Source organism: Phocoena phocoena, chromosome 15 (assembly GCF_963924675.1).
Source record: "Phocoena phocoena chromosome 15, mPhoPho1.1, whole genome shotgun sequence".
Taxonomy (NCBI): domain Eukaryota; kingdom Metazoa; phylum Chordata; class Mammalia; order Artiodactyla; family Phocoenidae; genus Phocoena; species Phocoena phocoena.
Window position 1 is genome coordinate 73,274,014 of NC_089233.1, and position 142,813 is coordinate 73,416,826.

The 142,813-nt window shown below is 51.9% G+C and overlaps 1 protein-coding gene across 1 annotated transcript; it reads right to left on the bottom strand.

The window, feature by feature from the left end:
* Positions 1-32,590: 32,590 nt before the first annotated feature.
* CDH22 (cadherin 22) lies at positions 32,591-102,198 on the bottom strand. Its single transcript, XM_065892725.1, has 11 exons — positions 101,947-102,198; positions 92,052-92,346; positions 78,961-79,080; positions 70,318-70,485; positions 65,444-65,637; positions 62,615-62,868; positions 53,755-53,891; positions 42,373-42,494; positions 42,137-42,254; positions 36,795-37,046; positions 32,591-33,887 (listed from the first exon to the last, which is right to left on the bottom strand). The coding sequence occupies exons 1-11, from the start codon at positions 102,196-102,198 to the stop codon at positions 33,319-33,321; spliced, it is 2,481 nt and encodes an 826-aa protein (XP_065748797.1). The 3' UTR covers positions 32,591-33,318.
* Between the last annotated feature and the right edge of the window lie 40,615 nt (positions 102,199-142,813).

The window sequence follows — 142,813 nt, forward strand, 5'->3', positions numbered from 1 at the left end:
GTATTGCTGGGGATCCAGATTTCTATGTGAAATCTCCCAATGTTTAAATGCTACCAATCCCAAAAATAAAAGAAAAAGAAAAAAGAAAAAACAACAACTCTGTGAGAACCCAAGAAAGCATGTCACAGAGGGTTGGAATTAAAAGAGACTGGGAATTTCATTGTGTCCGACACTTTTGTTTCCTATATGGGGAAACTGAGGCCCTGGGAGGGTCCAGAGCCAAGTTAGGCAACATGTCCTAGGCAGGTTGTCTCTTTTCTCTGCACCCCATCTGGGAGGCTGCAGAGAGGTCCTTAGGCTCCACCCTGTGACCCTGGTTAACTGGCTCTATTCAGCATTCTTTTTTTTTTTTGCGGGGCATGTGGGATCTTAGTTCCCCAACCAGGGATTGAACCCACACCCCCTGCAGTGGAAGCACGGAATCTTAACCACTGGATCACCAGGGAAGTCCCCGGTTAACTGGGTCTAAAGCATTGAAACTCTAGGACCGAGGGGCTGGGGCTGAGCTGGGTGTAGATGTCCTCTTAATCCTATGACCCCACCCCCCCATCTCAGCCCCCCAGGCATGCACTCACATACTCTCCTCTTAAGCCTTTAGGGCCCTGTGGTTGATTCCTTGGGCAGCAGAAGTTATTAAAGACTCTGCCTGAAGGATTTCTCTCCCCCCGTGATTCTGGCACAGAAAATTACAAACCCACCGGCAGGGGTGGGGAGATACAGTTTTAATTTGAAAAAAAAGGAAAAAACACCCATGCTGTGGTCCTGGAGTCTGGGGGATGGAGATGCTCATGGCGGGGGCATGTCCTCTGGGACGCACAACGTTGCTGCTGCGGCTTCGTGTTGCTTAGTAAAATCAGTGAGCAGCTTTCGCCCGGACAGACGGGGCGGGGTGGGCGGGGTGCCCTGCTTCTCTACTCCAGTCCCCCCTCCCAGTCCCTGGGGGCTCTCTGCCTCTGTCCCGCTGACTGGCACGTCCCGCTGGGCCTTGGCGCCGAGCTAGTTCCCTGCCACCTCCTCGTTCCAAGACCCCCTCCCACCCTCTGCAGTCTCTGCGCCTCCCCCACCGACCACCTCCTTTCCCTCCTCCCAGCCCTCGCGTCTCACCCTGGTTCTCTTTTGAACAAGTACTATTGTTTGGGCTAATCACAAAAGTCACACCTGTGCGTTGCACTCCCTGTGCCCCCAATCCAAGCAACACACAGGAAAATCAGTCCCCCTGTAAGTCCTCCCCACACCCCAACGGAGAGCTACAGGTCCCTCCAGACTTGTGTTCTGTGCCAAAAATATTTTTTCAACTTGGGCTGTTATTACGTACCCTGTTTTGTAAGCAGCTTCTTTGCTTAGCTGTGTACGGCAGACACCTCTCCATGCCAAGAAGTGTAGATCGACAACGTGCTTTTTAGTTGCTGCATAGAATTCCATTGTCCAGCTGGAGCCTTGATTCAAGTGAGGGCTCCACATTGCTGGACATCTAGGCGACTTTCCTCTTTTCCTCTTCAGCCCCTTCCTGCTTCTACGGCATCTCCCCCACCCCTCCGCTTCCTCTTTCACTCTCCCTTCCTCTGCGGAGGGGTTGGGGGTCACTGGTGTTTAACACCCACTCCCCACCCCCCCCGCCCCGTGTCAGACATGTGCCATCTCATTAGTGAGCCTGTCCCCTCAAGTGAGGCAGACAGAAGCCACAGTGGCAGCGAGAGGCCTAATTGAATGTAACTAATTATTCACTCCTTTAAATGGGCCTGGGAGGGACAGAATTACTCACTCTGAACTGGGGAGACAGGGAACTGGCCGGCTGGCAAACAAATCCTGAGGCCTGTGGAGCCAGCTCTCCTTGGAATACTAATTAGGCAGGAGTGCCGGGATCAAATCAGGAACCCAGCTGCCTCTCCCGGCCCCCTCCCATCCGGGAAGCCGGGGATCCGGAGGTGAAACAAATACCGCGAGTGAATCTAATTGCAGGCCCGATCCATCCTGGACCCTGGAAGGGTTACTATGGGGGCTGGGGGCTGGGGGACATGAAATGCTGAGCCTTCAGCCCTCGAGGAAGGCAGGGGGCTAGAGTTTCATGGGGGGAGAGGCAGGAGGGCCCAGCAGCGCCTGGAGGGATGTGCCAGGGTAAGGGTGGACAGCAAGAAACCTCAGTCCCACCTGGAGCTGTGGGGACCCAGCTGGCTCCCAGGAGCATCCCCTTTGCTCCCAGGCTACCAGGGCCAGACCATGTGCTAAAGACCGATGGCCACAGTCCTCATGGCAGCCCTCCTGGGTGGCAGGCTCCTTATCTAAGCTGAGGCTGGGAGAGGGGAAGTGAGTGATTCATCCCAGATCAGAGCCAGCTGGGGCCAAGCTGGGGCTCAGCCTTCTTTAGATACCAAGCTTGAGTTCCTAACACTGAGAATGACCCAAACCTCATTCCTGACAAATTAAAATGTCTGTGGGGTGGGGGTGGGATGGTAATAGTTCAGGCGTCGGTATTTTTTTAAGAGCTTCTCAGTGATTCAAAGATTCTACCAGGACTGAAAACCACTGGTTACACCTTAGTTCCCTGTGAGTGTCTACTCTGGGTGGTAGGGGGAGGTGAAGGAAGAAGACCTGAATGTGGCCCCAGGCGGCTCGATTCTGGGCAGCTCCTGCAGGTCAGAGGTGAGGCTATGGGGAGATGCAGAAAGGAGAGTGAAGGTGTGTGTGTGTGTAGTCATCATGATTCTGCCATTAATGTGCCAGGCACTTCTCACACATGATCTCATTTGATCCTCACAACAGCCCTTTGAGGGGGTATAGTTATCCTTACAGCTGAACAAGGTGAGGCTCAGAAAGGTTGAGTAAGTGGCCCAAGGAAACACAGCACAGCAGGTATCCCGAATCCCGTGCTCCTTTCTTATGCGGCTTTGATTCTGCTATTGCATTTGGGATCTCTTCTCTAGCAGGTGTTAGTGTGGGTGTGCTACTATTCTCTCTCTGTGTGTATGCTTGTTAGATGTGTGTGTATGAGCGCGCTTTTCCCTCCCAAAAGGGGATAGCTGTTCACAAGCCTCCCGTTCCTGCCCAGCACAAAGCCTCCTACTGACCAGTGAGAGGAAGGAGGAGAGGGCACAGCCCCTGCTTCTTGTCCCCTTTCCCCCCAGCCAGCTCCAGTGCCCAATCAGGAGACAGCCTCTCCTCGCGGCTGGGGGCTGGTGAGGGGCAGGGGAAGGTGGGTCATCCTGCTAGCCAAGTGACAATCAGCCTTGTTTGGAACTAATGTGGAGAGAAAACCCTCAATAGTTCTAGGGCAGGGAAATTCCCCCTTCTGGGCTTCCCTGGTGGCGCAGTGGTTGAGAATCTGCCTGCTAATGCAGGGGACACGGGTTCGAGCCCTGGTCTGGGAAGATCCCACATGCCGCAGAGCAACTGTGCCTGTGAGCCACAACTACTGAGCCTGCGCGTCTGGAGCCTGTGCTCCGCAACAAGAGAGGCCACGATAGTGAGAGGCCCGCGCACCGCGATGAAGAGTGGCCCCCGCTTGGCGCAACTAGAGAAAGCCCTCGCAGAGAAACGAAGACCCAACACAGCCAGAAAAATAAATAAATAAACAACTGTGGGGTTTAAAAAAAATAATTTAAAATTAATCAATACAATCATAAATAGCATGTAGGTCAAATAATAAAGCATAATTAAAATTAGAAAAATATTTTAAAAAACTCCCCCTTCCCCATGAATGTGCCGCCCCCTCTCCTGCCCCCAGCGAGGGTGGCAAGGAGAGATGGATGATAGCCAGGCACACTCACTCCTCTCCATCCACCCTCGCTAAGTGCAGGGGACTTCGTGGGGGCTTCATAGCGGGGCAGTACATTTATGAGCCCAACCCAGATTCCCCAGTCACCTCACTGGCCGATCCATCTTTCTGGAGTCAGGGATGAAATGAAATTATCGTGAAATAAATCTACAGATGATGAAGGCTCTGGCAGGGTGGAGGCAGCAAGGGTGCGAGGGGCAGAGGAAGCTGAGGCTCAGGTGGGAGGGCCGTGGCCACCCTTGCTTGGCTGAGACCCAGAGAGGGGATCCTGCTGACTTTCCTTCCCGTTGAAGTCTTTGGCTGGGGTGGGGCAGCTCTGTTCCATCTCTGCTTCCAAATCTCTTTTGAAGCCCCTTGCCCAGCAAGACTCATACCCACGAGACTGGATGCAGGACCCTACCGCTATGAGGCCCTGAGTCACCGGTACTTCCAGACTCCCAGAGTCAGAGACATAGGCAGGGCAACCTGAACAGGGCAGCTGGACTGCGGGAGGGGTTGGGTCCAGGGCAAGGGGTGGAGGCAACAGAATCAGGGCCAGGATCATGGTCCTGGGCCATGCTCCACCTGTGGTCCACCTGTAATCGTCCTCCTCGGAAGACCAGGTCCTTGGAGGCCCCCTGCTGTGTCAGGTGTTAACTCTTTAATTTCTGGGAATGAGGAGAGAGTCAGGGAAGGGATCAGTGTTGAGGGGGGCTGCTTGACGAGCTTGGGACAGCACCTAGTTACCAGTATGTTTGGCAGTACAGTTGACCCTTGAACGATGTGGGGCTTGGGAGCGGCCACCCTCTATGCAGTGGGAAATCCACGTGTAACTACAGTTGGCCCTCCATACTCGCAATTCCGCATCCAAAGATTCAACCAAGCTCGGATGGTGTAGTAGCATAGTATGCATTGATCGAAAAAAACCTGCGTATTGGTGGACCTGTGCAGCCCGAACCCGTGTTGTTCAAGGGTCAAGCGTGGTTCAGTATGTTCGCACCCCCTGTAGCAGGATGGTGTGCAACAGCTGAACGCCAGTCTGGGAGCAGGGCAAGGGTTTGAGGCAGCAGCTCCCCAAAGCCCCATGCTTCCTCTCTCTCCCCGCTGGCTGGCAGCGTCTGGGTCCCCTCCCCAAAGACCCTGCATGACCGCAGGGGATGAGCCCGGGGCTGAAGGGCACGCAGGAGCCTTCCTGCCTCCCCCAACCCGTACCTCACCCAGCTCTCAGGGGATCCCCCCCTGCGCCCTGAGCGTTGAGCTGGAAGTGGATGCAGCCAGCTGGCTGGGATGCGATCATCCGGCCTCCTGGGCAAGGCCAGCTCTTGCCATGGGAAATGGTGAGAGTCAAGGCTCTGCAGCGGTCACTGGGCAGGATGGGCCTCCCCTGCTCTCCCGGATCTTGTCCTGGGACTCCCCTCCCCCTCCTCTTCCCAGGAAGGGGCACAGTGACTCTGAGGGATGGTAAAGTGCAGACAGCCTGACCATCGTTTCGGGCTGGGTGGGGGGCCTGATGTGTGAGTGCAGCCCCGAGGCAGCAGGGCGGGGGTGGAGCCGGCTCTGCAAATGAGATTCGTGCTGTTATGTATGCCCGCTCAGGCTGAGGGCCCTGGGCATTAACTAACGTATCCAAGGAGTTAAGAAGTGGGGAGGGGCCTGCAAGCAGAGGGGTAGCAGGAGCTGAAACACAGGCTGCAGTGGACGGAGCACGTGCTGGAGTTTGTGTGTGTGTGTGTGTGTGTGTGTGTGTGTGTGTCCCTGGGGCGTTTGTGCCTTTTTGTCTCCCAAAGTGTGTATGTGTTTTCCTGGTTTATGTGGATGTCCTTTTTTTTTTTTTTAACATCTTTATTGGAGTACAATTGCTTTACAATGGTGTGTTAGTTTCTGCTGTATAACAAAGTGAATCAGTTATACATATACATATGTCCCCATATCTCTTCCCTCTTGCGTCTCCCTCCCTCCCACCCTCCCTATCCCACCCCTCCAGGTGGTCACAAAGCACCGAGCTGATCTCCCTGTGCTCTGTGGCTGCTTCCCACTAGCTGTCTGTTTTACACTTGGTAGTGTAGATATGTCCATGCCACTCTCTCACTTTGTCCTGGATGTCCTTTTAAAATGCGTGCGTGAGTGCTTTGCTTCCCGCTCATGTGTTGATATTCTCTTTTGTGTGTGTGTGTACACAAGCACACACTCCCAGTGGTTTTGTCTGTACATGCCCCGGTCATACCCCAGCCCCCTCAGCAGCCTGCAGGTCTAGACACAGCCTAAGAGACAGAGCTGGTGGGGGCGGGGGCAGGGCACCCAGAGGGCGGTCTGGGGAGAGCTGGGCCCCGGAGGTGGCCCTGGCCTGGCAGGGAACAAAGGGGCAATCAGTTGAGAGGCCATGAGAGTGCTGGCTGATTGAGGAAGAGGAATTAGTGAGGAGCCGCCCAGGGCCCTGCAGGGGGGCAGGCGTGGGGGGCCTGGCACCCTGATTAGGGAGCAGGCTTCACCTGAGCCTCAGGCAGCCCGGGGTGGGTGGTGGGTTGGCGGGGAGCCCAGGGCTGAGCCAGGGACAAACCACAGCAGGGCCTAAGCTGAGGACCTGGACTGATGACCGGGGTCCCCGGGGATGGCGAGACAGACTATAAAGAACAGATGTCACCATGACCCTAGCAGCTCCCACCTACCCAGAGCTCTTGGTGGGCCTGGCGATGGACCAGGCATCTGTCAATCAATCCTCACAACATGGAGGCAGGTTCAATCATCAACCAGCCTCCTGAATGAGGAAACTGGTGCTCAGAGCCGTGAGGGAATGCACAGCTACTAATCCAGGTTGGCTTGATCTCAGAGCCCTCCTGTTACCTTTATGCCACCATCCATGACAGTCCCCAGCCCTCTGCTGTATCACCAGTGGGGAGAAGTTGTAGCGAGACAGATTGTAGGGATGGAAAAAGAGGGATTTCTGAACCAACCTGACCGGCAAAGCAGACTGACCTGGGAGGTGGTGAAACTCCCATCACTGGAGGTATGCAAGGAGCGGCTCACTGACGAAGGGCTTCCTTGAGAGATAGGAGGTTGGGTTCCATTTTCTCCATCATTGTAATATGGACTTGAGTCAGAGCCCCTGGGTTGGAATCTTCACTGTGTGACCCTGGGCACCTTGCTAGCCCTCTCTGTGCTTCAGTTTTCTCATCTGTGAAATGGAGGGGTTAAATTCTAACACTGCGTGTTAGGCGTATGGCAGAGTGGGAAAGGATGGGGGTGTGGGGGTGGGGATCAGAGAGAGCTGCGGGAAAGGAGGGTCTTAAGATGAACAGAAAGTAAGGTGGAAATGCAGGGGTTGGTTCTGAGGCTTTTGAGGGGTTAGGCTCAGGTGACGTCACCTGAAGATCCCTAGGCTCCACTCTTCAGACCAGACCTCACATCTCCTTTCAGGGCCGTTACTCCTCCCTCCCTCCCTGCTTTTCCTGCCCAGTTTCTCCTCTATTCCATTCTCCATCCCCATTCATTTGACCATGTCACCCCCTCATCCACAGCCTGCGATGACTCCCCTTTGCCCACGGATGTGATTCTCCAAGTGCGCCAGGAGAACCCAGGGAGGTGGGGGATAATCTTAGGTGGTGCATGACCTGGGGTTCCTTTGAGGCTTTCCAGTTCTCTTTCAATACCATCTCTTTTGGTGGTGGTTTGTCTCTCACACCTTCTACCAAAGGGAGATCAGGCTCAGACCCAGAGCCATCAGCAAGCGATTGCCTCTGTTCGAACTCAACATCACTGACGTGTTTTCGAACTAGGTTTCTCCAACCATTTCCTTCCTCTCAAAACGCCTCTCCTCTTTGCCCCTCAACTGCACGCTTTCTTCTTCGTATCCACTTCACTGGCTGCTTCTCCCCAGTGTCCTGGATTGTCCTCTGGGGCTGGGCCTCTAAAACTCATGTACCATCAGGCCGCTTCTCGTCTGGGGCTCTATCCAATCCCGTGGACTTCAACACCACCAGTGAGTCCCAAATACTTCTCTTCAGACTCAGAGAAATGTCCAGCTGCCTTCTTGACAACACCACTCATATGTCCATCTCTACCTAAAAGTCCAAAATGGAGCTCTAGTTACCCCACACCTCTGCCTCCCCTCTTGCCCGCCCTGTTGCAGGAGATGCTTAAACCTCTAGGGGTTATCCTTGGTTCCTCTCTCTTTCTCACCTGCCGCACCCAATCCATCAGCTATACCTGTCAACTTTACCTGCAAAACATATTCTGAAACAGCCACTTCCCTCCATGGCTTCTTGCCCTGGCCCAAGCCATCCTCATCCCTCACCTGTGCGTTACAGTCATCTTCTCACTGGTCCTGTTGCTTCCACCTTGAACCCCTACAGTCCACCTCACAGCAGCCGGAAAGGCTTTTAAAAACATTAATCAGATGATGTCACTCCACTGCTTAAGAGTCTCAAAGGGAGTTCCCTTATGCTTAAAAAATCCAAGCCCTTTGCTCTGGTTTACAAGAACCCATGTAACTGGGATCCTTTTCTGTTTGTTTCTCCCTCTTCATCCCCACGTGACTCTCCCCCCTGCCCACTCTGTTCTGGTCACACGGAGCTCAGTTCCACCTTATTCTCTCTGTCCGGGATCCTCTCAACCTTGATCTTTGCAGGCTCAGTGTCTTCTCTTCCTTTACCTGTCCACTTGAGGGTCACCTCCTCAGAGAGGACTTCCCTGACCATCCAATAGCCAGGTTACCCCCAGACGGGACCGCATCTGCCTCTTCAAGCACAGCAGGACATGACATTTTTATCTGTTTCCTTTGTTTGGTTTTTGCTTTTCCCCATATGCTTGTAGACCAAGAACTTTAGTTAGTAAAATGTTCAGTAGGAACTTTAGTGGGAACCTGTCTGGTTCATTGCTGTATCCCCAAAGCCAAAGAATGGTGCCTGAGTCGTTGGAGATGATTGTTAAGTATTTGTTTCTTGAATTAATGAATTATATATGTTTTTACAATCACCTTTGATTTATGACAGCTGTCACCGGTTTTTCTACTTTAGATAGTGATATAAACTTTCCTTTTAAGAATAAAGCCAAAAAAGGTCTTATAAGAGACTTGTATCTAGAATATTTAAAGAACTCTTACAACTCAACAATAAAAAGACAACACAATTACAAATGGGCAAGGGATTTGAATAGACATTTCTCCAAAGATGACATACAAATGGCCCATAAGCACATGAAAAGATGCTCAACATCATTAGTCATTAGGGAAATGCAAATTAAAACCACAATGAGATGCCATTTCAAACCCATTAGAATTTGGCTGCTAGAATGGCTAAAATGAAAAAGACAGACAATCTTTGCAAGTGTTAGCACAGATGTGGAGAAACTGGAATGTTCATATATTGCTGGTGGGATTGTAAAATGGTGCAGTCACTTTGGAAATAGTTGGGGTTATCATATAGCCCAGTAATCCCATTCCTATGTATATACCCAACAGAATCGAAAACATACATCCACACAAGAACTTGTATGTGAGTGTTGACAGTGACATTATTCAAAAGAGCCAAAAAATAGACACAGCTCAGATGTACAACTGATGAATGTGGTATATCCATACAATGGAATATTATGTAGCAATAAAAAGGAACGAAGTACTGCTACATGCTACAACATGGATGGACCTTATCACCAGTTTGCTAATTGAAAAAAGCCAGTCATAAAAGGTCACATCACGTATTGCATGATTCCGTTCATCTGAAATGTCCAGAACAGGCCAATCCATAGAAACAGAAAATAGATTAGTGGTTGCCAGGAGTTCTGGGGGGAGGGGAAATGGGAAATGACTGATAATAGGTGATGGAAATGTTCAGAAATTAGATAGTGGTGATGGTCGTATGACTGTGAACGTGCTAAAACCCACTGAATTGTATACTTTAAAATGGTGGATTTTATGTTATGTGAATTATATCTTGATAAAGTCATTATCAAAAAATACAGTAAAAAAAAGTGATCATGGAAAGAAAAAAGCCAACAGTTGTACAGAAACACATGGACCTCTGGCAAAAATCATGGAAGAGGAAAGTGAGTAATTAGAAGTTGGCTTATAGGCTTACAAGGATAAAGTCTAGACATCGTAGTTTAACATTCAAGGCTTAACGCCAGCTTCGTGCACAGCTCTTCTCCTTAATCTGGCCACATTGGGCTGCTCCCTGTCTCTGAAACTCTTGGGAATCTTTCACGCTGCCTTGTCTTTGCAAATCTTGGCTTATGACTGGGATGTCTTTCTCCTTCTCTCTGCCTGGTTTAATTCGGTCCAGTCAATATCCATGGGATTGCTAGGTGCTGAGGCATATGTAAGGCACCGTGCTTGGTGCTGGTGACACGGTACAGAGGAGCAAGAAAGACACAGTCTGGGCCCTGAGCTGGCTCCCAGGCAGGATGAGGGAGATGGATGAATACCTGGCAACAACCAAGCTGGAAGAAGAATCTGGGATCCGGGGAGCACTGGGGCTGCAGAAATACAGTGGAAGAAACTAATGCAGCCTGAGAGATCCAGAGGGGACGGAGGGGACGTTTCAGCTGTGCAACTTAGTCAGGCAAAGAATAGGGATAAGAGTGTGGCAGGCAGAGGGAACAGACTAGGTGAAATCCTCAGGACAGAGCACAGCAGGTTGGAGAAGTCGTCAGGAGGTGGACATGGCTGGAATGTAGCCTGAGAGGCGGGGAGAGGCAAGAAATGGTCTTAGAGGGAAAGTGATCAGGTGACTGGTGCTCAGGGCCCTTGGTGGCCATGCCAAGGACTCTGGATTTCTAATTCCAGAGCTCAGTTAGATTCCAAAGAACATTATGCTTATTTTTTCTTCAAATCACTGGGCACCCCTGGCATTATACATCCATCTGATCATTGCCTGCCCCCCTGCTAGAAAGGACACGAACTTTGTACTGTTGACTGCTGTGTGCTCAACGGCCAGAACAGCTCATGCAGATGCTCCGTAAATACTTATCAAATGTATGGATTTACGTGCCTGTCTCCTCTGCTTAACAGTTACTTAAAGTCAGGGAATGGTTGGATTCATCATTGTGTCCTCGGGACCCAGCACAGAGCTTGGCACACACATGCTGCTTAATAAATATCTAGAGAATAAGTGAATGAATGAATGTCTTCTCCAATGGGCTGCAAATTCCTGAAGGGCAGGGACTGCCCGTTTTATGTCCCCAGTGCTCGACACATTGCCTGGCAGAGAGCAGACACTCAGTAAAGATTTGTTGCACTAACCAAGAGTGTCCTCTGGATGCGGTCCCTGGCAGGCCTGCGGTGGGAGGTCAAACTTGCACACCTTCCATGATACTAGCTTCCAGGCAGTCAGGCAGAGGAGATCCCCAGCTGTCAGAGCGTGTCAGGACCTGGGGCCACAGGTCTTGCAGACAGGATCAGCCTGGATGTGCCGGGTAGCTGGGAGACTGGGAGCATCAAGGAGCATTTCCTGAGGGTCAGAGGCCCTGCCTCCCTCTGGCGACTGGCAGGCAGCTCCACTAGTGAGGTGTGAGTGCAGCTGGGGGTGGTAGTGGTGGTGATGGTGGGATGGGACAGATGGTGGGAGACAAGGAAACCCCCATGTTCTCTTCCATCTGTTACATTTAATTGACTTCCTGCAGAAAAAAAAGAATAAACCAGTTGCAAGGATGAAATTGCTAATTAAAAGACCCTCTGTGGCTTCCCTGGTGGCACAGTTGTTGAGAGTCCGCCTGCCGATGCAGGGGATGCAGGTTCGTGTCCCGGTCCGGGAGGATCCCACATGCCCCCGTGAGCCATGGCCGCTGAGCCTGCGTGTCCGGAGCCTGTGCTCCACAACGGGAGAGGCCACAGCGGTGAGAGGCCCGTGTACCGCAAAAAAAAAAAAAAAGAAAGAAAAAAAGATCCTCTGATTAGATAGACAAACATTTATCAATTATGCCTAACCCTGTCTGTCCCTCTTGTGTCTGCAAACTCCCCCGTCAGTACCATGGCTGCACGACACCCAGCTGGTGGCTTTTCCACCAATCGCTCTCCTGGAGCTCATACTGGCTACGGGTGAAACAGGGTAGGAGAGAGGCAAGTACTGGCAAATAGTCATTCAACAAACACTCACAATGCCTATTGCATGTTCAGGCTCAGTGCTGGGCCCCAGGGAGCTGGATCAGGATTTCCACGCACAGTTCTTCAGGTTATGTGCTGTACAAAGGTTCATCCCCGGGAGAGTGGGGCTCCATTTGTCAAACTGAGACCCCTAGTGGCAGAAGAAGACTTTTCTTTCTTTTTTTTTTTTTTTTTGCACAGTGGGCCATTAGCTTGACAAGCTATGTTCAGGGGATCATGCTTGCTTTTTTCTAATCCATACAGAATGAGCTAGTGACAGCTCTATAGAGATGAATATAATTCAGTTCCTGATCCAAGGGCTCTTGGGATAGCCGGGGAGAAAAATATACATATGATGAGTCATTTAAAATTTACTGAGAAAAAACCCATTTATTAAGCACCTAATGTTTGCCAAGCACTGTGTTAAGTGCTGGGGGAGAGATACACATTTCCTGCCCTCCAGGAGTCCAGTCTATTTGGAAGAGATAGATACACAAACCTGGGTCTGCCCTTCCTGTTTTCTTTTCCTTCCTTCATTCCAAATAATCCTTAAGAATACCTGGGAGATGAGTCATAGCTCTGGACTCACACAGCCTGCATTCAAATCTTGGCTCTCCCTTGTCCTGGCTGTGTGACTTTGGGCAAGTTGCCTCACCTCTCTGTGCCTCAGGTTTCCTCTCTGTAAGTTGGAGATAATAATGGTAGCAGCATCTTGGGGTTATTATAGTCATTAAATGAGTTAATGCATGTAACTCATGCCTGACACACAGTGAGTGCAATAAAGGTTAGCTATGGTTATTATTTTTTGAGTCCTATTGTGTGTCCCTCGGGAACACAGAGCTGTACCAGTCCAGTTTCCTCTCCCCTTAGAACTCACAGTGTGGCACGCACACAGAGAAACCCATTAACATACACAAGCTCACATACACTTGGGCTGTGCTGAAAGGAAGTTGTGATGGCAGGGTGTGGTTTTAAAATGAATGAGTCTTAGCTTAGAAGTCAGATGAGTTGAGGTTGCCTTACACCCAGGCTGGGGAAAATGGAATGATTGCCTGGTAAGGTCATGAGCTCTCCATCACTGGAGGAATGCCAATGTGTGAGGTTGCCACAGAGAAGATCCCAGCTGTGGGAGAAAGGCAGGTCAATTCCATCAGGCAGACACTGGTTTTGGGGTGTGACAGCCCCCTCCTGGGACAGTGGGATAAGTTTTCCAGGACCAGGGAATTCCCTGGCAGTCCTGGACTCGGCTCTTTCACTGCTGGGGCCTGAGTTCGATCCCTGGTTGGGGAACTAAGATCCTGCAAGCTGTGTGGCGTGGCCAAATTAAAAAAAAAAAAAGAAAGAAAGAAAGAAAGAAAAGAAATACTAAAGTTTTTCAGGACCAGCTGGGCAAGCCTGGAAGCCTGACACTGGGCAAGGCCCTGGGAGCCCATTCCACTAACAAAGGGATGGCCAAGCTTCCCTCCATGAATGTCCGTCCATTCCCTGGGGCAAGGCCCTGAAAGGTGGGGGAACCACAGACAGAGGCAGAAAAGTGGCAACATTCAGCTCCATAGGAGGCCCAAGTTGGGGTGGAAGAGAGTTGGGATGGCTCAGTCCTGAAGAGGTGACTTGGGAACCCACTCTGCTGTGTGACCACTGTCTACTTACTCCCCGTCTCAGTTTCCCCACCTATAACATGGGAAGAGAATGGACCAGATAATTGTCAGCATCCAGCCCTTGTTTCCCTTCTCCCATTCCCAAATTACAGACAACACATATCAAGTGCGCGCCAGCCATGCGCTGGGCTAAGCCTATTGCATGCAGCATCTCATTTAAATTTCACAACAACCTAGGAGGCAGGCACTATTATCGTTATGCCCACTTCACAGATGAAGAAACTGAGAGGTAAAGGAAGTTGTCCAAGTTCTCCCAGCATGGAAATGACAGAGTCAGGTCTCAAATTCAGGCCTGGCTGACATTGGGACCTGGGACATCAGTAACCTTGTCCTCCTGCCTGCCACTTCTGCTAGGCTCCCCGGCATGGCCACCACCCTGTGCCACATCCTAGGAACACTCCTCCCCTCCCCGTCCCCCTGCTGGGCTCATACCATGAAAACCCCATGCGGAGACTTCTACTCTAGAGGGATATATATTATCTAAATTTGATAAGACAACTTAATTTCACTCCGTGTCTGTTACCAGCGATAAAACCAGGAGACTTTTATGACCCAGCATCCTCGGCAAGATTGTCAGGAACTTATTATACAAGGTCTAACTGGATTTCTCTCTGCAGATGGCTGGGAGCCATGGGCTGGAACACAATTTGGCATCACATTTGGGGGAATAAATGCAAAATGCTTGTTCCAGAGGCTTAGATAAGGAAGCAGGCCTCTGAGCTCCCCAAGAATCGGATCTGCCTTTCCCAGGCCCCGAAGGGTGATTTGGGGAGGATTTACCCTGTTGGCGGAGGAGATGATGATGGGTTTTCTCTCCCCCTCATCCCTTGATCCTCTTCACCCAGGGAAGGAATGTGGAGGTGTCTGAGCCTTGGGCTTCAGAACAGAGGTTTCTGGAGAGTGAGAAGTTCAGGGCAGAGATGGGGGTAAGGGAGGGGATATGAATGGGTGATGGAGGGTGAGACCAAAAATATGAGGATTGTGTGTGCTGATAGAGGGTAAAGGATGAGCCACAGGACAGGGAACTGGGTGGGGCTTCACTTGCTGCCTGGGGATCCCCCCAAGACTCATTCCTTCCTCATGCCCTGGGATGCCTGTCTCCTTCCTCAACACGCCTCGAGAGCTGGTGTGTGGACCCTCACACACAGGGCCCCTAAACAGACCGCATCCGTCAGATGTGAAGTTCACATACTTGGGCTCGAAGATACCCCAATATTTTAAGGTTCACTCTGAGCATATCCCACATTCAGAGCTCACTTCATAGTCTGATATCTCCTAGGTTTGGGCTCACAGACAGACAGACTTGGGGTTCAGCTCAGTGTTAACACCAGATGCTGAGTACAACCTCCTAAACCTGGAACTTCACAACCAGGGCCAGCCCCAAGTTCAGAGTTAACTCCCTATACTGACCTCCCCCAAATATGGGTTCAGCACAACCCCGGATTTAGACGTCTCCTTAAACTAGACTCTAACCCTTAGCTTGGGCATCCCCAGCCTTGGGCTGCCACCAGAATCCAAGGAATCACCCTCAGATTCAGGCATCACCCCCAAACAAGCTCACACCAAACCTTGAGGTCACCTTAGGTTCTGGCTCTCCCAGTGCCCACCAGGGGCAGAGATACTGTTTCACTGGCAATGACTTAGGAAGCAATGACCTAGGAAGTTTCAGGTCTGCCCTGGCCCTTACTACTGGCCAGGGAGGCAGCCGAGCTACTTTCGTCTGTCACCCAGCCCCTGATGCCTCATTTATCTCCCTTTCAGTGGACTCGGGACGCCATTAAAGGAAGTCTTGTCTCATCTTTTCAGCCCTCTCCTGCCTCCTCTTCCATCTAGAATCCTCAACCCAGCTGGACCTTTCACCTCCCAGTTTTTGGAGGGAAGAGGGTAACATTTATTAAACATCTTCTGTGTACCAGGGCCTGGCATGACTGTGGTCTCATGGAACACTCACCATAACCTTTGAGCTAGATTTTTTTTATTTAAATTTTGGCTGCGTTGGGTCTTCGTTGCTGCGCACGGGCTTTCTCTAGTTGGCGGCGAGCGGGGGCTACTCTCCCTTGTGGTGCGCGGGCTTCTCATTGCGGTGGCTTCTCTTGTTGCGGAGCACGGGCTCTAGGCGCGCGGGCTTCAGTAGTTGTGGCTCGCGGGCTCTTGAGCGCAGTGAACTAGATTTTTATCATGCCCATTCTGCTGATGAAGATACAGAGGCACAGAGAAGTTAAGTCACTTGTCCAAAGATACACAGCCCTGAAGGGTGGGAACTTTGTCTCTGCCAAGGTCCTGCCCCAGAACTTGTAAGAGAGCTTGGGGGTGCCCTCAGGCTTTGGGGAATTGGGGGTGGGCGGCTGTTGCCTGTGTAGAAGACATGGTGGGGGGACTGCTTTTGCTGAGCCTAAGTTTCTATTGTTTCCACATCGGCAAAACAAATTATTTCCAGTAGACAGGAGGATGGGGGGAACACGGAGTGGAGGACACTGCAGTGAGATCAAGGGCACTGGTTGCCAGGGCCAGTCACTGTGGGGTGGTGGTGGCAGGAGCTGGCCTTTGCCAGGAGACGGTGATGAATGGGTTGGGTCCCCGTTGCGAGGTGCTGAAGGGCAGAGACCCAGTTCCTCTGTGTGTGTGTGTGTTGGGGTCCAGAAATCACTGCCCCTCTGGGACTACCCCACCTTGAGTGAAGGTCAGGAAGTTCATGGCGCCTCTGGAATACTAATGACCACTGGCAGGCCCTGCAGAATGCAGAGGACAGGCTGGAGCCCACCTGTGTCCCCTCCTCAACTCTGCTGGTTCCTAAAGCAGGATCCAGAGTCGGTCTGAGGCTTGGACCAGGATCTGGGGCTGAACAAGAGCCTGGCTGCAGTGGGGAGCACATGGTTGCTGGAACCAGGCTGTACCACTTCCCAGCTGGGTGACCTGGAGCAAATCATTTCACCTCTCTGAGCCTCAGTTAAACAGGTGCAATGATGCTGATCTGTGGGGTGGTGAGGGTTGGAATGTACACGTGCTAAGTGCTCATTCAGGAAATGGTGTTTTATATTATAAAGGGGTTACCATGCCAGCACTCTAACAGGCTGGCCCTGAAAATTGCCTCCAATGGGGATAGAGATGGAACCCAAATCCCTCAGCTGAGAATGGCTTTTTTAAAAACAGAAACAAGTAATAAAATCCTCAAAGGATTTTCCCTCTTGGCTCTTAAAAAAAAAAAAAACTAATATCTTCATTTCCATCCCCCCTTTTAAAGCCAATTTGTGGTAAATTAAAACAGGGAACTCATGGTGGCCGGCATTTTAATTAGATCTTGTCTGGCGTCCTCGCTAGGATTCCCTGATTAGCCCCCTCCATTAAATCCTCTGTACTCCTTTTAGCTGAGTTTCTGCCCTGGGCAGGGCCTGGGACAGGCAGGGCCACCCAGGGCCCAGGTGACTTCCCATGCCACGAAGAAGGCTTCGAGCTGGTGCCCTAGATGCCCCAGAGGCTTTGGGGTCAGAGTGACCCAGGTTCTAATTTTGGCTCCGCCCCCCTGATGTGCAAAGGACTTGCAGGCTGCACCTGTGTCCTCATCTGGGAATGAGACTCACCTGAATGACTTTACCGGGCACACAGAGACCATCAACACATGGTGTTTCCTTCTTCAGCCCACCCCCAAGATGGGCGGGCGTGGGGTGGGGGCTTTCACAGGGCCGGAAGAAGGGCCACCCCACCCTGCCTCTAAGCCCCAAGGGCAGAGCTTTCTCCTGCCTCCATCAGCCCTGCAGCCGTCGGTTAAAAAGACAGTTCAGGACTTCCCTGGTGGCGCAGTGGTTAAGAATCTGCCTGCCAATGCAGGGGACACGGGTTCGAGCCCTGGTCTGGGAAGATCCCACATGCCACGGAGCAACTAAGCCCACGAGCCACAACTACTGAGCCCGTATGCCACAACTACTGCAGCCCACATGCCTAGCGCCCGTGCTCCACAACAAGAGAAGCCACCACAATGAGAAGCCCAGGCACCACGACAAAGAATGGCCCCTGCTCGCCGCAACTAGAGAAAGCTGCGCACAGCAACGAAGACCCAACGCAGCCAAAAATAAATTAAAAAAAAAAAAAAGATCACTGCTTTCCCCACTTTCAGGGATTCGGGAAATAATAATAATGGTATGTTTCTTGAGTGCTTACTTCTTTTCAGATCTTCTTTTGTCCTTATGAAACTCGAGGAGGAAGGGACTATTATTATCTTCCCATCTTGTGGATGAAGAAACCAAGGCTCAGAGAGATTAACTTGCCACACAACTAGTTTAAGTGGCAGAGGCAGAATTAGAATTCAGGCATTTTGGGCCCCCCCGTAACTTCCTCAACCAGCCTCAGTTCCCCAGTTTGGGAGTAAAGTGTGTTTTCCCAGCCCTGGGTTTCAGGGGGCGTCCCTCCAGGGCTCAGATCGTAGCCCCCTGGCCTGGCGAGCGGGTGACCAGGTGGTTGAGAGGAATCCCCCGCACCTCGGCGCCCTTACTTTCCCACCCCCCAGGCCCAGCCCCAGGTGGGGCTCCCTCCTCTTCCCCGCGGCCCCCCCTCGCCCCCGGCAATCAGTGCTAATCAGACCCAGATAATGACTCAGCCCATGGGGAGGTGAGCACAGTGGTGCTAGGAGGGTTCCAGCGCCGGCTTACTCAGTGGGTTGCTGGTACAATGCTCTCTCTTCCTTCCTGGGTCCGGGTTTCCCTGGCTACACTCAGGTGTAGGTGAAGGCAGTAGGTCTTTAACTCTGAAATACAAGACCCGCCCAGTTCAAAGATAGCTATGGTGGTTTCATAGCTCCTGCCAGAGGTGTGGGCTCTGCCCAGCTGCCTAGTTTAAAACCTGGCCCTGCCCTGATCTGCTGGGATAACTCATTTAACCTGCTCAACTCTCACTTTTCCCATCGTTAAATGGCGATAAACTTAAAGTACTGACATATGATTTAAATGATTGTTATGAGAGAGGCCAAGTCCTAACCACTAGACCACCGGGGAAAAATGATTGTTGAGAGGATTCAATATGGTACCTGGAACAGTTTCCGAAATATTATAAGCGCTCAATAAATGGCAGCAATGGTTAGAGAGCATTTTGCGTGCATTATCTTGTTGAATTCTCAGAACAACTTGGTGAGGGAGGCGTTATTACAGATGGGGAAACTGAGGCTCAGAAATAAGAAACCCCTTTGCTTGGGGGAGCTGGCATCCACTCAGTCTGAGCATTCGCTGGGCACTTACCATGCTCCACGCCCATGGCTGAAACAGACAGACGCTCCCACCCTCCTGGGGCTCATGTTCCAGCAATTTGAATGCCCCCACCCCGGCTTTCCCTGGGAGCGACACCTCCCCACCATCTTGCAGTAGCTGGGGAGGAAATCAGGGAGGGGGTCCCAACTAATGGATATCCTTGGGGTTTGGGTGCTTAACGATCCCCCTCCTTCTCATAACCATCTCATGTAAATTTCTTTTGTAATTACACTGAAAGCTATCAAACTATCTAATTTAATTTCTTTGCAGAAATAAATAGATAAAGTGGCCCTAGGTACCGGCATAAATATTTCAGGCAGAACAGCCTGGGGCTGCTGCTTGTGCAAGCCTGACGGGCCGCAATACACACTTCATAAGTACATATTTATTGGGCCTGGCTTCCCCGCTCCCCACAAGCAGAGGCAAAAGGAAAGTGATTGGGGCCACGGTGGTAATGTGGAGGAGGGGCGGGGGAACAGAGGGAAAATATGCTGGGTAATTAATTATCCATCTTTGTGCATCCATAACTTTTTATTAAACAAATATGCAAATACCGCCTATCTGCTGCCTTTGCCTGGGTCTGCCGTGGGGATGACTGTTAATTTGCAGCTGGACCCGTGGGGAGGAGGCCCGTTTGGAAAGTGGGCCAGGGCTAAGCCAGCCTCTCTTCTCTCCCTCATTTGCCATGGCTTCCCTGGTCCACTGGGCCCAGCATCATCACTCCGATTTGCTTGCACGAGGCCAGTGGATTGCGCCCTCTTCATATCACCCCTCGGCATCTCTTCCTTTCTTCCCTGCTACCAGGGCTGGGAGTCAGGTGCAGGCTCTCTTGTTTTGGCTTCTGTCTACTTCTTCAGCCTCATTTCTTGTCCTTTTCCCTCTTGGCTAGTATGCTTCAGCCGTACTGGCCTCCAACCAAACCCACTCCACCTCAGGACCTTTGCACTAGCTGTTTCTCTGCCTGGAATGCTGTGTTCCCATGGCCAGCTCTTTCTTGTCATTCAGGTTTAAGGTCAATGTGGCTTATGTGGTCACTTTTGCTTTTATGCTACTTTGCTTTATGATTATTATTTTTTGTAGCACCTATCACCTTAGTAATTTTCATTTTTATGTATTAGTTTTGTAAGTTATATTCTCCCAGTAGAATGTGACTTCCAAGAGAGAATAGCCTTGTGTTATTGATGGCTGTGTCTCCAGTGCCTAGAACCATATATATACTTGGCCCTTGCTAAATATTCATGACCTGAATGAATGAATAAAACAAGGAAGAACCTCCTCACTCCTCTCCTTGCCCCCAGCCACCCTCTTCCATTCTCCACACCACTCAAGATAGTCTTTTTAAAACAAAAATCTTAGGGCTTCCCTGGTGGTGCAGTGGTTAAGAATCCGCCTGCCAGTGCAGGGGACACGGGTTCGAGCCCTGGTTCGGGAAGATCCCGCATGCTGCAGAGCAACTAAGCCCGTGCGCCACAACTACTGAGCCCGTGTGCCATACTACTGAAGCCCATGCACCTAGAGCCTGTGCTCCACAACAAGAAGCCCGTGCACCGCAGAGAAGAGTAGCCCCCGTTTGCCGCAACTAGAGAAAAGCCCTCGCGCAGCAATGAAGACCCAACGCAGCCAAAAATAAATTAAAAAAAAAAATCAATAGCCCTGAAAAAAAAGAAATCTTATCGTGGACAGCCTTCCACAGCTCCCTAGCTCTTTAGAATAATATCCAAGCTCTGTTACCTGCCCTTTTACACCCTGGTCTCTGTTTACCTCTCCAACTCCTGCTTGCCCAGCCCAGCCCTCCCCTCTTCTCCCCATACATGCATTGGCCTTCACGCAAAGCACCAGTCTTCCACATGAGCCTTGGCACAAATTGTTCCAGCTGCCAGATTCTTTTCCATACCCCTCTTTGCTTACCAACTCCATCTTGTCTTTTTAAAAAAATTAATTAATCAATTAATTTATGGCTGCGTTGGGTCTTCGTTGCTGCGCGCGGGCTTTCTCTAGTTGGCGGCGAGCGGGGGCTGCTCTTCTTTGTGGTGCGCGGGCTTCCCATCACGGTGGCTTCTCTTGTTGCGGAGCACGGGCTCTAAGCGTGCGGGCTTCGGTAGTTGCGGCACACATGCTCAGTAGTTGTGGCTCGCAGTCTCTAGAGAGCAGGCTCAGTAGTCGTGGCGCGTGGGCTCAGTTGCTCCATGGCATGTGGGATCTTCCTGGACCAGGGCTCAAACCCGTGTGCCCTGCATTGGCAGGCGGATTCTTAACGACCGTGCCACCAGGGAAGCCCTCCATCTTGTCTTTTGCTTCTCAGGTCAGGCATCACCGCCTTCAGGAAGGCTTCCTGCTTAATCTGCTCTACCCTCCTCTGCTGCTGTACCTTTCCTCTCACCCTCTTACTTTTCTGCTTCTCTCTCTAGATGGAGAGCTTCAGGAGGGCAGGGATGGTGTCTCACTTCTCATCTTTCAGGCAACCATTGTGGAGCTGGGATATTAACCAGATTCTGGGTTTAGAACAAGGATTCTGGACCCAGCCTTCCTAGATTCATGCCCCAGCTCCTCGATTTACTGGCTGCACTGGATACCCACTAAGATGGCCTCTGATGGGGTGGTGGCATCTGGTATTTATGCCTTTGTGGAGTACCTTCCTCTTGAGTGTGGGCTGGACCTAGTGACTTGCTTCTAATAGATACAGTATAGCAGAAGTGATGGAATGTCACCTCTGAGAGTAGGTTATAAAAGGATGATGGCTTCCATCTTGGGCACCCTATCTTGCTCATCCTCTATGAGGGAAGACAGCTGCCATGTTATGAATTGCCCTATGGTCTATGGAGAGACCCACATGGCAAGGAACTAATATCTCCCGTCAGTAGCAGTGAGGACCTGGGGCACCCGGGTAAACTGTGCCTGTGGAGTCCCGACCTATAGAAACTGTGAGATAATAAATATTTATTGTTTTAAGTGGTTAAGTTTTGGGCTAATTTGTTACACAGCGAGAGATAACTAAATACTGACTAGGTGGTCATGGGCAAGACCTTTCTGTGTCTCAGTTTCTATATCTGTAAAATGGGGATAATAATCACCCTTATCTTCTAGGGTTGTTGTGGGGATTAAACGAGTTACTTAGAACAGTGACTGGCGTATAGTGAGTGCTGTGTAAGTGTAGCTATTATCATATTCTTAGCACTTTGGCGGTGCTTAATAAGCACTGAACAGAGATAGGCATGGTAAGAATAATAGTTCTTGTTTATTGTTCTCTGGGCATGAAGTTCTAGCTTCTCAAGATGGTGTTCAAGGCCTTTTATGATCCCTTAGACTCCTGCCAGCCTCATGGCCGTGGTGCTGTTCACTGTGTTCAGCTTCCTTCATCTAATCTCATCCTTACAACACATCTGTGAAGTAGGGACTATCTTACAAATGTGGAGCTTGGGTTCAGAGAGGTTAAGTAACTTGCCCAAGGTCACACAGCCAGAACAAGCTTAAACTAAGTTTTGAATTCAGGAATGTCTGGCTTCGGGTTCAGCTTATCTGTATGGCCTCAGTGCCTCCCACGGGCCTGGCATAAAGTAGGAAGTGGGTACATGGTCACTGAACTGCCTGCCTGACTGCCTGCCTGGATGAATATTGCCCCTTCCTCCACCTCCCATTTGTCAGGTAAAAAAGCAACAGAATAGCTCACCCTGGCCAAGAGACTTTGGAAGCAATGTTTAACCCAGAGGACTGACTCACCCATGGGGCCCTGGGGCATCAGCCCAGCGACCCTGCTCAGTGGCTCCCTTTAATAAAGGAGGAGAAGGCAGCGGGAACCAGCAGGGAGAGCTGCCCATTAGCCCTAATTAGCAGTCCGTCTGGAGAAGAGCTTGGGTTGAAATTAAGATGCTGTCAGTGGGTCCCAGCTGGGTCGTAGCAGAGTGGCAGCTGCAACATTTCCAGAGGCTGAGCTTGAAACACTCAGCTGGGAAGGCCTCTCTGACTCCACCTGTACCCAATGGCCCCTGTGAGGCAGCCAGACCCTCTCCCAGCGAGACGATGATCACTGAGAACCCCTCATGACTCAGAGCACTCGCAAAGCCCCCACTGCCTTGGTTATCTCCGTGGGTCCTTCCACGGTTCGGGGAGATGGCACCTCTATACCCATTTTGCAGGAAGAAACAGAGATCTTGAGAGTTTTAATGGTGTGCCCAAGGCCACAGAGCTGGAAGCGGCAGAGTTTAGGGGGCTCCTGGGACAGTGCCCTGTGTCCAAGGCTGGGGGTAGGAAGGGGAGATCTTGACTAGGGCTTGGGTGGGGGGAATCACCAGGAGGACAGGGGACAATGCCTGGGCTCCACGCCATTATCTTTCACTCCATCCCCTCCTCCCATCTCAGGGCAGGGCAGAGGTCCCCGTGCCACTCCCTTTGGGGGAAGAGACAAGTTATGTAAAAGAGGTGGGCTGGGTTTGGGGGTGAAAAAGCAGGAAAACCAAGTGGCAGGAAGGATCCAGCCTGCCTTCAAATCTCCACTTCCTCTTTTAAGGTGCTGAGAATAAACCAGGATTTAAAATCAGACTAAAAAAGAAAAAAAAAAAATCACAAAGTCCCTAAAGCTGCTTTCCAAGAAATCAATGGCAGTGATTTGTGTAGCAGATGTGCTGTGGGAAAGCCCTGCCTGACAGTGGGCGGGCCTGCGTGGTGGGAGGTGGGCCAGGAGGTACCCGGAACCAAGGGGGCCCCAACCTGGGTTGCTCTACTGATGACAGGTAGCTATCGCCAGGTCACACTTGATGGAGGGATTCCCGGTAGACCCTCTGTGAAGACATGCTGGATGGTCTGGAACCTCGTCTCTTCCTTGGGAACCTCCATTCCTCTTCCCCATCCCCCTGTCCCCAGGTAGATGCAGATGGGGCAGCCAGTGACCCAGGGTCTCTGGGAGGAGGGGCCGGGAGTCAGCTCCTGGGGTCTGGGCTGGAAAGCAGCTCCTTGGCGGAACACGGCAGGCCCTCGCTGCCCCGTCGCTGCCATTTCTCTCCTCTTCCAGGAAAAAAAGTTTGAAGTTGAATGGGTCCCGAGGTGGAATATTTTCCAAATGTCAGTGCAATCTGTAGTACATTACAGCTAGACGTGATCATCGCAGTGCCGGGCTTTGAATGTCAGCACACCGGTCATGATGGAGTGACAAACAGCGGGTTGACAGGTGGGGTCTTCACCCCCCCTTTCATGGGAAATCGCCCTGAAAGGGGAGGGAACCGGGCCATCTCTGGGTTCAGCAAACGTGGACCATGGGCCTCGGAGGGACACGCCATGGGCCAGTGAGGGTTTTGTGTGTTTTGTGTGTGTGTGCACGCATGTGTACACCTGCTCCTGTGTTTCTGTGCTGTGTACCTTCTTTTTTTTTTTTTGGCCTCACCGTGTGGCATGTGGGATCTTCGTTCCCCCACCAGGGACTGAACCCGTGTCCCCTGCAATGGAAGTGTGGAGTCTTAACTACTGGACTGCCAGGGAAGTCCCTGTGCTATGTACCTTCTTAGTGTCACTGTGTTTCGGTGTCCATATGCTCAGACCCCAGGAGGGTGTTCACTGAGCACCCGTGGAGATCTGTGTATGGCTGTGTATACCTGTCCTCCAACTCAAGGTATCACCCTATGTCTATGTGTTCACACGCATTAGTAGAACTTTTGCAACGATGTACACACATTCACACCACCGATCAGGAGACCGTGTGTCTTTGTGGATACCGACACCCTCTATCTCACCGTGGCTTAATATCTGTTGTGTAACCTGTCTTCCTATGCTTCTATGTGTGGTTGTGTGTGTATATGCAATTGTGTGTTTCTGTGTATACGTAATTGTATGTGTGGTGTATACAGTCTCAAGACTTCCGCATACGTATGTGTGTGTGTGTGTGTGTCCCGCCCACGCGCGTCTAGGTTAGTAAATCCCATCTCAACTACAAAGGTGGATGGGGAAACCAGAGTGGGGAGGGGACTCTCTGCCTCGCTGCCTCCATGGTGGGGCATTTTGATTGCTGCCTGCTCTGTGGAGACTGCGATTGGCTGGGCAGGAGGGGGATTAAGTTGCTTCCAATTACCAGGGAGTGGATGGTGAGCTGTGAGGCCAGAGGGATGTTGTGTGTGCATGCCAGGCTCTGCCAACCACAGTAGGATTAAACAGTCCTGTGTGTGCAGACAGCCCCTGTGTGGGTGTGTGTGCACGGGAAAGCCTTTGTCTATATGTTCTGTGTCTGTGTGTGGCTATAAGGGCCTGTGAGAATGCACAAGCAGGTCTGCATCGGGTAGGATTGGGAGGCCATAGATATGTCCCTGTGCGTCCATCGATGTGGCAGTCACTGTCCCTGTGTGGGTCTGCTAGCATGCGTCTGGAAGATGTGTGTGAGTTGTGGTTTCTGTGTGTCCCCGTGGCTGTGAGCACGAGTATATACGCGTGTGATTCTTTGTGTGTGAGGGTTCTGCCTGAGTGTCTTTGTGTATGTGCCTTCGTGTATATGGGAGGGTCTCAGGGGTTTTCTCTGAGTGGAGAGTCTGTGAGGATGTGTATATATGTGTATGTTTGTGTGTGTGTATGGTTAAATGTGAAGTTCTGAGAGAATCGACCAGTAAGAAAGAAGAAGAAGGGAGAAAACTATGCCCCATTCCAGCTTGTGGTCAGGGTCCCAAGGCCTCCTCCCTCAGACTGTACAAGCTTCCACCAAAGGATGGAAGTCCCACATAGCCCCGGTTAAAGAGCCTGTGAGCCCCGTGTCTCTGGTGATGGCTGGTGCTGAGGCTGCCATGGGGGATGCATTGTGTCCCCCTAAAATTCATATGTTGAAGTCCTAAACTGCAGTACTCCAGAATGTGTCCTTATTTGGAAATAGGGTCATTGCAGATGTGATTAGCTAAGAGGAGGTCATCCTGGAGTTGGGTGGACCCCTAATCCAGTATGATTAGTATCCTTATAAAAAGGGGAAATTTGGACAGGGAGACAGACACACACACAGGGGAGAAGACAGCCATCTACCAGCCAAGGAGAGAGGCCTCCCTCTCACGGAGCCTTCCCTCACACAGCCTCGCATACATGGGCCTCATCTAGGCCCACATACCCACATGCTAGGAACCAACGCTGTTGGCACCTGCATTTCTGACATCCATCCTCTAGCACTGTGAGATAATAAATTTCCGTTGTTTAAACCACCCAGCTTCTAGTGCTTTGTTACAGCCGCCCTAGCAAACAGATCTGGGGATATGAAGCGTTAAAAGCGCTTCTCCTGGGACTTCCCTGGTGGTCCAGTGGCTAAGACTCTGTGCTCCCAATGCAGGGGGGCCCCCGGTTCGATCCCTGGTCAGGGGACTAGATCCCACATACCACAACTAAGAGATCGCATGCCACAGCTAAAGGTCCCACATGCCGCAAGGAAGATCCCACACGCGGCACCAAAGATCCCGTGTGCCACAACTAAGACCCGGCGCAACCAAAGAAATAAATAAACACACCTTTTAAAAAAGCGCTTCTCCTATAGCTCTTCTGTTTCCTGCAGACCCATTTCACAGGCACCCATGCTTGTAATCAGCAGGCTACCCCACATCTTCGCTCTGGCTGGTGGACTCCACCAAGCTCCCTCTAGGGCTAAGCACACTGCCCTCAAGGCCTCAGGGCATCAGTCCCTCCTCTGGGCTAGATAACCTCACCTCTGTCCCTTTCCCAATCCCTCCCTTGTTCCCAGATTTCAGCTTCATCTAAACTCTCCTGGCAAGGCTGGGCTTCATCACCTTTCCGAGAGCAAGCGTATCTTTTTCTCCCCATTTTCCCCCTCTCCCCACGTGGCTCTGTGTTCTGCATACAGCAGGTGCCACTAAAGGTCTCAGTGAGGGGTCCCAGGGTTTCAGCCTCTTTCTCGGTTTGGAGTGGGAAAGAGGACTCATCCCCACCACTCCTTCACCCAAGCCAAGCCCCCAAGGTGGCTGCTTGAGTGCTAGCCATCTCAGCTGTGTACAGCTAGCAGAAAGGAGAAGGGAGCAGGAAAAAGAGGCTAAAAGCATGGGTCAACAGTCTTTTAAGGAGGTGTTCCCAGAAGCTGCCACTTAACAATTCTGCTTAGATTGTGTTGACTATGACTCAGTCCATGCAGTACATAGTTGTGACGGAGACAGGGAAATGCGGTCCTTGTGATAGAGGGCCATGTGCCCGGCTGAAAATTGGGGGTTTTCTGATTAAAGAAGAAGGTGAGAATGTGAGCTCCTCATCTCTTCACTGGTCTTGTTCTCTTCTCTCACCCTCTACTCTACCCTGGACAGAGCAAGCTAGGGCGATCCTTCTAAAATGCAAATCCATACACAGTGTTGACAGATTGGGCAAATAAAAAGACAGGATTCCCAGTTAAATGTGAATTTCAGATAAACAATGACACATGTTTTATTATAAGTATGGCCCGTGTAATATTTAGGACATACTGATACTAGGACAACTATTTGTTATTTATCTGAAATTCAAATACCACTGGGCACCCTGTAGTATATCTGTCAACCCTTTCCATACACCTTTCATGGTTCTCCATTGTTCTTGGGAAAAGGCCCAAGCTCTTTGGAAGGGTTTACTGGGCCCTTTACAATCTGTCCTCCAACTGACCTGTCCAGGCCCAGTGATTCCTGGACAAGCCTGGCACTACTACCATGTCTCCCAGCCTTCAAGTCTTTGCTTAAGTTGTTTAATCAGCCTGGAATGCCCTTCTCTATCTGAGAAGCCTCATGCATCCAGGGGGGACCACGGCCTCCATATCTCTGCATTCCTGGGACGTGGTAGGGGGGAGAAATTATTTGATAAATGAAACGACAAGACCAAGGCTACCGAGCAAATGAGGGGCACGTTTGCAGCAGCTGCCTGGACTCATGGTTCCCTCCCAGTGCTCTCTGCACCCAGCTGGCTCATGTGGGCCCGACGCCGGGATCTCTGTCTCCGGGGCCTTCATTTTCCACAAGCCCACGTCGGAGCGCAATGTCCCCAGCACTCAGGGGGTTAAGCCAGCCTCGGAGACGGGAGCTGTAGCCCATGGAGTCCTTTCTGACAATAAAGCTAATGAATCCCTCCTTGCCATTTTCTCTTGCACAATATCATTTAATCATCGTTTGCACAGCAGATGAGAAGTTTGCGGCAGATGCAGTTCTGCGTGAGTGGTGATTTCCGTGAGTGGGCACCATTCCTGCTGTCCCCAGCACACCTGACAATCTGGGGCTGGGACATGCTGCTTCCCAGGGTGGGTGTGTGTGCTCCCACGTGCCAGGGCTCTGACCCCGCACACGTGTGGGAGACGGGCTTCGGAGGCACGTGTCTGTCTGTGTGCTTGGTTGGGTGTGGAGTTAGACACATGTGGCATGGCCGTGGGTGAGCCGCGGTGGGCCAGCCTGAAGGCGCATGTGAACAGAGGTGGTTAGGTACCTGAGGACAGGTGGTGTGAAAGTGGAGGTACACACATGTAGGCAGGCAGATGTGTGGGGGTATATACCATTGTACGTGTGTGTGTCCTTGGTGTAGATCCAAGCGCTTACTGGAGGATTCCTGTGTGTTTAGATGCTTGTGAGTGATCGTGTATATTATGTACACACAGACCTGTGTGCTCACACGTGCATACACATCTCTGGGCATCACGCAGTTGAACTTAGATTGTAACCAACAGTTCCCGAGGCTACGTACGCACGCTTTCCCGTGCACACATACAGATGTGCATTCACATTATGAATGCACGCCTGGAGCTACGAGCTCATGTGACCAAGCACATGGGAGGGGATACGCATATGTGTACCATGTACCTGACTGGGAGTGTCTGGAGATACACATATGTTCATGAATGTGTATATGTTCATGCCTGAATGAGGAAATGTGTTGGCTCCTGGAAGGGTAACAGTGGACACACACGTACACGCCGGTAAGAGAACACAGCTACGGAAGGCTGTGTACAAATTTTGTGTACAAGTGTCAGTGCATACGTGAGAGTGCCTCTAGTACGTGCATAGAGTGCGGGCACGTGACCACATTTGCAGACCTGCAGGGGTATGCTCTATGTGCATGGCTGCAAGCATGTGTGTGTCTGCAACGCGCACCCAGCTAGCAACATGTCTGAAGGTAGACACGTGCCTGTGTTGTGTGCTGGCGTGAGTATGTGGGCGCACTCGTACCGCCTTGTGCACGCGCTGAAGCGTGAACCCTCTTGCCTCCGAGTGAGGGCTGACAGGGTTACATTTTCCAAAGGCTCAGCGGCCAGTGACAGAGCTGGCCTGAGAGCGCTGGCTGGCAGGAGGTAAGTGGAGCTGCTGATTCGTGACCCGGGGGTGGGCAGTCATGACGGCTGGCTGACAGATGCAGCGCTTAGCCGCCCCGTGACAAATGCCAGCTCTCTGAGCCGCCTGAAGCAGGAGGTGGGAGGTCAGTTCTTGACCTGTGTGCTCTGCGCTGCCTTCCCACTTCTCCGGTGCGTGCCCACATCCACGGGCATACACGCACATGTTGGGACATACCAGAGACGCAGACCCGGGCTCGGACTCCACCTTGCTGCCCAGCTCTGCCATCTGTCTCAAGTGCCTCCCCTTCTCACCACCTGCTTCTCTCCCCTCCCCACACTCTCCCAGAAACTCCACTCAGAATCCGAGCTGCCCTGGTTCCGCTCAGAATTGTGGTGGGGTGCGTGTGAAATGGTCCCAGCCCTTGTACGCTCTGTATCCCACAGCTAGTCCCTCCCCAGTTGTGAGCCCTGGGTTCCTCATCTATAAACCCAGGAGCCCTGGGTTCCTCATCTATAAATCATCTATAAAATGGGGCTAATGATGTACCTGTTTAAAATTAAACAAGGCCACTTAAATAAAGCGCTAAACACAGTAAACAAAGAGTCCACCTTCCATGGGTTTTACCTGTATTAGTACTAATTACATACAGGGCTTAGAACAGTGCCTGGCACGCAGCAAGCGCCATGTATGGGCGCTGTCATCATCCTTATTACCATCATTGTCACTGTCATTAATATCCCTGCTTCTAAAACTCTTGGCCAATTATATATCAATTCTTGCTCATGACCCTGACTGCTCTTCTATCCCGTGCTGACGACAGTGATGGAGATGATGACAATAAAAGGGAAATTTTTTTCTTTTCATTTTCTCAGATGCCTTGAAAGGGGGGCAGACACGGGAAAGGGAAGGCTCTTTGTTTTCTGAGCTCCGTGATAGAGTCGGGTGTGTGCAATTAGAGCCTGGAGCCGGGGTGGCTGTGCTCTGCGTAACACAGGGAGAGGAAACGGAGTTCGTGGGGGAAATTGGTGGCAACCAATGAGGGCGATGGTTAAAGTCTGTGTACGCCACAACCAAACCATCAGAAAAGTGTACAAAGCTCACGAAATGCTTGGCATTAGTGGACACCTTGTGGAACCCAGAGAAGGGGCCGGACTCATGTATTTCACTCCTGGGTTGGCTCAGGGCCCAGTGGAGAAGGCAAATGCAGGTGCAGGAGCTGGAAGCAGAGGGGATTAAGGGAACGTGATCTATTCCTCCATCCCCACCGCAGTATTAGCAGAAATCACGGGGAGGCTTGAGGACTCCCACAGGCTGTAGAATGTGGCGGTGAGTGAAGTTCTCCCAGGGCACAGGCGGGGACATCAGATACTCCCAGGCCACATGTCCGATGCTTCCTTTGTGCCAGGCACTGTGAGTGCTGCAGACGGTGTAGGTTCTGGGGGCCAGAGCGCCCCCATTAAATCTTGGCATCTCCACTTATTAGCTGTTTGATCTTGGCAAGTTACTTAACCTCTCTGTGCCTCACTTTCTGACCTATAAAATGAGGGCTACCTCACTGGGCTGGTGAGGGATTAAAAGAGTTAATTCACGTGAAGTGCTTAGAGCAGTGCCTGGCGTGTGGGAAATGCTCGGTAAGTGTCAGTGGTTATTTCTGCATTTTATCCTCGCTGCAACCCCATGGAGTAGGTGTTCTAGTGGGTGCACTTTTTGGATAAGAAAACAGAGGCACAGAGAGGGTAAAACACTTGTCTGAAGTCACACAGCTGGAAAACGGAAGAGCCAGAGGCTCAGAAGGTGACTCTGGATGAATAATGTTTTTTATTTCTGTAAGCTCTTTAACCCTGTGTGACCTTGAGAAAGTCCTTCCCCATGTATGGGGTTTGGACCAGACGTTCAGGGGTTTTTGTGACTCTGTATTTGTTCGTCCCTCTGGACACATAACCTGCCTGTAATCTCCTTTTCGGCAGGGTCAGAGTCTGTCAAGGCAACGGGCATACGTGGAAGGAACAGAGACTTGGAATCAGAGGTCCTGTGTTATCCCAGCTCTGTCCCCTACCAGCTGGGTGACCTTGAGCCCATCACTTTACTCCTCTGGGTCTGGGTCTCAGTTTCCCTGTCTACAATGGAGATGGCAATAACCAACCTGAGAATAGTTGCGATTCTGTACGTGAGAGCTGGGCACACATGGGTGAGAGAGGGGATCACACACCACCCCAGTGGTCCCCAAATTACAATACCCATTCATATCATGAGCTACAGGAACCGTGGGTTAAGGCTCCTATATGGATGAGGGTCCTGATGTGTCCCCACCTGGGCTAAACACACTAACCTCCTATCCCTCAGTGGACTTTAGGAGACATGGTCAAGTTGAACAAAGCATCCTTTCTTAGCCTGGCCTTAAAGGTCTTTTCGCAACCCACCTCCAAGCAGCCTTCCCTGCTCACATCTCGCTATTCCTCCTCCCAGTGGTCCAGCTCTGAGGACCACACACTACTCATGCTTCCTGCTGCCACCTGCCCCCAGCCTTTGAGGATGCTCTACTTTCTGCCTGGAATGTCTGGCTTGCTTGGCCATCTCGAACATCTCATACTCATTCTTCAAGATCCAGTTGGGGTCACCTCCTCTGGAAATTATTCAATCTTTCTTCCGTGTCTCCGGGATCTTTTTCTGTTAATTCTGCTACAACTCTTACCCAATGCATTGTTATTGGCTGCTCCTGGCCCCCTGCCTCCTGCCCCAACCCAGGTTGGAAGTTACTGGAAGGCAGGAACTACTCACGCTCTGTGTAACCTTGCACGGGTTACTACTCTCTGAACCTCAGTTTCCTCACCTGTGAACTGGGGCTGACAGTATCTAACTTTAGGTGAGATAATACAGGCAAGGCACTCAGGACATAATGACTATCTCTGGACCTTGGCAAATGTGGAGGGAATGAATGAATGCTCCCTGGGAGGGTAAAAGAATAAGGCAAATAAGCATTTATTTATTGAGCACTTTCAATGTGGCAGGAAGGCACTGGGATCGGAGCTTAACATTCTTTATCTCCTTTAAGCCTCTTAACATCCTTTAAGGTAGGGGCTATCATTAGCTCCATTTTACAGATGAGGAAACTGAGGCTTCAGCAGTTGAGAACCTTGATGAAGGATGCTCACCTAGCAGGAGCTGGAATTCACAGCCAATCAATGCAGAATGAATTAATCACTTGGGTGTGGGGCAGGAGGACAAATAACCTATATCTTATAATCAAATGGTTTCAGAGCTGGAGTCTTAGCCCTGGGGTTCTTAACTTGGGTCCATGGATGGGGAAACTGCTGGGTTCCCAGAACAAACAGATAAGGTCCCCATCACACTCAGTGGCTTCTGACCCTTCCATCTCCCACCAACCCTCCCACTTCATCCAAGTCCTGGAGCTGCCCACCTTGTCATCTCTTGGCACGCCTGCCAGGTGTCGTATTCCAGGGTCGCCTGAGACACCGGAAGGCTCTCCAATTTCTGGGAACGTCCCTATCCCCGACTCAGAGCAGAAGCAACACCAACAGTCAGGTTTTCTATATCCTTGGAGATGTTGGGAAAAGGGGGAGAGAGCTCAGATCTGGGAGGCAGACATGCTGGGCTTCTAATAAAAACAAAGATAATAACAGTATCAAAGGCTAACATTTATTGAGCACCTACTATGTGCCAGGCACTGTCCTAACCACTTGACACATATGAAGCCTTTTTATCCTCAAGACTCTTCAAGGTATGTTCTGCTATTTGCCTCGTTTGACACAGGAGGAAACTGAGGCCCAGAGAAGAGAGGTAACTTGCCCAAGGCCAGGTAGCCGGTAAGTGCTGTGGCTCCACGGTACACTGGCAAGGTGTCCTTGGACAGGTCCCAGCCACTTCTCTGGGTGGCTTTCTCCAACTGTTACCTGCAGGGCCCCACCTCAAGGTTTGTGTGATGACTAAGATGGTCTTTGTACAGGCCCAGCACAGAGTAGGCGCTTAGTAAATGAACAGCCCTTCTTTCCTCTTAACTCTGATGGGGCATTCCTGGGCTGGCACTTCTGCAGCATCCTCCCCCCAGCTTCTCCCCTAAGCCAGGAGGGATCCACACCACCCTCTCTCCCTGTCTAACCCCAGAGCCACGCAGTGCCCGTTCTCGCTGCAGTTTTAATGATGTTGGTCATAATTCCCGCACTTCTGGGCAAAAGCTGCCCAACCCCCCCCGCCCCCCCAGGGGAGGGATGCCGTCGGGGAGTCCGCTGCCCGAACAAGGTCCCCCTCCTGTCCCGCCGCCCTGGGAGGGTTGGGGGAAGGGGGTGAGCAGGGGACGTGCTTTGTCCTGGGGTCCAGTTGGGTCCTGGGCTGCAGGGAGGGCGGGCTAGGAGGCCGGGGCCTCGCCTTCTGGGAGGTGGCCGGCGTAGAGGGCGGCCAGGGGCCGGAAGCGGGGACCCCAGCTGCTGAGATAGGCAAAGTCCTGCTCGGAGCCCGACGAGCCGCTGTGCAGCGAGCTGAGCGAGGCGGCTGGCGAGTCCGCGCCCTCGAAGGCGTAGGTCTGGAAGGCGTCGTAGGGCGGCACCGACAGGTCCCCGTCCGCAAGCGCCACCTTGCGGCTGATGAAGTCCCTGAACACCGAGAAGTCCGGCTCGGGGCTCGGCGGCCCCTGCGGCAGCGAGTGATGCTCCGAAGGCAGACGGGCCTGCGGGGGGCTCCCCGGGTCCCCGCCCGGGCCCACGCCGCCGCCGCCGCCGCCGCCGCCGTCGCCGCCGCCCTTGAGCTCGCCGAAGTCGTAGAGGCTTCGCAGTGCCGACATGTCGTAGGCTTCGGTGTCCTGCTCGCCGCCCCCCTCGTCGTTGTATTTGATGACGTTGTCCCGCATGTCCTCGTCCTCGTCCGAGCTCAGGTGGCTCTTGTGGTGGCGCCTGAGGGTGAGTATCAGCAGCACCAGCACTGCGCGGGAGACAGAAGGGGGCGCGTGAGGGCAGCGCCCCCCCCAGGGCAGTCCGGGGACCACCCTTTCCCTCCTCCCCTGCAGAGCTGGCTCAGCCTAAATGCTCATGCAAATTTCCTAGATTTCTGTGCAACAATACCTTTCTCACAGTCAGACTGTAGCTGGCTATCTGGATAGGTAGTGAGCTGCCCATCTTGGGAGGTGTGCAAATCAAGCCTATGCCACCACTGGGGGTGGGGTGGGGACAGAGAGCAGTGTTAAGAGATTTCATGGGTGTTGAGGGCTGGACCCAAACTCTGAGGTCTCCATCCTTAACTCTATGAAGAGATACATCCCCCTGAGGTCTCTGGGTGCTGGGGGGTGGCGATGGGAATGGGGCAGCTGAGGTCTGGGGGGAGTGAAATGTCCTAGACCCTGACCTCTCTTTCACCCTTGCCCTCCTCTGTCCACTCCAGAAGCCCTGATCACCCTATTCGCCCTCTGGGTCTCTGGTCCAGATATCTCCTGCAGGAGCCCTTCCCTGAGAGCTCAAGGCCGGGTTCAGGATATCACCTCTAAGCTCCCCTGATGAGGGGTTCCTCTCTATCACCCTGGTTCGGACCCTGGACCAGCATCAGCATCTCCTGCGAACTTGTTAGAAATGCAAATTCTCAGGTCCTGTCCTAGATCTACTGGGTGGGGCCCAGCAGTCCGTTTCAATAAGGCCTGCAGGTAATGCCCAGGCAGCTCAGGTTTGAAAGTCACTGCTCATTCATAGCACAGAGCCTGCCATGTTAAGATTCAGTCTCACCCCGCCTCAAAATACACACTGTGAACTGCCCTCCGGGACCTGGGGAACGTTCCCCTAGAGTGGTGCCTGGCATGCAGTAAGCAAGAGAACCATGCTTGTTGAATGAATGACTGAATGAAGAATTGGATGGAGACCTGGGTGATGCAAGGATGAGCAGGTTTTTTTGGCTTTCTTCACTTGCCTTCCAGGACTCTGCATACTCTTCCTCCTCCCACCTCACTGATAACTCGTTCTCAACCTTATAAGCAAGCTTCTCTTCTCCTCTCCTCTCTGACTTCTTAACATCAGATGTCCCAAGACTCAGTCCTTGGTCTTTTTTCCACACCCCCTCTCTTGTCGCTTTCCTTGTCTCGTGGCTTTAAATTCCATTTAGAGGCTGACAACTCCCATATTGCGGCCTCCAGCCTGGACTTCTCCCCTGAAATCTAGATTGTACATCCAGTTTCCTCTCTAGCAAGTCCTCGGGGTTGACCAGGAGAATCTCAAACTTAATGTGTCCAAATTTGAAAGAATAATCTTTCCCCCTTCCCACCCTCAGTCTCCCAGTCTCAGCGATGGCAACCCCAACTTTCCAGTTACTCAGGGCTTTTTGTATCTTTCATTCACTGATGAATCCCAGTGCCTAGAATAATTTAGCACATGGGTGGGGGTACTCACTGGACGGATAAATTAGGAACCGATGAGCAAATGAGAGAATTAAATGGATAGGTGGGTGGATGGATGGACAGACATGTGTTGGGTATCCTCTCAGGCACTGGATTCTTCTTGCAGCTCCAAACAGCTCAGGCCAGGCCAGTGGGCAGAACCAGCTGCGAGGGCCATGGGGCAGGGTGCTGGCTCACGACCTAACAAGGTGGATCATGACAGGGAAGGAGGTGGGATCCAGGGACAGGTTGGGAGGGAGGAAAGGTGTCAGGAGAGAAGTGGGAAAGATGGATGGTCGGCTTCTGAAGCTGGAGGCCGGGAGCTGCGGAGGGGGATGCCCGTGAGAGCAGATGGTGGGAAGCGCGGGCGGCAGGAGACAGATGTGCCAGGCCTGATCAGTGATTCCGCCCGTCACCTTTAGAGCACTGATGTGCACTTTCTTCGTTTGTGGGCAATTAGGCAGAAATTTGTTTGCACTGCCTCGGAAAATGAAACCGCTGTAAAGTGCATCCTCTGGAAAAAGGGTTTCTGAGCCACGGGCTGGGGAGTGGAGAGGAGGGGGGCGCCTCCCAGCTAGGAGGGGCCTGCCCAGGACCTCTGCAGGTCCCAGGGGTGGGTGGTGAGGCGTGGGAGGCAGCTGAATCTCCCAGGGAACTGAGCAAACCTGGGACCTGCCGTCTGGCCCTTCCTTGAGTTCCTCCAGCTCTGGTTGTCGTCCAGTAGTCAGGACAGAGGTGAGGCCTTTCTGCTTTAACAGTGAGAGGCGGCATTGTGGCCACCTGAATCCAGTTTAGCTCCTGAAAAATTGACCTCTTCCCTGGGGACACTCTGGGGGGTTCAACCGGCTGCTGGTGGAACTGATACCCAAGGAGATTTTGCCCCCAAGTGTCTTAAGATTTTACTCCAGCTGCCCCAAAGTTTTGCCCCCAGTTTAGATTCCTAGCAGGTGGGGTAGTTAAAGGAGCAGGGAACACAGGGTGAAAAGACCTGATTTCAAGTCAGAAGATGAACTGGGTCCCCTTTTGCGAGCCACTTAACGATCTGAGCCTCAGTTTTGTCATCTCAAAAATGGGGATGACACATCTGGCTGAGGGGTTCTGAGGTTCACAAGAGCCCTTTTTTTACTAAAAGTACTACATAAAGACTAAGATAGGACAATAGACATGAGAGAATTTTAAAAAATAGGCTTGGTTTTTCAAAATTAGAGAGACTTTGGGCCATGTAGAGGGTTGGCCAGCATGAACTTAGTCTCAGCTGGGGGCTGACACCTTCTGGAGTTGGTGGTAGGGCTGCTCCGTACTTAGGAGACTTCTCGTAGGAGCTGCGGGTTAGAACCTGGACATCAATCAAGCCAGCCCTTCCTAGGATGGGGAGGGAAAGTGAGACCCCCATGGGGGCACCTCAGAAAGGACATCCAGGGCCCAAGGATGGGGGCCAGTCGGGCGGGGGGGCTGGCTCTTGGTGGACTTACCGACCAGGATGAGGACACAGACCAAGAGGGCGATGAGGGCTCCGGGGCTGAGGGACGTGGCCACGACAAAGGCCGTGGTGTTGCAGGACTGGATGGCGCCGGAGCTGTCGCAGCCACAGATGCGGATGGTGAGTGTCCCCGTGCTGCTCAGCGTGGGCGGCCCGCTGTCCACCACCAGGATGGGCAGGAAGAACACGTCCTGCTCCTGCCGGTTGAAGCCCATGTGCTGCGTGTGCACCGCGGCTGTATTGTCTGCTTCGAAGAAACGGAGTGGTGTGTGACTTGGGTTCGGCCTCCCCCGCCCCAGTCACCTCCCAATTCCACCTCGGGATTTGCCTCACTCCGCCCCCAGCTACTGTCTCCCAGCTGACCCACGGGTCTATTCCCTGATCTCCTAAAATTCTGTTACCGACTCTCCCCAAATTCTGCCCCCAGCTGCCTGAAGGTCCTGTCCCCAGCCATAGAGCCCTCAATTCTGTCCTTAGCTGTCCTAAGCTTCTATTCTCAGCTGTCTCAAAATTCTGTTTTCAGCTATTCCAAGATTTTGTCCCCAGTGGTGCCAAGGTCCTGTCCCTGGCTATATCAAAAAAATTTTTTTTGCCTTTTGTCTCAACAGCCTTTTTTTCTCTCAGATTCCACCCCAGCTGTCCAATGCATCCTGATCCTGGGGTCCTGGGGTCCTTGGGTTGTGGCTTCCTGGGCACTGACAAGCTCTGGGTCATCAGAGAAGACTGGGAACACGGGCTGGCACCTGCCTTTTGCTGAGGCATCATTCTGTCAGGAGTCTCTTTAAGAGCTGAGCCTGGAGGGCCGGAGGCATGCCCCTTGGGGCCTGATGGGGACCCCCAGGGTACCAAGGTCACCTCACCAGTCTCTTTCCTTTTGATGCATAATGGCCAGAGGGAACAGGGAACTCACATGAGTCATACTCATCGCACTGCTTCGGCCTCGTGCTGGGAGTGCCTCGGGGGGTGGGTGTAGAGCACGGGCTCCCCCGCCCCGGTGACTCCTCCACACCTCTCCTGCATGGGCCAGGCCATCACTGACCCTCTGTCATTCTGGTGGCTGCCAATGCGGTAGTCGAGAAGTACTCAGAGCCCAGCTCCCTGCTGCTCCCATCCTTGACAGCCAGCTCCACAAAAGGGGTCCCGCTTCCCGCTGGGGGCCCAGGCCTCCCTCCTGAGTCCTCTCTGCCCTCGCAGGCTTCAGGCTGGTCTCCCTGACCTCAGATTTTGACAGCCTGGGTCCCTTCCCCAGCTTTGCGGTCCCAGTTAGCTCAGCCTCTTCCCTGCAGCCCCCAATTCAGTGCGCCTGCCTGGCCTTCCCCACCATGAACACAATGCAGGAAGAAGAGCCCTTGGAAGGGCCGACTTGTGACCTTGGGCACACCTGTGAAGTGGACTGGAGGTCCAGCTGAAACAAGACCGGTCATGGGTTAAAGCTCATGTGATGGGCACATAGGAGTTCATTGTGTTATTTTATCTACTTGTATACATCTTTGAAAATTTCCATTAAAATGTTAATAACTAATGCTGAGTTGGTCATTTACTAGCTTGGGAAACTCATTTAGCTTCCCTGGATCTCAGTTTCCTCATCCGAAATGGAGGAAAATAGCATCACGTAGGTGTGAGGATTAAACAGTGTAATTAGCACATAACCCTTAGAACAGTTCCTAACACATAGAAATGCTCCATGAGTGCTGGTTGTTAATTTTTTCATGCCCCACCCCCACGTGCTACACCCCACGCCCGCGCTCTGTCTAGGCTGCCCTGCCTTTTTTCACTAAGTTCCTGCTAGCTGGAACACCCTCTCCACTTTCTTGCCTGGGCGAATTCCTCATCCGTCATGCTCCAGCTAAATGTCACCTCTTTTCTGTGGCCTCCTTTCTACGCTTCCCCGGGAAGGAAGGATTTATGGCTTCCCCCTCCCTGCTCTGACTGCAGGTGCCACGCACACTTCTGTTACAGCACTTGTCATGCTGTGTTAAGGTAGCGTGTGCCTGTCTTTTCCCTGGCACTGAGCCAGCCTTGAAGAATGATGCTTGAATGAACCACATCTTTCAGGGTAACTGGTGGTCCTGGGTCAGCTCCTCAAGCTCCGGCTTGAACTCTAGCCCTCCTGCCAAAGGGTGAGTCAACTCCAGCTGTGACAACATCTGCCTCCCCCTGGGAAAGAAAGGCTCAAGGGCAAGATGAGGAAAAGAAGGAATGGTGTGGGACTCCTTTGCATTGGCTGCATACTTCTTATGTATCGAGGACTGGGTAGATACTTTAAATACACAGAAATGTTTAATCCTCACAACCACCAAGAGTTGTAACATTATTCCCATTTTACATACATGGAAGTTGAGGCTCAGAGAGAAGGGGCTTGTCTGAATTTATCCCGTGAATCGGTGGCACAGCTACCTTTTCCAACCACCCATCGAATCATCCATCCATCCGATAAATCTTTATTGAGTAACTAGTCTGTGCTTGGCACCATGCTAGTCATGGGGGGGTGGGGAATAATGGGGAGCTAAATCAACCATAGTCCTGGATCTGGCCTTATATTCTGATGCGAGAGACAAAGGTTAATCAAATAAACTCACAATTTAGTGTACGCAAACGATGGTGAGTGCTAAGAAGGCAAAGTATAGGAAGAGCATCTAACAGAGGATCTGACCAGTCTGGGGGACCAGGGAGAACTTTTTGGAAGAAATGATATTATTGTGAGCCCTGAACAATGAATTCTAGGGGAGGGAATAGTCCATGCAAAGGTCCTGAGGTTAGAAGAGGCATAGGAACTCAGGGAACTGAGAGCAGTCCTTTGCGGCTGGAGGGATAAGGATGATGACTAGAGCGAGTCAAGAAGAGGCTGGAGGGGGAGGCAGGGGCTCATAATAGAGAGTCTTAGAGGCCATGGTAAGGAATTGGGTTATTTTCTTAAAGGCAACAGGAGACCATCGATTGATGGGCAAAGAAGCAACCTAGTGACATATCATCCATCTATTTAATAGCGAATACTAATTAAACACCCTCTATAGGTCAGGATTACTCTAGCCCCTAAGGATACAGCAATGAACAAGACAGACATGGTCCCTGCCTTTGCTAAGCCTACCTTCTAAGCAAGGGAGCCTCTAATCTAAAATACAACAGTGGATGTGGAAGACCAGTTAGGAAGCTACTGTGTGTTCTAGATGTGAAATAAGAGTGGTAGTGGAAAAAAAAAAAAAAAAAAGAGTGGTAGTGGAGGCACAGAGAAGTGGACAGATTTGAAAAATGAGTGGATGGCTCTGACTCAGCCTCTAATTCCCAAGCAAGAACAGAGGAGAGGAGAGGACATATTTGTTTCTCAGGGTTGCTGTCTTTGGTCATGGAACCATATGTCTGGAGAGCTCTGGTTCCTGCTACTCTTTCACCCCATAAGAGGAAATCCCTGAGCACCATGCCTTTCCCTCTCAGCTGCCCTCCTGGGCAGCAGCTGGCTTCATTTGGGGAAGCCAGTGGCCACCCCAGGCCCCAACCCCACCCTTCTAGGCAGGATCTGCGCCCAGCACTGCATTCATCCATCTGGCCTGACATACATCAGTGTCAATCCTGGCTGCAAAAGCAATATTTATAAATCACGTTTCCAAACTGGCTACAAATTTGTACAAAGAAACAGATGGGTTGGGGTAGCCGTTTGTCAACTGGGCTATTTATATGGTGAGGAGGAGGGGGCTTGGCACACCGTGGGAGGGGCCGGGGGACTGGAGGAGGAGCCCTTTCCTGGGAGTGCCGGCCTCAGCGCCGGATGGGAGCCCTGGTGGCCAACCCAGCCCCCAGCCCCCACCCCCCGTCAAAGACAGGCAGTTGGGGCAGAACGTCAGGCCCCTTGGGTTGGAAAGATTGTGAACTTGGTGAGGTCAGTCCAGGGCTATTTGTGTCTCCGGCGCTCAGCTTGGGGTACCACTGCCATAGTGAGCAATCAGGGCAGCACTAGTCGTTAGAGTTGTTAAAATACTGAACTACTTCCAGAAAGGTTTAAATAGCCATGACTCTGAGTCCCCCAAGTCCTTCCCTGCTGCCTCAGCCTCTCCCTCAAGCACACCCCCAACTTTAACACGATCGAGTCACTAAGGGGTTCAAGCCTGGCTCAGCAGAGGCTCCATGGTCCTACTCCAGATTATTTATGATCAGGGTCCTTTCTGATTGATTATCTGAGCTGCGCTGGTTGTTAAATATTTTTAATATTACTCCTGGAAATACGGATGGGTCTGGCTTCAGAAGCCACTGAGGGAAGGGGTGTCAAGGTCTTGGGGGTGATACCAGACCTGGAACAGGATCAGAAGGAACCCACATGATCCGGCCCCTAGTACCTCTCTGACTGCATCTCCTCCAGTCCTGTCACTCACTCACCCCAACTATGCAGGTCTTGAACGTCCCAAGCCTGTTCCCACCTCAGGGTCTTTGCACTTGCTGTTTCTTGCACTTGGATCATTCGCCCCCTCACTTCCTTTAGATCCCTACTCACTATTGATTCCTTCAGAGAGGCCTTCCTAGATCACCTTATTTAAAACAGCTTCTACTCTTGCCTTGCTTTATTTCCTCCTGTTTTGTCTAACACGTTTTTGTTTATACGTTTTTCTCTGGCCACGCCGTGTGGCTTGCGGGATCTTAGTTCCCCGATCAGGGATCAAACCCGTGCCCCCTGCAGTGGAAGCTTGGAGTCCTAACCAGTGGACTGCCAGGGAATTCCCTAACACATATTTTTGAATACCTACTATGTGCCAGGCACCCAGGGTCCAGCACTGAATAGAACAAAGTCCAGACTCGTGAAGATTGCTCGTGAGATAGGTGTGGGTTTGAGTCCCAGCCTCACCACTGACTCCCTATATGACCCTGGGTAGGTCCCTTATCCTCTTAGAGTCTCATCACCTGCACAATGGGGGGAGGGGTAAGAAAACCACCTCCCAAGGTGACCGTGAGGATGTAAAGAGAAATGCGAGTGGGATAAAGCACTTTGTAAACGGAGAGGTGGGAGTGTGTGCGTGTGGCTTATTCCAGTCTTCACTTAGATCAGGGGCTCTTTCCACCCTGGATGCTGGGCCACCGCCCCACTCCTCATGTATTCCCTCTCTATACCTTTCCATCTACCATTCTCTATCCTTGGGAAGCCCTCCTCCACTCAGCCAACCCACCTCCTGCTTGTTCTTCAGGGTCTGGCTCGCAGGCTGGGTAACATCTCCAGCTTGGCTCAGACTTTCTGTGTGATCTTGGACCACCACTGGCCCTCTGGGCGCCTCTGTAGTATGGGAAGGGGCTGGGGAGGCTAAGCCCCTCCCTCCATGGATCCTAGGATTCGGTTGTTCTGAGATAACTCACCTTGGATGTTGAGCAGAGAGAAATGAGGGCTGCTGGGAGCTTCAGGCACCAGGCGGAAGTAGAAGCGGTGCCCGCTCTGGGGCTCGTCTCTGTCTACCACACTGATGGTCTGGATGAGCTGAAGGGTGAGGAGGGGGCAGGGGGCTGAGGTGAGGCCAAGCCCACTCTGGGCTTGAGTAGAGGGTGTCCTGGCCAGCCCTGACACCGACCCCCAGTCCCCAACCCTTCAGTGCTACCTGGCCTGGCTCGGCATCCTCACACACGTCTGCCTCGTAGGGTGTGGCCAGCTCTGGGGGATTGTCGTTCACATCCAGGATTCGGATCCTTAGGGATGCCCGGGATAGCTGGGCATGATTGTCTGTAACAAGAGCACAGCCGTAGGGTGGGAGGCATCAAGTGTGAGATTTAGACACCCCCCCCCCATCTACTGCTAGGACAAGAGTAGGCAGTGAGGTCACACTGAGAGATCTGTGGGTTGATCAAGCTCATATTAGGACCAGGACCAAGGATGTCTGGCTAACTGGGTCATCACCACCACCACCATTGCTATCATCATCACCACCATTAGACCACCACTGTAACCATCGCCATTACTGTCACTATTGCCACCACCACCACGGCCATTAGCACTGGTACCACTGGCATCATCGCCACAACCTCCATCACCATCACCAACACCGTCACCGTCTCCACCGTTACTACCTTCACCATCACCATCACCATCACCAGTACCACTACTACCATTAAACCATCACCACCATTAGCATTATTATTGCCACCTCTACCAACATAACTATCAGTACCACCATCACCATCCTCACCACTATCACCGTCACCAATGCCATCACCACTCCTTTGTTGCCATCACCACTAGAATTATCGCTGCCGCCACCACCACTGCATTGACTAATACCACCTTCCTCATCTCTACCATCATCACAAACACTAAGGCCATCACTCTCACCACCCTTACCACCACCATCACCCCCCTGTGGCCACCATCATCACCAATCATTCACTATCTCCACCACAACTTCCATTACCGGCCCCACCAATACTACCATGACCCCCGCCATCATCACCCACATCACTATCACATCACCACCCCCCACTCTCACCTCCAACAACACTACAATCAACATTGCCACCTCCATTCCATCACCGTGGGGTGCACAGATTTCTCCTGGAGTATCCATATCCATTATTTCAGGTATCCTTGCAGAAATCCTATGGTTTGGTACAATTTCTATCCCCATATTGCATAAGGGAAACTAAAAAACATGCTAAAGTTTAAAGAATTGATCAGCTGACAACTAAAGCTGTCTCTGCTCTTTTAAGACCTGATCATGAGAGGGCAAGACAAGTCCACTGGAGGTGGGTCTTTGCCAAGGTCCTCAGCAAAGCTACAAAGTCCCCACTCCTCCAACTGCAATGTCTTTGAGGTCAAGGCCTCTGTTGTATTAATCCCTGGGTCCCCAGCATTGTGGGATGTGGCATAGAGCTGGTTCTAATAGATTTGTTGAATGAATGAATGAAGCCTGGAAACATTTAGACAGAAAGAGTCTTGAATTTCAGGCATGGCTCTGTCTCTGACACAGTGTTTGACCTTGGGTAAAACTTTTCCCGCTCTGGTATCAGTTTCCACACCTGGAAAATGAACAGCACATACAGATTAAGAGCAAGGACTTGGGAGCCAAGTGGTTCCAATCTCAACTCTGTCACTTAGTAGCTGTGTGATCCATGCCAGGTCACTTGAGCTCTCTGTGCCTCAGTTTTCTTACCTACAAAATGGGGCTACTAGTAGCAGGTTGGTTAAGAGGACAAACTGAGTTAATAGGTGCAAAGCACTTAAAACTGTGTACATAGCACATAAGTGTTACATAAGGATTTGTTAAATCAACAGATATCCTTGAATGACATTCAGTGACTCTAGGCTGTTGGGATACCTCATCCGAGAAGCACCCTGAATGCTGGCCCCTTATAGCCCCCCACCCAGACCCCTGAGTGTTCATTGGTGCCCTGTCCTTGGCTATCTTAGCCATGAGTTCATTACTGACATGTTCTACCCGCCAGTGAAATCAAGGACGTCCCTGGGAGAGGAAACTACCCGCTTCCAAGCAGTGACCTGATGGCTGGGTCTCTGACCCGGCTGACAGGGAGCTATTTTGGGGGCAGCCTGGAAGCTTCCAGGCAGCCAGGAATGCCATGAGTTTTGGGGGCAAGTCGGGGCTGGGCGGCTGCTTCCTTCTCTGGACTCAGGGCCCCACTGGATGCCGACTGCAGCTTCTCCTGTGTTGATAAAAAGAGAAATGGAGATTGGGAGGCAGGTGCAGCCACCTCCTGCAGGGGTCAGGGAAAGGAAGCGGGGGGAGGGGCCAGTCCTTAATTAACTCAGCCCCCGACTCCCCTCTGGAGCTCCCCTTAGGCAGGGGCGCCTTATCTTCTCAGCTCACCCAGATCTGCTGCTTCTGCGATTAGTGGGGGATTTTCTGGGGGTGGGAGATGGGAGTCGTGACTGGGAATGTCGGGTGAGCTGTTATTTTTAAGAGTGTTTTGCCAGAGAACTTAAACAGCCAGCGGGGGGTGCTTAGGAGGGGAGGTTGAGGTCCACTGTCAGGATCAGGCACCTCTCTCCCCACTGAGGCAGAAGGAGGGTAGGGGGTGGTCAGGGCCCCCTCCCCTGCAGCGGGTGGGGGGTGCGGGGCTGGAGGGAGAGACAGGGTCCTATGGGGCCATGCAGAAGGGGGACCTCAGAGTAGGATAAGATCCTCAGTGGGCAGACACTCTGCTGGAGGGTTGGGTCCACTGCTGGTGAGAACCCCATTATCATAGCATTCCTCTGGGTTCTGCTGGGCCTCTCCTACCTCTTTTTTCCCCCCAGCTTTATTGAGATGTAATTGATATATAACACTGTGTAAGTTTAAGGTGTAAAATAAATGTAGATATTGCAATGTTTGTCACAATAAGATTAGTTAGAACATCCTTACCTTACCGTCTTGTTGTTGTCCTATCTCCTCCTTTCAAATGTCATGGATCACCTCTTGGGAAGGCCCTGAATCCTTTTTGGCATGAGGATTTGTTAGATCTGAGAGGTAGGGCAGCGGAGAGGTGTGCCTCTACGTCGCCAAAGTTGCCACCTACAGAGCTTATCCCAGAGACCCCTGAATTGGGGGCTGGTCTGGACCCCCCAGAGCTTGTGGTCCAGCCCTAAGTCAGCATCCCGTGCCCTTGACATCGTGGCAGTCTTCAGCTTGGCTATTAGGATCACCTGGGAAGCCTTTAAAATGTTCTAAGCCCAAGGCTTGGTCATTGATGTGTTTTGTTTTGTTTTTTTGGCGGTTCGCGGGCCTCTGACTGTTGTGGCCTCTCCCGTTGCGGAGCACAGGCTCCGGACGCGCAGGGAACCCGTGTCCCCCGCATCGGCAGGCGGACTCTCAACCACGGCGCCACCAGGGAAGCCTGTTGACGGTTTGTTTAACAGCTCCAGGTGAATCTAATATGTATCAATAGCAAGTGTTGCAAACTACTGCCTAGGGGTGACTGGCAGGTGCTGGGGGAGGTCCAACCGGGCATCTCGCCTCTGATTGGCTTCCTCCAAACCCCTCCCGATCACAGTTAGCATCATTTGTAATAATTGATAATAATGCATAATTTTTACCAACTTCAATGTTTCTAGTATAAGAAATCCATCAATTAATTAACATTCCTCTTTGTGCAGGATTTTCCAGTTTATAACAAACTTTCTTATCTATGACATCACTGGATCCTCAAAACAACCCATAAAGGAGGTCTTGTTAAAACCATTTTTTTTTAAATTTAATTTTTGGCCATGCCACACAGCTTGCAGGATCTTAGTTCCCCGACCAGGGATCAAACCCAGGCCCCGGCAGTGAAAGCACAGAGTCCTAACCACTGGACTGCCAGGGAATTCCCTAAACCCATTTTGTAGATGGAGAAACTGAGGCCCAGAAAGGGGCAAGACTTTGTCTAAAGCCACAGGCAAGTCAGTGGCAGAACTGAGGCTGGGTCCTAGGTCTCCCGACTCTTAAGTCCAGTGCGTGGTCTAGATGCCGTGCCAGTGGGCCCTCCTGCTGCCTGAATATTTGTCCATCCAGACGCAGCTACTGCTCAGACCGAGGCCCAGGCTGACCTCACCCAATGCCCAGTGGCAGGTGCTGTGTCCAGGGGCTGGATCCCCCATGGGTCCCACGCCCCTCCCTTGGCATTTCAGTTCAGCTGACTGACATGCAAATTAGTTTAATTATTTCTTCTTCTAAAATAAATTATATTTTGCAGTTGCTGCAGTATGTTGTGTCAGGCAAAATTACATTCAATATTTTTAAACTAATTGATGCAGCCTTGAGGAAGGCTGATTGACAACCCAGAGCTGAGCAGGCCCGCAGTCTTAACCGATTCCTAAATTAAAATTAAACGTGCTTCAGCCTGGTGCTTCCTCTCTGAGCTGGCTCACCGTTAACCTGGGGAGGTGGCAGGTATAGCCCCGGGGCCGAGGGGCAGAGGAGGGTGGGCAATTCCTTGGGTGCCTTGGGAAGAGAGCAGGCTTGGGTGGGAGAGCTGCTGTGCTGTGTGGGCAGGCCCCTTAACCTTCTTTGGGCCTCAGCATCCCTTACGTATAACAGACGGGGGATTGAACCAGGCAATTTGAGACTGAGACTTCTGGTTTTTGCTGACTATTACAGTTTGAGCGCCTCCTTTGTACCAAGAACACAACATTGAACAAGACCAACATGGCCTCTTGGTCTAGCGGCAGGGACAGATATCACTCTAGACTGTGATAAAAGTAGAGGGAAAAAAGTCCAGGACCGTGAGAGTATGAGGCAGGGGTGCCTACCCTGGTGGGGTGCAGGGATATTTGCCCTGGCGTAGGTGACCTTTAGGCTGAGATCCAACTAGGAGGTAATCAGATGAAGGGGATGGGAAGGAAAGTGTGCCCCAGGCAGTAGGAACAGCATGTGCAAAGGTCCTGGGGTGGGAGAGGAGGCTGTAGATAGTAAGATTCTGGATTTCTTCTAAGGAAGACCCCCACCCCCTAGCAGTTCCTAACCTGGGTGTCTGGACCAAACTGGACTTGGAGGGCTAGAGGACAGTAGGAAGGGTAGGGAGGATGGGGCCTGGCCTGGTGACCCTGTTAGGGAACTCCTAGGGATATGCTCCTGCCAGGACACCAGCAAACACATATCGAGCACCTGCCACGGGCCAGGGTCTGTGCTGCTCATTTCATCCTGTCCACCGTCGTGGGAGGTAGGGATTTGAATTATTGCCGTTTTGCTCATGAGGAAACTGGCTCAGAGAGGCTAAAGAACTTGCCCGAAGTCTCACAGGGAACCATCAATGGAACCTGGGTCTGGGTCCAAAAGGGGAGTTTTAACCATCAAATGGTACTGCCTTTCTGACCATCTTCAGCTGCCAGAATCCGACTTGCCTCAAGGCCCCAAACAAATGTCTCTGCCTGCTCCAGGAAGCTTTCCTTGACTGCCCTAGTCCTGGGAAATCAGACTATAAGCCCAAGACCTACATGCCCGTAAGGCCCTTGTGATCTTCCTCCCTGGCCTCGTCCCTCGCCTGGCTCTCCCCTTCCCTCTGCTCCAGGTTTCCTCCTTTCCCTCCTTCAGATCTTTGCCCAGATGTCTTCCCAGAGAGACCTCCCCTGATGACCTTATTTAAATTTGTTCCTTGTCATCCCACCAGCTACCCACTTCCCTGCTCTACTTTTCTCCACAGCACTTATCCAACACCCGCTATTTTTTTACTCACTTAACTTGCCCATCATCTATCTCCCTCACCAGAAAGTAAGCAGAATTTTGGTCTCTTGTGTTTGCTGCTGTATCCAAAGCCCCTCTGTGTATGGCACACAGTAGGTACTTAATAAAGATTTAGCGAGTGAATGGATTTCACTGTCTGTGGCACCCCTGACTAGGCTGGGATGCTGTGGAGGTGACGACAGGGAGAGACTGAGACCTCTGGATGGACTAATTCTGTGAGGGTTCCACGCTCCCCCCGCCCAGATCCCACCATCTAGGGAGCAGTCAAGCTGTGTGACCCTCTTCCTGCCTCTCTCTCTGGACCAAGCTTTTCTCATTTGTAAAACAAATGGAGCTGGACTCTGAAGTTCTCCTTGGCTGTCACAGAGAAAGAGAGAAGTGGGGTCACAAGAGCAGGAGTGGGAAGGGGAGTGAGAAGTGGGGAGAGGGGGGAGGAAGGGGGACAGAGAGGTGGGGGGCAGCTGGAAGGTAACACCTTGCAGTGGTGCAAGGGTGGGAGGCCCAGAGCCTGGACCCTCTTCTCCACCGTCCCCTCAGCGCCTCCCTCCTCTCGAGGGAATTAAATTGCATCCAAACACCAGGCTCTGATTAGCGCTGGCCAGCTGGGCAGGAAGATTTATCATCCCAATTACGAGCTGGCCAAGACAGGCAGGACGGCGAGGGGGGCTGGGTGAGCAGGTGGGAGTGCGCCCGGGGGAGGGGGGTGTCAGGGCTGCCAGAGGCGGTCGCCTCGCACTCCCTGCCCCGTGCCCACTCACCTCCATTGGGAGCATGAGGTTAGGGTGCCCTTCTCTGTTTCTTTGATTATCTGTTTGGCGTCCAAGTGGAGATTGGAGGTTTGACCTTACTGGGGTGGGGATGTTTGGTCCTCCCGTAGGGTGCTGGAGGACTTCTGGGTAAAACAGGGGCCCTGGCATTGGGGGGGTGGGGTGGGAGAAAGTTTTCCTCCCTAGGGCTAGGCTGGTCCTGATACTCTGGGCTGTCTTATGAGACTCCATGGACATCACAAAAATCTTTGTTCCTGGTGGCATCTGTTAAGTACATAGGTGGCACAGGATCCCGGGAGTTACCCAATCCAAGAGGAACCCAGGCCTCATTTACACACTTCTGGTGATGGGGAGCTCACTGCCTTATGAAGCAACCCCTTCCATGCAGGGCTGTGCCAGGCCTCTTCCCCAGATGGCACCACAGTCAGCCTCCCTGGCACTTCCTCCTGCCCGTCCCCACCCTGCCCTGTACCCTCAGCACATGTCCAAGCCCGAGTCTTCCAGACAGCCTCCCATCTGTTGCCTGCTCCAGGCTGCCCCCATCCCGTCCACCCTCCCCCACCAACCCGGGTGAACGCTGCAGACTGCACATCTGACCATCTTCCTCCTCTGCTCTAAAACCTGCACTGGCTCCCTGTCGTCTCCAGGAGATGTCCGGCTGCTCACAGGACATCCGAGGTCCTTCCTGTAGAGGCCCAGCGAGCTTCTGCACGCTCACCTCACCCCACCTACTCCAGCCATTCTCTGGCTCCAGCCTCTGGCCACGCCCAGTCTCTCCATTCTCAGAATGGACAGGGGTCTTTCTGCCGGCCTAGCCTCCAGGCCTGAGCATGTGGGGCTCTTTCTGCTGGGAGCTCCCAAACCCCCTTTCCTTAGCCTTTGAGACCCAACTCAAATGTCCCCTCCTCTGGGAAAGTCTCTTGCCTTCTCCTGTAGGGAGGCAAGTCCCCGGCTACACCTCCTGAATGCCCACCGCCCCCTTCCTTGCCCTCTGCGTTGCCACCGACAGCGGATGTGTCTCTCTCTGCCCACCTGTGAACTCCTGAGGTCAGTGGCCAAGACTTTTTATCACCAGATCCCAGTGCCCAGAGCAGGTGGGTGACAAGAGGCCCTCAGCAGACACTTTATATAAAGCATTCAGCACAATATCTGGTATATTGTGAGCTTCAAATAAATAGAAGCCACTGTTATTAATAGTTAACAATAGTTATTATCCTTATAGCTATCCAATACAGTACCATTTAATAGATGAGAAAACTAAGGCAAGAAGAGGGGAAACGACTGCCCAAACTCACAGCCGGGAGCCATGCCACTAGAACCAGTTTTTCTCCATCATGTCGCCCTGCCTTCCTAACTGGGTGGGCAAGCCCATTTATCTATCCATTCAGGAAATGTTTATACACACCTTCTAAGTGCCAGGCCTGGTGTGAATGCTACAGATACACATGTGACCCTGCCCTCATGGAAGGTATCGTTTCCTGGGGAAGAGAGATTAACAAAGCACACACACAAATGCACATATAAATCATAAAGTGTGCTTTGCGGTATAAGGAAAAAATCAGGGGGCTGTAAAACCGTGACTTGGCCTGGGGTGACCCAGATGGGGAAGCTCTAGCTACTCTGCTTAACTCTTTGCTGTCCGGGGCGGCTAGAGACCACCCCTCCAGACCAGCTTAGGGCCTGGAAGAGGGGGCCGGCTGCAGCCCCCTGGCACCGCCCACTCCAGCACTGGCTTTCCAAGTCTCCCCCTCCACCCCGCCATCTCTTTGAAGACTGTCCCTTTACAACTGCCCTTTCCACTGAAGGATTCAGACACAAATTGTACTTTAAATTCAATAACGGTCATTAATATTTCATGATTACAAAACGTTAAAGATAATGTCAGTGGAAGGAGCGTCTGCATGGGCAGAATGGATGACTCAGAAGTTTGGGGAGGGGGGAGCGGGCATACTAAGTGGTTCGGGAGTCTTTGAGGTAATCCGGTGTGACAGGTGGCGGCTCCCGGCTGAGTGCTGCATCCCCCGAGGTGCCGGCTGTGTATAAATATTTTCCCTCTGCTTCTTGTCACCTCATGTTTGTTACACCCAGAGCAGGCGGGGCACCATGACCCCACCACCATCCCCCGTTTCTGAGGAAGCCAAAGGGATGCTTCAGCAGGAAGACACGGGTGTTGCACTTGGGGGCCCGGCTGGCTGCTGGGAGCCCTGGCCCCGCATGGACTCGCTCTGTGACTCCGAGCCATCGCTGTTCCTTCCTGAGCCTCTATTTCCTTGGCTGTAAAGTGGGGATAATAATTTGTCCTTGTCTCACAGAGATGGCAAGAAGCCGGAGTGGGTGGATTATGTGCAACACTCCCGGCTTTGTGCCTGGTACCAAAGACATATGACTTGAGGGGCATCTGGGTGACAGCGGGCTGTGCAGTCTGACAGGCTTGCGCTGGGAATTTGGACAAATGACTTCACCTCTCTTAGTTTCCTCGTCCACGCACTGGGGATAACGGCAGAATCAACGCCTGATAGGGGGGAAGATTCAATGAGCACAGCCTTGTAGAGTGCCTGGCACAGAGCTGGTGCTTAAGCCGAGTGCACAGAGTCAAAATCGATGGATACCATTAACTGAGAGCTAAGTACTAGGCTAAGCTCTTTCCATGTATTATCCTATTTAATCCTCCCACCAGCACTGTGAAGTGGGAGCCATTCATTTTCCCATTGATTAATATCCTCGGTGAGGGTTGGGCAGGGGTTGTGAATCGCAGCTCAGAGGGGCGTGATCTCTAGCCCAGCGACCAGTCCCTTCCTTGCAGAGACTCATCTCCTTCCCCAGCTCAGTTGCCGGGGAGGGTTGGGGGTTGGGGTGGGGTCCCGAGAGCAGAGTACCAGGAAAAGGGAGGCCACGTAGCAAAGCTGCGGAGGAAACCAGGAACACTTGGTCCAAATCCCAGTTCTGCCACCGCACGTCCTTGGACAAATCCCCTAACGATCTGAGCCTCGATTTTCCCATCAGTAAAATGGGTGCGGCTCTGTAACAGATCACGATCAATACAGGACATGCGGGGAAGCACGGAGCTCAGTAGCTATTAGGTAAACACTGTAAAATGTTTGTGGCGGAGAGTCCTCCGGACATGCTCTCTCCTGCGAAACGGCAGCACTGCAGACTTCATATGTGGCTCTAGCTGCTTTCTGAAAGAGACTCACTGGGTAGAAGCACAATGCTTAACCCCAGAACGGGCTTGCTAGCGGTGGGCCTTTGGGCGGTGTGACAGCTGGTAGAGGAGATGTATCTGTGGGTAGGGAGAGGAGGCATCTCTGCCCAGCAGCTGGGCCAGTCCCCATGGTTGCCCAAGGGGCAGGTTCGGGGAGGTAAGGAGGGCGAGCTGTCTTCCTTCCAGTCCAGCCACCACTTCCTCTCCAGCCACCTTTGTTATCTCCCTTTCATGCGGTGGAGAAGTGGATTAAAAGGCTCGGGAGCAGCAGGCACTGAGGTTTGAGCCAGCATTGTATTTTCTTTTAAACCGAAGTTGAAAGAGACGAAGGGAACTTCAGCCTAGGGACTTCCTTGGCTGGAATGGGCTGGTTGGGCCTGGGAAGTGGGAGGCACCAGCAGGTGGAGGAGGAGGGAGGCCACCAGGAGGCCTCAAAGTGGCAGGAGGGGCCTGGGGCCGAGGTATGCAGAGGGGAGTTTGAACGACGCCCACCCCACCAAAGGCTCAGAGACTCTGAGTATTCCTGTTGTCACCACTGCTTCCTGGAGGCTTTGCTGGCTCCTGAGACCTGGGGAGCTGACAGGGTGGGGAGCTTGCAGAGCAGGTCCAGGCAGAGGCAGTGGCAGTGTTGCTGTGGTTGTGGAGGAGGCCTAGAACTGCCCTGTCCCCACTCCTGGGTGGCATGACCCTCCATGCTCTTAGCTCCTCCTCCACGGCCTGACTTGTCTGGCCCCCATGTCCCAGGGCGCCCTCTTTCTCTCTCAGCTCACACTCCTCCCCAGCTGTGCCAAATTGCATGTCTCTCTCTCTATCTCTCTCTCTCTCACACGCGCGCACACACACACACACACACACACACACACACTTCCAGAAACTCAGGCCAAGCACCTTGGAGTCATCCTTTGACCCCTCTCTGTCTCTCCTCTGTACCATCCCATCAGCAGGTCCTGCGGGCTCTGTCTTCAGTCTGTCTCCCAAAGCTGACCACGTCTCACCATTAACATGGCTAATCATCCTGGGCCAGGCCACTGTCTCATCTTCTGGGCACTGTCACATGTAACTTCTGGCTGAGCCCCTGTTCCCCCTCCACGCCCCCGCCCCCGCCTCGGAGCTCCCAGTCTATTCGCAATGCAGCAGCCAGAGGTACCATGTCAGGCAGCCTCCCTCCTCTACTCAACACCCCCACAGTGACTCCCACCTCATTTGGAGTCAAGTCCAAAAACCTTGCAATGGCTGACCACTTTGCCCCTCACCAACCACACTGTCCTCCTTGCTGTTCCTCCAACGCTAGGCAAACTACTACCTCAGGCCCTTTGCACTGGCTGTTCCCTCTCCTTGGAACACTCTTCCCTCTGACGGCGGCATGACTCCCTCACTTTACTGAGCTCTCTGTTGAAATCTCTCCTTTTCAGAGAGGCCTTCCCCTAAGAGAAACAATCCCCTCCCGATCCCCTTCCTCTGCTTCCTTCTTTCTCAGTTTCTTGTTAGCACTTAGCATCAGCTGACATGCTTACACCCTTTCTCTCAGTTTGTTGATGGTCTAACTCTACCCCATGGAGAAAGGAGTTCTTCTATCTTGTTCAGGGCTGTATCCCCAGCCTCTAAAAAAGGGATTAGTGTGTAGTAGGTGCTCAATAAATGCTGAGGTAAGAAAGCCAGACCCAAGACTGGCCCTCATTTTTTGGCTTGGGAGCCTTCCCAGATCTTTGCTCCTGCGGGTCACTCCCCCACCCTAGCTTTGCCCAGTTTCTTACTCTTTGCCCCGCCCCCAGCCTTTGGTCCCTCCTCCCTGGGCTTTGCCCCGCCCCAGCTCCAGCCCTCAGCCATCGCCCCTCCCTCCCATATTCGCCCCGCCCCCTGGCTCACCCGCCTCCATGGCCAGCACAGTGATGTTGTGCCAGCCGGCAGTCTCTCGGTCCAGCCCCTTGCCGGTTACGATGGCGCCCGTGTCCGCATCGATATCAAAAATCTGGTCCAAATCTGAGTCACGGTCAATGGCGTACCTGAGGAGGCAGGGCGGGGCTGATTGAAGGTGGCCTGGCGCCAGTGGAACCTGTGCCCATGTCCCTCCACCCAACCCCCAAAGAGGAACCACCTGCCTGGGAGACACAAGAAGCAGAGGAGTGGAAATGGGTCTGAGTTTGCATCTCAGCTGCACTGGGTACCTGCCATGTGACCATGGGCAACCCTCAAGCTTTCTGAGCCTCAGTTTCCTCAGCTGGGTAATGGGGCTAATGATTTGCGTCCCACGGTCGTTGTGAGGGCTGGAAGAAGGCAAAGGGCCCAGCATAGAGTTAGCACCCGCGGGATATTTGATTCTTATCTTTCCATAAGAGGTGACCCTAGAGTTGGGCTTGAGAAAGGGACAGGACGGCATTCCAGGCAGGGGGAACAGAAGCTGCAAAGGGCGGGTGAGAATTACTTAGGGAATGGCTTATGGTGCAAAAACGGCCAGAACTGGGAAGTGGGGAGGAGGAGGCATCAGAACAGGCAGAGTGCAGAATTCAGGGGGCTGAGTGTCCTGGGGCGCCAAGGGGGATTTTGAGCAGGAGAGAGTGGGTTGGCTCTGTCGCTCTGAGGCTCTCCGGAGGCCCCAGACAGGGCACACGGGCTGAGCGGGGGCGGCGGGAAGGGGTCTGGGGGGATGCCCGCCGGCCCCTCCCCGCCACCTTCGCATGCCCGTGCTAATCTGCGGCTTTTTCGTTGCCGCGTGAAAAAGCCCTTTGTTCCGCCTTCTTCCCCGGCCTTTGTGCGGCTACTCCAGGCCTGAAAGGCCCGTGTCCAACACATGTCTCGGGAGGCGGCGGCCCAGAGAGGCCCTGCCAGCTCTCTCCGCCGCTTCTCGGCGCTGATAACGCGGGAGGGGGCGCCGCCAGGCTGCACGGCCGACGAAGGCCCCTAATGCCTAGCAAGGGCTCTTTGTGAAGCGGGGACAAAGGAGCGTGGTGGGGTGGGGCTCTGCCCCAGCGGGGCGCCCCTCCCACTTCCACCAACAGAAGGAAAGGGGCCCTTCCCCCATCTTCCAGAGCGGGGAAACTGAGGATACCAGAAACACCCTCTGTGGGAACCCGAAGCCCTGAGATGACCCTTCAGTGGGGCCTTGGCTGCATTACCAAACCTCTCTGGGCCTCAGTTTCCTCATCTGTTGAATGGGGATAATGATGTCCAGTGGGACTGCACAGATCTGGGAGCAGCTGGAGCTGGCTTTGAATCCTCTGCTTCTTATTCCACCTGTGTGACCTTGGACAAGTCACTGGACCTCTTTGGCCTCTGTTTGGTTGTCTGGAAAATAGGGTGATTCATACTCACCTCACACTGGTGTGGGTTAGAGGAGGTAATTCATGGAACTGGGCAGAGGTGACAGCCCTTATTTTCATATTCACTGTTGTAGTGGAAGTGGAGGCTCGTGTCAAACTGAAAAGGCCTGGGCACGTGGCTGTAGTGGGCATCTCCTGAGTCCCTAGTTTATTGCCCCTTCCTGTCCTTAAGCTGCTAAGCCTATATTCTCCTTGGCCCTGATCAGCCTGGGTCCTCCTGACCTGGGTGAAAGTGTGCGAGGAGGTTCAGATCCAAGATGACAATTCCTCTCACCCGTATAGCTCTTAGCGGTTTGTAGCTTACTTTTCCTCCAGCCATCCCTCCCTTCGTTCCTTTACGCCTAAACATTAACTGAGTGCCTTCTCTGTGCTGCTATGTGCTAAGCCCTGGGGACAAAATGGCAAACAAGACAGACAATGTCCCTCCCTGCCTGGCATCTTGTGAGGCTGATGTGATCTCACCCCATTTTGCAGATGGAGACACTGAGGCTCAGAGAGGAAACTTGCCAAGCTTAGGGCTGCCAAGTATGGTTGTGCAGGTTGTGTCCTGCACAGAGTTAACAGGCTGAAGAGGGGAAGTGGGGGTGAAGTCCAGCCAGTGTTCTGCTTGCCCAGCCATGTGTCCTAGCCCAGGGAGCATCTTCTCAAAAGGCGACTTTTTTCTTATTTACGAAAGGTGCCATACGGGCTAGTGATAACCCTGCCCAAGGTTGCACAGGGACTGTCACAGAATTGGAATCTGTACCCCAATATGGGCCTCTACACCCAGAGTTCTTTCTAGCGCACTGAACCATCCAAAGTGGCAATGCATGGAGTCTCAGGTTGCCTTTGCCCCAAGCCTGGCCTGTCGGATGTTTGGGTCCAAAGGAGGTAGAACCAGACTCTGAGTAGTGTCAGCTCAGCTGGAAGGAACGTGGAGACCTCCTCCTGATTTTACAGGTGGGAGAAGTGAGTCCAGGAGAGAGCCAGGGGCATGACCTAGCCTGGGGCTCCTGATCACCTGGTCAGGGCTGCGCGTGAGGCCGGGCTGGTGGGAGGATGCCCACCGCCTTCTTGTTTCTCCTCCCCTCTCGGCTCAGACCTGTTTGCTCTCTTCTCCCTCCTCCTCCCAGTTCTTTTTTGTTCCCTCTTGGAGGGGAAGCGGGGCTGGAATCTAAGTGGAGGCAGCTGTTCCCGAGGCCATGGGGCGGGAGCCACGGGGAGCCTCCGTTAACCAGCTAAAGATTTGGGGCTGCAGGTCCGTGTGGCCGCTGAGCCCAGGTGGCTTTGTTCCAGCTCAGGGAGCCAGCGAGTGAATGGGAGGGAGGGGCGGAGGGCGTGGTGTGTGGCAAGGAGTGTGGCCTGGCAGACGTGGGGGGCAGCGGGGGACGCTCGTGTACCCCTCACGTGTAGGTGCAAGAGTTGTGTGTCTGTGTTGTGGGTGGAAACTGGTGTGTGACGCTGTGTTGCAGTTGGAAGGTATAAGAGGCAGCCGCTCAGCCCTGGGTCTGGATCCACGATGTCCCCGGACAAGTCACTGCATCTTTGAGCCTTAATTTTCAGCAAAATGGAACCGATTTTACTCCCACCTTGCAAGTGGTTGGGAGGATTAAGCACCTGGCTAGGGGACAGGTGCCTAGTTGGGTTCCAGGAAAATGACTCCCCGAGTGAGAACTATTGTTATTCTAAGGAGCGTTCCGAAATGTCTGGTAAGGGGGACACAGGTGACCCTTCAACCCAGTGTGTGGTCTGTGTGCCTGGGGGTGGGAGGCACCATGTATGGACATGGCAGCATTGCCAGCGGTCTGAGAAGGACAGGAGGCATCTGTGGTCTAGAAGGTTCTGCTCAGTTCTCACTGCCAGGATCTGAAGGGCGGGAAGGGGAAGAGCAGCTGGTGTGGGTGGAAGAATACAGTGACAGAGTGTGGGTATGTGTCTGCTAGTGTGCGCGCGCGTGTGCACACGTGCAAAGAAAGCCTGGGAATGACGGTCAGGAGTGCGGATCTGGTGGCCATCTGGCTAGGTTTGAAACCTAGCTGTGTGACCCTGAGCAAGTCACTTAACCTCTCTGGTCTTTGGTTCCCTCTTAGAAATGGCGCTAATAATAACACCTACCTCACAGGGTGGTTGTGTGGATTAGACAAGTACTACCAATAAAACACTTTTAACAGCTCTGGGCACCTACCACATGACGTACGGTTTAGCTCTTATTTTTATTTGCTCAGCAAGACTTTGTGACAGGCCTGTGTAAGGGCTTCACATACACGAGCTCCTCCAGTCCTTGCAGATAACAGTCATCACTGCCGCTGCCGTTTTACACATGAGGAAGCTGAGGCTCAGAGAAGCCAGGTGCCTCGCCCTGGGTCAAAAGGGCTGGTTAGTGGCAGAGCCAAATTCCCAAGCCACGTCTGTCTGTCCAGATTCCCAGATCTAACTAAGGGCACCCTCCTGAGGACCAGCCAGGTATACCTGCGGGTGCTCCCACACCCTGGGCACAACACAAAACACTGCTGCTGTCAAGGTCAGGGTGAGAGAAGTGGGGAGGGTACTTCTTCCTGCCTTGAGTGCGCATGTGGGTTTTCTCCACATAAATATGTGCATAGATAGCTCACACAGGCATGATAGATATGAAAGTCTGCAGATCCATGTGTGTCCAGGCTGCCCGGTGCTCTTGTGTCCAGGCTCGTGTACATACACGTGTACATGCAGCAGGCTGAATGATGCGGCCCCCACCTGAGCTACTAGTGGGGGAAACTCTTCAGATGCAAAAGGGGCTGCTGCCCTGACCCGGGGATTCTTCTCTGCTCAGCCCATTCTGTCTTCGACTCTTTCCCCTCCCCTAACCCTTTTAAAGCACACACTCAAAGCCTGCACATGACACCTAGAAATTCATGTGTGGTTAGTTCTGGTTGCAGAATGAAGGGGAGAAACAGGTGTCCAGAGCACCGAGAAAAATCGTAATGTTCATTTCCTGAGGATCTATTATGTACCAAACACTTAATCCTCCCTCCAATCCCGGTACCACTGAGCGCAGAACCTGGTCCATGATAGACATTTAGTACCTATTTTTTTAAATAAATGAATGAGGCAAGAACTACAATGACACCCATTTTAGAGATGGGAAAACTGAGGCTTGGAGTGGGTGCAGTGATTTTCCCACAATTCTACAACTGAGCTAGGATTCATGATTCTAAAGTGCACGTACTTTCTACTTTCCCACTGTGGACTGCTGGGAGGAAATGAAGTGTTCACTCTCTCTCTGGTCCAGTGTGGGCTTTCCTGTTTTTGGCATTCAAGGAAGACTCACGAGGGGGCTGGGGCTGGTAGGGCTGGGGCTGGGCTGATAAACAGCCGGTCTATCTGCAAGGCTGCCTAATCCAGGCATGGGCCCATCTGAGCCCTCTCCTCCTCCTCTCAAAAGCCTTCCAAGACTTCCCACTGCCTAGGGATAAAGTCCCACACCTTCATCTGATATTCAAGGCCCTTCACAGCTTGTCCCCAAGTGCCCCCCCATGACCTCATCTCCAGCCCACCCCCCTCACGTGAGCTCATCCAGCTGACCTCCCTGCCCCTGAACTTAACCTCCTGGCTCCATGATTCTGTTCCTGCCACCAGGCCCTCACTACCACTCCACCCGGGAGTGCTGTCCTCCCATTCCAACCTCGTCCTCTTCATCCTTGCTCGGGGGCCATCCCTCCTTGGTGCCCAGAGTCCTTGCCCCTGCTTGGAGCTCCTTAGTCCTTAGCCCCTGCCTCAGCCCACTCGGGCTTAGATCTGTCACTAGATTCGCTCACACGGGGCCCCAGCCTTCCCATCGCCCCCATCTGACTCTCTGGGCCTCACGCACAGGGAAGGGCACAGTGTAAGGATGGAAATAGTTCTAACTAAAAAGAGAGTCAGAAGCAGGAGTAAAATGGCAGGAGGCTGGGCTCAAGAAGCAGACAATCATGGGTTAAATCTCATTCCTTCCCCTTTCAGGCCGAGTGACACTGGGAGAGTCACTTCTCCTCTCAGACCCTCAGCTCCTTCATCTGTAGAATGAGTTAACTACATTCTGAGGGCCAAATGCCACAGTATGAGGCATCTTCCACTCTCTCCAGTGCAGCGACTCAGAAGAATCACTCTGTACATGTGTATTTCCAAGGTGCCTACTATGCTAGGCAAAATCTCCCAGGATACCACCTCATTTCCAGGAACGCACTAAGCTTGTTCCTGCCTCTGGACCTTTGCACTTGCTGTTCCTTCTACCTGGAAAGCGCTTCCACACATCTTTGTTTGGGTGGCTCTCTCTTGATCATTCTGATGTGAACTCATTTGCCAGCTCCTTGACAACTTAAGCCAAAGTAGCCCCCTGTGGCCCCAATCCTCCTTATCCCATTACATAGTAGTTTATTTTCTTCATAGCTCTTATCAGCAATGATCCTTTTTAACCATTTGTTGATGTGTCTCAACAGCTACTTGTTGACTGTCTGCCCCCCACAACGGCCCACAAACTCCATGAGGGGAGGGACTGGGTCTTATCACCATTTCCCCATTTCCTGGATCCTCATTTCCTGGATGACATGACTCAATGTGTAGGTGCTGAGTCTAGGACCTTTGGAACTGGGGGAGCTGGAACATAAGCTGGGCTCTGGGCCGCACATGTGGGCTGTGAGGACCCCTTCTCTGGCCTCCCATTTCCGTGCCTGTCCCCCATGGACTGGGCGCTCCTCTCCAGCTCTGCCCTTGGCTGAGTCATCTCAGGCCTGGCTCAGGGCTGGGCATGGAGGAGGAGTTGGGTAAATGTTTGTCGTATGAAATTGGACCTGTCTCAAGCTCCTCACCGCCTCCACATCTGAGGGGCCCCAGGGAAGAGGCAGCAAAGAGAGATGAAAAGAGGTGAGAGCAGGTTTCCAAGTTGGCCCTTTCAGTGCAGATAAAAGCGGGGGTGGGGGGTGGGGGTGGGGAAGGGAAGTCAACGGAGAGTGGGAGGGAGAGGACTGAGAGGGGATGTGGAGAGCTATACTGGAGAGGAGGGGGCCAGGCAGACTGAAGCAGGGACCTGGGAGGCAAGGATGAGGCTCCTCCTGCCGGTTCTTAACTCCTCCCCTCCCTGGGCCTGAGTTTCCTGCCAAACATGGGTGATAATGCCCTCCTGGGAGAGGTCTGGGCTGAGCCCAAAGCTGATGGGGACGTTTAAAGACTGTACCTACCAGTAGCAGGGATGGAAGGGCGGTGGAGGAGTTCAGAGGCAGTGGAGGGCAGTTTTGGCCTTGAGAAGGGTGGAGGCAGCCCAGGAGGCACTCTGGACCTCTGGATCAGTCTGAGCCCCTTGGCCTACCTTTGAGGCCCGTGAGACTTCTCTCACTAGCTCATCTCCCTCCGCCTCCTGTAGCTATCACAGTCTACTCTTTTCCAGGCACACCTACCACTCCCCTGCCTCCATACGCCTGCATCCGGGAATGGCCTTCTCTTCATAGTTATACCTGACCAGGCTCAGGTACCCAGCTTAGTTCAATTCCTGCCTCCTCCAAGAAGTCTTTCTAGACCCCTGAGGGTAGCTCCTAGTCTGGAAGTGCATGGGTAGTTAAGCAGGATGGCATCTTTGTGTCCTCACCTCGGGTTGCCATGTAAGGTTGCACAGCCTGTGCACTGCACAAATCTGAGCCGTTCACACAGATGATGGTGGGAATGTTACGCATCTGGAGATATGTGATGCAGAGATCCTCAAAGTAACTTCCCTTCCCTCTTTCTCCGATGCTCAGCACAGAGCTAGGCACACAGTTGCCTGAGGGATCATTCACTGACTATATAACAGGGGTTTTAGGGAAAAAGCAGGAAGCTCCAGGCTCTTTTTCCCATCCATCCAACAATGGCCATCCGCCCCACCCCGACCTTCTCCTCTGGATCACTTTCTATCTGACATTCTTCCAACCTGGGCCACGGTCAGGGACTCCCTAACCGCTGCAGCTCTCAAACCCTTCCCGGGACACTGCTGGTGCCACAGCGTCCCCTCCCCTCCCCCCACCTGCCCCACTCACTGCTCTGCCTCTGTGTCTGATTCTATTTCTTCCCCTTTCTGGCTTTCTCTCCAAGTCTCCTCTCTCTGTTCCTACAGTGCCAGGTAGGTCCCTCTGTCCTTTAGTTACTCCTGCCCTCTTTCCACCGGCTCTCCTCCTTCTCTGGTCACTTCCTCTCACTGTTGGTCTCACTACCCCTCCATGAGTCTCTCTCTTTTCTCAGTCTTTCTCTGATTTTACATGGCATTCATTCACCATGCGTCCGGGAGTGTCCACCAAGCGCTAGGCAGTGGGTGAGGTGCTGAGGATACAGCCGTGAACACAGACATGCATCCCTACCCTCCTGGTGTTTATCTTTTAGGGGGGGTACAAACGAAGTCATCAGGAAAATGGGTAGCAGGTTAGCTGGTGATGAAGGACAAAGGAAAATGGATACGAAGTGTGGGGACAGGTTGGGGTGGGGTTGACATTTTAGAAAGAGTGGTTGGGGAAGGTTGCACTGAGAAGCTGATGCTTGAGGAAAGTCCTGGAGGAAGTGAGAGGACCAACCATGGAGATATTAAGGGGGAGAACATTCCAGGCAAAGCGATCAGGAGATGCAAAGGCCCTGGGGTAGAGGTGGGCTGGGTGTATCTGCGGAGCTGGGCGGAGGCCAGTGTGGCTGAGCAGAGTGAACCAGGGAAGGAGGGTAGCGGGAGGTGATGTCTGAGAGGTTACAGTGAGGCCACACCGCATAGGGCCTGGGGGGCATTGTGAGGGTCTGGGCTTTTATCCTGAGCCCAAGAGGTGCCTTTGGAGGGCTTTGAGCAGAGGAGGGCCACGCCCTGATTTACATTTGGGTGGGATCAGTCTAGCTCCTGTGCCCATTCTAGACTGAAGAGGTGTGAGGACACAAGCAGGGAGTCCAGCGAGGAGGCAGTAATCCAGGCAGGAGAAAGAGGTGGCTTGGACCAGGGTGGCAGCAGCGGAGGAGGTGAGAAATGGTCTGATTCTGCTGATGATTTTAAAGCAGGGATGACAGGGGCTGCTGATGGACTAGAGGGAGGTGTGAGAGAAAAACAGAGCTCGAGGATGGTTTTCAACATTTTTGACCTGAAAAGCTGAAAGGATGAAATTATCTTTTTTTTTTTTTTTTTTGGTGGAGGACTGAGGTCGAGCCCAGGTCACTGTGATGTGTCTGTCACACCTGGTTCTCTCTCCTTATCCTGGGTCCCTTGTCTCTCTGCGACTGTTCTCTAACCTGTTTCCCTTGTCTCCTTGGCTCCCCGCCTGTTTCTCTCCATCTCTGTGTCCATCTCTCTCTCCCCTCCCCCTACACCATCTTTTTCCCCTCCCTTCCCCGCCCTGCCCCCTCCCCCTCTGCCCGCCGTCTGTCCGAGGGCGCTGACGGGGTAGCAGGCAGCAGGCGTCGGCCCCAGGCGGGGGTCTCACCGGACGGGCCGGTTGGCGGCGTCGGGGTCCCGCGCCGTCACCACGACGACCAGGGAGCCCACCTGCGCGTCCTCCTGTACCTCCAGGAGGCCGGAGGGCTGCTGGAACTCGGGGGGCTCGTCCACGTCGGTCACGGCCACACGCACGATCGCCTGGTCGCGGAACGTGCCCAGGTCAGCGAAGCGGGGGTCCACGAACTTGTTGAGCGCCTCCAGGACCACGGTGTGCACGGGCTGGGACTCGAAGTCCAGGCGCTGGTGGGGAGGAAGCAGAGGGCCGGTGAGTGGGTTGGGGTCTGCTCAACACCTCCGGGCAGACAGATCCTAAGTCAGGGGGGATGGGCCCCGAGAGGGCGGAGCTGGCCCAAGGTGACAGTTGACTCAGCAGGGCCTCCTGAGTATCAGGCTGCACCATGGAACCGGCTGTCCAAGACCCAGACCAACCCTCTCTGGTTACAAGTGGAGAAAGTAAGGCCCTGCTGGGGACAGTCTTGTCCAGGGACACAGGGTCAAGTACTGATACCCAGACTTCCCGCTACAGAGCACAGTAGGTTGGGGCATTAATTTATTACTCTACAAAGCGCTATGTGCCAGTGTTCTAAACATAGTGGCTCATCTATTTTACAACATCCCAAAGAGGCTTGTATTATTATTATCATCACATTTTACACACAAGGAAATCGAGGCCCAGAAGGCTCTGTAACTTGCCCAAGGTCGGCTCCCAAGTCCCAGGCCCATGAGAGGAAAGGCACTGGATCTGTGGCTGACTGGCTCTGTGTCTGCCGGCAATCTATTTGGCCTCTCTGGGCCTCAGGTGGGAGGGTTAAATGACACGTTCCTGGTATATACCGGTGGCAGCTGCTAATGTGAGTTGAGCGTGATAAGCCTGGCTGCCTTAGAGCTTTCCTCAGAGATCTGGCTAAAGCCATGCTGAGCCCTGCTTCTCATCAGAGAGTGCTGGTGGGTGACCCTCTGATGGACAAGCTCCATGGCTGTATGGGTGCTGGCCTTCTAAGGACAATGCCTTAGAGCAAAGAGAAATTGCACTGGTGGAACCACAGGCACCTCCGTTACACGGTGGGGGAGCTATCTGAGCAGCAGGGGCCACCTTCCTGGAGACCTGCCCTGTGTGTAGGGACCCTCCTTTCCTCTCAGAACCTCCCATCCCCCGCCCCCTTCTCCAGCAGCAAAAAAAAAAAAAAAAAAAAAAAAAAAAAGAATGGCTACCTCCTACCTCCTTCCTCCATCCTGTTGCCTGGGAAATCAGGATGCAGGGAGGCAGGCGCGGACCTGGTCTGGGAGTGAGCGATGGGCTCTGGAGCCAGGTCATCAATCAGGTGGGGGCTCTGCTCCCTGAGCCAGCACTGACTCCACAGAGGCACCTCGGGCGCCACTACTGGAGCAGGCGGGAGGGGGGCCCAAGAGCCAGGGAGGAGAGGGGGGCAGGATAGAGGCAGCACTGTGGATGAGAGCAAATGCTGTGCTGGGGTCCCCAGGCTGGGCTTGGGGCCTGATTCTGTTGCTGTGTGATGCTGGGCTTCTCTGGGCCTCCAGTTCCCCATCTGTGAAATGGGCTCATCTTACAGTGAGGACAAATGGAGGTCAGAAGTCTGAAAACCACTTCATGCTTAAAAGGGTGGATTCTGGAGCCAGACTGCCTGGATCCATAGCCCTACAACTGCTCTGTAAGATGCATGACCTTGGATGCAAATGTCTGAAGTTCTCAGGGCCTCAGTTTCTCATCTATAAAATGGGCAATAATAGTACTTCAGAGGGTCATTGTAGGGATCAAATGAGTTAATACATGGAAAGCAGTGGAAGGACTCCTGGCACAATGTAAACACTCGTTGTAAGTATTAGTATTATATTATTATCCTTGTTGAAGAAACTGGGAGTTTTCTCTATCCTCAAGCCCTCAAGGCCAGGTAGAGAGTTTGCTTATTGAGTGAATGAAGGGCCGTCGGGGGGCAGATGTTTCTGTGGGTCCCAGAGGGCAGAACCTGGGCTGATAGGAGCAGGTTGAAGGAGACGGATTCTGGCTGAATGGGAGGAGGAAGAGCTGGACGATGGTAGGGAGTGAGCATCCCATCCCCGGGCATGTACAAAGGCCTATGACCATTTGTGGGCCAGGGCAGGGGATTTAGACCTCCCATGGGACAGCAGGGTTGGAGCGGACAGGCTCAAAGGCCTGCGCAGCCCTGAGTTGCCAAGCCCGTGACCAAGTCCTGGAAGATGGATTTTTGCTTTTTTATTTGACCTCCGTCCGCTTTCCCTAGGGGTTGCTGACTTTGCTATTTTAGCTTCTGGTTCCGAGGCTGGCCAGTGGGTAAGGAGGCTGTTAGACTCAGGAAGGAAAGCACTTTGGGCTCACCAGACCTGGGTTCAAATCCCACTCTACCCTTTACAGGTGTGCTCTTGGGCAAGCCCTTTTATCTCTCTGAGCCTCTGTTTTCTCACCTGTAAAAATGGGCATATTTCCTTCAGAGGGGAACATGAGGATTAAAGGAAACAATGAGTGTGAAGGGCCTGGTGTGAACTTGAAGTAGCTCGGCATAGTGTTGAAGAGCACAGATCCAAATCTGGATTGAATCCTGGCTCTTGACAACTAGCTGTGCAACCTTGGACAAGTCACTTAACCTCTCTGTGCTTCATTCTCCCATTTGTAAAGTGGGAATGACACCATCAGCGTCTTCCCAGGTTGGTCCAGAGTTTCCGGAGAGACTTAATCCCTGGAGTGGAGTGGGGTGGGGATATTTGGCCACTCAACAGACCCCCGGACCCCGCTGCCCTGGGGCCTGCCTCCCCCACCCCTCCTGGGGCAGCCCCGCACCTTCTGCACTAAGATGATGGCCTCCTGAGTGTCGCTGTCTGTGGTGACCTTGAACACGTGGCCGCCGCTGCCGCTCTCCTCCCTGAGGTGGTAAGTCATGTCTGTGTTTTCGCCCACGTCTGAGTCCTCAGCCTTCACGCGTCCCACAGCTGTGCCGATGGGGGCCGACTCCTGAATGCTGAACTGGTACATCTCTGTAGGGAATACAGCTGTGAGCAGGGATGGAGTGACAGCCCCTCCCCCAGCTCCCACCAGCGCTAGGGGAGATGAGTGGGGTGTCTCAGATGGGCTCCTTGGAGGGCAGTGTCTTAAAGGCGCTCCCTGCTTGGCCAGGACTGATGCTGGGAGAGGTGCGTCCCCTGCAGAAATGTGGGATGCAGTGCAAAGAGGAGGGTTTTAATTCTCACCCTGGCTTTATTCTCTGATTGACTTGGGAAAGTGCCTGCAGTTCTTTGGGACTCAGTGTCCCCATCTGCCCAGTGAAGGGACAGAGGAGCACAGTGATCAAGGCTAAGGCTCTAGAGTCAGTCCCAGCTGTGTAATCCCAAGCTTTGGTTTTCCTCATCTGTAGAATGGGAATAATAACAGTGCCTTCCTAACAGCACTGTTCATCCTGCAACTAGCTCAGATGATGATATAGGGCCCAACACCTGGTAGCTACCCAATAAATGGAACAAATTGCATTAGAACAGTGGGGCTTCGTGCTGATTTTTTGTCGCTGTTGATGTTCATAATATTGGTTCCTTCATTTCCACATATTTATTTAGTATCTATGATGTCCCAGATGCAGCTCTATGCACTGGGGTTCTAGCAACAAGCAGAACAGACCCAAATCCCAGGGCTCACAGTGCTTTCCTCTTAATGGAAGGAGAAAGACACTAAACAATCACATCAGTAAAACAGCAGGTCAAATGGTACTTTGGAGAAAAATAAAGCTGGGAAGGGAAATGGGAGTGATGATGATGGCGTGTGTGGAGTTTTAAATAAGGCAATTGAGGAAAAGGCGACATTTCTGCAAAAGTCTGAGGGAGGTGAGGGAGTGAGTCAAGCAGACATTTCAGAAGGAGCATTCTACACAGAGGAAACAGCAGGTGCAAAGGCCCTGAGGTGGGTGCAATGCCTGGCGTATTTGAAGAATGGCAAGATGACCATTGTGGCCAGAGGAGGTGGGGAAGCAGGGGGAAACCAGAAGGAATGAGGGTCAGGTGGGACGCAAACAGCTCCCTGCTCTCCTCCCAGAGCCGAGATGAAGGTGAGGGTGATTTGCTAAATGATGGGCCAGCAGGGGTTGTGGAGATGGGGATGTGTCTCTTGGGACCCCCTCTGGTCTGGATACCCTTGTGTGGAGCGGCTGCCTCTGATTCACTGTCACATAAACAGCCGGGGTGGGGGGCGCTTTAACACAAGCTGACCTCGACACTCCCCTGCGTTAATCCTTGCCATAGCTCACCGCTGCCCTTGGGATGGAGTTGTGCAAGCCCCTTGGCCTGCTCTGCAAGATGCTTGCTGCCTGGCCCCTGCTGACTTCTGCAGCCTCATGCCCCCAACCGCCTACCCTAACTTGAGCTTCAATCTGGCTGAAGTTCTTGTAATTCCTTAAGGATGACTTGCTCTGTCCCACCCCTAGACATTCCCTCTCCTTATTCTCCTCTCTGCCCTCACCTCCCCTGTTCCTACTCTTTTTTAGTCTCACTGAATATTACCTCCAACAGGGAAGCTTCCCAGACCTCCAGGCTCTGTTCCTGTGTGTCTAGGGCCCCCAAGCTCATCCCATTGTAAGGATTACTGCATTTCTCTATCATTTTCTGTTTATTCTCTCTCCCTCTCTCTCTCCCCCTCCCTCCCTCAGGGGTGTGAGCTCCAGCAAGGCAGGGACCACATCCCTTATTCATCAGGCATTCACGGTGCCCGGCAGAACACCAGGCTGTCACATAAATGAAATGTGTGAGTGACTAGTGAGTGAATGAATGAAAAGCAGCATGAGATACTAGTATACACTCACCAGATTAACACAAATGAAAGAATCTGACAGTACCAACTGTCGGTGAGGATATGGTACAATGGACACATGCATTTCTTCGTGGGGGAAAGCAATGTGGCTTTATTTAGTAAAATTGAAGATGAGTTTATTCTGCTCCTCTGTATACTAGAGAAGTGTGTGCAAAATGGCACTAGGACACATGCAACAATGTTCAAAGCGGTATCCTCTATAATAGCCTCAAACTGGAAACAACCCAAATGTCCACTGACAGGAGAATAGATAAATCATGGAGTACTATACAGCAGTGAAAATGAATAAATTATAGCTACAAGCAACAACATGTGATTTCACAAACATAATTTTGAGAGACAAAAAAGCAAGACACAAGTCATTTGTATTGTGTGGCTCCATTTAGATAAGGTTAAAAAACATGAAATTAAACTAAATGTTAGGCGATGCCTACATGGGTGAATCAACCCTAAAGGAATGGATAAAGAAGATGTGGTATATATATACACAATGAAATACTACTCATCCATAAAAAAGAATGAAATTTTGCCATTTGCAGCAACATGGATGGACTTACAATGCATTATGCTAAGTGAAATAAGACAGAAAAAGAAAAATACTGTATGATATTGCTTATATGGGGAATCTAAAAAATATAACAGGGCTGCCCTGGTGGCGCAGTGGTTGAGAATCTGCCTGCCAATGCAGGGGACACGGGTTCGAGCCCTAGTCTGGGAAGATCCCACATGCCGCGGAGCAACTAGGCCCGTGAGCCACAACTACTGAGCCTGCGTGTCTGGAGCTTGTGGTCCGCAACAAGAGAGGCCGCGACAGTGAGAGGCCCGCGCACCGCGATGAAGAGAGGCCCCCATTCGCCGCAACTAGAGAAAGCCCTTGCACAGAAACGAAGACCCAACACGGCCAAAAATAAATAAATAAATAAAAATTTAAAAAATATAATAAACTAGTGAATATAATAAAAAAGAAGCAGACTCACAGATATAGAGAACAAACCAGTGGTTACCAAGGGGGAGAGGGAAGGAGGAAGGGTCAAGATAGGAGGAGGGGATTAAGAGGTATAAATTATTAGGTTTAACATAAGCTACACGGATATATTGTACAACACAGGGAATATAGCAAATAATTTGTAATAACTATAAATGGAGTATAACCTTTAAAACTTGCAAATTACCATATTGTGCACCTATGATTTATATAATATTATACATCAACTATACTTCAAGCAAAAAGAAAAGCAAGGAGATGATCACAAAAGCAGATGGAAGTTAACTCCGGAGGAGGGTTTGGGGGGAGGAGTTATGATCAAGAAAGGGCTTGAGAGTGGCATGGTCATATACACACTACCAAATGTCAGATAGATAGCTACTGGGAAGCAGCCGCATAGCGCAGGGAGATCAGCTCGGTGCTTTGTGACCACCTAGAGGGGTGGGTTAGGGAAGGTGAGAGGGAAACACAAGAGGGAGGGGATATGGGGATACATGTATACGTATAGCTGGTTCACTTTGTGATACAGCAGAAACAAACACACCATTGTAAAGCAATTATACTCCAATAAAGATGTTAAAAAAATTAAAAAATAAAATAAAGGAATAGCTGGATGGGAAAAAAAAGAGAAGGGGCTTTTGGGGGCTTCTGGGGTCCTGGCTGGTGGTTCCAGGAGTGTTTGCTTTGTAATTATTTGTCGAACTGGACATTTCTGTTTTACGCACTTCTGTTTGTGTGTGTATTTCACAATAAAGAAAGAATGAAGGAGTACATGAATGAATAAACAGGAGTCTTCTGGGGGACCCTGGCCCCTCTGCTCTGCCCTACCCCTTCTGGCTCAGGGCTGGCACAGAGCATCACACAACTGGGCAGAAGACTGGGTGGTCCCCGCCCCTCCACACGGTGCTTTGAAGCTTCCCATCGGTGAGTGGGGCTGGGCTGGAGGAGTGGCTGGGGGCGGCTGCCATACCAGGCTCCCTGGCAACGATGTGGAGCTGGCTGGCCGGCTCTGCCCACCCCGCTGTGCGTCTGGACAGAGGCGCTTAGGCTGCGATGTGCTCTCAGCTAAGGGATTGGATTCCCTTATCTCTTGGGGGTCAGTCCCCTGTGGCGGGGCCTAATGTGAGAGCAGCAGACCTCAAGTAATGACTTGCCCGATAGGAATCAGCCCAGCTCCCCACGGCATTTAGTCTCTGCCAGCTTCGGCGGCTTCTCACGCGGCTCAGCCTGAACCTGGGACAGAGGGGCTGGCTGGGCTGATGGGGAGGTGGGGGGCTGAGTCAGAGAAGCCGCCTCCGCCCTGTTTTGCCTGGGGAGGCAGAGAGTGGAAAGGCCTCCTAGTTCAGGAGCACGGAATCCTGCCCTCCAGGCTCAGAGGAAAAGGGTAAGACCTGTCACTCCAGACCTTGGCATCTCCATGCACAATTATAGGTGTCACTCAGCTTGGGCATGGCTGCAGCCTCTGTCTATATCCCTAAGATATCCTTGTATCTGTCCTCCCACCTCCAATGTCCCTTTGCAAGCTTGGGTCAGTAGCAGATCACACACACAATAAACAGGACAGGGGTGTGTGCAAGGGCCAGTCGGGGTGGGTGGACAGACGGGGCTCACTCTGGCAGGAAGCAAGGTGAGGGGTGGGAAGGTAACCGCGTTACTTGGATGTATGGAAAATCAGACAACTTTGAGGCCATCCCTTGCAAGAAGAGTGGTTGGAGGGGCAGGGGGTAAGTGGGTGACTCGGATGGATGGACACAGACAGATGGGGGAGTTCCTCTATGGTAGGAAGGCTACAAGGCAGCTTGGGGTCAGTGGGTGGCTTGGAGGGATGATCAGACAGACACACGGATCTGCCTCCTCCCTCTGGGAAGGCCTCACTCACTCTGCGGGAACCGGGGAGGGTTGTCGTTGACGTCGGTGACCACGATGGTGACAGTTGTGGAGCCGGAGAGGCCGCCCAGCTGGCCCGCCATGTCTGTGGCCTGGATCACCACCTCGTAGCGCTCCTGGCTCTCGCGGTCAAGGTCAGGCACGGCCGTCCGGATCACGCCTGTGGATGAGGGAGGGTGAGGCCAGGGATGCCACCCTGCCAGCTGCCAGCTGATATGGAGACCCCTCCCCAGGCAGAGGCCGGGCTCGTTCAAGTTCAGGAGGGGAGCGGCTGATGCAGAAGACACGGATATGGCCGCTGTGCAGGTGTGGGGCCCAGCAGCCACCACACACACACACACACACACACACACACACACACACACACACGTGCTTATATAGATAGGCTCACAGATAACTCACAGATTCTATGCTACACACACACACACACACACACACTACTCTTTCACACATACACATACAACTATCAGATTCACACATACACACTTTAAAACACACCTTCCCACACACTCGTACACATACACGCACATACTAACACTCTCAAACACACACACGCAACAAAAAAGCAATAGAATATAGACTATTTGGTTTACTAAAAAGAGGCGTAGGGACTAGAACCAGGCACTGTGTGACCCCCTGGGCTACCGATCCCACTCTGGGGGCTTCGGTTTCCCCATGTGAGGGGGAACCTGCAATAATTCTCTGCACGAGCCTGGGCTGTGTCTGATTTGTCTCTGGGTCGGTGGCGCTCAGCCCAGAGCCAGGCCCGGAGTGGCGGCTCGGTGAGCGTTTAACAAAATGAACTGGACTCACACCTACCCTCAAACACACTCACCTTGGAGTCACTTACGTGCACACAAACACTGATATGGCTCACACACTTACGTACTACATATGTAACACACATGAGGTCACATGTACACGCACAGCTACCGCACACACTTATTCCTGCTTTTGAGGGATCCCATGGAGATATGGAAAGTGTAGTCTGTCTAATCAGGGGTCATACAGACTCTCTATCAGAAGCCTTCAAGACTCCTCAGTAAGCTCTCTCTTGACCCCCTCCTCAGCCGGGACTGGTCTTTCCAAGGGCAGGGGAGACTTGGAAGCAGACGAACTTGGGATAAATCCCAGATCTGCCGTTTGTTGACCATGTGATCTTGAGCAAATCCCTTCACCTCTCTGAACCTCAGTTTCCTTATCTGTAAAATGGGACAGTCACAATACCTCCCGAAAGAACAAGATTCTCCAACTTGGTACCATGGACATTTTGGGCAGGATAATTCCATCCACTAGATGCTGGCAGCCGCACCCTCCCTGCCCAACCCTAGTTCCAGACACTGTCAAATGGTCCCTGGGGACAAAATCGGTTGAGAACCACTGGCTCAGAGTTTCATCTCATGAGGACTGCATGTGACAGTAACAACAATAACTGACCCTGATGTACATCTGAGTGAACTGCCTCATTTGATCTTCTCAACACCCTAGGAGGAAGGTGCTTTGATTATACCCAGTTTACAGATAAGGAGATGGAGGCACAGAGAGGTTAGGTACTGGCCCAAGGTCACACATCTAGAAAGCGCACAGTCACGATTCCAGCAGGCACTCTGGGGCCAGAATCCGTGCTGTGGACTGCTCTGCTGGACCACTGTAAGGACGGAGGGTCCCTGCCCAGCCTGCCTGGTATCCCCCCTCCCGCCCACCACCAGGTACAAGGGGAGAGCCCAGGCCTCTGACAGAGAAATGCTGTTTATGTGGTCCTGTCTCAGCTCATGAGACAGCCCCCGTGCTCGTCTCAGTCCTACAGGCAAGACATGCTTCCAATCACGCAGCAGGCCCCTTGTTCCTTCCCCCTGGTGCCGCACCTCAACACTGGGATTGTCAGAGGGATGCCCTTCTAGGGATGAGGATGGGGCCCAAGGCCTTGGCTGGTCTCTTAGCTGAGTGTTTGCAGTCCTGGACAGCAGGGGCTGTACTGGGAATGTGGGCCTGTCATGTCCTCTCCCCTGGGGGGCTGGAAGGAGAGAAAGAGCAGAAAGGGAAAAGAGAGGAGAGGAAGAAGGATGAAGGTGGCAGAGAGGGAAGAAGAGAGAGAGAAGAGACAGACAGACAGAAGGCAATCTAGTGAGCGTTAGAGGGGAAAGAGACAGAGAGCCACGCACTCAGAGGCAAAGAGGAAGGGAAAGGAGGGGAGGAGAGGGAAAAGGAGACCCACAGAGACAGAAAAAGAGAGAAAGAAAGAGGGGAGCAGTAAAGCCAGAGAGAAATACACACACGCAGGAGGAGGCAGTAAGACAGAGATCCACAGAGAGACAGAGACCTGGAGAGAAACAGAAAGAGAGAAAGAGGGGGAGAAAGCAAGATGAAGAACAGCAAGGGCAGCGCGAACAGAGCTTCTCAGGGACACCAGAGAGGCAGACGGACAGCAAGGGGTGGAGAAAGAGGGTGGGAGGGAGGAAGGAGAGGGTAGACAGATGGACTGACGTGGGAGTGATCACTGGGCCAGAGACGTGGTAGAGGGCTCCCGGTGTGAGCCAGGCAGAAAGGCAGGAGGGGTGCGGGCCAGTTGAACACTTACTACGTGCTAAGCTTTGTGCATGTCATTTACACCTAGGATCTCACTGATGCGGAGGCTGGTGATGGGATCGGGGCCGCTGTACATCTATGAGCTTGTGGACCAGAAGCTCAGCGACCCTCACTCTGAGTGGGGCTCGGAGCAGGGGTCTGGCTGAGGTGTACCCCTGTGGGTGAGGAGCCATGCTTATGTGGCCGGCCTCCTTGCTGCCCTGTCACTTCCAGCTCCAGGAGAACTGGGGACACTGAAGTCTTCTTACCTGGAAACAGGTAAACAGTGTGTGATTAGATGCCATCTCTGGGCAACTAGGAGGTTGGTACCCTGAGGCCATGCTGCCTCTGGACCCTGTTCCTGGGGTCACACCCAGTGATAGGTTGCTATGGTGATAGCTCCTGATGAAGTGTGCCTGCTGGGATCCACATCCTTGGGCCATCCCCTTCCACACTGACTCTGGCCTTGGCCGTGCGTGCGACTTGCTTTGGCTAATGGGACGTTAGCAAGTGTGACAAAAGCAGAGGCTTGATCAGCCCTTGTGCACTGGGGCTCGTCCTCTTGGAACCCTGAGACCACTGTGCTGTGAAGAAGGCCAGGATGAAAGGCCATGTGGCAGGCCCAGCCATGCCAGCTGTCCTAGCTGACCTGCCGGCTGACTGTTGCCATGGGAGTGACCCCAGCAAAAGAATTGCCCATCCAACCCACAGAATTGTGACACATAATAAATCAGTTTTGTTTACGCCACCGTGTTTGGGGACGGTTTGCCATATAGCAGTAGATAGGTTAACAGAGAAATCGAGCTCCCTAGGCCGTCCCTCTTTGGGGCTCACTCACACAGCTGTGTTTCACTGCAGGGTCATCTGGCTGGAAGATCCAAGATAGCCTCATGTACCTGCCGGGCGGTTGACCCTGGCTATTGGCCAGACCTCTCTCATCCTCCATTGAGCTGGGCTGGCTGCCCTATATGGTAGTCTCAGGCCCATGTTCCAGGCGAGAAGAGTGAAAACTGCAAGGTCTCTTAAGGCCTAATCAGGGAATTTGCAGAACATCACTTCTGCTACATTCTATTGGCCCAAAGCAAGTCATAAGGTGGCCTAGATTCAAAAGGCAGGGAAATAGACCCCTCCTCTCCCCAGCACAGTCACTTTACCAAGAGGCAGTTCAGGGATGGCAGGAACTGATGGCATATTTTGCTATCTACTCTGTTCCACTTCCCACTCCTGATGCTGGGAGAAGCATATTGGAGGCTGGTGCCCTCCTGGGGGGCCTGGGGGAAAATTCCCAAATCAGCTGATGAAGTTGTTCTTAAACCATCTGGCTCTGAAGATTCACTCACTGACCCATTTATTAGACCCTTACTGAGGGCCTACTATGTGCCAGGGCTACACAGAGTCAGATAAGAGGCACTTTGGGATTCTGAAGGACTTTGGAGTCAGACAGGTATGGATTCAAGCCTTCTTTCCACCATTTATACGTTATCTGACCTTGGGTAAGTTCTTAACTCTCTCTGAGCCTCAGTTTCCTATTCTGTCAAATGGGGATACCCAGTTGGAAGGGCTGTTAAGAGGGTTAAATGAGACAAAGGTTCCAGCAGCAGGTCCCACATTTTGGAGATGCCTTGATGATTCCCCCTCCTCAAGTCCTGGGTTGAGGACCTCATAAATCAGTTCCACAAGGGCTGAGATTCATGCTGGTCTTGTCCATCCATCATCTTATCTATAGGGTCCGGCATATAGTAGGTGTTCGATAAACATTTTGACTTACTGACCTACAACCATAGACCCTCTGCCCGCCTCTCGCAGCCTGGGTGTCGTTGTCTCTTTGTATTTGGCTTCTCTGTTGGAACAAAAGCACCATGAAGGCAGAAACCAGATCTAGTACACCACCCTGATCAGGATCTGGTACTTACACACGTTAGTTTCATTCCCTCCCAGGAAAAGCAAACATCTCTGGCTCAACTGAGAATTGTCAGCAGATATCTTGGAGTCTCTGAGAGAGAGAGAGGCTTTCTATTCTCGCTGGGGTGGTGGTGAGCGGGGGCTGGTAATGAGAACCTGGCCCCGGCAACCCACAGCCTTGTCCTCAGCAGTTGCCCCAGTTCCAGCTGTTGTTCTCCCCGCCCCCGCCGTCCCCTCCAAATGCGGCAGAAGGGGCCCTGGAGCCCAAGTGACGCCTCATTAGCCCGCAAATGCCATCCCTGTTTTCCCTGTTGGGGGTCTACGGGCAGGCCTGGCCTTTAAAACACACAAGTTAATTCCTCCTCTGGCACGAGCCTCGTGGCGCCCCGCCTTCTCCCCTCCCTCACACCTTCCTCACAGGCCCTGTTCCGGCTCTGCTCCCTGCTATCTGCACAGCGAGAACAGACTGTACCTCGCAGCAGCTGCTAAATATAGACCGGCATGAGTGGAATATTCCTGGCTGGGGAAATGGAGCTGGGGCTGGAAATGGCACCAGGGTGGCTCCTACCACGGGGCCGAAGGAAAGGGGAGGAAAAATCGGGTCCTTCCCGGGCAATGTCTACAAAGACCCTTCCAAACCGAGAAAGCTGAAGGACCCTAGAAACAAGGACCCTGTTTGTGTTTCTTCACTTACCTTGCCTGGTGCCCACTTTCTGGCTTCTTGAGAACTGTTTCTGCCCTCCCAGGCTCCACGGCCTCCCACCTGCCACCCTCCTCCTGACTCTCTGCCGTGGGGGATGTTCTTTCTTAGAACCTGGCCATCCTGCTCACTCTGGAGTCTGATGCTTCATCTGCCCACCCCTGCCGCCTCCCAGACTCAGTCCTGGCCCTTCCCTTATTTCTGTGTTCTGTCTTTTCCTCCCCACCTTAAAGCTGATCAACTCTAAGGACTTCACCTCCTCAGGTTGAATGGACGAAGGCTTCATCATCATCGCCATCATCATCATCCCCATCATCCCCCTGGTTTACGTTTATGTACCACGTATTGCACTGAGCATGTCAGTATCTCTCCTAGATACGAAGTGGCTCACACCCTCACTTCATTCAGGACTCAGTCCCAACGTCACCTCCCCAGAAAGGCCTGTCCTGATTTCTTCTTCTAAGTCTACTCTCTTACCCTGTTTATGTGTTTTCCTAGCACTCATTGCTACTCCACATTATGTTGTATGTTTATGTGCTTATTTTCTGTATTTCCTACTTAAATAAAAGCTCCATGAGGGTAGGGTGTTGGGTTTCCCTGCTGCTGCCTTCCTAGAGCCTAGAGCAGAGCTGGGCACGTACAGGACTCAATAAAGAGTTGCTGAATGAATGAATGAACTCTCCCGTTGGATCCTCACAACAATCATGTGAGATGAGTATTATGACCTCTGTCATGTACATGGGGAAACCAACGCTTAAAGAGCCTCAACCATTCCTGGAGCTTTAGGCCCATATTTCAGACGGCCCATCCTAGATGTTTCTTTCCTCCTCTTCTCTCATCTTAAAGCCAATATAGTTAAAATTGAATTAATTAGCTCTATATCAGATCCTGGAACACATTCAGTAATTCCTCTGTCCCTAGACAGTTTTCTTAATCTACGTTCCTCCTTCTGTTTCTGTAGGTGGTGCCCCTTCCCATCCTAGGTTCCAAAGTTAGGAACCCCCAGATTCCTCCCTGAATATAGTCCCGTACATGCATCCAGGCCTCCAAGGTTTGCCCTTTGCAGAATCTCACTGTCATCCCTCATTCTCCCTCCTCAGTATCTCAACTAACCCTCTCTACCAATCCCGTATCATCTCTGGCTCCCTAACTAGACGAAGCAGGTTAAGGAGTCTGGGTGGGTGCTGAGAAAGGGCGCAGGCTTTGGCTTTTGTCTTTCGGGGCTCTCTGCTGGGCACTCCAGGCTCCTGGGTCTCCCTGAATTCAGTTCCTGCCTCTGAGCCATGCTATACAGTGGCAGCCCAAGGGATCTTGTTAAAATGAAAACCTGAGCATGTCACTTCCCTGCTTAAAAGTCATCAATGAATCCACAGTGTTGGTGAGGGGGGAAGAGAAACAGGCTCTCTCGTAATCGGGTCTTCAGGAGTGTAATCCGGTACATTTCCTCATCATCTATACAGATTCCAAACGCACTATGCTCTTTGACCCAGCTTTTCCACTTCCTGAAAATTATCCTGCAGATACATCCGCACAAGCACAGAATGATCTATGTATGAGGTTACGCATTGTAACACTGTCCGTCGTAGAAAAAGGTTGGAAACAGCGTAAGTGTCCATCAATAGGGGGCTGGTGAGATAAATTTTAGTGTATCCACAACTGCTGTTAAACAAAAGAACGATGAAGCTCTTTATGTGCCAATATGGAATAATCTGCAAGATGTATTGTTAAGCGAAAAAGGCAAGCGGTGTGTATAGTGTGTGTTTATAGCTACCATTTGTTTAAAAGAAAAAAACACCAAATACATGTACCTATTTTCTTGTACACGCATAGAATAGCTCTGGAAAGATACACAAGAAAATTACATTGGTTGCCTTGGGGATACAGACTGGGTGGCTGGGGGACTAGACGGGGTGAAGAATTTCCACTAAATACAAATTTGGACTTTTTGAATTTTGAACCTTGAAATGTATTATCTATTAAAAAAAAAAAAACCCTCAATACTTTTCAAGTGAATGAGTTCAAGGTCTCATAGGATATATATACCAAGTGGCTACCTTTGGGGTTGCAATTACTGGGGATGAGGGTGGGAAGCCCTTTCTTCCTTCCTTCCTTTGTCTCTTTTAAAAAACATTTCTTTAATGTTTGAATGTTTTCTGAAACGTATTAGTTTCACAAGGAGAAAAAAATAATGCGGATATTATGTGTAAGAGAATGCAATTATAGACTGGAATCCTCAACCTCTCCGCCTAAACAAAACAAACACACACAAAAACCCCAAACCCAAATCCATCAAACACCCTCCCGCCCCACCACCCTTAGAATAAAATCCAAGTGCTTCAGCCCGCCTTACACGGGGCAGTCAGGCCCCTGCCAGCCTCTCTGCATTACCCCTCAACAAGCCTCTTCTCCAGTCCCGAGTTGCTTACAATTCCCCTCATGCCTCAGGCTGTTCTCCTCCTCCCAGTTTTGCGTACACCATGCCCTCTGCCTGGAATGCCCTTCTCTGAATCTCGGTCTGGCCAACACTTTCTTACCCTTTGGAGATTGCTGCTCCCGCCTCCAAGAAACCTGCATCCTAATTGCCCACACGGATGCCTGTCACCCTGCCCCCACTGAACTGTGAGCCCCATGAAGGCATTTGACGAACGTTCTGTGGTGTCTGATGTCTCATCCCCTGCCTTCTCCAGTCCCTGGGACAGTGAGAGCACTGCCCTTGTCACCGGCAGCCGCTCCCAGCTGTGGGACCTTGAGTGAACCACTTCCTCTCTCTGAGCCTCAGCCTTCTGCCTCTGTTCTCCCTGCCACTCTCACGAGGCCCCTCAGAGATGCGCTCAGGTTCTAGCCTCAGAGTGAGCGACGTGGGGGACGGTGCGTGGGAGTGCTGCACCATTGCTTGGTGATGGGGGGAGGGCAAGGAGGTCAAGAAGCCATCCTTCCCTAACGGTCTCGGCCTCGGTCTTCCCATCAGATCCTTAACAACCACCACCTGAACAGCTTTCACAACTGCCGAAAAGGTGCCTTCACCGGCCGACGGCCGTCCCCCCCTTACCCCCGGCCCCCAGCGACACTTATGACCATGACCGACCCCGTCTGGGCTGCGGACATGCCTGCCTCAGTTTAGCTCCAACAGCAAGAGGGGCCACTGAGTTCCGACCTCCGAAGTCCTTTCAGGGTGCCCATAGTGATAGCCTCCTGCCTTTTGGTTTCCTCACCACTCTTGCATGCGTCCCCCACTCTATTTTTTTTTCTGCTCCTCGGTCCTTCTCTCTTCCTGCCTGGTCGCCCTCCCTCTCCGCGACCCTGGGGTCTCCTGGAGCCAGAAAGATGCCTCGGTGTCCTCTGTCCTAACCTCAGCACTGTTGGTTGGAACGCTGAGAGACTTCCGCCCGCCCCCTCCGCCCCCGCCCCTTGCGCCACGCCTCTGGTTCCGCCCCGGCTCCGCCCCTTTGGCCTGGCCCCGCCCCTCACCGGTCTTGGGGTCCACGGTGAAGTGGCGCTCGCCATCCAGCACGCTGTACACCAGTCGAGCGCTGCTGCCGTACGTGGGGTCATCCGCATCCGAGGCCATCACCTGCATCACCGACGTGCCTGGGCCCAGGGGACCAAGCGAGACAGGGGTCAGCTGGGGCCGCTGTGCTCGTCCTCCCCATCGCTCCCCACTCCCAGAGAAGCTGGGAAAAGAGACCTAGGCCGGAGGTCATTGAAGCCAATCCCCTCACAGTCCTCATCCTCACATTAAGCCCCAACCCGCTTCCAGACCTCGGGCCTTCCCAGTGGCACAAGCATGACCATGCAGTCAGATCTGGATTCAAATCTCCCTTCGGTGGTTCCCAGCTGTAAAACTCTGGCAGGGGAAGACAGCCTCTCTGCATCTCAGTTTCCTCACCAGCAAAATGGGGACAGTCCTAGTCCTTGGTTCATGAGGGAACACATTTTAATCCCCCAGTGCAGAACTCAGAGCAGTATCTCAGTGGGTGGTGGAAATGGTTATTTTCACCAATTAAGGTCATCACAGAGTTAGGGCTAACACTGGAAACCAGGCACTTTACTCCCAAAGCAGGGGTCCTTCTACCCATCCCAGCCCCTCCTGATTTCTCAAGGGAATTCTGCCTCCTTCCTCCCACATCCTAATCCCCCCACCCCCGCCATCCCGCCATGGGGATGTGCGGGCATCCCAGAAGGACAACCAAGTTCCTGGGGCTCAGGGTCAGTGTCTCTTGGGCCCCAGGCAGAAGAGCAGCGGCCAGCTTTCCCTATGGAAGTAGCTGGCTGTGGGTCCTGGTGCCCTCCTCGCCCCTCCTCCCGGGTGCCCAGACAGTTCCCGCCCCCGACACACACACTTCTCCTCATGCTCTGCACGTAGGCTGCTGGGGAGAGTATAAATTGGATAAAAGTCCATCAAACAGCAGCAATTAAGTTATTGATTTTCGACGCTGCCTCATTAAACTGGGAGCTCCTCTCGGCCTGTCCCAGAGATGGCTCTAATTTGACATCATGTTCAATTTGACAAAAGCAGGGCTTGGGATGTGAGGCTGGACAGGGCGGGGGTGATGGAAGGGGTGGGGAAGGGGGTGAATGGAAGGATGGGCAAAGCTGTGTGGTCCATCCAAACCTTTCCAGATAGGAGGGTGTGAGATGCAAGACCCAAGAGGGAGTCTCGGGGGCTCAGGATAGGACCCAAGGGGGATGAGACTCAGACCTCACCTCAAGGAGATGCCCTCTTCTGGGTGCCCTGATGGTGAGGGGCTGGGGCCCAGGCCTCCTGAGGTTCTGGGTAGGGCCCTCCTGGTGGGTTGGGCTCTCTGGGCCAGCAGGGCGGCATGCTGGGGGGTGACGCCAGTTCACTGCCTGGCTAATGGGTGAGGCTCTGCAAGCGCTACTGCAGCAATTCTGCTAAGCCCAGCCGGCCACCCGCCCCTCCCACCTCCAGCCCTCGATCACTCCAGACAGACACATGTATTTATTTTTCACTCTTTTGCATTTCTCATTTTCCTTTCCGTGTCCCCCCCGCCCCAGCCTCCTAAACCGGCCCTGCAATGCGCCTCTCTCTTTGGAGGCTCCAGCTCCCTATCAACCATGTCAGAGTTGCCTGCAGAAGCTGGGGAAGAGGTTTGGGCAAGCCCCCTCCTTCTTGATGCTTGGTACTCAGGGGTCTCCTATTCAGGGCAAGGGCATGATCCTAGGCGCCTCCTCTTAAACAGAGAGAGGAGAAAGAAATAAACCCTATTGAGCACTCACTACATGCCTAGCTTCACCAGCCACTTAAATCCATCACCTCTAATTCTCATAGCATCTCTGAGAGGCAGAGTGGGCCCCTCTAAATTACAGGTGAGGAAAGAGGTCAAACAGGGGAAAAGACTCGACTGAGGGCAAAGGCTGAGGAAGTGGTGGGATTTGAACCCAGGACTCTCTAAGGCCAAAGTCCTCTGGGAGCCAGAGTCAGCACACACACACACACAGTGACTCTGGATGGTGGCCTGGTGTACTGAATCACAATCAGTGACTCTGCCGCTTATTAGAAGTTTGGTCTTGGGCCTGTCATGAGCCCCATTTTTGCCTCAATTTCCTCATTTGTGAAATGAGGGTGAGAGTACCACCAAACTCCTGGGATTGGTTTCAGAATTCAAATAGGTTTCTGTATTCAGCACCGAGGACAGTGCCCATCCCACACTAAGAACTCAATAAACGCAGGTTGCTGTCCTCTCAGCAGACGCTGCGTGCCTGTATACAACGGCACAATCAAGCCTCCCTCACAGACGAACTGAAATGAGAGACGATACATAAAGCATCAGGCTCACGGTGGGTGCTCAATAACTAGTAGCTGTTGTAACAGTTATGAGAGAGGGTCTCCCCGTCACTCTCCTCTCCCCCTCTCCCCCTCTCCCTCTCTCCCCCTGGGCAAGGCACAGGGCCGGGCTGAGTGACTTCCCAGGGACAAGGATGAGCTCTCTCTCTCTATCCCTGGCTGCATCCCTGGGACTCCCGCGGGGATGATGGAATCATTTCCCCGATCTGGGATTCTTTATTGCAGCCATTACAGTTAATGCCGACACGTGGGGATGGCAAAGGGTCAGTGATTCACCACTGATTTCCCGAGGCCCCACACGCCCTCCCACCTTCTTCACAAGTCAGCAGCTCCCCAGACTCCGCAGACAAAAGGGTGCCAGGCTTGTGGCTGCTGTAGGACCACCTTGGGCCGTGGCCCTAAGTTCAGCAGTTTGCGTTTTGCAATGCGCCATCACGGCCATTCTCTCCTTCAGTCCTCACACCAATTCTCTGATGTAGACGCAGGGGCATGCTGGCACGTGTTTAACCACCGGCTCTGGGGGATGGAGGGGTAGGGAGGAAATCCCTGCTTTGTAGTGTTTGCTGATTTCTACGGTGTAAATACTCTCACCGTGGCCAATTTCAAGCTATGAATGTGGTATCAAGTGGTTCATAAAACTCCTGAAAATCAATACTTGGCTCTCATGAGCTGATACGAGCCGACTCCAGAGCAATCCTGCATCAATTCCATTTTACAGGTGAGGAAACTGCTACACACAGTGAAGGGTGACAATGTAAATTAATAATGAAACCCATTATTATATGCCCTTATTCAATGACAATGATCTATTAGGTTTATTAAATAACTTCTTTGTGATACATACTATAATAAGCCCTTTATGTATAGTATCTCATGGAATTCATATAATAGAGCCTTGAAGTAAGCTCTATGAAGGTTTCCACTTTGCAGACGAGGAAACGGAGGCTGAGTGATGTTTAGTAATGAACCCCTTTTGCCTCAATTTCATCATTTGTGACATGGGGGTAATATTACTACCGAGCTCTCAGGATCGCTGTGAGAACTCAAATAGATTTCCTTGTTCAGCAGCAAGGACAGCCCCTGGCTAAATTCATCTGGCAAGGAAATAGGAGAGGCAGGATTCAAACCCAGGTCGATCTGATGTCAAAACACACATGTACCTTGCCTTATAAGGTTGTAGGAGAGGGGATCAGTAGAAGAAGTAGATAGGCAAATGAGAAAAGAGTCAGAGAAAGGAGAGCGAGGGAAGAGCAGAGGAACAGGGCTCAGGGTTCTCGCTCTCTGGCAGCTGGTTCAAGCCCAGACTTCCAGAAGCAGGGACGGGATTGGCTAGAATGAGCCATTTGCTGTCCATGGTGCTGCCACCCAGTCCTGCTACGCGGGATCCAGGGCCTAATTCCAGGCCGGCATAGGAAGGGTTGCCCGAAGGATTCTCGGGTAAAGAGTATCTCAGAGCCCAGGGCTCCATGTGGAATGTTGGCTATGCAAAGGCTGGTCCTTGGAGAGCACAGAAACCAGTGGTTCTCAACCTGGCTGCACATTAGAATCTCTCAGGAGCTTTAAAGTAAAACTGATGCTGAGCCCCCATCCCAGACCAATTTAATAGAGCTCTCTTGGGGTGGAGCACAGGCAAGGGATTTTCAAAGCTCCTGCAGTGATTCTAAAGTGCGTTCCAGACTGAGAACTGATGCCCCAGCCTTTGATTGAACTGAAGAGCAAACTGAGTCACAGAGAGGCTCAATGACTTTCCCAAGATTAGGTTATTAGTAAGTGGTAGGAAAAGATTCAAACCCACAACACTGTAGCCAGCATGTCACCCTCCTGGACTCACTGTGCCTGTACTGAGACCGGCACCCAGAAGGAAGCAGCAAGGATTGACACAAGCCACCAAATCAGCATGAGAAGCTGGACACTCCTACAAAGAGATGCCCCTCACAACTTCATGGAGACTGGGTGGACTTTGGCATCAGAGAGTCCTGGGTTCAAATCCCACCACTTCCTCACTCTGTGCCCTCAATCAAGTCTTTCCCCCTGTTTGACCTGTTTCCTCACTGGTAATTTAGAGGGGCCCACTCTGCCTCTCAGAGGTGCTATGGGAATTAGAGATGATGGATTTAAGTGCCTGGTGAAGCCAGGCATGTAGTAGGTGCTCAATAAGAGTTTATTCCTTTCTCCTCTCTCTGTACGGTCAGAAGATCTCTGGGTCTGTGTCCTTGGCCCTGCGCAGGAGACCCGTGGGTACCAGTATCAGGAAGGAGGGGGCTTGCCCACTCCTCACTTCTAGTTTATCTGTTTTCTGACACGGTTTGTCATGGGGCCAGAACTGGAATCCATGCTCTGGCTCCCAGGCCAGAATTCTTTCCCTTCTTGTCCCTTTAACTCTTGCTGTCTGTGAAATCCAACGGAAGCTCAAAATTGGGCCCCAGGACCTCCAGCTGCTCAGGGAGAAGGTGGTGTCACATGGAGTGGATGTCAGGGATTGAAGACAAATTCTCATTCCAGCCCTCTCCTTGGCTCTCTGTGTGGCGGTGGGAAAACTACTCGGCCTGACTGGGCCTCAGCTCCCCTTCCGTAAAATGGAGACAACACTTTACCCTTCCTTTCTCCTGGGTGAGGGATACCCCTTAATAAGATGAAGGAGATGAAACGCTCTGGAAAAGAACAGAGTCCTCAACTGAGGTGACCAAGTGTCATGATTATGAAGATGTTTGTAATTATTATCATCCTGCCTCTTCCCTACCTCCCCTTGCCTCCCTGCTGGGCCTGGGGAAACCCTTGGCTCCCATTATCTTCTCAAACATTTATGAAACATGAGTCCCACCCCCTGCTGCTGCCGGAACTGTATGGAATGCTTTCTATTAAAAATTAAAAACCACTTGTCAAGTCCCTGGGAACATGCAGATTACACAGGAAACAAGCCCCTTCTCAAACTCCCCCCCTCACCACGCCCCTCCCAACTCCCTCTTTGCTCATCACTTACAATGCCAGCTTACTGGACTGGCCTCAACCGCACTTCCGGCTGCCCACCCAAGTCAGCCTAATGTAGACGAATGATACACAGGAGATTCAGGAAAGTGGCTGCACGGGAAGGGGAGGTCGGAGGATAGAGGGGGAGGAAGCAGGTCCAGAGACAAGTGACAGAGAAGGAGGCATAGAGAGATGGAGCGAGAAAATGGGTCAGAGACAGAGAAACAAGGGACAGAGGGACAGAGATGCAGAGAGATGGACAGAGAGAAAGTGAGAAAAACAGAGGTACCCAGACACATAGGGAGAAATCAGGATAGAGACAGAGAGATGAGGGTAAGAGAGGCAGAGATATAGAGAGAGACAAAGAGAGAGAGAGAGTGGGACAGAAAGAGGTAGCCACGGACTCACCCAGGCAGGCAACACTTGAGTGTGTGTGTGGATCTCATCTGTCCCCCTGAGAGAAGGGACTCCCCTGCTATCCCTAACTGAGTCCCATAGGCTCTTCTATCCTCTCCACATTTAAACGGGACCCTCTGTGGAGGAGTCCGGTCACCATGTTTGTTCGGGACAGCAACATTCTAAGTTTCTGCAGTAGCATCCCTCTGCCAGTTGCAGAAAGCAAACAGTTTTGGCTTATAATTCAGTTCCATTCAGTCACCCAATATCTACGGAGCACCTACTATGTGCTAGACCCTTGAGGGCAGGATGGTAGGTTTGTCACCTTTGTGCCCACTGTGCAGGCACAGGGCCTAGCATAGCGAGGGTGCTCGTGTTCGCTGAGTGATTTGTTGATGGAAAAGACAAAGAAAGATATGGGGCCGACTCCTGAGGGCCAGGGCCTCTGTTCTTCTCTGACACCTCTCTCCACCAGAAACCTCCCGTCCCACTTCTCCCCATCCTGGGTGGTGAGAGCCAGAGCCGTTGCTAGGCAAGGAGATATTGCACATATAGATCTTCCTGGACTTTAATTAAAAACATCTTTAGAAGTTGTCTCTGCAGAGGCCAGCGAATGATTCCTGGCTTGGGCCTGAGGGCTGTTGAGCCACACTCTCTCCAGCTGCAGATGGGACAATCGGAGGCTCCCAGCCAGCCACCGCCCTCCCCGAGTGAGACCCCTGGGGAGCACACTGCCTCCTGCCTTCCTCCTTTCCTCTCTGCCGCCATCCTCCCAAGCATGGGACCTGAGAATCAGATAGTGTGCCCTCCCGATTTTATTTCCCCTCCTCTCTTGAGCCTCAGTTTCCTCATCTGTAAAATGGGGGTATCAACACTTAACCCAAGAGAGTTCCTGGGAGGATGAAATGAGATTAGGGATGTGAAAGTGTTTTGCAAGCTGTAAAGTCCTGTGCACACAAAAGAGATGGCTGTGACTGTTTCCCATGTACACAGAGCCAAGTAGTTTAGGTTCTGATTCCAGGTTCTGGGTCTGGTTCCGGCTCCAGCTCTTAGTATGGAACCTCAGGCAAGTTACTTTACCTCTCTCTGCATTTATCTCCTCATTGGTAAAATGAGGAGAGAAATACCTGCCCTGCTTATTCCGCAGGACTGTGAGAATAAACGGAAATAGCTTTGTGAAAGCAGTGTTGGCCGATAGCTATTATTTAGTGAATGTCCCAAGAAGTGCAGACTGTACTACGAAAGTCTTTTTTCCATCTATTAAAGATGCTGCTCACAGAAGGGATTGGAATCCATGGGAAAGCAGCTGTGGCAGGGCCCCTGCCCGTTTCGACTGTCTGTTGAGCCCCAATCCCATGGTCCAGTAACGCCCATCCTACGGTATATGTACCACCACATACGCGTTCTCCTTCACCACATTCTCCTTCCTTTGCTCCCAGCAGACATCACTAATCGACTGTGGCATTCTTTTCTGCTGAGCCCAAATGAGACCTCAGACTCCTCAACACAGCCCTACAGTCACTACCAGTCGATCAGAGTTGGCACCACAGATGAAACTGATCTGCTACCACTTTGAGGTCAGTGGCAGTATCTTGCTTATCTTTGTATCCCCACATACCTAGCAGTGACACGTACAGGAAAAAAAAGAAAAAGTGACATGTACACAGTAGGAACTATTATGTATTTACTGAATTAAACCAACTGCTTATTTTTCTATCCCCTTGGGGCTATATATATATATATATATATATATATATATATATATATATATATATATATAAAGTAGGTGCTAATAAGTGTTTGCTTAGTTGGGTGACTCATCTTTGCAACCCCTCCAGAGCCAAGTACACTGGAGGCCTTGTAATATAATGGGTGCTAATAAACATTTGTGGATTTAATTCAATTACTTATCTTTATATCCCCTGCAGTGCCCAGAATAAAGCAGTGGCTAACAGATGCATGCTGGATTGAACTTCTCATTTTTGTATCCTCAACAGTGCCAAGTATTTTGTCTTATACATAGTTGGCATTAATAAGTAGGTGGAGTTGAACCGGGCACAGGAGCTCTGTGAAATTCTCCTGTGGTCCACTGGTCGGGTTGTGACAGCCTAGGGAAGGGGTCTAGCCCCCCAACATCAGGAGATTATCTAGTCTAACTCTTCTCTACCAAAACTCACTCCCTTATTGATTTCACCCAGTCTCAAACTTTAAATTCTCTCTCTCTGCTGATGACTTCCAGAGTTGTAACTCCAGCCCTGAACTTGCTCCTGACCTCCAGACTCAGAGATCCAACTGTCCCCTTGAGAACTCCACGTGGATTTCCAGTAGACATCTCAATCTTAACGTGTCCAATAATGAATTCTTAATTTTGTGCTGCAAACTTGCTCTTCCTGGATCATTCCCCATCTCAGCAATAGCAGCTCCATCCATCTAGTTGCTCAGGTCAAAAACTTCAGCATCATCCTTGTCTTCTCTCTCTCTCACTTCCCACATCCAATCCCTCACAAACCCTGTCGGTTCTACCTTCAGCATACATCCAGGATCCAAGTCACCATCACCTCTTGCCCCCAAGACTGCAGTTGTCTCCTCGTTGATCTCCCTCTTCTATCCTTAACCCCTACAGTCTATTTTCAACATGGCAGCCAGCAAATCATCTTTTAAAAATCTACGTTGGATCATATAACTCCTCTGCTCCCTATCTCACTCACAGTACAACCAAGGCTTTCAATGGCTACAAAGTCCTATGTGGTCCAGCTTCCGGTACCTCTTCTGACCTCCTTGGATCCTCTCCCCCTCATTTACTCTTCTCTTCAGCCACATTGACTTCCTTGCTATTCCTCAAACATGACCAAACATTATTCCTCAGGACCTTTACACTCGCTGTTCCCTCTGCCTGGAACATTCTTCCTGTAGCTTAGTGGTTCTCCAAGTGTGGTCCCTGAACCAGTAGCATCAGCATCACCTTTGACAGCATCTTTGTTAAAAAATGCAAACATTTCTAGGGCTTCCCTGGTGGCGCAGTGGTTGAGAGTCCGCCTGCCGATGCAGGGGACACGGGTTCCTGCCCCGGTCCGGGAAGATCCCACATGCCGCGGAGCGGCTGGGCCCGTGAGCCATGGCCGCTGAGCCTGCGCATCCAGAGCCTGTGCTCCGCAACAGGAGAGGCCACAAGAGTGAGAGGCCCACGTACAGCAAAAAAAAAAAAAAAAAAAAGCAAATATTTCTAATAGCCCAGACCTACTGAATCAGAAACCCTGGGGAGGAGAGGGGAGCCATCTGTGTTTTAACAAGTCCTCCAAGTAACTTGGATGCACAGTAAACTTTGAAAACCACTGTTTCACATAGCTTCTTTGTCCATTCCCTTGGTTTCTTCAGAGCTTTGTTCAAGTGTTCTCTTATAAAAAAGAAAGGCTTTCCCTGACCCCTCTAAACTAGCACTCCCCCAGTATAACTCCCAATTCCCTTATTCTTCGCAGCACTTACACCACAGGGTGCATTTATATGTTGACTTGCTTCTTTCTTTCCTGTCTCTCTCCTTGCTCTAGATGTAGGCTTTCTAAGAATCCCCAATGCCTGGAACAGTGCCTGGCACAGAGTAGGCACTCAGTAAACATCTAGGCATGAATGAGCCCCCTCCGTGCTCAAAAGGGAATTTGGGGCCCAGAGAGGGGCAGGGACTTTCCCAAGATCACGCGGGGGAGCCGGGCCTCCTGGCGGTCAGATGCAGGACCCGCTTCACCGCATTAGGCTCAGCATGGCTGGCGTGCCCCTCCTCAGAAGCATGGCTCATTGGAGGCCCCCGGCACACCTCTCTTCCCTTTTAAGCTGTGAGTGGTTTAAATGGTGAGCGCTGCTGCCTTTCATGTTCCAGGCTGTGTCCCTTCTCCTTCTGATCTCGGAAGCCGCCCAGACCCTGGTGCTGCTTGTCGGCCCCGCCCCGCTTAGCCCAGATCAGGAGGCTCAGTAATCGTGACTGATTTTCAAAGCCGCCTGGAGTCTCTGTAAGCACCCCGGTGTCGGATTTGCCTCCCCTTCAAAAAGTTGCTCAAATGAAACAAACTAATATAATTTCTGCTTCCTCTTTCCCCCTCCTGGGTTCCCCTGGCTTGTCCTAGTTAAGTCCCCACTTTTTCCTGAGCGGAATGTCAGAGTCAGTGGACCGGGAGAGGAAGGTGAGGCAGGGCTGGGGTTCCTTAGGGCCGTGCTCATGAAGCTGGGGGCTGGTGCTGCCTCCCACTCTCTGGGTGACCTTGAATGAGTCCTTGCCCTTTTCTCGGTCTCACTTTCCCCACGAGTGATATAGGAACCTTGCTGCTCCAACAGCCTGGGAGCCAAGCCCAACTTGCTCAGTCATTGACTTGCTATGTGACTGTGGGTACATTTTCTCCTCTCTCTGAGCCTTGGTGTTCCCATCTGTTCAATGGGGATGTTGACATCAGTCCTGCCATCACTCGGAGTTGAAGTGAGTGAAGTGGTGATGGGCAAGCCAACCTGGCGCATATGGGGCTGCACCTCCTTCTGGATCCCTCATCCCCATCCACTCTCCACCCCACAGCAGAGGGGAATTTCTAAAATGCAAGTTTGCCCATGCTACTTCCTTGCTTAAGCCTTTCCCAGGCTATGTGCTTCCCTCAAGTCCTTCGCATATGATTCCAGCTTCCTTCTCCAGCCTTATCTCTCTCGTCATCTTTCTAGCCTTTTCCATGCAGAAACATGCAGTTCAGTTTTGGGTGAAGAGACAGAGGGCCATGTCTCCTTCGGCCAGAGTTTGAGTCCAGGAGTGAGGGCTGCTGGACCTGGGAAGTCAGGGCTTTAAGCTACTCCTCACTTGCTGTGTGACCTTGGACTCCTGCTCTGAGTCTCATTTCCCCACTTGCAAAATTGAGTTCTAAGTGCTCCCTGGGTCTTTGCCATGGACAACCTCCAAATTTATCTCTCTAGCTCAGACTTTGCTGTTGAACCTGTATACTGAACTGCCTTTTCCAAGATCTTTCCTTGGCTTTCTAATAAATACTTCCAACTTAGCAAGTCTGAAACCAAACTCCTGATTTCCCTCCATCCCCCCAAAATCTGTTCCTCCCACTGTTTCTTCCATCTCAGTAAATGGAGATTCCATCTATTTAATTGCCCAGGTCAAAATCTCGATGGTCATCCTTGAATTTTCTTTCTCTCACGCCCCACATCCAATCTATTAGCAAATGCTTTCAGCTCTACTTTTGAAATATATCCAGAAGTTGACCTCTTTTCAATACCCTTACTGGTACCACCTTGTTCCAAGCCACCATCATTTCCTGCCTAGGTAACTGCAATATCCTTCTCAATGGGCAATCTGCTCCTGCCCTTACCCCACCTTCCCATCTAATCTTCATGGAACAGCCACAGGATCCTGTTAAAATTAAGTCACATCATGTCACTCTTCTGAACAAGCCCCTCCACTGACTTCCCAGCTTGCTGAGCCTAAAAGGCAAAACCCTGACTATGACCACGTGGCTGCGTGATCCGGTCGCTTTTCTGCTTCCCCTCAGAGGGAATTCAACCTTGGGACCTTTGCATGTACTTTTCCCACTGCCTGGAATGCTGTTCCCTAGGGCCCGTGCCGTCACTTCTTTCAAGTCTTTGCTTCAGTGTCATCTTCCCAGACCCATGATCTGCTAACTTGTTTCCTGCCTGTCTTCCTCGGCCAGAATGTCCGCTCTGTGAGAGAGCAGGGAGGCTGGTCTACCTTCTCCTCGCTGTGTCCCCGGTGCCTATGCATACTTGATCAATGAATGAATGAATCCGTTCAGCAGACACATAGCCTGTCACATGCCCAGGCTATGGCCGTGCAGGGGCACACCTGTGCACGTGTGAGATGCATATGTGCAGCAGGCATGCGTGCACCGTGCGTGTGTGAATGCCAGCCCACATCCACATTCACACCCTCGCCATTCCCTGTTCTCCCACCATTCCTTCATGCTCACCATTTTCTCCAGTCCACTCCCTTCTCTTCCGTCACCGGCTGCCCACTCACTACCCACCAATCTGCCAGATTTGGTCCAATCTGGGGAAGCCAGGGCTGACTGCACTCTTCCCCCAAAACCCAAATTCCCCCAGCCTCTGACATGTAGCTGCAGAGCTGGAAGGCCAAGTGAGAGGCAGTGCCAAGCCCTTGGCCACAGTATGTCAGCGACAGCACATGTTCTAGGACCTAGGGCCACTGCTCCCTGTCCGGTCTGGCTTGCAGGTGACTTAGCCTAACGCGGTGGGGAAGGTGGCAGCTACTGGCTTGCCCCTCACGCCATGACTCCAGCTTCTACCATGAGCCCTCGGCTAGGTGGGACCTTGATGGTCGTTCCACTACCTGTGGGCCCTACGGTGGGGGAAGGCAGATTCGTCCAACCTTTCCTTTCAGTGTCCCGCTGCCGTGCAGATGTGTTTCTGAGGGTGTCTGGGTCTGAAGGCTTCCTGCAGATGCGTGTTTTGGTGTGCGTCCTGCCTTTCACCAGGTGCCCCTGGTGTTTGCAGCCACACCTGGGAGGGGGTGGCTGAATCTGTGTCCGGGGGCTCGGCCACCTCTGTGAGCCTGTGTCCCCAGGTGGCTGGGTCTTGGTGTACTGGGGCTTCCTGTGGCCCGCGGAGGAAGCTGCCTGGAGGTTGTCGCGTCTGGCTGTGCCCATGCCTGTCTGCGGCTACGCTCTGGTGAAGCCCGACCCCGGGATGGTAAAAATGTCTGGCTGTGGCTTTCACCTGTGTCTAGGTAGGTGTCTGTGCATAAGCTGCATCCATGTGAGGGGCTGTTTCCTGGGTGACATCGCATGTGGCTGTGTGTCTAATGCGAGGGCACGTCTGGCTGTGTGGTGGGGTCTTGTTTCAGCTATGCCCTCTCTGGTTGATTTAGGTTGTAGGTGTGCCCATGTTCGGTTGTACCTGCATTTGTGTGGGAGTCGCGGCCAAGGGCTGTGCTGTGTCTGGGTGAGTTGAAGTCTGGGGAAGGGCCGTGTCCAGGTGGACAGCCATGCCTGTGTGTGTGACTGTCCCGATGCTGTCCACGCATGGGGCCGTGCCTGAGCCGGGCCGTGTACAGGTGGACAGCCGAGCTTGTAAGTGGGTCTTGGCCTGTGCGATTCTGTGTGGGTGTATAAGCATGTCCAAGTATGTCTCTGTGTCTGCACGTAGGTCCATGTCCACATAGGGACCGTGCCCGTGTATGTGCCTGAGATCACGTGTGTGTCTCTGTCCAGAAGTGCAGCTGCGACTGCCCGGGACTGTGCCTGAGTCCGTGTGGGCACCTGGGCTCACACCTATACCCTGTCTCCCCTGCCCCTCCCCGCGGCAGGCTCCTTCTCACAACCTGGCAGCTCCCCTTCCCCCGTTCCCCGGCTCCCCGCGCCCCTCAGAGCCGGCAACCCACCTGTGGGTGAGAGCTCGGCCACGCTGCCAATGTAGGGGCCGTGCAGGAAGCGGGGCTCGCTGTCGTTGATGTCCTGCACCTTGATGATGAACTCCGACTCAGGCTCCAGCAGGCGGTTGGTGGCGCGGTCCCGAGCTTGAGCCCGCAGCGTGTAGAAGGTTTTCTGTTCCCGGTCCAGGCGCTCCATGGCGTGGATGTCGCCCGTCAGCTCATCGATCAGGAAGATGGTGCCAGCGCCCTCGCCTGAGATGGTGTACTTGATGGCCCCGTCACCCTCGTCTGAGTCCGAGTGGATCTGGGGAGGCAGGGTGGAGGCTGGGGTGGGGGCTCCTCCTGGCGCTCCCCCTGGCCAAGTCCCACTGGGGGCCTATGCCTAAGCACAGCTCTTCTCTGACATACCCATTCTTCAGTGAAGACACTGAGGCTGGGGAAGTCACGCGTCATCCCGGTCCCAGGCCTCACTGTCTGGGCTGGAGTGCTTCACTAGCCCGCCATGGCTTTTCCTGCTCCAGCCCTGCCCCTGCAATCTACCTTCCCCTCTGCAGCCAGAGCTGTCAGCCTCAGGGGCAGACCTGAACACGTCCTCCCCCGCCTGCAACCCTCCCATGGCTCCGTATCGCCCTTACAAAGAAATCAGAACCACCTCCACAGCTCTCTGCTGCTTCCTCGAGTGCCCTGTCCTTATTTCTCTGTCTACTGAAAGTCTACTCATCCTGCGAGGCTCAGTTCAGATGCCACCTCTTCCCAAAAGCGTTTATGGATTCCCTCCCTGCCCCTACCTCCAACCCCACCATTCCCCTCCAAGATCTTTGCAATACAGCAAGTTATCATTATCACGTTCAGCCCGTAGGACTGCTGCAGCCACGCTTCTCAAATCTCAATGTGCGTGCAAACCACCTGAAGATCCTGGTAAAAAGCAGATTCTGACCCAGGAGGTCTGGGGTGGGGCCTCAGAATCTGCATTCCTAACAAATTTCCAAGCTGCTGGCCATGACCTCACTCCGAGTTATAGGTCCAGGATCCCTAGTCTCTGAGCCCCCGGAGGTATTTTCTTACTCATCTGGTACCTGGAGAGCCAGCCTCAGGGCTTGGCACATGCCGGGGACAGGGAGTGCAGGGACAGAGGGGGAAAGGGGATGCAAATTGGAGGAGCACCTGTTATGTGCCAGGCACTGTACTGAGAAATTTACATACTTATCTGGTTCAGAGTTCTTTAAAAAAAAAAAAAAATCCCTACTAGGGGACTTCCCTGGTGGTCCAGTGGTAAAGAATTCGCCTTCCAACGCGAGGGATGCGGGTTGGATCGCTGGTGGGGGAACATGCCGCGGGGCAGTTAAGCCCGCGCGCGCCACAACTACTGAGCTTGCGCGGCTCAACGAGAAAGCCCGCGGGCCGCTAACTACAGAGCCCACGCACTCTGGAACCCGCGTGCCACAGCTAGAGAGAAGCCCGCGCGCTGCAACGAAGAGCCCACGTGCCGCAACAAAAGATCCCGCATGCTGCAACTAAGACCCGACACAGCCTAAAAAATTAAATAAATAAAAACAAATAAAATAAATATTAAAAAATAATCCCTACTAGAGTAGGTTTTGCTATCGTCACTTTGCAGATTTTTTTTTTTTTTCACTTTCCCACTGAGGATTAGAGAAATAGGATGATTTGCTCAAGGTCAGACTGCTGGAGGAACCGGCCTGGTCCACAGCCTGGGCTTTCTCACTCTATCCTCAGGCCTCCTGGGAGGAGCCCATGGAGGCAGAAGAGGCAGTCCAGCCTGGTCCAGCCTCGGCTCCAGCATCACCTCCCTGTGAGTCCTCGCACAAGTCACTGTACCTCTCTGGGCCTCAGCTGCCTCCTCTCTAACATGTGGGTCATAATAGCACCTCCTTCTAGAGGTACTGGAGGGGCCAATTGAGCGTAAAGTCCACATAAAGCCCTTAGCACCTGCCTGGCACCAGGTGACACAATATGTAACGGCCAGCCCGGCAGAGGCACTGCCCAGGGGGTGGTACTGCAGCAGGGCCCCTGCTGGTTCAGATGGGAACCCCTTGGATGCTGGATCACAGAGAGGTCGGAGGGGCTGAGGAGGCTGAGGCAAGGGAGAGGAAACAGACTATTTACCACAGGTGGGGAGCTTTTTCACTATTTTAACAACCGGCACAACGATACCAGTTTGTACAAGCGGAAAATCAGCCCTGCCTGTGACATAGTAAGTGTCCCATAAATGGTAGCTATCGTTATTATTATATTATTACTAAATGTTAGCTATATATAACTAGGATTTAATCCAGGCACTGTTAAGCTCCAGAACCCAGGCTGTTTTCACTGCACTGAGATCTCCTGGGCAAGGAACCAGCAGAGGGACTGTTCTCCCAAATAGAAACACCCAAGTCCTTATCCTTCAACGTCCAAATCTCCAAGGCAGCTCTGAGCAGAGGAAAATGCATCCAATGAAGCCAGTGACCTTGGGCAGGTCCCTGCTCCTCTCTAAGCTTCCGCAAAGATGGGGCGTGAACAAGAAAATCCCTAAGGCTCCTTTCGGGCCAGGACGGCATGTACCCCAGCCCACTCGGCAGGATAACAGGTGCCAATGAAATCACCATGAAGAGGGATGAAAGCCCACCCCCTGCCATGCAGGAGGAGTCTGAGTATAAATTCTGCTGGTGGAACTTTGTGTCTGAAAGGTGGATTACAGAAGTGCCATTTGGAAGATTGAATGGCCCATAAACATTTTCATATTTCATTAGCCGATTAATGGGCATCTCTCTCTTTTTGGCGAGTCTGCTGATTCTCAGCAGAAATTGCAGGGAGTAAATGGAGGCGTTGGGTGGAAACTTTCCGGGTCCCTGTCCTGTTATAGATTGCCCCAATTAATGCCCATCCTGGGCTCCACTGTGAAGCCTTCTTCCTGTCCAGTTACTGTTAATAGATTTCTCATAAGTGGCTGGATTGTAAAAACCTCATAACTCAGTTTAATACCCCCAATAAAATTATCTCAAGACATCAGCCCTGAATCACTGGCAGTGCTGGGGATGAGGAGACCTGTCTCTCCTGTTTGCTGTTTATGCTCTTCCTCCACCTTTGCCCAGGGGAGCTGGGGACAGGAGAGGGCAAACGTGTTCCTTTTTAGGGTGCCTCCACCCACTTCCCAATCAGACCTGTTGCGGCCTTTTATTTAATCAGTAAACATTCCCAAAGAGTGTGGGAGAATAGATACCATTTGGGGGAATGCTTAACACCTGTAATCTTATTAGTCTTCGTCACCACCCTAGGAAACATTATTATTATTCCCGTTTCTCAGATGAGGAAACTGAGGCACAGGGAGGGGAGGTCATTTGCTTTGTCACCCAGCTAAGTGCAGGAAGCCAATCTCCTGATCTCACGGCTCACTAATGTTGTGATCAACCTGCATGGCTTGTTAATTTTACCCCCTGGGTCTGTTTTTCCATCTGAGAAATCAGATCAAGTCCTACCTCGCACAGGTGTGGTGAAGATGAAACGTGAGCATGTTGGTAATGACCTACACACTCTGTAAGTGGCTGTCTCCTTCCCTTTCTGTCTCCATCATGTCCCTGCTGCCCTTGACATTTTATCTCAGACCCTGGCCAGGGATCACCTACCATTGAGGATGGGGGAGGAGGGAGTGGAACCCAGTAGTGATGTCACTGATACTCTTCCATGAAGCACGACACAGAGCTCACAGTGGGGTGCAGTGGCTACTCTCTGGGGACTGCAGAGTCCGAACAGGGCTGGTCGGCCTGCGGAGAAGCTAAGAGCTCAGAGCTGCAGAGTTGGGCTGGGTTGGGGCTGCTCGCCCCACCTGCCTGGGTCCTGGCTCTGGAGTGGAGAAGAAGTGTCTGTGGTTCTACTCCAGGAGGATATTTCTCAAGAATCTCAGCTATGAGGCTGGAGGACGGTGCTCTTATTTACCGAGCGCCTACTATGTGCCGGATTGCAGGCCTCTGCAGAAATCTAATTTAATTTTGTGGCATATGTAAATATCTCCCCATTTTCCAGGTGAACAGACCGAGATGGGCTTAGCTCTGTTTGATTCCAAAGCACAGGTGGGTCCCTCTGCAGCCTTTGGAACCTGGTTAGTCCACTTACAACATTTCTGGCTAAAGAAGCGGGAGAAAGGAAGATGGAGTAGGCTACAGGGCATTCACTGGGCTTCACGGCTGGGGGAGAGGCCTGTACCACCCTGTACCCGCAGGCCATGGTTATAGGCGGCCTTTTCAATCTGAGCCTCTATTTTATCAATTTTATCATTTGGAAAAGGACTTCACGACACAGATCAGGAGAGGTGATGGGCCTCGTATTCAGGAATGGCCGGGTGCCAGCGTCAGCTTTGTCTCCCACTTGTTGCCTGGCCCTGAGCAGGAGGCTACCCTCCTCTGAGCCTCAGTTTTCTCATCTATAAATAAAATGGATAATGCTTCCCCACAGAGTCCAAAGATTCATCAGATAATATGTGGGAGCTCCTGGCACACAGTAAGTGCTCAGTGAAGATGTTTTCTCTCCTTTCCTGGCACCTGGTCTCAGAAGAGATTGAGGGTCACCTAGTTCATCCCCCCATCTCCTGACACAAGAACCATAGGCTCAAATCCTGACCCACTGGAGACACAGGGGCCATCATGCAATATCTTCTTGTCTTTTAAACTCAGCTTGTTTCCTCCTTCAGGCAGCCCTCCCAGATGCCTTCCCATTTGCCCTCCCGCTGCTCTGTATCCCTGTCCCATGCACACTCCCCTCTGCTCCACACTCGCCTGTAACACCTTCGTGTTGCAATCTGTCTCCTCAGTTGTCATGGGGCTCAGGGGCAGGGACTAACTTTGATTTGTCTTTGTCTGAACTCCCCACGCCTGGCACACGCTAGCTGTCCTGACAATGCATGCAGAGGAAATACAGGGGGAGTGGGACAGACGAGTGTGAGTGTGTATGTGTGTGTGTGTGTGTGTGTGTGTGTGTGTGTGTGTGTGTGTGAGTGAGATGGTGAGCTCCCTGAGGATCAAGCATATGGCTGTTCATTGCTCCCTGGTCCCCAGGATAGGCCACAGCACCAAACACTGAATACATGAATAATGAAATATACAACTGTCATTAGAATTCTCCAACTGTCTGCTGGGATTTCTGGAGGATCCAGTCACTCTGTTAAATCCCAGGTGCACATGAGCTAGACTAGGAAGGTCAGTCACTGGGCACACTTCTAGACCCCCTACTGTTACCTCCTTGATAGCTCATAATGATCTTGGGACTCAGAGATTATCCTCTCCGCATTGTACAGTTTGGCAAGCTGAGGCTCAGACAGGGCCCATATCGTACTTAAAGCCACACAGCTAACAAGAGGCAGCCCGAGGCCTGTCTGGCTCCACATCCTCGGTTCTTTGCATCGAGTGTAGACGGCCCCTGAGGGAATTCCCCCTCCCTAAGCCCCAGCCCTGGATCATAAACAACATGAAAAACACCAGAGTGATGGCTTCTCATCCTGGGGGGCTGAAAAATGGGATTTACGAGGCCATTAATTACTTCCTCCTAATTAAATCAAAATTAAATGCGAGCAGAGGTACGTTTTCCTTATTAAAGACAATTAAACGGACTGTGCGGCTACACAAATAAAACGAGTCCAGGATTTAAACGGAAAGCAAATCAAATAAAAAGCCTCCCCTGGAACGAGGGGTTTGTTCATGTCTGTGCTACTCGTAAACCAGGAGTTCATCAATTTTCTTTAAATATTAGCAACTTAATTAAATCTGCTCTCCTCCTCACCTTAATCCTGCCATATATCTAAAATAGATCTCACCGCCCACAGGAGCTGGTCATAAGTGCTGACCCCATAATTCTCTCTTTAAAAAAAAAAAAAAGAAATTAAAAATCCTACAAAATCCACATCCAGCTGACAGAAGCCTCGGGGGAAATTACAGTTCGGAAAAGGGATTAGTCCAAGTACCCAGATTATAGGGAAATGTTGGTAGGTTGCTTTGAGGGTGGGTGTTGTGAGAAGGCGAGGGGAAGAGGTGAGCCAGGCTGCCGGGGGTGGGGAGTAGGGGGGGCAGGACAGCAGAGGGAGCTGTTGGTGTGGGGCCCTGGTGACAACGACCGGGGCCAGTGGTTCCTGCAGGTGCTGACAGGAGCCCGGCGGTGAGTGATGGAGGAGGCAGTTGTAAAATAGGTTACCGTTGGGTGCCCAGGGTTCACGCGGCTGACGGTGCTGTTGCTAAGCTACCTTTGGAATTCGGCAAGGACAGATGCTCCCTATGGCTCCCTGGGGCAGGGGACCGGGAAGCAGTGAATTAACTGAAACCGTGGAGAAGTCCTTTTTCCCTGAAGAGCGAGGGAGCATGGTATGAGTGTGTGTTTGCATGCACGCACACGACCACTTGAACAAATGTGGGACTTGGCTGGAAAGGGGACAGGTGGTTTTTTAAAAGGCTGAGCTCATATTCCTAGAGCGAGGGGTGGGCTGGCAACCGCGTCCCCCTACTTTCAGGTTGCCCAGAAGGCTTTCGGAATTGGGGGCAGGGGTTCATAATATCTATGCGTACTCTAGGTGGTGGAAATAACAGGTGAGACCCATCATAATAAAAGCTAATACTTACTGAGCACATACCAGGTGCTCTCCAGGTTCCTGACATACGCTAACTCATTGAATCCTCACCGCAACTCCTTGAGGAGGTGCCAGGTATAGCCTCACTCAGCAGATAAAGAAACTAAGGCACAGAGAGATTAAATAATGTGCCAAGGTCAGAGAGGGAATCAGCAGCAGAGCTGGGATTTGAGCCCTGGCAGTCTGGCTCTGGTTGGCCTCCCTGAACCACACACTATACCATCTTTCACAAGAAAGGGTGCTTTGGGCACATGTTTGCAAAGAGATGGAAACTTCTCTCTCCTTCCTGCATGGCGTGCTTTTCTGTAGGTGGCCTTGAGAGTAAGCAAGGAGGGGCTGTGGGTGAAGATGATGGAGGGGGAAGATAACGTAGTCATGACAGCAGTGGGGATGCTGCGAGAGGCTGCTGTGAAGAGAAGACCCCCAGGGCTGGGCAAAGTGCTTGGTTCATAGAAGATGCTTAATATAGGACGGTACTGTACAGCACAGGTAACTCTACTCAATAATCGGTAATGATCTATATGGGAAAAGAATCTAAGAAAGAGTGGATATATGTATACGTATAACTGACTCACTTTGCTGTATAGCGGTACAACATTGTGAATCAACTATACTCCAATAAAAATTAAAAAAAAATTGCACTGGGCCCAGACCCGGTGTCAGGAGAGCCTTGTCTCTTGGGGTTGGTTCTACCACTGTGCTGGTCTCACCCCATCTCTGTTAATCCAAACTCTCTGGAAAGCTAACTGGCCTTGGCATGATGTTCTCTGCCTCTAGGCTCAGCTTCCCCATCTTCTAAGGCAGGGACTTACTAGGGTCCCCCCATCGCCGACAGACTACGGTTCAAGGCAATAGGGGTGGCATTTGACTCATGACGATAATGGCTAGGTGGATGCAGTTTGCGAGTGGTGAATCAGCGGCTGGTTTCTCTCATCTTTTCAGGAGGTGAGCAGCTGAGGAAGCCTTCTCAGAGCCCCAGCTTCCGGGTAGACAAGCGGGCTGAGGTGCCTGAGACCACCACAGCTGACATTCAGGGAGATGTGTCAGAGTCCTTCCCTGACTTTCTGGGGCTTCCTGGACCAAAATCTCTCTCCCAGGCCTGGGAGGTCTTGGAGATGTTTGGAGAATCAGAACACAGGTTCCAATCCTGGCTAAGCCACTTGCCCACTGTCTGCCTGCCCTCTCTGCGCGTCCAGTTCCTTGCCCACAAAAGGGAACGATTTCTACCTTGCAGTTTAAGGGTTAAGTGCTTCACGTGGGAATAATGAGAAAACAACAATAAACAAACAACCAGGCCACAGGCCGAACACTTTCTGTGCTCAGTTTTCTTCTGTAATCCTTTCAACAACCCTCCGAAGTGGGCTCCCCTAGCCCCACTTTTACAGATGAAGAGACTGAGGTCCAGAGAGGTGAAGTAACTTGTTTCAGGTAATACGGTTAATGGGTTGGTTGGCAGAACCGGGCCTCGAGCTCAGGCGTGTCTGGCTCCAAAGTCTGCATCCCTAGCTACCTCACCATTAGCTATTGCCCAGCTGGCACTGGTTCCTCCTTCCCCCTCCCCTCACCCCATTCTACCAGCCCCACCATCTCACCGCCCTGGCTGGGAGTCAGGAGTCCTAGGCTCTGCCACTAGTTTGCTGGGTGACCTTGAGCAGAGACATGAACCTCTCTGTGCTCTGTCAAATCTTCACTTTGCTCTGTTGTGGGGATCAACTTCAGCCACATGTATGGAGGGGAGAGTAGCCAAGGACCAGGGATGACTGTATCTAGACCAGTGAGAATCTGGGTTTCCTGCAAGACAAACCCACAAGGTTTACATCAAACTTTCCTCTCCTCCTTGTCGAGGGTCCTGAGCCATGAGCCTTGAACTGAGCAGCTTGGTCAGCCTCCCAATTCTCAGACTCATTTAAGCACACAGGAAATTCCACAGTTGGTCCCCCCTCACCTCTGCTGACCAAAACTTCCTGGAAAGCTGACTGGCCTCGGCAGAAGCCAGAGAACTGTCCCTGGGCACTGCGCTGCTTTTCCTGCCCTATAAACACCCTCCACCTCAACATCTCAACTGCGGACAAGTCTCTGAAAAAGCCAGTTTCCGTCAGGCCTCCATGTCTTTTGATAGGTTATGCCCTCTTCCCCATCAGCCTAAACTCCTACTCATACATCAAAACCCAGCTCAGGCATTTAGAAAACACTTCCATGAAGCCAGCCAACACATACCACTTATTAAATGTCTACTCAGTGCCAGGTGCTGACCTGTGAAGCTTTTTATGTACCAGGGTGTCTCCAGCATCGCACCCATGAGGGGCTCAGGGATTAAATGGATGAACAAAAGTCCTTCTCAGCCCCTTATACTCTTAGGGCACAGATCTTCTGCCACGTTAAGCAACATTTACTCAGAGAGTTTGAGAAAGCAGCTTTCATGCCTTCATTCATTCATTCAATGAACAATTTGTGAGCAATGTCTGTGCTAGGCACTAGGGATTTTATGGTGAGCAAAACACACAATCTAATAGGAAAGACATGCATTAATTGCATAATCAAACAAGCACACGCATAGTTAAGTGTTATGAAGGAAAGATACCAGGCCCTAGGAGGGCACATAACAGGGAGGGATGCCCACATGCAGAGGGGTCTGTCCCAGCCTAGTGTGGTCAGGGGCAGCTTCTTTCAGGAAGTGGCATTTGAGCAGAGGCCTGAGTGCGAGATAAAGTAAGCAGCAGAAGTAGTAGAACGGAGCAGGAGAGAGCAGTTGAGGGAGGCAAACAATCTAGATAAGGGGGGACGGGGCTGGCAGGAGCCTGTGGGAGCATCGGAGGGACCATCAGAAGGGCATCAGAAGGGTGAGTGGTCGGAAACTCAGAGCGAGCGTGGCAGCAGATGAGGCTGGAGGAGGAGCCGGTCTTGGCAAGCGGCGGGAATCTGGATTTGACCTCAAGTGCATGGGAAGCAACTGAAGAATTTTAAACACAGTGGGGACAGTTTGTGTGTGACATGATCAGATGTGCAAACTCGCTTCTCCATTCTAGATGCATCTAGCGACAAGATGGACTGGGTTTCCCTCCCTACTAGTACTCTTTGCTCTAAGATGCAGAAGGAAGAGGAACTAGAGAAGGATGCGTAGTACTAATGGGAGCAGAGTGATGACCCTATTGTCTGCTCCTGACCAGGGGCAGCCGGGAGGAGGCAGCAGGGACTGAGATTTAGGGGGGGAGGGGAACTGGGGTCCCTTGCGTCTACCAGCGGGCGTCTCCGGGGTCCCGGGCGCGGGACAGCGGGTGCGGGGTCCCACTTTACCTTGCCCACGTACAGGGGCTCGGTGCCCGTGTACTCCTCCACCACGAAGAACTGGTTCCACACCCAGCCGCGCTTCACGCGGCCCGCGCCCGGCGCGCCGTTCTGCGCAGCCCCGGACGCCGAGGGCGCAGGCGTGCCCGCCGCCCACAGGGGTCCCGGCGGCGGCGGCGGCATCAGCAGCAGCAGCAGCAGCATCGCGGGCGACAGCGCCGCTCCCACCCGGAGCCCCCGACCGTCGGGCCGCGGCCTCATGCTTGGCCTGCGAGGGGCCCAGGCCCAGGAGCATGGACGGGAGGTACCAGGGCGTCGCCGCTTGGTGGCAGGACGGAGCGGCGCCGCGTCACATGGTGGCCTTAGCGCGGCCGCCGGGGCGCCGCCTCCGACGGGGCACCCGGACAGGCCCGCGGCCCTAAACGCCGCCCAGCCGTGGAGGCGCCCGGCTGGAGGGGGAGGGGGCGCGGCCGCACCCGGGGCATGGACGGCCCCCCGGGGTCCCCGCCCGCGCCCCCCTGGCGCCGCCGCGGCCGGATCACCAGGCAGCGCCTTGGCAGCTCCGGAGTCTGGGGTGCGTCATGGTCCCTGAGTGCAGGTGTCCTTCGGGGACGAGAGGCCGTCCGGGCCAGGAGCCTGCGAGAAAAACAAGAAAACATCAGAGGAGGCTCTCTGCGGGGACAGGGCAGGTTGGGTCCACCTTTTCGTCCTTTAGGTACTAATTAGACACCTACTATGTGCCAGGCACTGTGCAGCGTGGGGCAAATAAGACAGAGTGGTTCCCGCCTCCTTGGCCCACGGCTTAGTAACCCCGCCCCTCCCCCTCCCCCTCCCCCAGCCCTGGCTGCTTCTTTTCCACTCCCGTCGCACACCTCTCCTCTCCCCCGCTCTCCCAGCACGCCCCCTTTCCTCACAGCCCCCGCATCCAGCCCTTTCTTGGTGGTTCTGGGCCAGCCCGGGTGCCCACAGGGGCAGAGACCTTATGAGCTGCTTTCCCTGCCCCCTGGCTGACAATCTCTCCAGCCTGGCCCGGCCGACCCCATAGAAAACCCCCATCCTAGAGAGGAAGCTGCCCCTTCCAGAAGGGGTCTTCAAGAGCTCCCAGGACCCAGGCCTCCTGGGGGCACAGAGTCCAGCACGCAGCCCACCACCCACCACTCCTGCCTCCCCACAGCAGCACAGAGAGGTCATTCCATCCAAACCAGGGACCCAGAGAAGGCCCACTGACCTCATGTGAGTCCCTGAACACTCCCTTTCACGGGTGGGGCACCTGAGTCCCAGAGGGCCTTGCTTGGAGGCTCCCTGTGTGGCTTTGGGCAGGGTCACATCCCCTCTGAGCTTGCCGTTCGTGTCTCCACACTGCCCAGAAAAACCTTCCTTTCCCAAAGTCTGGAAGACACTTCCTCTTCCTGGACCGGCACTGCCTCCCCAGATCAATCCATCTCTCATTCCCTCCCTCCATCAGATTCTGCTTTCAGCAAGAAAGGATCTGAGGGACTAACTCCTACTCAAGCCATAATGATGAATAATGGCTTGATGTGGGTGTTTACAGGGGACAGCAATGCTGCTTTCATGGAGGAGTTTCAGGCACGGAGAAGCATTAGCGGAGGTGAGGGGCTCAGTCCCCACTTTTCCTCTCCCCAAGCTCAGTTCAGTTCAACAACTCCGTTCCGCTGAGCTTCGACTCTGTGCCAGGTTTGGGCTGGATGCTAAGATAAAGATTAAATAAGCTCACAGTTTAGTGGGGTGAGAGACAAGACCCCCAGTAACGAACGACCTAAATGCCAGGTTGTTTGTGATCAGAGCTGTAAAAGGGTGTGCAGCCTGACACCTGTGGGCCTCAGGGAAGGGAGTGGGCACAAATGTCTGGAAGTGGCAGGTGGGTGGGAGGGCATCAGGGCTGCTTTTCTTGGAGGAGGGGGCATCTGATCGGTGAGAAGAAAGGGATGGGCATTTTGACAGAGGAGTATGCAGCCAGGCTAAGGGGGATCTGGCTAGTTTGGGGAACCAGGTTGGAAACATGAGGTGTGTGGCTAAAGCAGAGAATCTGTGAGTGTCGGACCTGGCCCCAGCCAGGTCCTCCTGTGGACAAAGGAAGTGGCTGGACTCTTTGGGGCAGAAGACGTGTTGATCACTTCCTGTGACCCAAGACCACAGCAGGTGATTCTTCTACCTTTAACTCAGTAACTCACGTGAGTCACAACAACTGTGAAAGTTGGTGTCTTATACCTATTTTGCAGATGCTCGACTCCCCAGTGCTCTTTCCCACTGTCAGCTCCAGAATTTCTTTATGGAAGGGGTTCCAGGGTAGGGAGTCATCTGTTGGGAGGTGCGGGTGACGGTGAGGGCGTTAAAACTGCATTTCAGGGCAATGAGAATAAGAAAACATCAGCGGTTCATAGGGAAGAGCAGAGGGGAGGAGTCCTGAGCCAGCCCTTTCCCTGTAGGACCCACCCTGGATTAACGGCCATCAGGAAGGCCCAGGACCCTGCTGTGAGCATCCGCAGCTCCCCTGTCCCACCCCCTCCTCGCCCACTCCATGGGGTCTAGGGATGAAAGCGCCGCCCAGGGATGTGGGTGGACCTTCCCCCACCCAAGCGGCCCCCTCTCCGCAATCCCTGAGCTGTGCTGCCGCCTCTGGGGATCCAGCGTTGATTCCACACGTTATGGCCTGGGCTGGTTGTAACGAGGCTGGAGTCATGGGTGAGAAGGAGGTGCCGCTCCGAAGCCTTCATTTCCTGGAGCTTATGACTTCCATGCGCGCTGCAGGAACTGGTCCCCAGGCTCCATCAGGCAGTTTCAGGGCCCATCACAGCCTTGCAGGGACGCAGAGGGGAGGGGCTGGTGGGAGGGAGGGTTTGGGGGAGGCTGGGGCCATTTCTGGGGAGGCCTGGCGCAGGAAGTGGGAACAAGGGGAGATCCCCCAATGTTTGCAGGCACGCTCTTGTGGCTCTTTCTCCCTCCCTCTCTCCCTCCTTTCCTTGATTGCGTTCTTTATAACACCTTTTACGAGAGGGGGACATACTAAGATTCAGTCATTCATTCGTTCATCATACATTAGCATCTACTGCAACTAGGGACACAGAAATGCACTTCATTTATTCAGCACCCTTGAAAAACAGTTTCTCTGTGTGAGACAGCAAGATGCAATCAGCTGCTCAGCTATACGACAGGGGAGAGATGCGTTTCTTCTGGTTATTCATTTACTCTTTCTACAAATATTTACCCGCGCCTCCCTGATGCCAGCCCCTGTGCACTGGAGACAAAGCAATAAAAAGTCGCGGCTCTCATGGAGCTGACCTTCTGGTAACAAAGGAATGAAATCTACAATATAGTTTCGGAGATTGATAAGAGGGAATATAAAGCAGGAAAGAGGGAGGAAGAGGATGATGGAAGGACCGGGGTGTGTGTTGTTATAGACAGGGCATCAGGGAGGATCTCTCAGAGGAAGGGACATTGGCTGATCTGGAAGAATGAGAAGCAGCAGGGTACAGCAAGGTTCGATGCAGAGGGAACAACATGTACAAAGGTCCGGAGGCTGGAACAAGCTGACGAACAGTAAGGAGGCCACTGAAGCTGGTACAGAGCAAGGGGGTGGTTGAAGGTGCATCAGGAGAGGGCGGGTACAAGGCAGACTGGAGGAAGGAAGGCAGTGTCCATTTTATTCTGAGCATGCAGAGAAATATTAGGAGGGACTTTATACAATAAAAACCATGGGAGACTGAAATGGCACATGGCCGTAATCACGAATTTCATGATGTGAGTCCTTTAACTTTGGAGGGCTAGGCATAGTGGGTTGCAGAGTAGGGACAGCATCACAGAGGAGGTGGCACTTGGAGTTAAAGCACAGGAGGGGTTTGGATATGTGGGATTTGGGGTGTTGGGGAGGAGAGGGAGTGCCCTGTGGAAGCGCTACAAAGGTCTGAGGTCAAATCCCACTTTAGAAAGGGGCAGAGTCCAAGAGTGTTGTCCAAAGTTGCATGGGATACTTGGTGATGGAGCAGGGCCTCAAACCCAGGACTTGGATTCCCCTTGGGGGAGGGCACCTTTGAGGGGATGGGAAAAGTCGCCCCCCTGAGTGGACGCAGCCCAGTGCCAGGAGGCACGCTTGGCAAGACAAGGGTGGCTGCATCTCAGTCCCCACCTACCCCCTTGTACGAGGCACATCCTGTACAGCCCCATCCCTCCCTCCCTTCCTTTCTCTCCTGCTCCAGCTGCTTTTCCCAAGTGGGTGTCAACTACAGGACCCTGTCTTGGCATTCCAAGTCCTTCAGGGGAGACAGCTGTGGCGCCTTTGAGCTGCGTTTGGCTCTGCTGGGCCTCTCTGTGAGGTCTTGGGCATGTGGGTGGCCTCCTCTGGGCCACACGTCTCAGCCTACTGCACAGTTGTTTAATCCCAAATGGGATGAAAAGCCGAGCCCCAACCTTGCTCAATAAATGTTGGCTTTGCCCTGTCTGCTCTTCAGCCTCACCTCCTATAATCCATGTGCCCTCGGGCCCACGTAAGTGCGTGTGGTTCCTACGTGCGTGCGGGCACAGGTCTGCAATCGTGGATGCCAGCGCATGTGTGTATCTGGTGCCCATTCCTTCATTCCACAGATATTTGTGAGTTTCCACTCTGTTCTGTTCTCAGCACGATGAAAAGAAACAGAGTCCTTGCCCTTGCACGTCTAGTGGGTTCAGACGATAAACAAACAAATAACATGTCAGATGATGGTAAGTGCTATGGAGAAAAACAAAGCAGGGTAAGGGGCACAGGAAGTGCTGGATGGGGATTTTCTTTCTCCCTCTTTCTCTCTCAATCATGTATTATAAATGATAATTTATACAAGGTGGTCAGGGAACGCCCAGCAGTGAAAATGACATTTGAACAGAGATCTGAAGTGAGGGCAGGAGAGAGCTGTGCACATAGTTGGAAGAAGAGCATTCTAGGCTGAGGGAACAGCAAGGGCAAAGGTCCTGAGGTCAGTGCATATTTGGTGTGCAGGAGAAAAGCAAGGAGCCCAGTGTTGCTGAAATGGAGTGAGTGCAGGGGGGCGGCAGGAGATGAAGCCAGAGAGATGTGGAGTTCGGCATCAGACTCTGCAGGGTCTCCTTTGGGTTTTTCTGAGTGAGATGGGACCCAGTAGGAGGGTTTGAGCAGAGAAATGACATGATCTGATTTGTGTTTTAAAAGATCATTCTGGTTGTTTGGCTTCTGTATTCAAAATAGAAGCTGGGGCTGGGAGGGGGCAAGGGAGCTATTTCAGTAATCCAGACGAGGAGTAAAGGCGGCTTGGACCAAGTGGGAGCGGTGGGGGTGCTGAGAATTAAGGCTGTATCACAAGATATGCTGATGGGTCAGAAATGGGGTGTGAGGGAAAGAGAGGAACCGAGCATGACCACATCTGCAGCCTAGGCGACGGAAATGATGGGGTGTCCTTTCACGGAGCTGCAGACAAGCATGGGCAGAGCAGATTTGGAAGACAATCAGGGACTCATTTGGACATATTACAATCAAGTCTTGGACGTGCTACATCCAATGCCTATTAGACATCCAGCAGAGACGTTGAGCAGGCAACAGTACTTACAGTCAGGAGCTCAGGGGCGAGGTCCTGGCTGCGGATACAAATGAGGGAATTTGGATGATATTTAGAGCTGAGACTGAGTGAGCTTATGAAGTGGTGAGCGTAGATGGGGAAGAGGTCCTGCACCTCAGCACATAGAGATCAGGTAGATGAGGAGGAAATAGCGAAGGAGGCTGAGAGAGAGGGGAGAGAGGGGGAGGGGAGGGGAGGAGAGAGGAGGTACCTTGGAAGCCCACAGAAGAAAGGAAGAAGGAGGCATTAACTGGTGACTGTCTGTCCACCTTTGCGTGTGTCAGTTCCACTTTACATCTGTTGTCCTGGCATAACTATGAATAGCGTCATACCCTCTTTTGCTCTCAGATTGGATGATCATATACGGTCATCCTACTGATAGGTCAAGTCGGATGCAGACTTTGAATTGACCACTGGATTTAGCAACACGGAGGTCATTAGTGGCCTTGATAAAAGCTATTTTGGTTGAGTGGTGGGTGTGCAGGCACGACTGGAGTGGATTCAGGAGAGACTGGGAAGAGAATAGGTGGAGACACCTGTGTAAGTGGGCCGCAGCCCCTCTAGGGATCTTTGAAGGTTCGTTTTGCCTGCTCTCCCAGCTCCCGCCCCTACCTCAGCAGTCTGGCTGGGTTTTATGGTGTGTAAAGAGAGCGATGGGAAATATAAAAGATGGGCTGGCTGCTAAAGGCTAATTCATCCCCCCATCCTTCTTTCTTGTTTCAATTTTCTTTTGATAGCCACTTTCCTACAACTTGGCCACGTGTACAGCCCCTCCCCTCTGAACAGTGATTAGTCTAAGCCAATAAGAGCCATTCCCCCACCCCCACCAGTGATTGGTCTAGAAAGTATCATGTGACATAATTCTGGCCAGTGAAATATAACTCCCGAAGAGCGTCTGGATATATATTTTTTACTCTTTAAAAAGAGATGCCTTGAGGAGAAATGTTTTATTTTCTGCATGTGTGAGAAGGTGATGGCCAGAGCAATAGCAACCATTTTGGGACAATGAGGGGAGCTATTCCAAGAGGCCAAAGGCACCTACTAAGAAATGAGGGCACAATCTGTATCGTTGACGATATTGTTGAACCACCAAAGCTATTCATTCTGGGTTTGGATGATCCAGTTCCAGCCCCACTTCCTCCAGACTCATTCTCTCTCTCCCCTGAATCCCCTCAGACCCCTATGGCTGGGTCTTCCTCTGGGGTTTGCTGTCAGCAGTGATGGCAAGCTTCTGGCGGACAGAGATCATGCCTATTCCTTCCTCCATCCCTCCCTGCTCCTTCCCCCATACACCTGGCAGAGCCGAACAGGGAGCTGGGGTCTGGGAGGGACTAAGGAGAACTCTGCCTCGGATAGCTTTGGGGAGCTGCTTGGGCAACTTGTCTTTCCTTCTCACTGAGGAGCTGCTAGACTTGCTGGTTTGCTGTGGGCATCACTGCCACTGCCTACATTGCATACTTTCAGAATCTGGGCTGGGTGACCAGCATGTCCTTTCTTGATTTCTCAGTGCCCTAGTACCACTGCTGCCAAGGCTGTATCACTGCAAGCTCAGTAGCGCCAGGCCTTCCTTTGTCATCTGGCTGTCTCCCCGGGGACAGAGGAAGGAATTCTTATCCTACCCATCCCACATTTGTTTCCCAGACTCTCACTCTGCCAAGACCAAGAAGAGGGGCTGGGCTCAGTGACTCCACAGGCAGGACAAAGCAGGGGAGACTTCACGGTGCAGCCTGGGGCTCCTCACCCCTGCCTCCTCCCCCAGATTCCTGATAACCTTCCCGGCCCCTATCTCTGGGGCAGAATTTAACGGTTCAGGGGACCTAAAGCCACGAGGTCCAAAGTCAGACCAGGGTTTGAGTCCCAATTCCATTGTTTTACTTTATGTATGATCTTGGTAATTTTCTCCATTTCTCTGAGTCTCAGTTTTCTTATCGGAAAAATGGGGATAACAGTGCTTACCTCCTAGACCTAGTGTGAGGAATAAATGAGATGATGCAGGTGAAGGGACCCACAGTGTTCGGCAATAAATGTTAGCTAGTGTACCGATAATGGCTACTGTTATTATTATTATTTCTGGTCACTTGAAAAATACTACTGGACCCCTATTATGTACAAAGTATCCTGACCAGGTAAAAGGGGTTCGTAATTATCTGTCCACTCAGTCATTCATTTATTCACTCATGCATTTATTTAACAACTGTGGATTATTTAACACTGGTGGTCCAGTGGTTAAGATTCCGCGCTTCCAATACAGGGGGTTCGGGTTTGATCCCTGGTCAGGGACCTAAGATCCCACGTGCCACACGGTGTGGCCAAAAAAATAAACAAATAAATAAATATTTAACAACTGCTATGAGCCCATGAGTGCACCTTGTTCCAAGAAGAGTGAAGACTTGTACCGGTTCAGGGTAGTTCCTCTGGCTCCAGGGCTAGGCTGGTGCCTGGGGGATGCAGGAAGAGGCAGCTCATTCATTTGCGCATTCATTCATTCACTCCCTCCATTCTGTACGCTGGTTTGGCGTGTATACGTTCTTTCTCCGTGCCCGCCCGGCTCCCCGGTCTGCCAGTGGGAACTGTGTCTGGCAGCCTGGCTGCTGTCTGCCCTGCCCGCGTCCCAAGGGCACCATGCCGGCTGGATCCTGAGCCCAGATCTCTGTGCTTGGCTGCTGCCTTCTCCCTGGGGGGAAATGATCTCTACCAGCTCAGTACTCTCCCTCCAGGCCAGAATGGATCCCAGAGTAATGCGGGAGCTGTTGAGGTGTGGAGGGGTGCTGGGCAGGGTCACCTGTCTCTGCTCACCTCTCATTGCTCCCCCGCCCCCTGCTCCAAGGAAAGCACGGTGAAACCATAAACAAGAGAGCAGACCAGTTACGGCCTTGGGCCGCCGTGACATCCATGAGCATGTGTGTGCCTGAGCATGTGTGTGCGTTTGCATCAGTAATGACGTGTGCAGGGGAAGCATGCGTGTGCACTGTATCCCAGCACCTAGAACAACTTCCTGCATGTGCTAGGCGCTCGGGAAGTGTGGAGCGCGTGACTGGATGGGGGCCTGTTCTGTGTGGGCCGAGTCCGTGGGCTGTCCCTGGGGTCTTGGGGGTGATGCACGTGTCCTAGAAGCTCAGCGTTACATTGCTAGGTGGGGTAGCGACTGCCTCTCTGGGTGTTTTAGTGGGAGGTCAGGACATGCCAAAGCTTCTGGGCTTGGCAGCTGGACCATTAGCCAGGATGGCAAAGGTGGGAGGTCAGGGGAGAGGGATGAGCAGGGCTGGGGCCATATGTACCCCATATACAGGGTCACCCCATCTGCAAAGGCTGGTCCAAGGGCCCCCAGTCTTGCCCCCAGTCTATGCTGGGCATGCTGCCAGATGCACCTTCATGAAGCCCAGCTCAGTCTGGAAGTTTCTTTTCAAAATTTTCCCCAGCTCCCTTTCACCTTCAAGATAAAGTCCAGACTTGGGCCTGGCACTCGTTAGTTACCATTCAGAGTAACAGAGTTTTTCCTGTTCAATGACTCCACACAGACAGAGTCCTTTGAGGTGGGGACTGTTATGTGTCCTCATTTTTCAGATGAGGGAACTGAGGCACAAAGAGTTCATGAAACTTGCCCAAGATACAACCGGGAGGATGTGGCCACTCAAGACCCTGTGAGAGCTGGACGCCCCCCGCTACGTTATTGTCACTGCATCCTTTCATGTACTAACCTCTCTGGGCAGGTGGACCCCTGTTTACTACTTTTGTGCCTCTAGGCCTTTGTTCCTGCTGTTCCCTCTGCCAGGAATACCCTTCTCCCATGTTGCCCCACATCCAACACTGACCCACCTCTCGGGGCCCATGCCCTCTTCTCCAGGCAGCCTCTCTGCCTCCCCCAATTCACCCACCCCCGACCCCAGTGAGCTCACTTGTCTGAGTGGTGGCTCAGAACCACACTGTCTCGGTCTCAGCATCAGCTGGCCGTGGGCACCTCCCTCACTGCTCTCTGCTCTTCAGCTCACAGCTCTGTGCCGCGCTCACAGTGGGTGCTGCTGAACGAGTGAATGAACAGATGAAAGAATGGATGCACGGCTGGATGGATGGGTGGAAGGCCAGGTGGTGGGGTTGCCTGGTTACGGCCACACCATCTCCCCTGAGACTGCCCTTCTACGGCATCGTTTCCTTCTGCTTCTTCCATTCATTGATTCATTAAATATTTATTGAGCATCTACTCCATGCAGGACACCGTGCTGGAGGCTGAGGATGTAGCAGTGGACAAATCGAAGTCCCTGCCCCCACGGCCTTCTGTTCCGTGTGTGTGTGTGTGTGTGTGTGTGTGTGTGTGTGTAAGGAGGAGATATTCATCAATCCAATCATCTCACAAGTAAATGTACAATTACCAACGGGATCAGGTCCCAGGTCCCACAGAGGGAAAGTACAGGGGACTCCCACATTGAACAGGGGCACAACCTCATTAGGGATGGGTGGGGCCGGGGAGGGGCAGTTCCTTGAGAAAGGGGTTTTTGAGCTGAAATGTAAAGGATGAGAGAGACATACTGGGGCCCAGGTGACAGAATGTGCAAAGCCACGTTTGAGGGCCGGAAAATTCAGGGACCAGAGCACGGCGTGTGCTCATTAGGGATGGGTGGGACCGGGGAGAGGCAACATTCGAATGGGCTTAAGAAGTTTGGATTTTTAGCTCAGAGCAATGGGAAGGCATTGAAGGGTTTTTAGCAGAGGAGATGTGATCAAACTTGTGTTTTGAAGGAGGTCACGGGTTTGAGGCTTAAAGGACAAACTGCGCATGTGCAGGACCAGAAGCAGGGGCCCCAAAAGGAGACGGTGGCGGTGTCTGGGGGAGAGACGCTGGTGGTGGCTCAGACCAGGGAGGCCGTTGTGGGATGGAGAGAAGGTGACGGATATGAAATATTTAGGAAGTGGACCAGTCTTGCTGATGGGTCTGACGTAGGGGATGAGGGAGAGCGACATCGGGCGTGGCCCCTGGTTTTTGTTTTAAGTGACATTTATTGATCACCTACTAAAACCCAGGCACTGTTCTGACACTTTATGGGTATCACCTTGCTTATTCCTCACAATAGCCCCCTTCACAGTCTCATTTCACTCTGATAAGAATGCAGGGGCTGATGGGACCCAGTGGGGTTTGTCCCAAGCTTTGTTCCTTTGGGGGAACAGCCTTGGCAGATCAAAGGAATAGAGAAGGAAGAAATGGAGGCAGGCTGCATATTCTGAGCTGATTCTCAGTCAGTGAGAATGATGATAGATAACATTTTACTGTGCGCCGGGCACAGTGCCATCCAATTACCTAATAATAAGAGGTAACACTAAATTCCACGCAGGACACTTTATATCAAGGATCTGATTGAAATCTCGCAACAGCTCTCTTTAAAATTTCTATTACAGAAGAAAGGACAGTGGCTCAGAGAGGTTGAGGGACTTGCCCAAGATCACACAGCTAGCTAGTTGGTAGATGTGGAATTCAGATGGGTTGTGGCAGAGGAAGGGGCATGAGGATGGGCAAAGAGATGTTTAGTGGTTGCTGGGAAGGAAGGAAAGGCCTGCATCTAGCTCTAAGCATGGGCTATGTGCCTCCCCTCAAACACGTCTTGACACTGCTTACCTGAGGCCTGACTGTCTACTTAAAGCATGACCTCCCATGAAAGTTATGAATACACTCGTGTATGCACGTTCACAACTACACACACATGCACACACACACCTTAGCTGCCACTGCTCACCTGCCCTGGGGTGGCCACCTGGACCCTCCAGCCCAGGTTCCCCGGGGCCTGCACCTGTCTCCCCGCCCTGCCCCCGCCCTGCCCGCCTGCTGGTGCCCCAGGCAGAGCCTGCTGTACATCATGTTGACAGTAGAAATTACATCCGAGCTGCTGCTTTACACCTCGCCCTGTCAGAACTCACCGCAGCCCAGTGATCAGGACAAATTGAATACCATCCTGGCCGCGTCAATATTTATTCCATTTTACAAATGCAGCCGGATGGGGGGCAGGGCCCTGCTGTGGTGCCAGCCAAGCAGAGCCCTGGGAGGTCCTTCTCCCTCTCACGCCTGAGCTGCTCCCTCCTCTCTCTCCTCCTCCTCTTTCTCGACTTTTGTAATCAGTTAAAATTGTGAAATTCGACATTCATACCTAAAAGTGCACAAAACATAAATGCAGAGTTTAACAAATAATTATAAAGTGAACCCATGGATCACCCTTTGATCAAAACACTGAAAATTGTCTCCCCTTCAGAAGCCCCCCAACTGTGTCCCTTTTTTGACCATAACCTACTGCTTCCCTTCTCCCTGGCTTTTACGATAACCAGCCCCTTGCCTTTTTATATACTTTATCATCTAATTATGCCTTCCTAAAGTCTTAGTTTAATTTTGTTTTTAAATTTGAGATAGATGGAATCATGCTGTATACACTCTTTTGCATCTTGTTTGCATTGTTCTTGAGATTCATCTTTGTTCTTTCGTGTTTCCTCTTCACTGCTGTATAGTACTCCATTGCATGAGTATACCGTGATTTATATCTCCATTCTAGTCGTTCTCCTTTTTCCTCTGCTTTCTTCCTTTCTCCTGCTCTTCTTTCTTTCTCTTCCTTCCCTTCTATCTTCTTCTCCCCCCTGTATTACCTCCTTGTTTGTCTGTCTCCCATTGTTCTGCCTGCTATATCTGTTCGTATCACACACACACATACCTGATCCCAGCTCCTCCATCGTACCAGGGGCCTGGATGTTCCCTCTGGGTCTCTCCCTCCCCCACGCAGTTCCTGGAATACATGGCTCCAGCCACAGGGAGGTTTCCCCAGACCTGAGTCTATTAAAGTTTATCTGTAACAGAGGATCCCTAGGGACAGAGACTGGGGGCCCACAGCAGGGTCCTTTGCCCCCGTGCATCAACTTCTATTCTAGCATCCGTAGGGGAGAAGTCCTCACCCATCACCCTCACTCAGACAGTAAAACACTACCATCTGGGCTGGGGTGAGAACCGAGGTGGTCCCGGTCAGGATGCACCTGTAAGATGCACAGATGAGTTGGGAGGGGGGACTGGAGCCGGGCCGGCCAAGGGTGAAGCCCCACCCTCAGCTCTGCTCACTCGAGGCTTATTGGGGCACCCATCCCAGACCTAGCAATGGGTCTCACCCCGGGCAGAGCAGAGGAGACCAGCTGGCTTGTGGGGGTCCTCACAGAGGAGTGGAGGGCCCTCCAGGGAGTCATTAAAGAGACTGCTTGGATACCCCAGGAGCACGTGTGACACATCTCATTTCCGTCCCTTATCTGTCTTGGAGCTGCGTTGATGATACACATATTCAGGGTAGTTAATTTTTACTGCAACCCAAGCAGATGACATTAAGGGATCTGTCCCTTTGCAGCACAGAAGGAAGCTCTCCAGGCTGGAAGGCAAGTTGACTAGGTTGGAGCTTGGCTGTGATCCCACCATGCTGGGTGACCGTGGGCAAGTCCCTGCCCCCTCTGGGCTTCTGTCCAGTGGAAGGTCAAACTGTGGTTCCCAGAGCTCATCAGAGGACCTGCTGGGAGCAGGGTCATGTTGGAAGCATAACAAGAGGGACTCTTAAAACACATATCCCCGGGTCCCCGGGCCATCTGATTCAGTAATAGTGATAGTAATATTAATAGGCAACATTTATAGGGTTCTTTCTACGTGCCAGGACTTGTGTATTTCATGAAATAAAAATAAGAAGCTGTGCTTGTTAAGCGCTGTGCTAAGCGCTTTACATGAGTTCCCTTGTTTAATCTGTGCCACAGTCTGTTTTATTATTATTATTTTACAGATGAAGACATTGGGGCACAGAGAGGTGAAGTAACTTGCCCAAAGTCATAGCCAAGAAGTGGGGATCCAGGACTTGAACTAGGAAAGTCTGGCCCCAGAGCCTGTTCTAGGTCTGGGACAGCTCCCTAGCAGGTTCTGATGCAGACCCGGGAGCCCCTGGACCAGGTGGTCAGAAAGTTGTGTAACAAAGATCAAGCATCACGTACCTACTATGAGCAACACGTTTTCTCAGTCATTCATCAAGATGTGTGTGAAGGGCTCATCCAATAAACAACCAGTGCGAGCTCTTATTATTTTGAGCGAGCCTCACCCTATCCTCCTGAGATGGGCTTTAGTCTCTCCAATTACTGATGAAAAATAGAAGTACTTAAGAAGAGGTGGCTTGCTCAAGACACCATGTGGCTAGGATCCAGCTCCAAAGCTGTGAGTTTTCACCCTAGCATACCGCCTCCATGACCCCACTCTCCCCTGTTCCTTGTAATAGATGCTGAATTGCATCCCCCAACTCTCTGGTCCTCAGTCTGCCCATCTGTAAAATGGAGGAGTTGGGCTAATGGGCTGGGAGTCCGGCATCCCAGTTTTTGCCCCTAACACCAAGTGTTCTTGGGTAAGTTTCTCGCTTCCCTGGGCCTCAGTCTCCCCATCTGGAAAAGAAGGTTCTGTGATCCTCTTACAACACTGTACACAAAAGCTGTTTTACAACAAGCCTCCTGGTGATGGAAAGCCTTAGGTCCGCTTCCCTGGAAACAGGCTCCAGGGTAGAGATTTGCTTCCGGGAGGTTTATTGAGGAGAGTTGAAGGGAACACTGTGGCGGGGTGAGAGAGGCAAGGCTGCACAGAGGGAGAACTTGTACTGTGAGGGTGTCACAGCAGAGGCCCCAGCCGCTTCCATGGGGCGCTCTGGAGCTGGGATGCTCCAAGCTGAGGCAAGGGGCCTGGCCTTTGAATCCACGCATCGACCAGATATTGGACGTGAGTTGTCCACCTCTCCAGGGGGTGTGACCTTGAGCTAGACACCTCCCTTTGGCTGAGGGCAATCCTGGTGAAGGGGCTCAGCTGGGGACTGTCAGCAGCCACTGTCACAGCTGTCTTGGGCGGTACGTTCCACTACATAAAATTGGCTGAAAAATCGGGGCCTGACCTTGGCTCTGGAGATGACAGCAGACAAGACGTGGCCTGAGCCCTGGGCTTAGCCAGCTGGGACGGCCCCACTCGGAGCCCTGTGCCCCCAGTCTGCTGCCCGCTGTGATCACAGCGGGATCAGTGCCCCAGATCTCCCTTAAACCCTGGCTGCCACCACCTGCCTCATGGCTTGTCTCCCGCGGCTTCCCGAAGTCCCAGTGATTATGCCACTGAAAATTCCGCTTTCGTCTTGTCAACCTCGCAGTAAAGTACAGGCCCAGGGAGGTGTGGGCCTCCTCCTTAAACAAGATTCAATTCCACTTAGCTGCCCCCTCTTCCCACCCCGCACACGGGTTCCTTCCCTCCTACCACCCCAGGCTCAGGATTTATGGCCTCTCCTTGCAGGCAGCTGGTAGCCATGGCAAGCTCCTTAGGGAGGCCTCAGGCTGGAGACTCGTCAGCCCCAGTCTCCAGTGTGGCCGCTTCCTCCTAGAATGGGAGAGAGGAGAGGCCAAGACAGCAGAATAGGCTTCTGGAGGCCAAGGCGGAGAAGCAACAGTAACCCCAGCAATAAAGGAGCACATTAATGCTATTCCCTCTAATCCTCACACTGACCGTGATGCAAGACACTACCATCACCCCCATTTTAGAGATGGGCAAACTGGGGCCAGGGAGCGTGGGGTCAACTGCCAAGGTCACATACCAAAGAAGCAGTTGACTCCAGGGCTGCGGCACTTAATACCTCTCCCCCCAACCACTGTTCCTGGAGGGCTGTAGTCTCTTGAGGGTTTCAGGCCCTCTTAGACCTTGACCCACCCATCTGACGTCTGATGTCTCTTAGATCTCAGCCTCTGCTCGCACTCCTCTGGGGATGGGGAGATGCCTGCCTCTCTGAAGGACCCATGTCTAATGATTAGACACGGTCTCCAAATCATTGATCAAGCCCTGGCACCTCTCAGAAGCACTGTTTTGGCATTTAAGGTTCTCTGTGATCCAGGTGCCAGCTCCCTTCTGGAAACTTACCTTTTGTGGCTCACCAACACGGTAGGCTTCCTGCGGTGCGGGGGTGTGTGTGGGGGGTTGGTCTCCGCCCTGCTTAGGGCCCAGCTCTGTCCCTGGGTCTTTCTATTCCCCCAACCCCTCACAATTACTACCCCCCTTCATTCCTATCCCAGAGCATCAGAGCTGGAAATCCACTACTTTCCTCATTTCCCTGTTGGAGAGAGGCTCCGAGAGAGGATGACCTAGTGCACAGGGGGAGCTGATAATGGGCCCAAATCTTCTGCCAGTGAAAATAATAAATAGTAATAAAATAGCTCACGCCCACTGAGTGCTTCATACCACTATCCTAAGCACCTCATGTGTAATCCACTTAATTCTCGAACAACCCTACAAGGCAGGCCCTATTTCTATTGCCATTTTGTGGATGGGATGAGGCACAGAGAGGTCAGGTGACTTCCCCAAGGTCGCACAGGTGGTCTGACATCAGAGCCAAGCTCCTCACCAGGTGCTCCCACTGCTGCCCTCCGCCTGGCTTTTTTGTGAACAGTTGAGCAGACAGAAGATGCCAAGAGGAGCCAACATACCAAGGAGAAGTACAGGTGGCTGCTCTGTCAGGGAAACTGACCTGTCACTTGCATTACCGGGCCTGGGCCCTGAGGTCAGCACTCTCCCAGCCCCGAGTCCGCCCATTCGGGGTTGTCACTTCCCACCTTCTCTGCAGCTTCCCGTCCAAATCCCCAGGGACTTCCAGCCTTGCCACTTCTTCCTACTGGACTGCAATCCTGGACCCGTGGAGGCTAGGCCAGGATCTGACGCATCTCTGAGCCTAACCCAGGGACTAGAACATAGCAGGTGCTCAATACAGGCTCGTTTTCCTTCTCTAAGGAAGTCACATGGCGCTCCCTGTAGCAGGTGACATTTGAATTGCTCCTCGAAGGTTAAGTAGCAGTTCACCATGTTGAACAAAGAGGAAAGGGATGACCAGGCAGAGGGAACTACTTGGGTGATGTCTTGGAGGAAGGGATATCCAGAGTGCGGGGCGGGGGTGAGACTGGGAGGTGGGGAAGAGGGTAGAAAGGTAAGGCGTGGCCAGGCTGAGCACCTTGGCAAGGGGCTGGGTGTTAACTCAGAGGTGGAAATACTCATTATGACCTAGCTTTGCCTGGAACAGATGGGAGAAGGGAACAGGGAGAGAATATTTCTCACGGGTCCTACATCCCCGTGCTGGGACTGCTGGAACTGAAAGCTGCAAGCCAGTTTGGCCAAATCACTCCCCAGTCTCCGAGCAGGGCCTCATCTGGGGTGACAGATAGGCAGCGCCGATGCCAGGCCTGAGGGAGGCTTCACTTTCCTCTCTCTCCTGACAAGCGATGGAGCTGGCAGATTGGGTATTTTCTTCCCTAATCTCCTGTCTCAGGCTGGAATAAGAAAGCAAGCCGAGCTCGGCACCTTGTTCAAACCTTAATCCTCTCCTTCCTGAGTTTAAAGCTATAGATTTGAGTCACGGATTCCCCAGCCCTTCCTCCAGGGGACACTGACACTGCAACTGTTGAAGAAAACAGAGCTCACACATAGGGCTATACTGTAGGGGCTGCGTGTGGGGAGTGGCGAGACCCTAAATACGAGTTCTTCTTTGTGGAGAAGGCAGGAACTGGAGTGGGGGCAGTAGGCTTGGGGGTTGGACCTGGGCTGGACTCCCAGCTCCGCTACTGCCAGCTGTGGGACCTCAGTCAGGCAAGTCGCTTCACCTCTCTGGGCCTCAGCATTCTCTTCCGGAGAACAGGGGAAATAAATCCTCCCAGGTTTGTCGTGAGGCTCACATAGATGAATATCAAAGTAATCCTCTGGAAAGAGTTAAGTGCTATAACCAGCTGAGGTTTGATGATTATTATCCACAAGCGAGAGTGGATCAGAGCTTTGAGAGTGAAAGATAATAACGGTGGCTGCTATCTGTCGAGCTTTAACCACCCGCCATTACTACCCCAGGCTGAGCCCATTATAAGCATCCATTCGTGGAATCCCCACCCTACCCGTCCCAGAGATAGGCGCTATTATTATCCCCATTTTATAGATGAGAGAACACATCTCCTCTCTCCTCTTTCTTCCTCTTTTCAACAGAGAAAATGTCTCTTGTCTGAGGACAGGCACCTCATCTGGGTTCGGAAGCCCACTCACACCTTCCCGGCATCTGAGAAACCTTACGTTACAAATTCTCCCTTCTCCTGCCTTATCTTCACCTGTCTCTGATGGGCTCCCGGCATTTACATGTGCTCAGGAAGATTCCATCTTAAAGCAAACAAAAATAGGCACACACCTCTTGACACCTCTCAGCCCCTTCCCTTAACAGCAGAACTTCTCTGCAGACTGGGTGTTCTCACGAACTCCTTTACTCACCTCCCACTCTCTTCTCAACCCACTGCCATCTGGCTTTCATCCCCAGCACTGCATCAAGACGGCTCACAGAGGTCACCAATGACCTCCATCTTGCTAAATCCAATGGATGTTCTCCACTCTTCATTTTACTTAACCTCTCAGCAGCATCTGAAACATGAAACTAAACAACTGGGTTCCTTCCCACCTCTCTAACAATACTTTCCGCATCTCCTTTGCAGGCATATCTGCCTCTATCCCATGTTCAAACTCTTCAGTCGCTTCCTGGGCAATCTCAGCCATGCCAATGGCTCCAATTACCATCAATACTATGACGACCCCCAAGCTTAGTCTCAACCTTCCTTCTGAAGTCCAGAGATAAAAAATACAATTGCTTCTCAATACTTCCACTTAGATGCCTCTGAGAGACCTCAAACCTAACATGTGAAAAAACAAACATACGTTCTTCTTCTTCCATGCTGGTCCTTCTCCTGGGTGCCCCACCTCAGTGAATGGCATCCTTATATGTCAAGTGGTCCAAGCCAGAAGGCTGGAAGTCATGCTTGACAACTCTCATCCCTGCAGCCCCCATGGGCGATCTATTATTAAGTCTGGTTCACTTTACTTCCTAAATACCTCTCTAAGTTGACCACTTTGCATCATCTTTATTACCACCCTAATTCAAACCAGGGATTCAAGTTGATTCTTAGGTTCCTGGCTTAACACCGTATGGTGTGACACTTACTGTGATGGAGCAAATGAGGGAAGGAAGGGTTGGGAGAGGAAGCAAGAGTTCCTATTTAGGTATCTTATGTTTGAGACATTGACGAGATCCGCAAGAGGAAATAAGTAGCAGGCAGTTGGGTGGAACAGTCTGGACTCCAAGGAGAAGGGATATAAATCTGAGATTCATGAGCATGTAGGTGGTATCTAATGCTGAGGAAATGAATGAGATCACTCGGGGAGAGACAGAGAGCAGACCCAGAAGTGATCCCTGAGGCACTCCAACATCAGAGATGAAATAGAGGAGGAGAAGGAAACAGAAAGACTGAGAAGAAGCTTCCAGTGAGGCTGGAGGCCATCCAAGAGACTGTGGTGTCATGGAAACCAAGAGCATTAACTAGAGGTCAGCGTGTTGAAAGCTGCTGAGAGGCAAAGTAAACTGAGGATGAAGAAGTGACTCCACTAGGCAACGCAGAGGTTGTTAGTGGCCTTGATAAGAGCGTTGATACCTGTCTTCCTTGCTGGACTGTAAGCCCTATGAGGCAAGGAGTGTCGTTTGTTTGCTCACACTGTACCGCTACTGCTTACTTAGCTCATTAGCATTGCTTTCTGGCATGTCTGGTTATTTTTGACTCTGTGCTGGCCATTGTATTTTGGTTGGCTAAAATACAACGGCCAACCAACATTTTGGTTGGCCAAAAAGGTCGTTCGGGTTTCTGTATGATGGTACAGAAAACCCGAACGAAATTTTTGGCCAGCCTAATACTTGGACTTTTATTGTTTTTTTAGGAAGAATTTCATGCCTAGAATAAAGGTATTTGCTTCTACAAAGGATCTGCATTTGGCTGTGGTGCTACCATACTGGGATTGCTTTAAATAAAATTCAAGGTTCAAAGTTCCCTGGAATGCCCAAGTAGTGTGGATGAAGCTGCCAATCTATGATCCAAAGCTGGGTTACATTTGGTTCACCCTTACTGCAAGGGTGAAGCCCTCCAGAGTCCCAGCTTATTTCGGTGAGGGTCTCCTACTTGATTACCCTCTTTGTTTGGGCTATGGACTTTGATTTCAATTCCCTTTATGCTGGGAGATCATCAAAAACAAATTCAAAATTTCCGAGATCAGCAAACGCCCTCAGGACAAAAACAGATTCTGTGCTCTCAAACTTCTCTGGGTTTCTCTTTTCCCTTCAGTTTTGACCTAATAATTCCTGGTAATTCCTTACAAAGAGCTTACTTGTCAGCTCTTTGATGCTTTAATAAGATGCCTTTCCTATTTTATCCAGTATTCTTAGCTCTTTTCAGCTGAAGGGTTGTTCCAAAAAACCTAGCCTCCTGTTTCTAAACACAGAAATTGCTAATCCCTAGAGCTTGGCAACATGCACGGCACGTTGTAATGACTCGATGAATATGTGTTGATTGACTGGATGCAGTGAACCCAGGTCTCCAACATCCCATTCTTTCTAATGTGTTGGACATCACACTCCCAGGCCAAGATACTAACAGAGGGCTGTGGTCAGAGCAGTGAGCTGTGCAGAAAGGTAGAGCTGTGAGCTCAGAGCAAGGAAGATCCCTGTGGGATGCGGAGGGACGATAGCGGTGGGTTGAGGATAGAGCCAGAGGGAGCACGAGGGTGGAAGTTCATCTTGGCAGATGAGCCATTGGTTGGGAAAGGAGGACTCATGGGAAGTGACATTGTAAGTAAAGGCCTGGAGTGAAGTCTGGAATGTGTGAGGGATCCAGGAGCTAAGAGTGGGCAGTGGACAGAGAAGCAAGGACCAGCCAGGGAAAAGTTTTGAAGGCCAAGGGAGACTTCTGGGCTCAGTGTGAATATGGAACCGGAGTTGCCAGCAGAGACAGCTCCCTGCAGCCAGCAGGAGGAGGGAGGAGAAACAGCTTTTGTTGAAATGCACACATGGTAATTGCTAAGAAGAGTATTTCCCCTAGTTTAAAAAGCTCTCTCCTCTGAATTTTCCTTGGTCTCAGTTTCAAAGGAATTTTAATTGCAAAGAAAATGTTGTCGTCTCCCTGAGGGGAGAGGGCTCCATGGCTTCGAACAGTCATGCCTGATGCTGACCCTTTTCCATACGGGGGATTTTCACGCTTTGGCTGCATGAAAGTTGTCTGGGGATTGGGTAGTGTGGAGGGAGGGGTGGGCGTGAGACAGGCCTCTCTGTACCTTCCTGGAGCCGGGAAGGCTGGGTTTGCAGCCCGGGGTCTCCTGGCCTGGGTCCTCCATGAGAGTCTCTGGTGCCAATCGGATGACTGTCCTAATTCCTTTCTCCTCAGATCCAGTGGGTTTATTTAATAAATTATGCTCATTAAACAACTGGTCTCTCAGCTTCCACCCTTGATCCACTGTAGACTATTCTCCACATAGCAGCCCATCTGGGAAACAGTTTGGGAGTTTCTTAAAAAGTTAAACATAAATTTACCATATGATCCAGCAATTGCACTCTTAGGTATCTACCCAAGAGAAGTGAAAACATAGGTCCACATGCAGATCGTAAGCAAATGCTCAGAGCAGCATGATTCAGAATAGCCCCAAAGTGCAAACAATACAAAAGTCTATCAAGGGACTTCCCTGGTGGTCCAGACTCCACGCTTTCACTGCAGGGGGGTGGGGGGGTTTGATGCCTGGTGGGGGAACTAAGGTTCCACATGCAGGGTAGTGTGGCCAAAACAAACGAAAACAAACACAAAATCTATCAACTGGTGAATGGAGAAACAAAGTATGGTATAGCAGCACAAAACAATACTATTAAGCGATGAAAAGGAACACACCACCGATAAGTGCTAGCATGCGGAACGCATCTCAAAAACATTACGCTCAATGAAAGAAGCCAGAGCCCCACCCCCCCCACCCACCCCCCCCCCCGCCAAAAAAAAACCCACATACTGTTTGGTTTTGATGATGTGAAATGTCCAGAAAAGGCAAATCTACGGAGACAGAAAACAGATTAGTGGTTGCCTGGGGCTGCTGGTGAGAATGGGGATTGACTGTAGGATCTTTCTGGGATAAAACAAATGTTCTAAAACTTGATAGTGACAGTGGTTGCACAAGTCTGTAATTTACTAAAAATTATCAAATGTATGCTGACAATGAATGAATATTATAGTATGTAAATTATACCTCAATAAAGCTGTCAAAAAAAAAAAAAAGGCTCTCATTTCTCTCAGCGTAAAAGTCAGAGCTTCTACAAGGCCCTGCATGGTCTGTGATCATGGCCTCTTTGATTTCATCCCCCCTCCCACCCTGTCCCTCCCTCCCTCCCTCTGCTCCAGCCCCCTTGGGCTTCTGGGTTTTCCTTGAACATGCAGACGTGTTCCCACCTGACAGCATTTACACTGACTGTCCCATCTGCCTGTGATATTCTTCCCCTAAATATTGGCAGGGCTCCCTCCCTTATCAATTTTAATATCTTTGCTCAAATATCATCTTTTCAGTGGAAAGCAACCCAATCACTCCATCTGAATTTACAGCCCCTTTCCAACCCCCTTTTCCTCCTCCTGATTTTTTCACAGTGTTTATCACTTTTTCATAAATGATTTACTTATTTATTATGCTTATTGCTTGTTTCTCTCTCATCCCTGGCATATCTGCTTCGCTGGGATAGGAATTCCTGTCGGTTTGATTCCCTGATGTACCCTTAGGCCATAGAACAATACCTGACACAAAAAGGAGTTCAACAAATATTTGTTAAGTGGAAGAATTAATAAGTGATTCAACAAACGTTTTCTAAACACCCTCTCTGCGTCAGGAGCTGAGCATACAGCAGTGAATGGGTAAAAAAATCTCTCACCCCTAAATGGCTTGCGTTTCAGTGGTAGAGAGACCATAGGCAAGAACCAGTTTTAAATCAGTCATGGAAGGCAACCCCGAGTCCCATCACCAAGAAACCACCAAGTGTGATAAACTTTACGAAAGGCTGTTAGGGGAGCGGGATGAGGGAGGGGCTTCCTGGAGAGTGACCCGTTGGGTAAGTAGGAATTGGCTGTGTGGGGAGGAGGGAAGAGGGTTTCAGGCCCAGGGAACAGCATGTGAGAAGGCCCAGAGGTCAGAGAGGAAGTGTGTCCTGTTTGGAGACACGTAAGATGCTTATTCCAGTTGAAACCTGAACTGAAAGGGGAGTGGCGGGAGAGAGGGGGCTGGCAAGGTTGGCAGGGGCTGGACCGCACAGGACCTGGGGCACATGGAAATATGTAACGGTCAGTTCAGCAGGGCACCAACCAAACAGAAAAGACACTGGTCATACACAGCTGGGACCTGCCGGCTGAATCTCTGCTGTGCCCTAAGCCACGGGAGAGACCGTGGAGTTTACACATGTTGGTGATCACTGAAGGGTTCAAATAGGGGAGTGGCTGTAATCAGGGTTACAGAAGGGTCACTTAAGAGCAGAACAGATTGGAGGGGCCCACGATGATTGCGGGGGAGCTAGACAAGGGCCTTTAAGCCAGTCTGGCTGGGAGAATGGACAATCGCAGGTGATGGATTGGATGTGGGTGATTGGAAAAGGGAGGGAACATGGATAATATCCATAACCACAACCAGCATTTCTTGGGCAGGTACTGTGTGCCAGGGAAGCCTCTGAGCACCTGGCAGGTCCTATCTCTTAATCCACAGGACACACCAGGAACCTGAAACACACGGTGTTTCCACAACCGAAGTGGTGCATCCAGGATTCAGACACAGACCAGAGATGACGTTAGGCTTTCAGGGGTGACCCCAGGCTGCTGGCTTGGATGAGTGGTAGAGCCATTTGGGGAGACGGGGGTGGCAGGGCTGGGGGTGGGGGAGGAAGATGCCAAACCCACAAAAAGTGTGAGGTGCCACGCAAGTGGAGATGCCAACTGTACAGTTGAATGTGTGGGTCTGGAAGCCAGAGAAGAAATGAAAGCCGGCAACAAGTGATTTGGGCATCACACCCCGCCAAAACACCTTCCTGGCTCAAGCCAGGGGAGTGAGAAAAGGCCCAGTCAGCTCCAAGATTTAAAGGGTAGCTGAAGCACAGAATGGGGTGTTAGGATGACCCCTTTGGGGTAAATAAAAATAATATAAAGACATATGTGCTGGAGTATGAACAAGACATTTTTCTAGAAGGAATTATGAGACGGGGGATCAGGGTTTGCCTCTGGAGAGCGGCTGCAGGGCAGGGGAGGGGCCCTCTGGACACAGCATATTCCTGGACACGTGCTTCACGGGCCACATCTACTTCAAAAAAACATCAACGAGGAATAACTGGTGAGATTTCAAGTGATTTTGGTTCATTTTTCTCTGTATACTTTTTTGTATTTTTAAACAAATGGAGGAGCAGGGGGAAGAGGAGATGGCAAAGGTGATGGGGAAGGAGCTCTCAGAGAGGCAGTTAGAAACCAGCAGAGAGAGGGGTCTCGGAGGTCAGAGGAAGGAGATTTCGGAGGATGCCGGGGCCACAGGCGTCCAATGTCGATAAAGGACCAAGGTGATGATGGTGATGGCGCAGGGATCGGAGGTGAGGAACCGAAGCATCGCAGTATAGGAGGCCGCGGGGACCCTGGGAGAGTTGTAACGGGGAGGGGGGCCGACGCCAGATTGGAGTGGCTTGAGGAGTGGGAGGGAGTGAAGCGGAGGCAACTCGATCAGTGGGGCTGGGAAGGGAAGGAGGGAGCGGGCAGTAGCTGGAGAGGAATGTGGCGGGGGAGGGAGGGACTTGTAAAAGAGAGAGAGCTGACTGTGCTTATGCTGACAGGGCCCGCGTGCTGACACGCTGAAGACGGAGGGCAGAAGCAGGAGAGCCGGGCCTGGAGCACAGGCAGAGAGAGGCTGGCTCCTCCGACAGAACCGGAGGGGAAAGGGCGGAGCTGGGAGCAGGGGTGGGGCCTCTGCTCCCGGCGGCTACCTCTCCTGCTGTTTCCCATGTGGTTGTGGCCTTCTGGGGACAGTAACGGCTTTGCATCTCAAGTACCGTTAATCCAGGCCCAGGCTTCCAGGCCCCTCGACTCAGTTGCTTGGTCCATTGGACGGGGCACGGCAGCCTCCCGATCCAGCTCGACCCCTGGCTGCCTGTATGGTCGTCAGCAAGTCCTCCCTACCCCTGCCCTGGGCCTCAGTTTCTCCTCAAAGGCCCAGCTCCAGGATCCTACAATTTCACGGTTCAATGTCCCTGCCAGTCCCCGCCTCTGCTGCCTTAGCCTCTGATGTCCCGTTAAGGAAAATTCAGGAAGGGGGAGGGTGGTCCTCCCAGCTGACAAGTTGAGCCTCCTGTCCCAGAAATGACCTGGACACCTTTCTTATCACCAGAGGACACCTGCCACTTGGAATTTTGTGGATTCTGGGCTCTGACTGCAGACTAGCCCAGTTGGTTTTTCCAAATATTCTTGCCCTAAACCCCCATGAGCAGAGGGGGACACCACTGCTGGGGCAGGGTGTGTGCCGGACTGAGGAAAACCAGGGCCTGGTGGAGACTCTGCCCCAACCCAGCTGTGTGACCATGAATAAATTCTGCATGTCTCTGCGCCTCAGTCTTCTCATCTGAAAACTGGACAAGATCTTCACTCACACGAGGTTTTAGGTGAGGGTTAAATGAGATAATGCATGTGACACTTCTAGAACACAGCAAAAGCTCAGTATAGGACAACTATCATCACTATCAATAAGCCCCGCCATGATCTATTACATCTGTGCTAGACAAACACCAGCATATGCTCCAGGAGATGCGTACGTAGTTACAGAAGCACTGACGGTAATAAGGGAAAAAGAGAAAACATTCTACATGTCTCTTGGTAAAAGAGGGGACACATAAAATAGGCTATTTTCATACCATGGAACACAACCACTTAAATGGAATGAACCAGATCCATCAACGTTGATAGCTTTCAAACACATCGTAGGAGAGAAAAAAGCAAGTCGCCAAGCGATGATAGATCTAGTAGGAATCCATTAACACTAAAATAAGACAAAATAATGCTCCTTATTTTCTGTAGGTACATGTCATGTATGCTCAAGTATAAAAATGGTATGCAATGATACAAATCAAACTCATCACAGGAGTGGTTTCTAGGGCAGTGGGGAAGAGACCAGACTGGAAGTGGCGATAAAGGGGACTTTAGTTTCATCAACAGTGTCCTGGTTTCTAAGAGAATGGATTCATGTATTTCTTATAAAATTAAGTTTTTAAAAGAAATTAACTTAAAAATATTTCTGCCCTGCCTATTTCACAAAATTGTTTGGAGGACCAAATTATATGTGCACAGGGCTTCCCTGGTGGCGCAGTTGTTGAGAGTCCGCCTGCCGATGCAGGGGACACGGGTTCGTGCCCCGGTCCGGGAAGATCCCACATGCCGCGGAGCGGCTGGGCCCGTGAGCCATGGCCGCTGAGCCTGCGCGTCCGGAGCCTGTGCTCCGCAACGGGAGAGGCCACAACAGTGAGAGGCCCGCGTACCGCAAAAAAAAAAAAAAAATTATATGTGCACAGAGAATGTATAATTTATTTTCTAGCTGAGAGAGCATGTTTTTACCCACATGACCTTACTCCATCCTCTCAATAAGACTGAGGGATGGATTATAATTTGTGTTCTAGTGAGGGGGAAACCAGGGCACGGAGAGGTGAAGTGATTTTTCCCAGGTCACATGTGTGTCATGTGGGGACAAAACTGGGATTTCAGACTGCGGCTGTCTGGCTCCATCGCCTGGGCCCAGCTTTTTTTTTTTTTTTTTTTTTCAGCCAGGACGCACAGCATGCGGGATCTTAGTTCCCTGACCAGGGATGGAAACCGTGCTCCCTGCAGTGGAAGCGCCGAGTCTAACCACAGGACCACCAGGAAAGTCATGGGTCCCTCTTTCTACTTCTTCAGGCTCTAGGGTGAAAATGCCTTTTGAACTGTCTCCGGGCCACTGATGTCTTAGGATAATCATGGTGGAGGCACCGTCCTGACTCTGAGCCCCCTCTCAAGAGGACCTGCAGCCTCCGCCCAGAAGTGCCACAGCCCCACCTGAGCTGGCCCCAAAGACCTCGGCCACGTGGTCTGGGGGTTGCCCTCTATCTTGAGACGCTCACCCACTAGTTTCTGGGAGGTAGTGTTAACATAGACCTTGAATATCAGACTCAGAGAGACCTGGATTTGAATCCCAAGTCTGTCACCTACCAGCCTGCAATCTTGAACAAGCCACTTCCTTGCTCTTCAAGATGTTACCTAGTTTGCAGGCTGCAGTGGGCAAAATGTACATAGGAAGTGCTCCGTGAATGTTGGTTCCTGCGCTTTCCCTCTTCCCACAGCTTTCCTGGCTCTAAGCAGGGGCCTGACTCACCCCTGAACCCTGTGCCAGGCACAGTGCATGACATAAAGTAGGCACGCAGGGAAGCTGTGGCTTGGCTTCTCAGAGGATTAAATTATCGATGACAAAAGGAAAAGTCTCCACCATCTAACTGGGGTGGCAGACCCCACTCACAATCAAGGGCCAACTTCAACTCTACTTTGAGGGCCACGGGAAACACTGAAGGTTTAATCAAGAGAGTGATGGGGTTGGCTGGGTCTCAGAAAGAACGCTCAGTGTGGGGTATGGCTTTGGAAGGGACAAGCCCGGAGGCAGGGAGACCCGTGATGAGGCTCTGAACAGTTCAGGTGACAGACAGGGCCCTGAGGTCCCGTCTAATCCTGTGAGATACCTGGCGGACTGGGGAAAGCCAGGGGAGAGTGGGGTGGCTGGATGGATTTTGAAAGACGCTAGAATTTTATAGGAGATTGAGATGAAACACATGATGTATATAAGAATCTGTTTCATAAACTTTTTGAAAAATCGCATATCCCCACCCTAATGCTCTGTTGTCAAAATCACAGGCTTTCTTGGGCATACGGCCTCCCAGGCCCTTTGTATTCAGAGAGCAACCACAAGGTCTCAAGTAAATTCCCAGCTCACCTGAATCACTTGGCAGAAACAAGTTTTTATGTCAACTCACAAACCGACTGGTGTAAGCCCTCCGACAAACACAGAACGTTATTGCGGAAGCAGGTAGCCAGCAAAAAAGGAATGGCCTGCTTTTCTTTTTCTTGTTTGTCACAGACACATCTGTCGACCTACACCCGGCATTCAGGATAATATTACAAACGCCCGAAACTCAGCCTCAAGGGACAAGCAGGAAGGGCAGGTGGGAATATGGGCAACGTTGAGAGAGAGAGAGAGAGACTGAAGATTATAATAAAAATGAGCAGCTCCCAGTTTTTGAATGCTTACCATGTGCTGGGCGCACGCACTAATTCTTGTATCAATCTCTTACATGGGTGCTATTTTAATGTATGCCTTTTACAGATGGGGGGAGCGCAGACCTAGGGAACTGAAGTATTTTACCCAGTTTCACACAGAGGGTAAGTGGCAGGGCTGGGGTTTTGAGCTTGTCTAGTCCACAGTGACAGCTTGTTCTCATCACCAGACTTGATGACTACCAATACTTTCCTTTTTGTCTCCAAACACACTGATAATGATGTTGCTTCATTTATTCATTCAAAAACATAATTATTAGAGGGCTTCCTCTGTGCTTGGTGACAAAGAAGGAGGATGGTAGGGAAGGGCATGGGCTGAGGTCCGGAGACAGAGGTGTGTGTGTATGTGTGTGACATGCCCAGACACCCTGGACTTGGCAGGTGAGACCCACAGTACGTTAGCCTGGGTGGGTGGGGAGAAGATCGGGGGAGAGGGGGGTCCATAAACACCCTGGGTGTTTAGACCAAATAGCCTGGGTGTAGACAGGGGTGGGGCAGGAGTGCAGGGAGAGAGCAGAGACAGAGTCCCACTTCCTTATTTATTACCTCTGGGCTCTCAAATGCATGACTACTAGGCAGAAGTGACAAAATAAAAAGGGAAAGGAAAAAACTCCAGCTACAGCCAGAATAAAATCAGGGCAAATAGAATAAAACCTGACAGCCAAGTATAAATAAATATTCGTAAAAGAGTTAAGGACAGATTAAAATAAAAACACCAAATGCAATTCTTACCCCTTGACAAATGCAGTGCGAATTGGGTTCTTTTAATCAAATGTTTGGCAGGTGTATGAATTATTTATAATTCAATATCAGGTGGTTAAATGGAAAATGGAAGATGTTCCCTTCATCTTCTCAGAGCTTATCCGCCTCCCCCAATGAGTTTTCCCCGGAAGAGGGGGTGGGTGACAGCCCCTCTCCCATACCAGGTACCAGGCTGGACGCTGAGCCCATAATCTCTGCCTCGCTCTGGGCGTCACCATTTGTCAGTCTGTCTTCCTGCCGCTCACAGCCTTGTTCCAAAAGGAGGCCCCTCAACACTGGGGACAGGAGAGGCAGGAGCTGAGCAGGTGTAGGGGAGCTGGGAGTGCAGACACCTGGGTTCTTGTCCCCAGCTTCCATAGACTCCGAGGATGCCTATGTGCAAGTCTTTGCCTCTCCCTGTGTCCTCCGCCCTCAAATGAGCTTTGCCACTGGCATCCTTCACTCGGCCACCTCACATTTCAGTTCCAACATGTGGGCCTCGCCACATCCTTCTATGGTGGGAAGCATGACAACCATCCCCATTTCACAGAGGAGAAAACCGAGGCTCAGAGAGATGCCTGGAGGTGTCTCTGGTCACACCACTGGTATGAGCTCCATTTGGGGTTGGAGCCCAGGTCTTCAGACTCTGTGTTCTCTGGGAGTGCTATTCTGGGAGCAGATGGAGGTCTGGAGTCCAGGTAGAGTGGACAGGGCCTGAGCTCCAGAATCAGACAGACCCAGGTTCCACCTGCAGCTCTGAACTTGCTGTCTGCGTGACCTGAGGCATGTTCCCTAACGTCTCTGATCGTCCACTCTCTCCTCTGTACCCTGAGCTAATGACAGTGGATGCCCTTGGGGCTATAGCCAGGATTAACCGGGTCACCTGTGCAGGGCCTGGTCTCCATGAAAGCCCGACAGTGCTGTTACTGTAGCTATGAGAAATCACCCTCATTTTACTTTTTTTTTTTCTTTTTTGGCCATACCATGCAGCCTGTGGGATCTTAATTCCCCGTGCAGGGATCGAACCTGGGCCCTCTTCTGTGAAAGCTCGGAGTCCTAACCAAGGGACTACTAGGGAATTCCCTACTCTCGTTTTACCGATGAGAAGATGGGCCCAAAGACACAAAGCGACTTCCCAAAGCCATCCAGTGAGTAGTGGTGGGGAATCGAGGTCCCTGGAGAGGAGCTTGTGAGGAGCTTGCATGGCAGGACCCTGCCTCCACCACCCCCAGGTACCCAGCCACTCCTGACCCTGAACAGGACCCCACTCTCCCCCCACCCCAGACCTGCCCATGGGACATTCTGCTCTTGTCTGTGCCCACTTCCCATTTGTCGCTCTCTCTTTCACACACACACACACACACACACACACACACACACACGCACACGCGCGCGCGCAGGCACGCACCCTGGGAGTAAAAGCAGGAGCGGAGAATCCCATCGCAGCCAAATGTTGACAGCCTTCCCTGAGCAGCAGATGAATGAGACCTTGCCACTAACAAACGGCTGTCGGAAAGGTGGGAGAATGAAGGTAATTAGTCCCCTTAATGCCGATTTCAGACTAATCTTTCACACTTAAGGAAATTGTTCCAATGATTTTCTTATTTTCAGGGGAGCTCGTTAAGTAAGAATTAGAAAAATAGATATGGTAAGGAAAAAGAAAATGGATTTCATGATGATAACTGCCTCAACACACCGAGGGGGGGCTGGCTGCGCCAGGATGGAGTGACAGATCCAGGTCCTCCTGGGACAGGCGATGGTTGGTGTTCCAGGGCCCCTGGGCAGGATGGAGACCCCTGGGGGGTAAGGGTCCAGGGCCCATAGCCTCAGCGCGCTGGTTGTAGTTGATGTATTTGGACCCCGTGCATCTCTCCAGCCTCTGTGCTCCTGGGCCCCGGAGGGTTGGGGCAGCGGGGGAGGCGGGGCGGAATCATTAGAAAGCTTCCTCAACATCTGGAAAGAGAGAAGTCTTTGCTGGCATCCAGGGTCTGCCGCAGGGACCTCAGCACCTTCTGGATCCTCTGGGGAAGCTAAGGCATATTTATTGATTGCCTGCTGTATGCAAGTTGCTGTGCTGGGCGCTTTTCCTCTATTTCATCCCATAGCCCCACAGTGCAGATGTGTCACCATTCTGTGGAGGTGGAGTAGCAGTGCAGAGGCAGGCTTGGTGGTGTTCAGCCAGCACTACTGTTTGTTTGGGTTTTTTCCAGGTGTCATCTGCTCTGACTGGTCAGTGCCTGTGCTGTGCCAGTTGTTTAATATTTTGACTGTCAGTCGTCCTCCATCATATGATTGGGCCAAAGCCACAGGGCTGTAAGTTCCAATCTGTGTTTGAAATTGAAACCCTCGGTGTCCCACATCAAAGCATCCACCTTTCCTGCCCCTCCAGGCCACCTCTGTGTAATGAGTCCCAGTGGAAGGAGGCTTGGAGGGAATGACTTAGAGCTAGGAGGAACTGTGTACCCGGGGGAAAAGGGGTGGCTTCCTCAGGTGGGAAAGTGAGAGGCAGGGCCCATTGGAGAAGGAGGGATGTCCTCGTGTCTATCCTTCTGGAATGGGTACAGGCCATTTTTTCCCTCGCTCCCTACCACTGCTCACTCCAGCCTCCTCATCTTTGCTGAAGCTGTACCTGCCTCCTGACCTGCCTATGGCTTTCTCTTGTCTCCAGATCCTCCAGAGCCTCCCTGGAGACCAGCCCAGGTCATTCCTAGGTTTCATCCCTAACAGCCTCAGATCTCTTCTTCACCTCTGACCCTAATAGGGACCTAGCAGTCCCCGGTTTTAGCTGCAATGCATTCTGGGAAATTCACCTTACACAAAAGGAAGTGACCTTTTGTGTAAGGCGGGGGGTGGGGGGCAGGAAAAGGACCCCACCTCTGGCTCTCCTCCACAACCTCCGTGTGTGGACCAGGTTAGCGTCATCAGCAGAAACTACCAGGAGACTGGCTCTGACAAAGAGAAGAACTGCCCTCGAACAGGCCAAGTGGGAAAATGTGACTCTGTGGAAATATCAATATGATATGTCCTCTCGGGTCATGGCTGGGTCATGAGTTCAAGTATCGTCTCCCCGCCAGACCTCCACGACGTAACCCTCTGCTGTGCAGAGGTTGTGTGATGTTTGGAGAAAGCTCTTAGAACAGTGGTTCCCAACCAGGGGCGATTTTGACCCCCAGGGACATTTGCAATGTCTGGAGACACTTTTGCTTGTCATAGCTGGAGGGGTGCTACTGGCATCTAGTGGGTGGGAGGCCAGGGACACTGTGAAACATCCTATAGTGCACAGGACAGGTCCCCCCCCGACACACAACAGAGAATTATCCAACCCAAGATGTCAATAGTGCCGAGGCTGAGAACCCCCTCCCTAGAGTCATTTGATGCGATGTCCCCATTACGTAACTTACCCAGGAGATGGGGGTAGCACCCAGCTCTTCTGACTGTGTCTACCCCTGGGGTTCAACATGGAAAGGGCCGCAGGCCTCCAAGTCAAAGATTCAGGGTTCTGACACTTTTTGTTTGCAACTCAACAATCGTTGTACTTCTATTCTGTGCCATGCACTGTGCAAAGTGCTGGGTACTCAGTAGTGGACAAAACAGATCCAGTCTCTGCCCATTTGGAACTCACATTGTAGTGGACTTTGAGCTGGGTCACCTTAGTCTTGTCTCTGCCTCCTCTGAGCCTCAGCTTTCCCATCTCTAAAATGGGCACGATACTATGTCTCTCCTTGTTGTTGTGAGGCCTTCAGAAATTCAAATCAAATTGCAACCGTAGGTCCTTGATAAACATTGAAGTGGATTGACTGCTTCTCCTTCCTGGAGAGGACTGGGCAGGTGGTGGGGAAGTTTTCCATTGAAAAAAAGAGATGGGGGAGAAAACGAAGACGTTATTGAGCCCTTACTGTATGCTTCTCACGGATGCTTGCCGTTTGGGTGTTCTTTTACTCAAAGTGCACGTGAGGAAGCTGAGGCTGGGGCGGGGGGTTGCGTTGGGAAGAGACAGCTTAAGTCGGTCAAGTGTAGCGGCTGGGATTTGAAGCCAGCTCTCCTGGCTCTTTCAGCTCTTCCCTTTTCGTAATCTCCAGGGCCTTTTAAGATGGTGCGGGGCAGGGAGTTGAGGTTTGAGGCTGACCAGGCCTGGCCTTCAAGCCTTATTCCCCAGCATCCCCCGGGGTCTCGGTCTCACCCCATTAGCGCTGCTTTAAAAAGTGCGGACTGACCAGGGCGCATTATTGCCCACATAAATCGGGCAGTTCCAAGTACGGAACACCTTTAAACGAACAGCTGATGGGAGTGAAGTTCTAGGATCATTATTAATAGCTTTTCATTTCGGTGGCCGCTGTGCTGTGACACGCCTTCCCAGCCGAGGCACCGCGCAGCCAGCCCCCGATTGGCTGATCCACGGAGTCCGCCAGTCAGAATGAATGACTGTACCTCCGCCAGTCAGAACGAATGACTGTACCTTTGTGTTAATTGTGGAGCCCAAGCCACACGCGGAATGCTAATAGGGCCAAGTGGGAGGGGGCAGGTGCCAGTCTCGCCTGGCTACTGGGCAGGAAAGGACCCCACCTCTGGCTCTCCTCCACAACTGCCAGCAGCGGGATCTCTCTAACATACTTATCTGAGCTCCACCCTCCTCTGCTCAAGAAAGTTCCATGGTTCCCACGAACCACAGCCAAATCTGGACTCCTTTGGCTGCCATACAGGCCCTTTCATGCCGTCCCGTCCATCACTCCAGCCTCCTTGCTTGCATTCCCACACCACGAACCTTGTAGCGCTTAAACTCCTATTCATTCATTCATTCAACATTTACTGCACCCTCTGAAGGATGCGGGGGACAAAGCTGTGAGCAAGATAGACATGGTCCCTCATCTCATGGGGTTTAACATCAAGCAGAAAAGACAGACGTTTGCGGGCTCTGGAGCCAGGCTGCCTGGGTCCATATGCCAGTTTGGCTGTTCACTATCAGTGTGATTTTTTTTTTTTTTTTAATTTTTACTGGAGTCTAGTTGCTTTACAATGTTGTGTTAGTTTCTGCTGTACAGCAACGTGAATCGGTTATACATGTACATATATCCACTCTTTTTAAAGATATCTGTGTGATCTTACAGCCCAAATAACCCCTTCTGGGCCTCAGTTTCTTCGTCTGTAGAACGGGAATAAGAACGGTAGCTACCTCATTGGGTTGTTTGAGTAATTAAATGACTAAAAATATGGGAAAACATGTAATATACTATCATTTATTATTGAGCACGAAGTACTCAATAATTGTTAGTTAGTACTATCATTATTAACTCAGGACTGCATTAAAACAAATGATGATGGGGCTTCCCTGGCGGTCCAGTGGTTGAGACTCTGCGCTTCCACTTCAGGGGACACAGGTTCAATCCCTGGTGACTAAATAAAGTTATGGGGGAGCAAGTAGGGCATCAAACAGGGGGGGCTGGTCCAGTCTGGAGCTCTGGGAAGGGTTCCCTGAGGATGTCCGATTTTCTCAGACTGGAGGGACGAGTGGGTGTTAACTGAAGCGGGGAGGGAGAGAGCGGACAAGTGGAGAGAACAGCACAGGTAAAGGCCCTGAGGCTGGATGGATTGCGGAGTTGAGAAACCTGAAAGGCAGCAGGAGGTTGACGCATCAGGAGTGATGGGGAAGGAGGGCTGAAATGAGGCTAGAAAAACAGGCAGGGGGCCACACCACGAAGGGCCTCGCGGGCCTTGTTAAATTTTAAACTTTGTCCTGATAGTGATGGAAAGCTGTTGAAAGCTTGTGAAGCAGAGGATCGCCATCAACCTTATCCCATTTTGAAACACCCAGGCTGTTGTGCGTGTAAAGCAGATGGGTGCCCCTTACCCTGCGGGGACCCTCACGGGGTGGCTGAGAAAGAAACGGGGAGATGGAAGAAGCAGCTGTTGTCCACGTGATTGATAACGGTGAGCCGGTCCCGGGTGGGGGCAGGGAGGGTGGAGAGGAGACGGCTGTTTCTAGAGATCTGCAGGAGGCAGAATCCTCAGGACACAGCAGGAGTGCTCCGGGGAGGTGATGGAGAGGGGAGGATTCCAAGGAGGACCCAGTGGTGATGTGGGGAACAGAGGCGGAGTGAGTCATAAAGGTTTGGAGGGTCAGGAACCATGTGTACCCTGGTGGTCGTAGGCCTCTGAACCTTTGCATGTGCTGTTCCTTCTCCCTGCAATGCTTTTCCCCCAATCTTGTCTGATGGGGGATTTTTGTTTTTGTTTTTGTTTTTTTTTGCGGTACGTGGGCCTCTCACTATTGTGGCTCCTCCCGTTGCGGAGCACAGGCTCCGGACGCGCAGGCTCAGTGGCCATGACTCACAGGCCCAGCCGCTCTGCGGCATGTGGGATCTTCCCAGACCGGGGCGCGAACCCGTGTCCCCTGCATCGGCAGGCGGACTCTCAACCACTGCGCCACCAGGGAAGCCCTGATGGGGGATTTTTTATTAATTGCTCAAAGCCAGGCTCCAGTGTGACCTCCGACACATGAAGCTTTCCCTGGCTGCTCTAGATTTGGTGTCTCTCTTCTCTTTTCCCTTTGCCCAGTATCAACTCCCTTCTCTGTTAGCAACTTCTCTGTGATAACTCACGACTTCATTAAAAGGTAGGATAACAACTGCAATAGAAAGGGACCGGGAGCAAAGACAGCATCACACGCCCCTCCCAGCACCCTGTACCTCACTACCTTGTCCATTTCACTGTCCCTTTTGCTGTTTCTACCTCATCTCCCCCATATGCTGGCGGGGCCCAGAGCTTAGTCCTTGGGCTGCTCGTCTTTTCTGTCTACACCTACTCCCTAGGTCACCACATGCAATCCCACAACTTGAAACCCCATCGATATGTTGATGATGCCCAAGTGTCTGCGTCCAGCTCAGATTTCTCCCATAACCCCGACTCCTAAATCCACTTGCCTGTTCAACATCTCCACTTGGATGTCTAAAATGCACTTCAAACTCATCATGTCTAAAGCGGAACTCCTGACTTCTATCCCCACCCCTCACCAGATAATAGTAAAAGAAAATCAGTTTCAAGCTGCTCCTCTTCCGGCTTTCCCATTTCAGTAACTGGCAACTCCACGATCCCAGCTGCTTCCGCCAAAAGCCTTGGAGCCCTTCTTGACTTCACTGTATCTCACACCCTCCATCCAATCCATCGGCAAATCCCGCCAGCGCTACCTCAGAATACATCCAGAATCTGAGTATTCTCACCACCTTCTTTGTTCACAGCCTGGTGCAAGCCACCCTCATCTCTCACCTGGGTCACTGCCTCCTCGCTGGTCCCCCTGCTTCTGCCTTTGCCCCCTACAGACTGTTCTCAGTGATGGTGTCAAAACGTAAATCGGATCATAACACTCCTCCTCTCCAAATTCCTTGGGTTTCTAGTCTCACCCTGGATAAAATGGTTCATAAGACCCAGCATGATCTGGCCGCTTGTCGCTTCCCGACCTCCTCTTACCATCCCCGCTCCCTCCCCATTCCAGCCACACGGACCTTCTAGCTGCTCTCTGAATGTAACAGGCATGTTCCCACCTCAGGGCCTTTGCATTTGCTGCTCTTCTGGCCTGGAGCACCCTTGCCCCTGATATCTGCATGGTTTACTCTTTCCCTTCCTTTGGATGTCGGCTTAAATGTGAGACTTCCCCTGAGATAGAACAGCTCCTCCATCCTCAGGACCCCCCTATCCCCTTGCCCTGCTCTCTCCCTGCCCTGCCCCCATAGAACTCAGCACTGTCTGAAATAGCACACATTTACTGATTCATTATCTGCCTCCTTGCCCTTTAATGGAAGCTCGCGTAGGAGCTTTGTCTTTTGTGCTCAGGGCTGTATCACGGGCGCTTAGAATGGTGCTTGGCATATAATAGGCGCTTGGTGGTCATTTCTGGAATGACTCTGGAATCATTGTTTTGAACTCTCTGTCTACTTGTTTGTCTATTTCTTTCTCTTCCCCAGTAGACAGTAGGCAGCAATGGATCCAATTCTCTGCTGTTTTTCTAGTATCCAACACAAAGCCCGGAGAGTGGGTGCTCATTAAATGTTTGAATAAGCAAATGAATAAATCACAGAATTTCCAGATGGGATGCCTGGGGTAGTGTGAGGGAGGGGTTATGAGACAGAGTTGCCTCCTGGAGCTTCTTACTCTCTGGCCCTTCCTGCCTCTCCCTGGGGGCCTGGGGCTACCTTGGAGGGGAGGAGGCTAGAAGCTCGAACAAAGAATCTCCAGAGGCCAGAAGGGACAGGGACCGGGATTAGGAGCTAGCGCCGGAAGGATCTGGAAATGTAGGTTTCCTATTGGACTAAACTGTGGATTGATTTCTCTTTCTTTTTCTTTTATTTATTTATTTTTTTGCGTCATGCGGGCCTCTCACTGTTGTGGCCTCTCCCGTTGCGGAGCACAGGCTCCGGACGCGCAGGCTCAGCGGCCATGGCTCACGGGCCCAGCCGCTCCGCGGCATATGGGATCTTCCTGGACCGGGGCACGAACCCGTGTCCCCTGCATCGGCAGGCGGACTCTCAACCACTGCGCCACCAGGGAAGCCCTCTCTTTCTTTTCAGATCAAAGTATAGTTGATTTACAATGTTGTGTTAGTTTCTGGTGTACAGCAAAGTGATTCAGTTTTATATATATTTATGTATTTATATATAAATATATATATATACATTATACACACACGTATATGCATTTAACCGGTGGATTTCGAATTCTGTTTGAGGTTAAGGAATCTGAAGTTTTAGAACAGGTCGAGGGTTTAGGCTTAGAATTTGAATTACGGTGTGGGATTTGGGCAATAGGTTGAAGTTCTGGATTTAAGATTAAGATTCCGGGTTTGGGGTTACGGCCTAGAGTTTGGGAGTTGGGCCTGATGCTTGTGGCCAATTGGTTTTGACAGTGGGTCAAAGGATTAGAATTTTGGTTGTAAAATGGGATGAAGTTGAGGGTGGCGTCAGGGGCCCAATCTGAGGACATTCATTAGATTTTGAAAGCGTCTCTGCCAGGATACTACAAGACAGAAACTCACATTTTATAACAAAGTTCTAGAACAGTGATTCTCCACCGAAGATGATTTTGCCACCCAGGGGACATTTGGCAATGTCTGGGCTCATTTTGGGTTGTTGCATCTGGAGGAGGGGAGCTATTGGTTTCTACTTAGTAGAGACCAGGGATGCTTTAAACATCCTACAATGCACAGAGAAGCCCTCCTCAGCAAAGGATTATCCAGCCCCAAATGTCAGTAGTGCTGAGGTTGTGAAACCCTGTGCTGAAGAATTTATCCATTCTCTGAAGGGTTAGTCAAGGGCTAGCCCAGAGCAGTCAGGATATGAGTGTTCAGGGCTGAGAGCTGGTGTAATGGGGCCTGAGTTATAGAGTGAGGTACAGGTGCCCATGTCTCCCTCCCCATGGATTCAGCTTCTCACAGCCATCTCTGGCTCTGGTGGACTCAACAGGAAAGGAGGAGGGTAAGGGTGGAGATGGGATTCATGAAGCTATAGACAAGCAGGGTGGGAGCTGTTGAGAGGGAGACCAGCAGCCTTGGCAGGGTCGCAGAGGCCCTAAGCTGGGTCCATGGGAGGCTTGGGTAGCGGGGGAGGGACAGGCAGAAAGTTGTAGAGAGATGGCATCTAGAGAAGCTAGTGTCTGAGGCACCTTCTGCAACTTGTGTGAGTGCCTCGTTCCAGATAGAATCCATATAATAATAACAACGACAACAACAACGTAACAACAACAGTAGCTAACATTTGCATAGCACTTACGGTGTGCCATTCTAAGTGCTTTACGTCTGTTAACTCATTTTTAACCTTCCCACCAAAACTATATGGAAGGTACTACTGTCTTCCCCATTTTACAGATGAGAAATTGAGACACAGAGTGGTTAAGTTGCCCAAGATCCCTTAGCTCTGAGGGGTTCAGGGTGGGGGCCCCCTCAACTTCCCGTGTTGCCGTTTTCCTCTGCCATCTGCATACGTGATCTCATCAGACCCTCTCGACAGTCTCCTGAAATAGGTGCTGTTATTACTGCCTCTGTTTCACTGATGAAGCAACGAAGGCTCAGAGAGGTTAAATACTTCTCAACACAGCCAGGTCTGACCAACATCAAGGTCACTTCTGCTTCTCTACATTACAGCTTGGGGTGCACCTCTGCACAGCCCTCGGTGCCCACCCTCGTGGCCTCATTTGATTTTCACCAACAAGGCTCGGACTGCAGGGCCTCTCCACCTTGGCACTGTTGACATCCTGGACTGGATAGTTCTCTGTGGCAGGGGGCTGTCCTGCACACTGTAGGCTGTTCAAGCAGCATCCCTGGCCTCTACCCACTAGATGCCAGTAGCACCCTTGTCAACCAAGCTGTTTCCAGACACTGCCAAACGTCCACTAGGGTCCAAATCATGCCCCCTTCCTCCTCGCCATTAAGAACGACTGCCCCGGAGAGAAGGCGAGGAGGATACTCCTATGATATAGATGACTGTGGAAAGTAAGACCTGGACAGAGGTAATGTCTTGCCCAAGGTCACTCAGAGAGTCGGGGCAGGACTGCAAGTAGGACCAGGCTCACTCCAGCCAAGAGGAAGGCTTGCTGCTGAGTTTTCCTGCTGGAGTCGTGCTCTTCCTGTGAAAAGTGCTGAGTGCCAACAATGGGACCGGAGCTGGCCCAGGCTGCCCATCCCACCCCAGGGAAAGGTCCCGCTGGGGCAAGCCCTCTCCAGCTGAGCTGTGGTGGCACTCACCCTGCTCCCAGCTTTTGTTCTGTGAACACAGTTCAGGCTTTAATATCAAACAGACCAGATTTCAAATCCCAGCTCTGCTACATCCTTACTGTACGATCCCAAGCACAATACTGACCCTTTATTTTCCCATCTGAAAAATGGGCGGTTTGGACTAGAGTCTTTCAAAGACCCAACTAGCTCTGAAGTTCTGGTTCTCTGACAAAGTAAGGTATCATGTTTTAGTCCTAGCTGTGCCCCAACTCAAGGTGGCACTTTGGACAAGTCACTGTCCTTCTCCAGAACCAATACTTGAGCCAAAACTTGAGCCACACAGAACTTCTCAATGCTCTCTAAACTATGAATACTTCCCTTTCTTTTCTTATGCTGCCCCTCTGAAATGCTGTTTGCTCCATTATCTACCTGGAGAACTCCTATTCATCCTTCAACACTGAGCCCAAGTCACTTCCCTCACAAAGGGTGTGTGTGTGTGCGTCTTCCCCAAAAGACTGAAAGAGCCCTTGAAGATGGAGACTGGGTGTCCCTAGTTCTCATATCCTCATGGCCCACACAGTGCCTGGTACAGAGTAGGTGCTCAATAAATGTTGAATAAGTAAGAATGAATGAACGGAGGGAGTAGATGGTTGCCAAGACCCTGGGCAGTTCCAGCACTCTGGAATCCAGGGAAGGAAGCCAGCCTCTTGCTGTTACCCAGTCTCACATTCAGAGAACTGTCCCCACCCCCAGTCCCAGCAAGTGCCTGCTGCCCCAGCCATCCACAGTCTGCGGACCCAGTGAGTACCTTGGACAGCGACCAGACACTGCCCCCCGCCCCCTTTTTTTTTAAATGCTTTTATCCTCAGTGAAGCTGCCAACATAGGGAGCTGTCTGTGCAGACCTGCATTACCACATGTGCATGGAGACATTTACTAATAGAAGAGGCCTTGCTTCTTCCAGTTTTCAATCCATCCCAGGTTGAGGATTGGGCAAAAGGATCTGCGTTGCTCATGTTTATGCTTCTGAATACGCAGCCTCTGACTAGGGGTGGATGGTGGGCGGGGAGGCGGGGCGCGGTTCGGTACTGCGGAATTCCCTCCTCCTATTATCTCCTCCAGGAATCCATCCTCCTCTTCCTCTAAGCCACACGTCTCCACATCGCTCTCAACCCCCTTTTCCAAGAAGTCCTCTGACTGAAGAAGCCAGCTCTTAGTTTCTTGTTGGTGGGGAGGGGAGTGAAGAGAGAGAGAAGTGGTCTGTGCTCTTTGAGATCCACCCATTCAATAGGTATTTTCTGAAAAGTTATAAAAATCACGTGTATTAAGCTTAACTTCTCAGGTCCTCAGTTATTCACTTGTAAAATGGGGGTAGGAGTAGGTAAGGATTCATACAAGCTCAAGTCCTTAGAGAGGGCAGTTCTGTGGACTTCTATCAACCCCTCAATGCAACATATCAACTCCAACCTCCACTGACGAACAGACATGACGAACATGACTAAGACATGACGAACGTGTCTTAGTTCAGCTGTTTCCTTCCTGCGTGACCCTGGTTAAGCCCCTTCCTCTTCTGTGCCTCTGGTTGCAAAAGATGGGGGGGGTGTGGATTCTGGTTTCTAAGTTCTGGTTCAACT

What these genes read in the sequence shown, in the direction of transcription:
- CDH22 (XM_065892725.1), bottom strand. Translation starts at nt 102,198, where the DNA reads ATGAGGCCGCGGCCCGACGGTCGGGGGCTCCGGGTGGGAGCGGCGCTG. An exon ending in GCCGCCAACCGGCCCGTCCG is followed by an intron (nt 53,892 to 62,614) that starts GTGAGACCCCCG and finishes CTGCCTCCTCAG; the next exon opens with GTACGCCATTGACCGTGACT. An exon ending in TGTGCTGGCCATGGAGGCGG is followed by an intron (nt 42,495 to 53,754) that starts GTGAGCCAGGGG and finishes CTCTTGTTACAG; the next exon opens with ACAATCATGCCCAGCTATCC.